We start from the raw sequence: 144,179 nt of genomic DNA, 5'->3' as shown, positions 1-144,179 counted from the left end.
AATTGAGAAGTGGGCACTGGCACCAGAGGGGAGGCTGACTAAACAGACTGTCCTCAGGGTGCCATTCAGTGTATCCACCCCAAGGCCCTATTTGTGTATGTGATGAGAGTGTAAGTAATGTACTAGTGCCTATTAAGGAATAAAACTGAGTGGCCAGGAAGGGACAGAGGAGGAATACCTCCCCTGCAACTCAGTGATGTACCTTTACCTCAAGGTCCTGCATGTGTGGTGGTGTGATGAAGCAGGAAGAGGGAAGCAATTAGGGATGGAGGGGAAATGATTGGGACAGTTGGAAAGTACCGGGAGCCAGCTCCCCCCACTGGCCCCCATGGACACCCCTGTTCTCCAAAATCCACCAAGAGCAGGGGTTCAGGCTCATCCAGCCTGAGGCCCACAGTGACAGCACTATAGCCTTATTTTTCCAGTGAGGAAGATGCCCCTGGACATATCACAATGCCTCCATCAAAAGCTGGGGCTACTAGGGCTTACTCCAAATAATGGTGTAATTGTGCAACTTGGTTTTGCAGAACACCAGCTTAAAATTTCCCCAATTAGGTATGGGCCCTTTTCAGGTCAGTTAAACATGGCATGCTTGGAGCAGACTGATCACACAATAGACATCTATGTTAATAGATGCTGATATTAGCACCAGCACTTTACCAGCATTGTCAGTAGCACAATAAGTATTGGTTTGGCATTGACAGAGAAGATCTGGTAACTTTGTGGCAAAAACCATGCAACCATTCAAAAGTCACTTAAAAAAAAAACTCTCTTTCCCATTCTGATGCTTGTATTAAATTTCAGCAGGTTGTATCAGTCATGTCTACGTACCTAAATGCACTGAGTTTCTACCACATGATCGGCTGTTTATTTAATCATTTATTTTGTGAGTTGCTCTGAATTGTTGAGTCTGAAGCTATTAAAGCACAGATGGACAAAAAAGTGCCTGTACAGGTGGAAATTACAAATTGTATCTGCTCATGACAGCTACAGTCCATCACAAAGAGAAAGTGACACTGACCATTTTAATCTCTCCCTCTCTGTGTCTAATCCTGTGGATGCTGATCAGTGCACTTCACTATCTTCTGCTGTACGTCACTGCTCAAAATCCGCACCCTATTAATAGCCAATAAGCTATTAATTGTTCATTCACAAGTCATCTATAGGCCTGCTGACACAACTTCACCACCAGTGATGGATTTTAGCTATATTATGATTATTAATTATGCTGTGTCTTGTAAAGCATTAGTTATGCTTTACAACACACAGAGGTTCAAGTGTTCATAACTGTACAGCAATGTCACTTAATTCAAAAGCATAAACAGCAAAATCTTAAGTTTATATACTACTGTTTCAATCATTAGTAAAGGGGATTATTTGCCCATTATCCACTATGAAATGCTGGTATATTTTAGCTTGCCCTAAGACACTGGACTTGTCTCTTGAGTAATTGTTTTAAAGGAGCAACTCTTTCATTGAGTCAATTACTAAACAGCCCTATTTTTGATTAATCTGCTCTTTATCATGACTAAATGCTGCTTCAATGATTAATCTCACTTCTATTGTACACACTGAAGAGGGAGAGGCAAAGCAGAGATCCTCAGACCTATTTTTTCCCAGCAAATGCCTAGTTGAGGAATCCAGCCTCTCAATTGTATCCTTACTCTACCTCGAGTCTCCTTCTGGTTAGACAAAACACCTCAACCTTTTCATGTGAGGAGTAGCATCATTACTTAAACGCTGTGCATGAGGTGCAAGAAGAACATGACTGCACATTCCTTGGCATCATAATAAGACATCTGTTTGAGTATGAATGTTATATGAGAGCACTTGGGCATAGAAAAAAGAGCTTATATGAATGGGTAGATTGAGTAGAGAAGTGTGACACAAGAATCAGTCCTTTTATTAAACAGAAGTCTTTTGCCTTAAGCCTCTGTATTAATCTGCATTGTAAATAAAACTTTGAACTTTTCTTAAGAGCCCTGTGCTTGAGTCCAACTTAAACTAAGGTTATGACACAAGGGTGGCTCGAGAGGTAGAACGTGTCATCTATAGATCTACTGATCCCTGGCTCCCCCAGTCTACATGCCAGTCTACATGCCACAAAGCTGCATTGGAGTACGAATGTGTGTGAATGTTAGCTGGAAAGCACTTAAAGCATACAAGAAAGTACTTGTGTGAATGGGTGAATGTGGCATGTTGTATTAAGCGCTATATAAGAATCAGTCGATTTAGCAGAAGAGTACTAACAAAAGAACTAACAACCATTTTGCCACCATCATTTTTATAGGCTGACATTCAGGATAATTCATCACCTTTCAACTTTCCATCACATTTCCATAAAAGGATAGTTGTTGTTGAAGGTCTAGATGGGGCAATCGTGGCTCAAGTGTTGGCAGTTCGTCTTGTAATCGGAAAGTTGCTGGTTCGAGCCCTGGCTCGGACAGTCTAGGTTGTTATGTCCTTGGACAAGACACTTCATCTACCACCTACCGGTGATAGCCAGAGGGGCCGATAGCATGATATGACAGCCTTGCTTCTGTCAGTCTGCCCCAGGGCAGCTGTGGCTACAACTGTAGCTTGCCTCCACCAGTGTGTGAATGAATAGTGGAATTGTAAAGCGCTTTAAGGGTCTTGAAAAGCGCTATATAAATGCAATCCATTATTATTACATTGATAATGTGTTGATCTGGGGGTTCTCACAGAAAGAACACGATTCTCACCTGCATACAGTATTCCCAAGCACAGAAAAATGTAAGATATCATCAAAGGAAGTTAAATTCCTCTGTAACATTTTCCCAGAAACTGGGGTTAAGCCATACCCATTCAAGACAGCAGCAACCTGACTGACTAACAAGACCGAACTGCATAGTTCAGTGAAGTTCTACTGCAAAGGTGGAGCAAAGAATGGACTTGCTGTCTGGACAGTCAGAGAGAACATCTCAGAGAGGACAGTTCTCCTCGACTGAAGCACACATCGTGCACTTCATGTCCTCGAAGTCCTTGTCAGGGCGAATGACCAGAAAGCAGATGTTGTGAAGGTGCCAATATATTAGCTTGCATGTACAGCTTACAGCACTGCCGTTTCACATCATCATCAACATAAAGATCATTTCTTAAGATATGACCCAAGTATTTCACTTTGCTCCTCACATTCAATACTTGGTCGGTTAAATAAAAAGATGGAATATTTAGCTTGTGATCCTCCTTAGTTGGAGCAATCACAATAACACCCTTTTTAGGGTTAAAAGAAATACTGGGCACCATACCTAGCACAAACTCTAAGTAAGTGCTGCAAACCAGCACTGTAGGGAGACAAAATGACCAAATCATCAGCATACATTAATAACAATAACGTTACCCACAATACACCCAGTCTTACATGCATTTAACTTGACAGAAAGATCATTAAGATACAGACTGAATAGAGCAGGAGACAATATTCCATCTTGTTCAGACACTACTAGATATCTTCCCAGTGGTCTAAACCACATGCTTTTTTTTAGAGGCATCCTCTCAATAACAAGTTGTACTTCTTCAGGTCGAATAATTTTGCCATTATTGAAACCAACTGTACTACTGTTAGTAAAATCTATTTCTTTCCAAAAAGCATACACCTTATTGTGCTGAAGCTCTTTTTTGCCATATAATTTGCCCTCATCATGCAAACATTCCTTTTAATGAAACAGACACTGTTCTTAAATTTAGCATTAGCAGTTTTTTTTATGTTCAAATTCAATGCCAGCTCTTGGCATGGCTCGTTCCAGCACATAATTTTCCGATACATGTTACACAACTCATACCATATATCATAACAATTAACCTTATGACACAAAAGAACATCCCTTTGTACATTAATACTGTTCAGACTTCTATCCGTCAGTAAGTTGTACTGCCTGAGATCTTTGTCAGACACTTTTGTCCAAGCTAACTTCCTTTTATTTCCACTGTTGTCATAACGGATCGATTCTGGTACACTGTCAACAAATATACAGCAGGCAGTCCACTGGACACACAAGGCAATTAAGAGGCTAAACACAAGCTACAGGTACCTTGGTGTTCATCTGAACAATAAACTGGACTGGACTCATAATTCAGACGCCCTCTACAGGAAAGGGCAGAGCAGGCTGTACCTGCTGTGGATACTCAGGTCTTTTGGAGTGAAGGGCCCAATCCTGAAGACCTTCTATGACTCTGTGGTGGCCTCAGCCATCTTTTACAGTGTGGTCTGCTGGGGCGGCAGCATCCCTGCGGGGGACAGGAAGAGACTGAGCAGGCTGATCCGCAGGGCCAGCTGTGTTCTAGGATGCCCTCTGGACCCAGTGGAGGTGGTGAGTGACAGGAGAATGGTGGCTAAGCTGTCATCCCTGTTGGACAACATCTCCCTGCCCATGCAGGAGACTCTGACAGCACTGAGCAGCTCCTTCAGTGGCAGGCTGCAGCACCCACGGTGTGGGACGGAGCAGGTCTTTCCTCCCCACTGCTGTCAGACTCCACAACAAAGACTTTTGCAGCTGATCAAACACACACATCCACACATGTGGAATAAGACTAAGTGCAATACTCTTTTTCTGACAAAGTTGTATTTTTACTCAGTTGTATATAGCATTTGTATTCTATTTTTATCCTATTGTATATTTTATTTTATTCTATTGTATATAGTATTTTATTTTATTTTTTATATTCTATTCTGTACAGCTGTGTACAGAATATTATTCTTATTGTATTCCAGTGTTCTCCAGTTTTTGCTATATAACTTTGCACTGTCCACTTTCTGCTGTGACAAAACAAATCTTCTCTTCTCTTCTCTTCTCTTAAACGAGCAGGTACAGAAAAAGCCTCCACAAAAAGGCCACAGATCTATTGCCTTGTTGGGATACTCTTCAGAATGGCTTCAGCCCAGGTCAATTATTTATGGGGCACCTGCTTCATTCCACTGTGCCAACCTTAGAAATGAGTCAATAAGTGCCAGCATATGCATGAGCTCTGCTACCATCCACCTGGGAAACAGATGTGGTTGACCAGCACCAAAGTGACAGGGACTGTAGTGTGTGAACATTCAACACCACTTACACTGAGCTGTACACCAGTTTATTACAATGGGGACCACAGTGTAGAACAGGCTGAGCAGTTTTCAAACCATGGAGAGTGGACTTGTAAATAAATAATGTGTAAATAAGAATTAATTCTTGGTTTGAAAAAAAAAAAAAATCAAAATGGTTCTACTTCAGTAGTGCCACTTTGATACCACAACAATCCTTATGTTAGTATGTATAATCAATTTGTTGCTATGTGAGGAGGGGCAGGGGATCCTCCGTGATGTTTTTTTGCAGTAGAGGGTTACAATGCTAGTAACTGCATGTCGCAGGCAATAAAAGCTCATTCGCTACCACTCATTTTCCTTGAATACAAACCTCTTAATAATCAGTACTTATTAAAACACCTAATTTTTTTTAAACTATCCTAGATGAAAGTTAGAAATTTTAAATGCTTCTTCACACATTGTCACATGCATAGTCTGGAATAAACCTGTAATAAACACTGAGCTGATTACATGATTCTTATGTAATTCCTTCTTAGTGAAAGTGATGCTTTTTCTGCCATCTCCCTTTGTACAACCATCCCCAGTGTTCCCTAAAACTTAAAGGATGTGTTGAATATTATAATCATGTTTTATTGTGCTGATTGGTAGTGCTAAACAGCTGTCAAAACCAGACTATATTTTGTGCTTTAGTGCGGCTCTCCTGTATACATCCTTCCCGTAAATACATGTGTACAGAGGAGGCTTCCCACAGTTACAGCGTGGTCCTCTGTACCACCCAGTAAAACATGGAAGCGCGCCAGACTGTAAGAAGGCTGGCTGTTGATTTGATTTGGCTCCCTGTAAAATATCGCAAACCTAATACAATCGCGTGAACTCGGTGAACTTCTCTCGTGCACTGCTGTTAGTGCGCGCGCGTACGCTGAGGCAGTAGGAGCGCGTGCCGTCAGTCCCAGGGGACGATGAATATGCGGAGGTAGACTGCGTTTTACTCACTCTCCCTTCAAGTGGGTTTGAGGTTTTCGTACCATTTTTTAAGTGCAAGTAGGAGGTGATGTTAAGCTTCTGGCGCGCACACAGATGTGTTTCTAAAAGCCTACACTGCGGTAGAATGAGCGACTCATTTACGACCTTCTACTATGACGGAAACTTAAATTCAGCTGAATGACTTTATGGATTAGCGCGTGCTGGGGAGGACTGGCTATGTAACTGACACGGGGATTAATCAAGCTCGTCCAAACCGCATCCATCCATCTGGAAGGAACGTTAGTCTCTGCAGACTCCGTTCTTCTCCATTCATCCGTTACTATGTAAGACAATGGTACCAGTTCCTCTGCAAAAACACGCGCGGTTGCTTAGTTTCTGATGCTTGGCTGTGAAACAATCAGTCGATCAGCACCAAAACCCGGTTTTCTCCATTTCATATGGGCGAAGACGAAGAGTGCTCCAGCGCCCCTTCACGCCGCGGAGGAAATGCAGAGAAGGGAAAGAGCGGAGCCGCTCTGGACCCAGAAAGAGAAAAGAGGTATGCGGAGCTGTTCGAGCAACTGGACTTGAATAAAGATGGCAGGGTTGACATCAATGAACTGAAGACCGGGCTGGCAACTCGTGGCTTACAACTCCGAGAGGCTGAGAAGGTGAGCAGGTGTTTTTAATGCGGCACAGGCTGAGGCAGACGCACGCGCACGCAGTACGTGAACTAGTTTATAGTGTTTGTAAAAAAAAATAAAATAAACTTATCTTAAGGGTAAAGAGTGTGGAAATGGTTTCTTCTATATTTTTGATAGTTTAAGTTATCTTTGTGTGTTTGTGATGTCTTACTGAGGACACTCGACGTCAACGTGGTATGTCCTCCAGTTATGTCTCTGAACAGAAGAATGAATAGAAGAAAAGAACTAACTTTTGAAATCCTGATCGTAAAGAAAAATAATATAAGGGATTGAGCTACTTTATGCTGGGGAGTCTAACAGCTGCATCCCCATTTTAAACCAATGTCAGAAATGGCAACAGTCTGTTGAAATAAATCAACTTTGTCACACATTTAGCAATAAGTCCAAGTTTAATGACATCGCTCAGTTTTTCTTGGACTCAGTAAATGAACTTTTTCTTCATTAGCCATTCGAATAATACAGGGGATACTATACGCTTTATATATGGACTTCTGAAGATCCACAAGATGCATGTGGGTTATACCCATGAAAACCTTGCCAATCTTCTCTGCCAGTGACAAAAACTTATTCTGCTACTGACTCTTGTTGGGTGCTGTTTATTGAGTTGGCTAATTGAAGACATATTGGCAAATAAAGAATTTGTTAATTTAATAAGCAAGGGCCTCGGTATCATATGGAAGAACTATACAGCCTGGCACCTCCCCCTCATGCTGGTCACCAGCTTGGTCACACACTGCTGTGGGATGGCATTCCGTTCTTCAACTAGTTTTTTTGCAAGTCAGCCTGTGTGATTGTGTTAGTCATTCTGGCTTGAGCAACATGTCCAAGCTGATCCCACAAGTGTTCAATGTGGTTGAGATCAGGACTGCAGGTAAGCGATAGCATCCTCTCCAAATTCTGGTGGTAGTGTCTAATAAACTCCACTCTGTGGGGGTGAGCACTGTCAAAGTTCAGTCCCAGACTGTTGAGATATAGGATTGCCATAGAGATGGCCTCCAATAATGATAAATCTTGTTTTTACAGTGAGGGAGATGCCGCTGAACACAATCACACTCTCTCCAGCAAAAGCTGTTACCAATGATTCTCTGCATCTTCTCCACACTGTGATCCAACTGCCATAGGCAGAATCTGGACTCGCATAAGGTTCCTCCACATTTTCAGCTTCCAGTGAACATGTTGTCAAAGCAAGAGTCAATAGCAGACTAAGGTGTTTAGTATTGGCAGAGAAGTTTTGGTAAGTTTTTCATGGACTCATCCCACATACTCAACTCTGCTATTCAACCCACAGATATATTTTCCTTACAAATGTGGCACCATTTAAAGTGAAATAACAGGCTTTCCAGTATAAGATTTATCGCCAATTAATGTTACAACAAGAAACAATTGAGCATGCACACATTTTCTTACTCTTTAAGAAAGTTTAGTTGTGTTTGCCTCAAGACATAGCTCAGGTACTGAAGCTGGGCTTTACTTACCTTACTTACTGTACCTCTGTACTCTGCACTGTAGACTGCCAGTGAGTCCAGCTGTTTTGCTGAACCTTTACCTTCTGACTGTGAATACTTTAAAGTGCCGAGGATGACGGCGTGGTGGTGGAGTGGCGGCTCCACGTGAACATATTTCCCCAGTGCTTGCCTCTTGTCACTGGCTCTCTGTTCACTTCTGAATTGGTTGATTGATTTTAAAATTTTATTGTTGACTTACAAACCCTGGAATGGACAGGATCCTGGGTATTTGTCTAACCTCTTGCAGCCTTATGCACCCTCTAGATCTCTTAAATAAAATTATCTTTTTAACACAATATGAAAATTATTTGGTACTAATGTTATAAGTTACAAGTTATTTGGTACGAGCTATTTTGTACTTCTATACAGCACTTTGGTCAATGTTTCTGTTGTAGTAAAATGTGCTATACAACTAAAAAATAACTTGAACTTAAACGTGGGAGACGTTCAGTTAAGTTCAGTGTAATTTTACAAATTATTTAGATATTTACATTACAGATCGTAAAGGTAAAATATATTTTTGTCATGGTCCCTGGGTCTTGGACACAGGGTTTTGATCTTTTTCCTGGATCATGATGTATTTTTGGGGTGTTGAGACATGATTTATGTTCAATTGTTATATTTAGTCCTTGAGTGTGGTATTATTTCTCAGTGCTCCTGAGTTAGTTTTCTTTGCTTCTTGTCGCCTCAAAGCGCTTTATATTTTAAAGTAAAGACCAAAACTACAAAGAAAAGAAAGAAAATCCCAACAATTATATGACCTACTATGAGCTTTGATGACAGTGGGAAGGAAAAACTCCCTTTTAACAGGAGGAAGCCTTCAGCAGGATCAGGCTCAGGGAGGTGTGGCCATCTGCCGCGACCGGTTGGTGGTGAAGGATAAAGACACACTGTTAAAGAGAGCCAGAAATTTATGATAAATAATAATTAAATGCAGAGAGGTGTCTAAACATACTGAGTGAGAAAAGTGACTGAAGAAGAAATACTCAGTGCATTGTGGAAATCGCGCAGCAGCCTTTACCTATTGCAGCATAACTAAGGGAGGATTCAGGGTCACCTGATCCAGCCGTAACTCAGCAAAAATGAAAGTTTGAAGCCTAATCTTAAAAGTAGAGATAGTGTCTGTCTCCTGAATCCAAACTGGAAGCTGGTTCCACAGAAGAGGGGCCTGAAAACTAAAGGCACTGCCTCCCATTCTACTTTTAAATACTCTAGGAACAACAAGTAAGCCTGCAGTGTGAGAGTGAAGTGCTCTAATAGGTGATATGGTACTATAAGGTCATTAAGATAAGATGGGACCTTGTATGGCAAATGGTAAATGCCTGCATTTGTATAGCGCTTTACTCAGTCCCTAAGGACCCCAAAGCGCTTTACACTACATTCAGTCATTCACCCATTCACACTCACATTCACACACTGGCAATAGCAAGCTACGTTGTAGCCACAGCTGCCCTGGGGCGCACTGACAGAGGAAAGGCTGCCGGACACTGGCGCCACCGGGCCCTCTGAATGTATGTGAGGAGCAGCATTTTAAATTTGCTTTCAGGAAAGTTTTCAGGAAACACTGTGAAATGTTCAGTTTCTAGGCCATATGTCAGAGCAAGAGTCTAATAATAAATCATAACAATGTCCTGTTAAGTATTTTTAAATGGTAAATGGACTGATTCTTATATAGCGCTTTTCTACTCTCCCGGAGTACTCAAAGCGCTGTATACAACATGCCTCACTCACCCATTCACACCCACTTATACAAGCACTTTTAAACTCAAGTGCAACTAATAAACATTCATACACATTCAGCCAGGAATCAAACCACCAACCTTCCAATCAGTAGCTGATCTGCTCTACCACCTGAGCCACAGCCACCATTTTTAACATCTACATTGACATTAAAATCACCCACAATACTTATTTTATTTGTGTTGAGCACTAAATTTGATAAGAGTGAGAAATCAGACAGAAACCTTGAGTAAGGCATAGTGGACAATAGATATCAACAAATAAAACTATTTTTGAGTTTTCTTGGGTGGACAAGGCTAAGCATCAGGCTTTCAAATTAATTGAAACTCCCTGGGTCTGTGGTTTATTAAAAAGCTGAGGTGCAAAGCTTGCTACCATATCCTCCCTTTGCCTGTGGTTTATAGATTCTGACATTTAGTATAACTCGGGGGTGCTGATTCATTTAAACCAGGGGTGTCCAAACTTTTTTCACTGAGGGCCACATACATAAAAATATTGGAGGGGCTGGGCCACTTAATAGAAATTAGGTATATAACCTTAACTTTAGTGTATTAAAGTTAGAAAAATCACTTAAAAGTGGTCGAATATATTACATTGTTGAATATAATTAAAGACAAAACTGCCTTCATCACAGCTTTCCATAAATGGATCTTTATTGATTTATTCAGAAAAAGCTTTGGTAGCTCATTCTCAGAACAGCAGCCTCAGATTTCTTCTTAGACAGAAGATTTACAGTACAGAGAAAAAACAATAAAGGGGAAAATGGGACGGGTACATTTCAAGTTTGTTATTTAAGTTATTAGGCTTAGCAACACACCTATTAACGTTCGTTTGAAACCGTTATCAACATTAACAGACTGAACTGGACTTAATAACAGGAGTGCATAAAATTTTAGTAAATTATTCTGGTGAGTATCAGCTGCGCTGGGTATGTAAATCGGGCCATCCAGCTGCGGTGCTGATCGTACGCCACTCGTGCCAAAAATCCGGACAAATGTCACTTGATCAAGGAGCAAATCTGCATCAGGTGAGATCAGCTGACTTTGCGTGTGCGTGCTCTGTGCACAGCGGTGTGTATTCTGTGTGTTAACAAGAAAAGCGCATATAAGAAAGTGGTGCGCAAAAACAGGGTAGTGACAGATTTGATGCGCATTACTGATATTTGAAGCATGTGTACCTGCACATTAACACATGGGTACTGTGGAATATATTTTTTACTCACCTAAAGTGCTCGTGCTCTCGTCCACTCCCCGCAAAAAAATAGCAGCTGTGCAGTGTCTGTGGCATCGGTGCTCTCATCGCATGCGATGGAGTAAAAATCAAAAGCACAGCTGACAAGTCTTCAACAACTGGATTTCTGGACATGCTGACGTTGTTGAAGTCCTGCACTTTTTCCGGGCACATTATTTCGGTGACTTTAACGAGGCCATGTTTTATGAGGTCTCCATCTGAAAAAGGCTTGCCATGTCTTGCGATGAGTTGGGTGACCTCATAGCTGGCTATTGTAGCCTTTTCCTGGACCTTTTGAGCACGAAAAAAATACTGTTGCTGACCCCGCAGGAGAGCTACCCTTTGCTTTAATTTCTGCTCTCGCTCAGCACCAGTGTAGGATGCATAGGCCTAATGTTTGGTTTCATAATGACGTCGTACATTATACTCTTTCATAACTGCCATAATTTCAGTGCAGATCAAACAGACACACTTCAACTTGAATTCTTTGAAGAAATATTCACTCTCCCACCATGTCTGAAATTTTCTGCATTCACTTTCTACCTTTCGCTTCTTTGGTTCTGCCATGTTTGGTAACTTGGGGTAAATTTCTTCTGTGATTGTCCTTTTTGGTGGAGCAACTGCCTTGATCGACAGTAGCTCCCCCTGGTGTTAAAACTAAGAAGTGCAATACACTCAAGCAAAAGTTGAAGTGCGGGCCATATTCTATTCTATTTATAAAGTTACTTGCGGGCCAATTAAAAATGGATTGCGGGCCGCAGTTGGCCCGCGGGCCGGAGTTTGGACACCCCTGATTTAAACTAACATAATCATCATGCTGTAACCAGGTTTCTGTAAGATTTGTTAATCAATTATTAATTGATGTGCTAACGGGCACTTAGAAAAGAGAGATTTAAGGTTTAATAATCTAGATTTTACTGTTTTACTTGTTGCAGTTGAGAATAATATGTTGTTCTTTCTTTGTCTTTTTTTGTGTTTAAATCATTTTTGCTGATTCAGTGAAATTTGCTAGTTACCAGCACTAATGTCAGGGCAGTACACTGATTAGTGTGTATTTCCTGGATAGCTAGTTAGCTAGCACTTTTACGGTTAGCTACGTTAGCTAAAATGGTCGTTCAGTCTGATTCTTGCTGCTGCTCCTAATGAGGAATTTCTGTGTCTGTATTGTATTTGTTAATATACTGAACAAAGTTTTGAAATAAACTCACCGTGGCTCCTTGTGCTCTGTGGTTGTGAATCCAGCATGGTAGACAGGACAATGGAAATGGACTGGCTGACTTCAACTCTCTTCTCCTCACTATTTACACTCCCTCATCCCACTGTTTGCCCCATGTCATTTACATTGTGAGCACATCCTAATTTGAGCCTTTTTTTTAGCTTTAATTCCCTGTTTACTCTGTGCTTTCTCTCTTTCTCTGGACTTACAGATAGTCCTTGAGAGCGACACCAACCATGATGGTCTGCTGGATTTCCAGGAGTTCTCTCAGTACCTCCAGACTCACGAGAAAAGACTCTGGCTCATGTTCCACAGACTGGACCGCAACAATGACGGTGTGTGCATGCTTAACACACAGTAAATACACCAGTTCTGTCAGTTGCCCCGCCCATAAATATAATCTTTACAGGCCCCAATTTCCAATGCTGTTTGTACTCTCTGATGTGTTTGGTAGGGCAAATTGATGTGGGGGAGATCCAGCACTCACTACAAAAGCTTGGAGTGGAGGTTACCATGGAACAGGCCTCCAAAATACTGCAGAGGTACCATGTCTGAAATGGAAATTTGATTTTGTTTGCATTTCTTTACACAGTGATCTATTACAGTCAAGTCTTCTCCATGGTTTCAACAGCTCCATTGGCTCCCATTTCACCTCCATGTCAATTTCAAGATCCTGCTTCTCACTTTCAAAGTGCTTCATAACTTTGCTCCTCCATATCTATCCGATCTTCTCCATACATACTCACCCCTTCGTACACTCCGCTCTTCTTCAACTTCTCTTCTGTCAGTTCCACCTGCTCGCCTGACTACCATGGGACTCAGAGCCTTTAGTTGTTCTTCCCCGAGACTTTCGAATGCACTTCCATTTGCTCTACGGACCACACACTGTCTCACCACTTTTAAATCACTACTCAAAACCCATCTGTTTAGAATTGCATACACCTGATCTGTCTTAGGCCATTTTTACTTTGCTCAGTTGTTATATTTGCTTTTATACTTTTATGACTGTTTATGTCTAAATTTTATCTACCATGTTTGCTATATATACATTTTTCTTATGTTTTTTATGGTATTGTTTACGTGCTACTGTAAGGTGACCTTGAAAGGCGCCTATAAATAAAATGTATTATTATTAGTATTAAGGAAATAAAACAAATGCGCTACAATGTATAAAATATTCAAAACAAAAAAATCGTAATTATTTGATCTAATTTAATTTGATCTTTAATTTAATACATTTCCTAGCACATAGTTCAAATATGAGAGTCAGATTTTACACCATGTGCCATTGTAGCTGACTTGGTTGAGCAGGTGATCCATATGCCAAAAGTCTACAGGTGTCTGGGTTTGATTCTATCTCCCTTGTGCTTGCCCTACTTTCCAGTATAAAAAAGGTTAAAACTACATAAATGATTTAAACTCAACTGGCTAAGTCGGAGGATTAGCTTTGAGGCACTAAAGGATTAAGGGAGTTTATTTACAAAGCCAAAGATTTTGTGGCAGTGGCATTTGTGAAGGCCGCATCTTAAACAATCAGTAGCAGTTAGTGATAGAACTGAACTTTCAGGTGAGTTTCCAACTGGAGAAGGGCCCAGGGACAAGGCTGGCATACAGCTGGTTAGCACATGAGGGGATTTAGGACACAAAAAGTGCACGTAATAGTAAGGATTTAGAAAAGCAGCTACTTGACTGCTGTAATCAGAGGATGATGAAGTGTTAATATCAAAATATTACTAACAGTGAAAAAGAAGTGCACAATAAAAGAAAATAATATTAATGGACTTGGGTTGCAAGATGGCACCTGTGTTTGGCTGTGCCTCTGCCTCTGTCTATGTGTTTGTTTATTTTACATATTGTGCAAGTATTTTTGGTACAGTTTTGCCCGCTGTCATCTCCCTTTTAATATATGATGCATCTGATAAAATCTGCTATGGATAATTTTCAGAGTCAACAAAACGAGGTAGCACTTCGCCTTTGCTTAGGAGGCTTCGTCAGAGGAAGCGGGGGAAAAGAGCTGGTTTCTTTGTACCACTTTGTCGGCTTTGGAGAGAAGCAGGTCTTTGGGAGCTTCACTCCTGGGCTGCTGCCAGGCAGATTCACCTGAGGCTTGTTGGGGCTGACCTGTTTTTCACACTGTCATCTAAAAGTGTGGAAAGCCATGGGAAAAATCTATTAAAAACAGGCCTGTGTTGAGCTGGAAGGCTCGGGTTGATCAGAGTCAACTGGCCTTCTATACCACCGGAGTGCAGGTGTAATTTGGCAAGCCTTGGATTGCTTTGGAGCGCTTTGAGTGCTCAGAGTAGAAAACCACCATATAGGAACCAGTCCATCTGCCATTCGCAGATGTGGGCAGAGAAGCTGCCTCTGGCTAGGAGACGTGGCAGCAGCGGGAGGCCTTTTTTCTCCTGAAAGAAGGAGAAGGTGGAACCAAAGGCAGATGACTCCCGGTCTTCTGCCCATAGCCTGCTTAAAGTAGAGTGGCACAGTCCCCGTCTTGAAACAAGTATTTATAATCTTGATGGCCGAATTACATGAAAGACTTGTTTTAAACAGGTGAGAGGGAATGATGTCAAACAGATGGCACCTCCAACAACTTGCCTCGTACATTATTGGATCTGCGCATCCTTAGAAAGTAAAGTCTGCTCATCCTCATCTTGTACAGCATCTTGTACACTGTTGGTTCCTCCAGTCAGGTGAAGTACCTGTAGCCATCTCCGTTTTCCAACTCTTCACTCGCCATGTTGATGGGCCTAGTTGCAGTGTTTTTTTTCCTCCGAAAGTCAGCCAACATGTCATTTGTGTTGCTGAAATTCAGAAGGAGGTGATTTCTTCTTTCTTCTTAATACATCCAACCACTGCAGTGTCATAAGAGAACTTCTGCAGGTGGCATGTTTCAGTCTTGTAATGGAAATTTGAGGTGGACAGGAATTGTGACAGGACTGTCCCCTGTGGTGCCCTAGTATTACTAACCACCACATCAAACAGTGGTACAAATTGTGTTACAAATTAAGGGCTCTCTGACAGATAGTCAGCAATCCAGGAGACAATAGAAGTGGTGAGGCCCATCCTGAGCAGCTTATTATTTATCAGAAGTGGGTGGATGGTATTAAAGGCACTGGAAAAAAAACATGATTCTAAAAATGCCACCAGTACCATCCTGTTAAGAGTGAGCATGCTGAAAGAGGTAGATAATCACCTCCACAAGAGGGTGGTACGCAAACTGAAAGGGGTCAGGGGATGTTTCACCTGCAAGATATGATGGACAAGAACCACTCTCTAGCACCTTCATGACATGTGACATCAAGGCATCTGGTCTGAAGTCATTAAGGCCAGAAGGAATGGCTTTCTTCGGTACCAGTACTAAACATAACGTCTTCCATAGTATAATGTCTTCACCTTTTACAGCAACAAACTTAGGTTGAAGAGATACTGCAGGGGGCAGATGGTTGGGCATCACAGGACTTCAGGACCCTGGAATTGATGCAGCCAAGGGCCTGGAGCTTTAATTTAAACCCCTTTTCCATTAGTACCTACTCGGATCGACTTGCCACGGTTCGCCACAGTTTTCAGGGTTTTCCATTAGGTGATACTGTAATAATACCTGGTACCAGATACTAAAATAGTATGTGCTCAGAAGGGGTTCTAAAGCAATCTGAAGAGGTACTAAAATGCATGGCACCAATTGGCCGGTCAGTGGCATCACTTAATGAGTTACGAGAGTGTCTCATTCGCCAAAATCAAAACTGCTATTTTTTAAACCCGGCATCAAGGGAGATGGCATAAAGGGGGCAAATACTCTTTCACAGCACTGCATGCTTGCCCGTATGGTGCTTTTGCCCATGGCCATTTGGGACCCTTGTGCTTCTGAATACATCTGTTATACAAATGTCAGAAGATGTGATGTCACTTTGTCATCCAGTTAATGAGGGCGAGAAACAGTGAGCATTAACCGGCCCTAACCTTCTCTCTTTCTCCCAGTATGGACAGAGATGGGACTATGACTATTGACTGGAATGAATGGCGTGATCACTTCCTGTTCAACCCTTTGCACAACATGGAGGAAATTGTCCACCACTGGAAGCACTCCCATGTAGGAGGTTTTTTTTCACTTTTAAATGTTATAAGTGATTATAAATTATTAATAAATGTTAACATCCTGACAGTATTTATATTTTCATGCTAATGGGTTATTAGGATGAAAATATTTGGTAGTATTTGGCAAAACATAATCAAGTTGAACTGTGAACTACACTGTTTTCATTCATACCTCATATAGATGTAGATTATGTAACAGTCATGTGTTAGCAAGATGCAGTGGCAAAGAACGAGCAAACACAAACACAGTTTCTACCTTTCTAATGTTGTTTTAGATGTTTGACATCGGGGAACACCTGACAGTGCCTGATGAGTTTTCAGAGCGGGAGCGACAATCAGGTTTGGTATGGAGGCAGCTGGTTGCTGGAGCCATGGCAGGGGCAGTGTCCCGGACAGGAACTGCTCCACTGGACCGTCTCAAGGTCTTCCTGCAAGTGGGTATTCACACTGTCCTGCCACTGATACACACATTTAGTTTACTATATAATGACCTGAAAAGAGCCAGAGACATTAGTCGACTTAATGCTCTGTGTAATTTCCAGTGATTGTTGTTATTGCTACACCCAGTCCTTAACGGACACATATGTGAAACTCCACCTCTGTGAAGAGGTTTTTTTCTAAAGTATGAGTTTTGAACATTTGAAGCCTTCTTATAGCCTCTTCAGCAACAAGATTACCTTCCAGCTTTACAGCAATTACTTCCCCGTCTTTGTATGTGCATTCTGAGTAGATGCCTCCATGTGGTTCTTCACACAAAACTAAAACAAAGACAGATGCCAACAGGTAAGAAGGAAGAAAAACATTAATAAACATTGAGAAAAAAACACTAGATGATCCATTAGAAGTTCAAAAGACCAAAATACGATACAGCGAAGGTGCAAAGGAGTGTTCTTTGGACAGGCTGATCCATATGAACACCAAGATTGGTCACTTTTGTCATTGGCTGTGTGCGGCAGGCAGGAATAGAGGACCCAAATACAGTCTCTCTGAGAAAGAGAAAAGTGACCGGAAAATAACAGACGTGAAAACATAAGTGAGACAACGAGATACAAGAACACAGGGAAGGCACCATAACAAAACTGAGAACTACACATCAGGAATACTAAATATAACTAGGGGAGCTAGAAATACAAAATTAAATAATAGAAACACTAAATCAAAGAACGTAGATGAACAAAACCGTTTTCAGAAGCCACTGGGCAACTGTGGGTGCTTCTGACTTGAACCAGTAAATTGTTATCATTTTTCATGCAGTCATGAGGAGGAAATGAAGGAGAAAGCGCTGCTCATAGGAGAAACCATCAGGAAAGATATCCAAAAAAAAGATCAGAGGATCCATTGGGAGGTTGACTGACAATATGTTTTGCATAATGTTCTTAACATCCATCCAGCTCTGTTGTATGCAAACACAGTCCCAAAAGATATGCGTCTGGTTCCCCCAAACCCCACAATTTCTCCAACACTTATCACCAGAGATGGGCAGTAAAAAATTTTGAAAAAAGTTGGAAAAAGTAACACGTTACTGTAATCCGATTACTTTTTTCAAGTAGCGAGTAAAGTAAGGGAATACTATTGCAAAAAAAGTCATTAGATTACTGTTACTTTCCTGTAAGCACGCTGCGTTACTGCGTTACTAAAGCCGTGATTTTTTTGCAAGAGTGTCTCATGACAATGACGTTCGTGTGTGCTATGCGACGTTCGTGGCAACAGCTGTGTGCAGATCAACAATGGATAATATATAGAGTGCGGGAGAGCGTATGACCGTGCAGCGTTTAATGCGTGGAAGTACTGACCTTACTTTGAGTTTGATTCCGTAAAAAGTGACAAAAACATTAGCGTCCACTGTTCACTGCGTGGGAAGAAAACTTATTTTTACAGCGAAAAAACCCCCTAAACTTCAGAGCAAGCACCGAGTATGCTGCCACGGGAATGTGAAATTCACAGATTCTTCCACTGACCGCTGACGCACACCTGTACCAGGGCAAACCTCCGCCTGCCGCACTCTTGCTAAACAGGTAAAAATAGAGCAACAGGACCGCTGAGTCTTTGATTTTATTTATTTTCTGCTGTGTTTCACTTGCATCTATTTGAAAGAGTGAGTGTAAACCCCAAAAAAATATTTTATTTTATATGTTGGAATGTGCAGAAAATAGGTTCAAATGTTAAACAAATTTCTTCCAGTCAGAGAATGTTGCGTATAATTTAATTTTTGCTTGATGCATAAAGTTAAAAGATTAAAACTAATAAAACAAGCTTTAAAAAGAGACTTTTTCCATTTGATTACATTTTGTATGATGGATTATGCAGAAAAAATAGAATTGGGCTGAAAGATCTATTGCTCCGTGGAGTCAAGGAGGCCATTTACGTGAAAAGGGAAAGAGCATCTCTGAATCGAGGAGGGGGCCTAAGGGTACATCTTTCGCCATCTTACAATGCTGTGATTGCAGCCATTCCCCAACTCTCTGCGAATGGTACTCATGGCCATTGATCAGTGGTCTTTGATCAGTGGGTTTTGGTCAGTGGTTGTTGATCAATGGTCATGAGAATTTGCATAATTATGATTAAGGAACTGACCTCACAGCCCATTGTTCCTTCAGTGGGCTGGTTTCAGTCATTATGCAAATGTACTGTTTATAAGATTGGGGAAACCTGCAGTCAGCTGAGACTGAAGAAGTCACTTTTATGAGTGACAAAACGTTTCTCCCAGAAAACGCTACGTCCACATGAACAGAATCAACTTTTGGAGATCTATTGCTTTATTACCTATTCAGGTTGTAAATCATGTTTTCAAAAAGTAACTAAGTAACTAATTACTTTTGGAAAAAAGTAATCAGTAAAGTAATGGGATTACTTTTGGGGTAAAGTAATCAGCAATTAGTTACTGATTACTTTTTTCAAGTAACTTGACCAACACTGCTTATCACTGACACTACTTTTGGAAAGAAAGGTTTTCAGTGGAGTTCTAAAATCTTAATTTAACCTTTCTCCGCCCATCTCTCAAAACTCCGATCTGACAATGATGGAAGGAACTCAACATTTCCATTTACGGGAACAGCTTGAGACATGATTGAGTCTGACCCTTGGTCGTTTATTCTGCCAGATAAATTTAGATGTAATGCTTTCTAATAATTTGAATGCAGACTGTGGGATCAAAATGGGTAGGTTCTGAAATAGGAATAATAGGCTTGGAAGAATATTCATCCTTATACATTCAATCCTCCCCATAAGAGTGAGTGGGAGTAGGTTCCATCTGTCCAAGTCCCTCCTTGAATAACCGATCATAATTGAGAGCAAGTAACTGATTGGTTTTAGGAGTAATAATTATCCCCAAGTATCTAAAACCCTGTTTAGAGTGTCTAAAAGATACAAGATGATCTAGCTGTGTGGGCCAGTTCCCAACAATCATTAATGTTGGGTCTGTGTTTCCACATGCCCCGCTAGTTTAGAAACTTATTCCTCATAAAGAACACAAGACATAACAGAACATCTTCAACCGGCCTTTAACTCGCTAAAGAGGGAAGCCTTGGTCAGAACCAGGCGGTGGAGCAATGCTCCTCACCTTTCTCTAGCCCAAATCCTCTGTGAGTAACACAAGGTGGTGAATAACACACCCTTGGTAAATTCAAAAACCCAGAAAATTACAACTAAAAAGGTTAAATTGGCAGAGTTCACATAGTCATGTGACCCAAGTTTCCTCCTGTGGTCTTCTCCTGCTCCTGCAACAAGAGACACACACAGATATACATCCACACCTTTGTCACATCAGCGTGGGGGTTAACTTAAGTCAGTCAAGTCTTGTCAGCTTTTGTCAGCTTTTATCAGTCAGTCAGTTCCCCTTTTTTTATTTTCACTCATCATTCATTCATTGATTCTTTCTTTGCTGATAGTGGAATTTATCGTCGCATTTCGTTTCCACCCTCAGCAAAACAACGACATTAAAAAGAAAAAGAATTTAGACTAGATTACCTCGCTGAATCCTTTTAGAAAGTGGCTTTCTCCTGAGCCCATTTTAATTTTGGAGAAGCTCACTTTGCAACTGTTCGCAACATGTTGTAGTTAAATGGTAAAATGGTAAATGGCCTGTATTTGTATAGCGCTTTACTAGTCCCTAAGGACCCCAAAGCGCTTTACACGTTCAGTCACCCACCCATTCACACACACATTCACACACTGGTGATGGCAAGCTACATTGTAGCCACAGCCACCCTGAGGCGCACTGACAGAGGCGAGGCTGCCGGACACTGGCGCCACTGGGCCCTCTGACCACCACCAGTAGGCGACCGGTGAAGTGTCTTGCCCAAGGACACAACCCTGTTGTCTCATCACATAATAAGTTTCTTCTCATGTTACCAAATGTGTGCCATGTTAAAACTTCTTCACACACCAGAAACTCAACAATCAGCTCACTCATTCAAGACCCCTCATCAGCATTCTGTTTTCTCCCTATGATGCAACCATCTGTCCTCCTATAATATTCAGCCCACTAGTCTATGTATCACTTTCATCTTACTAGTGACTTGGACAAGATGACAACAGAATCTCATGCTTAGACTCTGTCTGGTTTCATTGTATGTGTATATGCATGTAGGGTTAGTATGGTTAATGCACTTTATGTTTGTGTGTGTTTTATGTACCTTTCTCATTTTGTAGTCCAGACTCCTTCTCAATTTTCCCACTTAAAGCAGTTTCCTTTTTTCCCAGAATTACTAACCCAAATTTTGATTTCCCACACTAAACAACAGCCTTCCTCTGTGTTCTCACCTGCTCCTCTCACTCCGTTCTCCTCTCCCACTTTGCAGTCCAATGGCAAACAGTTTTCTTCAGCTTTGTCCTGTGTTTTCCACTGTCTCATCTTGCCATTCCACTCCAAAAGTGGCAAATGTCACTCAGACAGTCTCCTCAAAAGTCATCTTCACACACAGTGAAGTTGCAGCTTGCTGGAAACGCATCTCCATCCATCCAGGTGATGGGTTCTCTTTCTCTCTGATGCCGTTTGCACACACTGCTGCTGGATCTCTCTCAGGACTCTGCTGTTGTCTGTTGGGCTGCTGTGAACTGTAGATGTGCTGTGCTTCTGGGATTGCACTCCTTGTCTTGTCTTCAGGCAGAGGTTAACTTCCATGGAGCTTGTTTTCTCAGGGTGAGGAGCACATGGGAGTTAAGCTGAGTGTTTCCTAATGATGTTAATCCTATAATTTTCTTCCAACTGCTACACATGGAAAATTGATCCAGGTCTGCTTTTCACCTGAAAGTGACAAACTAAGACATTTTCATTATTCTCATCACTGCTTAAACAACTCACATCTCTCTCTCTGTTTTTTTTTTTTTTAACTGACCTTTCTCAAAAACAGAAAGTAGCATTACAGTTGTTTCAGGCTGGGACACACCAAACACTCTTCATCATTCATATTTCATCCACACAACTATTTTATTTCTTTTGTCCACTGGGCAGGTGACCTGCAGAATCATGTCTGCCCCAGCTGGATACCGCTTAACTCACACACTTTCACACCTCTCTGTAACTCACACACACCATGACGTCAGACACATTCACTCTTACTTCTGCTTTGCACACAATTTGACTTCATTCTTCAACGATCTATATACTATGTGCTGCCCAATAAATACTTTGCATTGTATTTCATCCCCTTTTAAGGCAGAGTTACTCAGTTTATTCCCCATTACGAGACAACAATCAGCCACACTCACACAGACCATGTCTGGCCTGCACACGCACACACACAAAATATAAAATAGGCCTATCGCTTGCGTCTGCACGCACAGCTCTCATGGACCTGCGTCCTGCCCGCACAGTCCAACGTACTCCCGTGCTCACGTGAAACTGCGCAGCTACGGAGCCTTTTTCTTTTCTTTAGTAGCCTGCGACCTTCCCGCGTGGCTGGCGCACTCCCGTACCTGCATGCACCCGCGCGACCAGAGCTCCCCCGGACTCGCGTCTGCATGCGCAGTGCCGGTGACGCATAAGGCCTTTTCTACTTACTGTTTGCATCGTCTCGTTCATGGGAAAGTCTCTGGATTCCGTCAATCGCCACCCAATCCGAGGGGAGTTCTGACGCAAACTCTCCGGCCGAGTTTCATCAGGCGTCTCAGACGCCTCGCTGCTAGCAGACTTCGGATCTCCCTCTCCTCGGTGGATGCGATGTGTTGGGCTCCAGCTCGGAAGGACCAAATATATGTTGGGTCTGTGTTTCCACATGCCCCGCTAGTTTAGAGACTTATTCCTCATGAAGAACACAAGACATAACAGAACATTTTCAACCGGTCTTTAACTCGCTAACGAGGGAAGCCTTGGTCAGAACCAGGCGGTGGAGCAATGCTCCTCACCTGTCTCTAGCCGAAATCCTTCAAAGAGTAGCCCTCCTCGCAGCTATTTATTCCCATAACAGTTACAATACACAATAATTTACACAATACAACACAACACAACCAAGCACCTCCCACCGTAAAACCCCCCAATGGTTCTAAGACAAGGCACTATGTGTATGTGTGTGCACGTGCGTAGAGGCTAGGCCTACGCTTGAAGCCACTAAGGTGGTCGTTAACGGGGGTGACGCGATGTCACTGGTATGTATGAATTAAGTAAAAAGTCCAATAACTCCAGCAGTGCTTATCTTGTCCTTTTTGGTCTTTATTCCCATATCATCTTAGCATAACAGCGCAACGGTCACAAACTGTTTGCCTTCGTACAATTAACAACACACCTGACGCCGATTACGTGCGTCTACTTTAAATACCTTTACATGATCAAAACAGAAAAAGGTGACCTCTAGCGACCACATAAGGTATTAACCCAAGAATGGCTCCTACAACGTGTATGCATGTCTATGTCTATGTATGTGTGTGTGTGTGTGTGTGTGTGTGTGTGTGTGTGTGTGTGTGTGTGTGTGTGTGTGTGTGACCTCCTGCTCACCGAAAGGATCATAAAAGCAGGAAGCTTACAACACAAGAAAGAGATCTTTCAGATAGAATGTATCTGCAATAAAACCCACGTCAGCCTCCCCCAGCACCAAATTGGCTGGAGAGGTGGTCAGGATCAAAGGAATGGCTTTGATCCTACTGCTTGAACTAAGACTTTACAAATTTAAGAACCACAATGAAAACATTCAACATTTTGACTTAACAATTAACGCCTCAGATTTGTTTGTATTTATTTTATAACCTGACACTGTACCATAATCTTTAAGGTTGCTCAGAAGGGCTGGGACAGAGGTGACCGGATTCTCTAAAAATAGCAAAATATCATCTGCGAAAAGTGACAGCTTATATTGTGTATTGGTTTCATTTTTAATTCCTTGTATGAGAGGGTTGGATCTGATCAGTTCAGCTAATGGTTCAATACTGAGAGCAAATAAGGACATCGCTAACATTTCACCCTGTCTAGTGCCATGGCCTAGAGAGAAGAAGTCAGTGGCCATTAACCCTTACTCGAGACTTGGGATTTTTATATAATGTTTGGACCCATGAAATAAAAGTGACATTGATGAAGTCTTTTTCAATTACATGTTTCAGTTTATATTATTAAATCTCATAGCACTGCATACACACTTATAAAAGGTGAAGTTTTACTTGATATTTAATATTGCATTGTAATAATGTACTCACTGTTATGGTTCTGGGCATTTTTGGGGGGCACTTCTAAGTTCTGTTGACTACTGGTTATATGAATTTTTTCCTTAGTTTGCCCTTGTGTTTTGCAGCTTTGTGCATTTATTCCACTTCTATGCTCCTGATGTTCCCTTAACAAGTTCTTCCTGTTTTATTTTTTAATATCCTATCTAATCTAATGTATGTTGCATTTGGGTTTGTTACCTAGTTTTCCTAATTAGTTGCAGTTCCCTGGTGTTCCTATCTCCCTAATTACCTTGTGTGTGTTTATAGCGCTCGTCTTCTATAGTTTATTATATATTTATCATCCTGTTTATTATTGTGTACGTTTCCTGTGTTCACCTCAGTTTCCTAGCTCCCAGTATTTTCCCAGCATTGTTTTATGGATTCTGGTTCTGGTTCAATAAAAGATTTAACCATATCACACCACATTGCTGCTCACTTCTGCCTGTGTGCTTTGCAGAGTGTCATAGCCTCCTGCACATCCCATTCGTCCTGCTATAGATAGGCTTAAGCTGCTGTTGGACAGTTGCTTGTGTTAAGAAACTGAAGACACTTTTAGTCAAAGCCACCAGACTCCACTGGAAAAAATGACAATTTTACCTGCGATGCAAATAACCTGTTGTTGCCTCAATCATTTTTTGGGTGACTGATGTTTTAAGACAGTAATTCTAAAATCGACTTAGTTAAACAGTCACACAGTAACCTTGTGTCCTCCAAGATAAAGTTAGAGTTTGGTTTCATTTTTGTTCCTGTAAGTTGAAACTGGTGGGTTTAAGAGAAATACCTCTCCATCAATCACAGGGCTCTTCCTGAAAGACAGAGATGCAGACATTCTAATTTGATTTAGAAAAAAAGGACCAAAAAGGATCGATTTTAAATACACGTAGACATTGAGGGCTAGCAGGGGGGGCTATGCGCTTACCTGCTGCTCTCTGGCAGGTAGCTCCATGCCCTCCTGGGTTTTAAATGCACCTTAGAACACACATACATCAACACTACAATGAGCGGGTGGAGGGAGGTTAGGAGTCTTCTCTCACCCCCCGTTCTCTGCGACCTGCTGGAGCGGGGGGGCTAGGAGGAGGAGTTGGCCGTCCGACTGGGGTCCGGAATGTGGGCCTCCCTGCTGCTGCGGAGTCGGGCGGTCTGCTTCTCCCCACCGCAGGGAAAAGGGTAGCACTACCTGGGTCTGGGTGCAGTTGCCCCCTCCAGGGGCAAGGGTACCTAGACCCAGTTTGTAGAGTATGCTTGGGGAGTGTGATTGTGTGTACAGCGTCTCTTTATGTCTGTCTCCACGTTGGTTGAGTGTGGAGTAAGTGCATATAAGAGCATGAGGGTGGGAATGGATGTTTGTATCTGTGTGTGCCTGTATGTCTGTGTCTATATGTCAGGTTGGATATCAGACGCCACCTCTCTGTGGACATCTCAGGCCCTCCAAGGTTTGGAGGCCTATCTCCCCCCACCACTTCCCCTGCCGGGGGCGGACTCCCTCAGACATCGGTGCGTTGGTGGTTCTTTGTGTCCGGGGATGGGCGTCCAGGCACACACCGGCTCACTCCTTGGCAGCTGCTTATCGGGGCCTGGAGCCTGGGGCTCGCTCGGGCCACTTCGGAGGTGGGGTGCCCCCGGCCTCTTGGCCTGGGGCTCGGTCACTCAGGCACAGCTGGCTGCCGGCGGAGCTCACGGGCACGTCACTGCAACCCCCCCTGGCTTCTGCTCCGTGGCTGCTGAATGACCCCTCATCTGGGACTCTCCTCAGCTCTTTCTGGGACAGTGGCTCAGCTGCCCCTCTGTTGGTCTTCCTTGGTCTCTTGTGTTCTGGGGGCCTCTGGATGTCTGGAGTTTGGATCTCCTCCATACCTGCTTCATGCCCTGGAGGACGGGGCAGTGGTCCCCCACACCCTCTAGCAGATCATTACATGAAGGAACCTTTTAAAAAACAAGCGCGTCCATGCTCACAGGTGTACACACGGGTGCTCACACACACAAACTACACCCTTTTTGGCTCCTACCTCAAAGCACACTGTGCTGTCGATCTTACGTGCTGCACAATAATGTTTAATATTTAGTATTTACTGTCATATTCCCATAGATCATTGTGATGTTGTTTATTCTATTACTCTCGTTTTCTTCTGCTTGTTTTCTTTTTTCTTTCTCAACAGGTGATCCAGGTGATCGATATATGTTTTTTTGTTTGTTTGTTTTTTTCTGCTTATTCTGTTGGTTTTTGTTTTTTGCCCTTCTCCCCCGTCCCTCTTCTCAACTGTTTTTCTTTCCCTCTTTCTTTCTCCCTTTTCTTTCCCCCAGTCAAGTCTGTCCCGTATTCAGCAAGTGAAAATAAAATAAATAATAAAAGGTGAATCAAATGGACCATTACGGCAAAGCTGGGATGGTCAATTTGGTAAAGAAAATCCGTTGGGCATCTTTCTTCGCCTTTAGACAATAATTCTGATGGCAAAAGAGCCAAACGGGACAGGCAAAAAAAAAAAAAAAAAAATGACAAAAAGGACCAAACTAGGGGTTAACATTAATAGTACAAAAAATGATCTGTGTGGTATTTTGGGCTGAAACTTTAAATATACATTAACTTATGACTATCATTTATTTGTCTGGAAGTGGTATTTATTGAGACATTCAGGTAAACAGTAGTCAGGATTGTATTGCTCTTGTATGCACATATCTTATGCTTGTACTGTGTGGCAGCTGAGCATCAGCCAAAGCAGTGATGACACAACATGAGACTGTTCTGCACTATTGTTATACTGTTATATGTTGTACATACTTCACACTACAAAGTCTGTCATTATGACAATAGCTCATCGGAACAGGATTTATTTAGTTACTTATAAATGCTGCTGCCTGCAAGCTGCATGCATCGTATTTTAATAGAACGATCTGGATATAATTTTGAGGCTATGGGCTAAATAATCTACCCCTAGTTATACATATGTCACATATCTTTTACAACAGCTGAGAGAAGGGCACATATACTGTATGCTTGAGTATCATAATGACAGCAAAGTTGACTTGGATGTGATGAAGTTACTAGTTCCATTGACAGTAACATTGATGTAAACTGTACATCAATGTTACCACCATACTGGATGTGACAAATATAGACATAGAGGTGCCTGTGCCACTGTAGTGATGCCTCACTGTTGTGCTGTGTGGAGTTGTTTTACTGTCAAGACCAGATCACTTGGGATTACCTTTCACAGGCACGACTGAGCAGTCGTTTTTTTTGTGTATGTGGCCATTTCAACATTTTCAAAACAACATTTGCTGAAGTGCATAATGCTATGAAGTCCTTTACATGGTATTATGAATTCCCACGTTGAAGCAAGCCTCTGAACAATGGCAAAGTCAGTCTTTGACTAAATTTCCCTGATCTAGCTACTCTGATTGTTGTTAGTTGCTTAGTTAACTTCCTTGCTTAGTTCTGATACTACATAAGTTTCCCAAAGATAAAGGGCTGCAAAAGCAGTGGGAAGTAGCTCTAAAGGGTAAGAGTTTTCTGGTAGCCCATCATCCATGCTGCCAATGAACTTTTCATAATTTCAGTCAGTATGAGAGATGGAGCTATTTCTTTAGTCTTCTCATCTTCAAAGGGGAGGAGTTTTTAGTCAATGTCACACTATGCTGAGAATAGACAAATATTAAATTCTTATGCGTTGCCTTTGTCACCTGACAATCTGAGAGTCAGATTCAGATTTATAGATGGCGTGGAGAGTCTTGAAAGCAAGAAGAGAAATGTGAAGGGCAAAGAACACTTTGTTTGGTCTTTTAGTGAATTTATTCCTCTGGTTGTCCACCACTACAGTGTCTGGTTGGTTAGCCATCACCATTTTGTCCATCTGTATCTGGAAGTCCCACAGGATCTTAGCTTGGTCATTCTCCACCATCCTTGGGGGCGTCTCCCATTTTGACCTCGGGACTTCCAGGCCATACTCGGCACAGATGTTTCTGTATACTATGCCACTGTATACCGGCCACTTGGTTATGGCGTTCAATGTATGCCCTGCCTGCTAGCATCTTGCACCCTGCTGTTATTTGCTGGATTGTCTCAGGGGCATCTTTACACAGCCTGCACCTGGGGTCTTGCCTGGTGTTATAGACCCCAGCCTCTATAGATCTTGTGCTCAGAGTTTGTTCCTGTGCGGCCATGATTAGTGCCTCTGTGCTGTCTTTCAGTTCAGCTTTCTCCAGCCACTGGTAGGATTTCTGGATGTCAGCCACCTCTGCTATCTGCCGGTGGTACATACCGTGCAGGGGCCTGTCCTTCCATGATGGTTCTTCCTCTTTCTCCTCTTTCTTGGGTTTCTGGTGCTTGAGGTATTCACTGAGGACCCGGTTGATTGGGGCCATCTTCCCGATGTATTCGTGGATGTTCGTTGTCTCATCCTGGATTATGGTGCTGATGCTCACACCAGTCCCCGGCCTCCTTCCGCTTAGCATACAGCCTCAGAGTGCTGGACTTGGAGTGAAACCCTATGCACTATGAATTTCAGCCAGTTTATTAATATTAGTTTAAAGTGGTTAATGTGCTGACATATCACCAACCTGCTCAGTGCAGCACCAGTGTATCTATGTCTACATTAATAACATTTGAAGTTATTTCTAAGCGATTTGAAGAGTCTGTTGTAGTGACCAGAGTTTCCTCTGATTCAGATGAACAATAAAACAAAACAGAACCTTAAAGATAAGACAAAGATGACAAGAAAACCAGAGAGAGAGAAAAGAAGAGAAACAAAGTGAAAAGGAGGCAAAAATCAACAAAGCAGCATATTCTTAAAGAGAAGTAATGGACTGGCTAGCTCAGCAACACCAAAAGGCCTGAAAGACCCCAACAAACATGTAGAAGAACACCAAAAGAGAGGTTATACTTTCATATACTTTCATGCTTACTTCCTCACACTCGAGGAAGTAAGCATATCATTGTCAGAGTCTGCAATCAAGAGCCTCGTTCATGAACGTAAATACAAAAGGTCCAAACAAGGACTCAAGAACAGGTAGAGCAGAGTAGATTGTTCCAGAAAAGCATCAAAAAGAGCCTTCTCAATTGTGAAAAAGAAAACAATATTTGGACATAAGAAAGATTTCCTTGTGCCAGAATGATGGAAAGAGGAAAAGTATCAAAAAGGCTGTGAACAGCTCTACTATATAATCTATTAAATATGGCAGAGGAAGGTCATTACTGTTTATTGATAGCAAGAAATGCTCTTGATTATTAATGGCTGTTAAGTGAATAGCACACTAACATCCATAGGCTGCACTGATATTCACTAACAGAAATGAAGCAAACCACATGGTGGGTAGTTTGAGTGGGTGGTTGGGCTGTTCACAGCAAAAAAGACACAGAGCCAAGTATGTGGTGAGAGCTGGAAATACTTTAGTCACTTAGGTAACAGTGGGTATTTATCCAGGTTTAAATCTGTCCTCGTTGCCCTCATGTCTTCATGTAAGCATTATTTCACTGTGAGTCCAGTCACAGTGACTACAATCTGCAGATTTGTAGCAGATGCATGAGCTGCTTGATTATGGCAATCACTGTAACCACAATGTGGCAGGGGTGTGGCCCAGGAGGCATCCTTGTCAGATGCCCGAACCACCTCAGCTGGCTCCTTTCGATGTGGAGGAGCAGCGGCTCTACTCTGAGCCCCTTCCAGATGGCTGAGCTTCTCACCCTATCTCTAAGGGAGAGGCCAGCCACCCTTCGGAGGAAGCTAATTTCCACCGCTTGTATCTGCGATCTCGTTCTTTCGGTCACTACCCACAGCTCGTGGCCATTGTTGAGGGTAGGGAGGTAGATTGACCGGTAAGTTGAGAGCTTCGCTTTTACACTCAGCTCCCTCTTCAACTGTCGATCTCTGGCTCCCTTCTCCCATCACTCGTGAACAAGACCCCGAGATACTTGAACTCTTCCACTTGGGGCAGGAACTCATCCCCGACCCGGAGTGGGCACTCCACCCTTTTCTGGCTGAGAACCATGGCCTCAGATTTGGAGGTGCTGATCCTCATTCCCACTGCTTCACACTCGGCTGTGAACCGTACCAGTGCAAGCTGGAGGCCATCACCCGATGAAGCCAACAGAACCACATCATCCACAAAGAGCAGAGATGAGATTCTGAGGCCACCGAAGTGAAAGCCCAACGCCACTTGGCTGCGCCTAGAAATCCTGTCCATAAAAATTATGAACAGAATCGGTGACAAAGGGCAGCCCTGGCGGAGTCCATCACCCACCGGGAATGAGTCCGACTTATTGCCGGCAATGCAAACCAAGCTCTTGCAACGGTTGTACAGGGATCGAATGGCCCGTAGCAATGGGCCAGACACCCCATACTCCTGCAGCACCTCCCACAGGACACCCTGAGGGACACGGTCGAATGCCTTCTCCAAGTCCACAAAACACATGTAGGCTGGTTGGGCAAACTCCCATGCACCCTCAAGTATCCTTGAGAAGATAAAGAACTGGTCCAGTGTTCCGCAACCAGGACGAAAACCGCATTGTTCCTCCTGTATCTGAGTTTCGGCTAGTGGACGAACTCTCCTTTCCAGCACTCTGGCATAGACTTTCCCGGGGAGGCTGAGGAGTGTGATCCCCCTATAGTTGGAACACACCCTCTGGTCCCCCTTCTTAAAGATGGGGACCACCACCCCGGTCTGCCAGTCCAGGGGTACTGCCCATGATCTCCACGCAACATTGTAGAGGCGTGTCAACCAGGACAGCCTACAACGTCCAGAACCTTCAGGAACTCGGGGTGGACCTCATCCACACCAGGGGCTCTGCCACCAAGGAATTGTTTAACTGCCTCAGTGACCTCGCACCCGGAAATTGGCGGGTCATCCACGTCATCCCCAGACTCTGCTTCCTCCTCGGAAGACGTGTCAGTGGGATTAAGGAGGTCCTCGAAGTATTCCTTCCACCGTCCGACAATTTTCTCAGTCGAAGTCAGCAGCACTCCGCCAGCACTATACACAGTGCAGGTAGAGCACCACTTTCCCCTCCTGAGACGCCTGACAGTTTGCCAGAATCTCTTTGAGGCAGTCCAAAAGTCTTTTTCCATGGTCTCTCCAAACTCCTCCCACACCTGGGTTTTTGCTTCAGCCACTGCCCGAGCCACATTCCGCTTGCCCTGTCGGTACCTGTCAGCTGCCTCCGAAGTCCCACAGGCTAACCAAGCCCGATAGGACTCCTTCTTCAGCCTGGTGGTTCCCTTCACCTCTGGTGTCCACCATTTGGTTTGGGGATTACCACCACGACAGGCACCAACCACCTTGCGGCCATAGCTCAATGCAGCAGCTTCGGCAATGGAGATGCTGAACATGGTCCATTCGGACTCAATGTCCCCAGTCTGCCGGAGGTGTGCGTTGAAGATCTCGCAGACTGGGGCCTCTGCTAGGTGTTCCCAGCACACCCTCACTACGTGTTTAGGTGCACCGGGTCTTTCCTGGTGATACGATTACAAAATCGATCATCGACCTGCGGCCTAGAGCGTCCTGGTGCCACGTGCACTTATGAACGCTTTGTTCGAACACTTATGTTCGAACAAAGTGTTCGTTATGGCCAAACTGTGATTTGCACAGAAGTCCAATAACACTGCTCGGGTTCAGATCAGGGAGGCCGTTCCTCCCAATCACGCCCCTCCAGGTCTCGCTGTCGTTACCCACGTAAGCATTGAAGTCTCCCAGTAGGACAACAGACTCTCCAGGTAGAGCACCTTCCAGCAACCCACCCAGGGACTCTAAGAAGGCTGGGTACTCTGAACTGCCACTCGGCGCATAAGTGCAGATGACAGTCAGGACCCGTTCCCCAACCCTAAGGCGCAGGGAACAAACCCTCTCATCCATCGGGAAGAACCCCAACGTACCGGCAGCAAGCAACCATATTAGAATACCCACCCCAGCCCGCCGCCTCTCACCAGGGGCAACTCCAGACTGAGACAGAGTCCAGCCCCTCTCCAGGAGCCCAAGCCATGCGTAGATGTGAAACTGACTATATCTAGCCTCTCAACCTCACGCACTAACTCAGGCTCCTTCCCCACCAGAGAGGTGACATTCCATGTCCCAGTTGCCACTCTTGTTAGCCAGGTATCAGTCTGCCAGGGCCTCCGCTCCTGGCCGCCGCCCAGCACACAATGCACCCGACCCCTACGGCGCCTCCTGTGGGTGGTGGGCCTGCGGGAGGATGGGCCCATGTCCCCTTTTCGGGCTAAGCCCGGCTGGGCCCACGGACTAAGGCCCGGCCACCAGACGCTCGCCCTCGGGCACCCTCCCCGGGCCTGGCTCCAGGGCGGGGCCCCAGTAACCCTATCCCAGAAACTCACTCCTAAACATTGTGGAAAGCCTTCCCAGAAGAGTTGAAGCTGTTATAGCTGCAAAGGGTGGGCTGACATCATATTAAACCCTATGGATTGATTCGGATGTCAGATACATATGCGTGAGAAGCAAGCATGAAAATACTTTTGGCAGTGCCTTTCTTTACAAGGTAAAAGAAACTGTTAGTGAGTTTGTTCTGTTGGGGGGGGGGGGGGGGTATTTATTTTATATTCAGTTGCAACATGAGAATGAATGAAAATAGTTATTAATTTATCTTGATGAGCTTGTTTCCTTAAAGGTTCAAAGCCAATATGGGAATTAAATTAAAGGCCAAATGAGTGGGGTGCTTGTGGCATAAAGCCAGAAGGGTTGCCTATAGATGTCCACCTCAAGGTCATTTATTGCATGCTTTCCCCATGATATTTCTCCCATCTTTCCTGTCCTATCACAATAAAAGCTAACAACAACAAAAAAAACAATATATTAAAAAAAAAAAAAATCACCCAAGGCTGCGTCTGTTGTACTGTTCTGGTTTGTGGCCTATACTGTTGAGTCTGCGCTTCCACAGACCCTGCTAGTTTAGAGACTTATTCCTCATGAAGAACAAAAACAAGACAGAACATCTTCAACCGGTCTTTTACTCGCTAGCGAGGGAAGGCTGATCGGAACCAGGCTGTGGAGCTTAACACTCCTCACCTGTCTCCAGCCCAACTCCTTCAAAGAGCAGCCCTCCTCGTAGCCTTTTATTGAAAAACTGTTACAATACACAACACAACACAAGCACCTCCCACCATAAACCCCCCAAATGGTTCTAAAAGACAAGGCACTATGTGTATATGTGTGCACATGTATGCGTGTCTATGCATGTGCAAGAACGTGTGTGTGTGCATGCATGTGAGTGTGTGTGTGTGTGTTCTGCTCCCCAAAAGGATCATAAAAGCAGGAAGTTTACAACAAGAAACAGATCTTTCAGATAGGATGTATCTACAATAAAACCTCCCCCAGCACCAGAATGGCTGGAGAGGTGGTCAGAGACAAAGGAATGTCTTTGATCACACAGTTTGAAACAATGTAGAGATGGTAAGCATAAAAATGACAACATTTAACAATTCACTTTAACATACACCATCACCACTTTTCACCGCTAATGACATAATTGTCATCCACAGTGTAGAGCTGTTTTCAGCAAACAGCAGAAAGGTACTGCTTAAAAATGTCTGGTTCATACCATAAGTAAAATTTACTCAGGGCCAGATGAAGACCAGAAACAGAGCTAAAAGACATTTATCACATGGGATTAAATACAGCTTCAGATGAATGCTTCTTTTTTTACTTCAGATACTTTGTAGCCAAAGTCTGTATACAGACCAAAAACAAGTGCCGACTGTGATCCAAACAAAAATGAATCTTTGGTGTGCAACATTTACATCTATATGGCCTTAATAAGGAAGATATTTACCTTTGTATTCTGCTTTTTCGCATATACCCAACAAGGGTTGGATAAGCACGCTAACATATTTGGTTGGTGTCCAACAGCGTATTTTTAAAACATAGTACAGATTGTAAAAAAAGAAAAATCAGCTTTACTGTCATTATTTGAATTTTTAGGTACATGGCTCCACAGCTCGGGAGATTAATCTGTGGTTTGGCCTGAGGGGGATGATCCAGGAGGGAGGTGTGCTTTCACTCTGGAGGGGAAATGGTATCAACGTCCTCAAAATTGCCCCTGAATCTGCCATTAAGTTTATGGCCTACGAACAGGTCAGTGGACAAACAGTGAGAAAGTGGAACTATGTCTTCTGTTCTCTTAAGTGTTTACTTAACTCGTGGTAGAAAAAGTAGTAACTGTATGGGGAAAAAAAAAAATAGTCCACTCTACTGTGTCCTTTTGAAATATTTTATTGCTTGTGGTTTCCCCTCCTCCTGCTCCTCACTCTTCCTACTCCAGATCAAGTGGCTGATCCGAGGTAATAAAGAGGGGGGCAGTTTAAGGGTACAAGAGAGGTTCATTGCTGGGTCGCTTGCAGGAGCTACTGCACAGACTATCATCTATCCCATGGAGGTGAGTTTAAAATTTGTGTCAGTCATTTCCTCTTGAAGATATGTTTCTTTTAGATAGATAGATAGAGGTTCAATGTTGCAAACACAAGCTCAGTAATGAGTAGCTCCACTATTATTGTTGATCACTTCAAAAATTCGTTGTGGCATGCTTGATGGAAGCTTTTCCATGAGGTGAGTGGGAACATTTCTTCAAGTGGTAAAGACAGCCATCTGAAAGGAATCTACTGTCTGGATCTGTTGTCCATTTTTGTAAACTTCCCTTGCCATCTATCCCCAAAGGTTCTCAGTTGGATTTAGATCAGGGGAACACGCAGGATGGTCCAAAAGAGTGACGTTATTCTTCTGGAAGAAGTCCCTTGTCCTGCGGGCATTGTGTACTGTAGCATTGTAGCACCCCAGACCATTATGGCGCCCCCTCCACTGTGGAGCGTGGAGAACATCTCAGGTGGGATCAGCTTGTTAAGCCGGTAACATTGGAAACGATCAGGACCATCAAGGTTACATTTTTTCTCATCACAGAATAAAACCTTCTTCCCCCACCCCACCCGACACACAGTCACACACACCAAACATATTAAAGATTGTAACTTAACATATTTTATTGTGAAAACTGTTGTTGAATTTTACATTGAGAATAGCAGTGTCACAATGGCCACGGGCTGATAGCTAGATCGGACTCGATTGCAGATAACCACAACAGAGACGGCTCAACGTTTTGCAGTGTTTATTATTTAGTCAACAAGTGAATATGTAGGAGGGTGTCGCTAATGATGTAACCGTGTGACAGTGGGGGTGAACGGGGGTCTAGCAGGTTGCGATGGGAATGGAGCGGTTGCGTCTGGGAAGAAAAGAGAACAGGGTTAAGAAGGCGGCAGGTGCAGGGTATCCAAACAGAGGTGAAACTGACTGATAGCGCTTACTGGTGACCGGCGTGAACCTCGCTTTGAGGGAGAGGCAGCGATAGTCCAGGGGAGTAGTGGAGAGGCTGGCAGACCTGAGTCTGATGATGATCCACAGAGAGCTGAGGTTGAGGGTGATAGCAAAAAAGGTCCAGGGAATCTGAAGCACATGAAACCAAAGTTAACAAGGAAGTGGCAAGAGCGTAAACACCCATAGAGTCAATACCAACGTGAGGTCGTTGACGAACTGGCGGTGAAGGAGAGTCTGAGGGGGCCTTAAATCCTCAACCTGATTGCCCTGAATCAGTCTCAGGTGTGCAGGACTGCAGCAGGGATGATGGCTCCGCCGAGGGGTGGAGACCAAGGAACTCAGGTGCCTGATGGAATTTTCCAGTCGAGTCTCCAGATCCTGACAAGCAGACAAATCAACAATACAGCTAATATTAATATTAATTATTAATATTGTACTGAACACAGTCCAAAATATTGAGTAAGCCACATCAGTGTCTACTGTCTGTTTACTATCATAGCCAAGTGGCTAACAAAGGCAACCAGAAGTTTTCCCAATACCTACTAATGAATGTTATCTTGTTTCAGGATACATAATACCTGCCATTATCCAAAGACACATCTGCTTACCCATGTCTTTTGTTCGTTTCTCCTCTTCTTTTCTCTGTTTTTTCTAAACTGAGGACCTGATGGCTCTGACCTTTTCTTGTCAATCTTCCATCAGTAATTTTGCACTCCAGTATCAACAACCAACCCCACAACATACACTAATAGACACCTTATGCACAGATTCAGGTTCTATAGGTTTTTTGGGGGGGGGGATTTCACACAACCCAGGAAAAATAATTCATACATAGTGGGCTTGGATTGACAATATTACGAATGATTATTATTATTTTTTTAAAATATTTATTTATTTTTATTTTGTGAGCTTGTTATTAGATGCTGCTCCAGCCAGCCAGAGAATCACTTGCTGTCCTACCCCTCTCCTCCATTTACGAGGTGCCCTTACTCCTCGCAAATGGGCAATAGAAAACCATTCGGTGCCTATGCAATCCCCAAAATTCGCTGGCATGATGTCGGAGCAGCGTGAGTGCGAGCAACTTTTTTTTCCCCCAATGCCATGATGCCGCCCCCACCACAATGCTGCCCTGGGCAGCTGCCCATGTTGCCCATATCTAAAACCGCCACTGGTCCCATGTTTGGTGCTCTGTTGCAAAGTCCAAATGGTCAGTTCTGTGGGTATTTAAGGAGGTCTTTGAAGATGTTTTTTGTTTTTGAAGCCCTTCAGTCTCAGATTCCTGATGTACTATCAAGTGCTATCAACATTAATGTTTCTTTTGAGCTTCAGTTTAGTCACAGGAGAATTTCACACGATCCTCTGGCCATGTCTTAGGGATAGGCATGAAGCCTCTTTCAGGGTCAATTAAAGGTTGTAGTCCATCCAAATTTGACAGTTTAGGGCATTACATGAATTTGGAGTAATGGTGCTGCAGGGGCACATGTGTGGGCTTACTCAGTTTATTTCCATTTTTAATATAGCAAAAATCGTTCAAACTTTTTCTTTAATCTGTTCTCCCAAATTCTTAAACATCTTAACATCAAGCTTAACAAGGCTTCAGCCTATCATGCTCAAAGTCAGGGGAGCTTCGGGGTGTTTCCATCAAACACGGAACTCCCACTTAATGCAATCAAATGGGGGAGACTGCGAGGAGGGTTTGCCATGGTTGATCCTGGCTAATGGAGAGAGCACACATTTAGCCCTTATAAATTATTGTTTGGACAGAAGTAGTTAAAAGGAGTCAAACCCTCTTAAAGGTGGTAGCGGTGGCTAGCTCTGTATTTTGTTTGCAGCTGGGGAGGCATGGCATCGGAAATCTGGCTTCTGCTCAGAGTAAGAAGAAAAATGTTTGGTAAAAGACGTTTCACCTCTCATTTAAGAGGCTTCTTTAGTTAAACTGAAGAAATGCTACCGTAAAGCACAGCTGTATCAGTGGAAGAATTAGAAAATAGGTGTTTAAAGAAACCATAGACCAGTTCTACCTTCTTTGACTCATTGAAGAAGAACCTCTTGCTACTGTTTCTACTCACTCCTGTGTTAATTTTGGATTTGTATGCATTTTTTTCTTCTATTCCCTATGCTGGATAGGTGCTGAAAACTCGCCTTACATTAAGGAAGACCGGACAGTACTCAGGTATGGCTGACTGTGCCAGACAGATTCTGAAGACTGAGGGTATCCGAGCATTCTACAGAGGATACCTGCCCAATACAATGGGCATCATTCCATATGCTGGCATTGACTTGGCTGTGTATGAGGTATGTACTGCTTTCTGTACACTCTCTGTGTATAAAGAGTTACTTCAGATCAGAAGCATTAGCATGTTTGTTCCTTTCATGGGCCAGCTGAGTCTCGCCATGTGTGGTTATGGCACCGCCTCTGGGCAGATTCCTCATCAGCTCACCTGACATCCGCACCTGTTCGTGATTTGAAGTAATCAGCCAGTGGTATTTAAAGCTAGCATTGTCAACTGTCCTTACCCGGTTCTCCTGCGAACCTCTGTTAGTACAGGCCACCTCAGTTGTCTATGTTTTGCTGTTTCCATGCATTGCTAACCTGTGTTCTCCTTCTGTGCCTAATATTTTCCATTCAATCTCTCATACTCACCACTTGCATTTGGATTCCACACCTGAACACTGTACACCCACGCACACATAATGTAGATATAACAGGTGGTCATTTGAGTTATTGTTGTCTTCTGATCTACTCATTCTTGTTTGACTTCTGGCAGACAGATTGTATTTTTGCCCAGAGAAGTAACACTTACTCACTTTACTTCTCTGTAAACCCTAGAGATTGTTTGTGCAGAAAAATCTCAGTAGGTTCTAAAGAAACCCATCCCATACCATCTTGCACTAACAACCATGCCACATTTAGTACTTAATTTACCATTTTGCCCCATCCTGAATTTCAACAGGTCATCTTGACCAGGTGTTCCTGACATATATTTGGCTGATTACATATTTGCATTATTGAGCAGCTAAACAGACTATCTAACAAAGTGGTTGTCAGTGTATGCGTTTCAGTTCATTTCTTTCCCCTTCCTTTTTCTCTTCCTCTTTCTTTTAACTTTTAACTGCTCTCCTTTATTAGTGTCTTAACATTTTTCACTGCTCATGCTTTAAGACCCTGAAGAATGCCTGGCTCCAGAGGTACTGTGTCAACTCAGCAGACCCAGGAGTTTTGGTCCTGCTGGGCTGTGGTACTGTCTCCAGCACCTGTGGCCAGCTAGCGTCATATCCCCTCGCTCTCATCCGGACTCGCATGCAGGCACAGGGTGCGATATGATGTAAATGATAGATTGTAGGCAGTTGTAGGCCTACAAAACATTGGAACGATTTAGCAATAAGTCTGTCCATATATTACTCTCTGTAGCTTACATTGTTCTCACTTTTACTTTCAGCCATTACTGAGGGTAAACCCAAGCTGACCATGGTGGGTCAGTTCAAATACATCATATCTCATGAAGGTGTGCCAGGTCTGTACCGAGGCATCACGCCCAACTTCCTCAAAGTTATTCCTGCTGTCAGCATCTCCTATGTGGTCTACGAGCACATGAAGAAGGTCCTTGGAGTGGTTTACTAGACTGATGCGACAAACACAAAGAACTGTGGAGGCAGAAACACATTTTGCTTGTTAGAAGAAGCAGAAGTGGAGAATTAAGCTTCTTGGGCCTCTGAAGAGAGAAGATGAAGGATCAGTGCATCGATGCCATAAAACATCTGTGGACACCATCAACTTCCAACCTTTTTAAAGTGCAGGTACTAGGTCAGCAGGATACATTTATTGATCTTGGAGAGGAGAATGAAGCTAATGATGCCCACTCTAACACTATTATGTTATGCTTGAGGAATCATCAAAAAGTTCTTAGGAATGAAAATTCTTACCCTATTCTCCTCACCCTTATCCAGATGGACTCACTTGCGGCTGCTATTTTTTGTGTTCTCCTTCTCCATCCAATGTCTCAGCACATTTCAGTAGAACTCCACGTTTACATTGTCATAAATTTATAGTGCACAGTACATGTCACAAAAAAAGGACAAGGATTCTCCTGATCTTGTTTCTTACTTTTTTCCATGGCCCTTTTTTCCAGAATGTTTGGATAACATCTCACACAAGCAAGAGTTGAATCTCAGATTTTATGTCCTGTAAGCAACATTTTGGGTTGGTTTAAAGGTGTCAATATGTAGTATATCAATATCTGATAATGATTTAGGAAAGACATGCAGCTTGTGGGGATAGGTTAATTGGATAATCCAAATTGCCACTAGGTGTGAATGTGCGAGTGAATGTGAGTGCGAATGGTTGTCTGTCCCTGTGTGTTGGCCTTGCGACAGACTGGCGACCTGTCCAGGGTGTACCCCGCCTCTCGCCCTATGACAGCTGGGATAGGCTCCAGCGCCCCCCGCAACCCTGAAAAGGATAGGCGGAAGCGAATGGATGGATGGATTTAGGAAAGGTCACAAAATACTGCAAAATACATGAAATTCCAACAACGGGTTATCAGATTCCAAAAAGGAGGACTTCTCATAATTTTGTCGAAACAAACATGAGGTAAACAGCTGGGTTTGCTTGTTCAAGTTATAAAATAATATAGAAGCAGTGTGTGCATGTGAGCTGCAGCATGACTTAGCTGTGCATTGCTGTAAACCTTTGAAACCTTTAACTGTTTTGCTGTTAGCTGTTGCTGGAAACTACATTGAAATAAATGGAGAAGATGGATTTCTTGCATGTAGTGAAAATGTGGATGTGAACACAAAACTTGGTTTGATATGAAGAGTTTATGCTCCATTTTTTTTCAACAGTGTTCCTTCCTGCAAGTTTCCAAAAGGAACAGGATGATAGAAAAAAATCTTAGCTTAAACAAACCTAGCTGTAATCTTAAAAGGACTATAGGCCATCTCCTGACCTATGACAGACGGGATATGCTTCAAAATAGAAAACCTATGAAATGTCTGAACTTGGGAAATGTACCATTTTAAGAAAATATTAGCTTATTTTAAATTTAATATAAGCAACACATCTCAAAAGATTTGGGTGGGGACAACAGAAGGCTGAAAATGTAAGTGGTACTAAAAAGTAATAGCTTGACAAACTAGCCACAGGTCTGCAACATGACTTTTAAAAAATATAAAACATAAATAATATAAAAGCAATGTTGGGAAGAGGTTCACCAGTCTGCAAAAACACTATGACTACAAATTGATGATTTCATGGAAACATTTTGTTGCAGGACATAAAATGACTTGAAATATCTTGTCATCTACAGTACATAATAACATCAGAAGAGTCTAGAAATCTCGAGAAATCTCTGTATACAAGGAACAAGACCAAAAATCTATATTGAATGCTTGTGATATTCAGGCCTATAAAAACCAAACAAAAACTGATTCTGTAATGGAAAACTGATAGGGGTTCGGGAGTGCTTTCAGAAATCATTGTCTGTGAAGACCGTCTGTTGTGCAGATTAAAATGTTGTCATATAAAGAAGCCCCCATATATGAGCATCATCTTCTGGACCAAATTCATTTAAAATGGACTAAATAGACTGACAAACCAGAAAACCATTCTGTAGTCAGACAAATCAAAATCTGAAATTCTTTTTGGAAAACATGGAGAATGCATCCTCCAGACCAAAGAGGAGATGGATCATACAGATTGTTATCAGCACACATGTCAAAAGCACGCATGTCTGATAGCATGGAGGTATATTAGCACCTGTGGAATTGGTAGGTTGCACATCTGGAAAGGCATCATCAATTGCAAAAGGTATATAAAGGCAGTGTTGGGGAGTAACGCAATACATGTACTGGCGTTACTTATTTAAATTACAAAATATGAGTAACTGTATTCCGTTACAGTTACAGTTTTAAAAGGTGATATTCAGAATACAGTTACTTTGTTGAAATAAATGGATTACACGGCGGTATTTTCCTGTTTCATATGTTCGGCTATGCTCTAACGCTGGTGGAAACCCAAACAAAACTGGCATTAAGAGGCTCTAATGCCTGTGTCTCAATCTCGTGGCCTATGTTACCTCTGCTTGCGGCCCGCATAATGAAGAAATATTTTTTTAAATTATTGTTCAAAAAATGATTTAATATGAAGTCAATAGGCAGAGTGTTACAGGCATATCTCTAAAGAATGTAGCCTCATGGGCAGTGTAGCCCAGTTGTAAGTAAGCTATTAAGACTCGACTGTACGCTGTGTTCAAGTTTTCCTCCAAAACAATAAGCAGCCTTTCAACGCCTCTCTCTGTCTCTCACTAGCAAAGTTGACCCAGACAACAAAGTAAAGCTAGTTTTCAGCTACGAACCCGACGTATTAGCCAGAGGTCCCTTTACTACGGTTCAGAGCCGCGGACCTGTTTTATATACACACGGAATAGTTTTCTATATGCGATCGCTGCAAAAAGTACAGCCTTACCTAATGTCCACCCTACTGTTACTCATTTATATTAAGGTGTAAACATCTAGGTGGTAGTGGTATGGCGAATAACCTTCAGTAAAAGTAATAAATCACACAGCAATAGTACATTCATGTAGTTGTAAAAAGCATGATAATATATTAAGTAATCCAAAGTATTCAGAATACGTTACTCTCCATGAGTAACATAACGGAATACGTTACAAAATACATTTTGGGGCATGTAATCTATTCAATTCAATTCAATTCAATTTTATTTATATAGCGCCAAATCACAACAAAAGTCGCCTCAAGGCACTTCATAGATACAGAGAAAAACCCAACAATCATATGACCCCCTATGAGCAGGCACTTTGGCGACAGTGGGAAAGAAAAACTCCCTTTTAACAGGAAGAAACCTCCGGCAGAACCAGGCTCAGGGAGGGGCGGCCATCTGCTGCGACCGGTTGGGGTGAGAGAAGGAAGACAGGATAAAAGACATGCTGTGGAAGAGAGACAGAGGTTAATAACAGATATGATTCAATACAGAGAGGTCTGTTAATACATAGTGAGCGAGAAAGGTGACTGGAAAGGAAAAACTCAATGCATCATGGGAATCCCCCGGCAGCCTACATCTATTGCAGCATAACTAAGGGAGGATTCAGGGTCACCTGGTCCAGCCCTAACTATATGCTTTAGCAAAAAGGAAAGTTTTAAGCCTAATCTTAAAAGTAGAGATAGTGTCTGTCTCCCGAATCCAAACTGGAAGCTGGTTCCACAGAAGAGGGGCCTGAAAACTGAAGGCTCTCCCTCCCATTCTACTTTTAAATACTCTAGGAACAACAAGTAGGCCTGCAGAGCGGGAGCGAAGTGCTCTAATAGGGTGATATGGTACTACAAGGTCATTAAGATAAGATGGGGCCTGATTATTTAAGACCTTGTATGTGAGGAGCAGGATTTTGAATTCAATTCTGGATTTAACAGGAAGCCAATGAAGGAAAGCCAAAACAGGAGAAATATGCTCTCTCTTTCTAGTCCCTGTCAGTACTCTTGCTGCAGCATTTTGGATTAGCTGAAGGCTTTTCAGTGAGTTTTTTGGACATCCTGATAATAATGAATTGCAGTAGTCCCGCCTGGAAGTAATAAATGCATGAACTAGTTTTTCAGCATCACTCTGAGACAGGATATTTCTAATTTTAGAGATGTTGCGCAAATGGAAGAACGCAGTCTTACATATTTGTTTAATATGTGTGTTGAAGGACATATCCTGGTCAAAAATGACTCCAAGGTTCCTCACAGTGTTACTGGAGGCCAAGGTAATGCCATCCAGAGTAAGAATCTGGTTAGATACCATATTTCTAAGCTTTTCAGCGCCGAGTACAATGACCTCAGTTTTATCTGAATTAAGAAGCAGAAAGTTAGTGGCCATCCAAGTCTTTATGTCTTTAAGACATTCCTGCAGTTTAACTAATTGGTGTGTGTTATCTGGCTTCATGGACAGATAGAGCTGGGTGTCATCTGCATAGCAGTGAAAGTGTATGCTATGTCTTCTAATGATGCTGCCTAGGGGAAGCATGTATAATGTAAACAGAATTGGTCCTAGCACTGAACCCTGTGGAACTCCATAATTAACCTCAGTGTGTGAAGAGGACTCTCCATTTACATGCACAAATTGGAGTCTATTAGATAGATATGATACAAACCACTGCAGTGCAGTACCTGTAATACCTACAGCATGTTCTAATCGCTCTAATAGGATATTATGGTCAACAGTATCGAATGCTGCACTAAGGTCAAGAAGGACAAGCACAGAAATGAGTCCACTGTCAGAGGCCATAAGAAGATCATTTGTAACCTTCACTAAAGCTGTTTCTGTGCTGTGATGAACTCTGAAACCTGACTGAAACTCTTCAAATAAACCATTCCTCTGCAGATGATCTGTTAGCTGTTTGACAACTACTCTTTCAAGGATTTTTGATATGAAAGGAAGGTTGGAGATTGGCCTATAATTAGCTAAGACTGCTGGGTCTAGAGATGGCTTTTTGAGTAAAGGTTTAACTGCAGCCACCTTGAAGGCCTGTGGTACATAGCCGATTATTAGAGATAGGTTGATCATATATAAGATCGAAGAATTAATCAATGGCAGGACTTCTTTGAGCAGTTTTGTAGGAATGGGGTCTAAAAGACACGTTGATGGTTTGGAGGAAGTAATTATTGAAGTTAACTCAGAAAGATCGATTGGAGAAAAAGAGTCTAACTTAACATCAATGGTACTAAGAGTAGCTGTAGATAATATTACATCTGTGGGATGATTATTGGTAATTTTTTCTCTAATGATAAAAATTTTATTTGTGAAGAAGTTCATGAAGTCATTACTAGTTAACGTTAAAGGGATGGTTGGCTCAAAAGAGCTCTGACTTTTTGTCAGCCTGGCTACAGTGCTGAAGAGAAACCTGGGGTTGTTCTTATTTTCTTCAATCAGTGATGAGTAGTAAGCTGTTCTTGTCATGGTCCTGGGTCGGTGACCCAGCGCTTTGAGTTTTGTTATTAGTATTTTCTAGTTTATTCTGTTTTGTATTGGTGGTTGGGGTTTGGTTGTGTTTATCTTCCCTACCTGCGTCTCCCTCGGTGCTCTGTTCATGTCCTCGTGTTGTTATGTAAAACAGTCTGTGTGTTTCCTGTTTTACTTTGTAGGGTTGTGTCTCGTTATGTCCATTAGTTCCAGCTGTGTCCCCTCCTGTGTTCCATTTCCTGATTACCTGGTGTGTGTATTTATAGTGGGTGTCGGTCTGTGTTCGTTGTCGGCTCGTCTGTGTTTCATGGTGTCTGTTCCTCGTCTGTGTCTCTCTGCCTCCCACCCCATTTGTATGATCCGGTTTGTTATTTAGCTCACCCAGTTTAGGTTATGTTCTGTCCTGCTTTCAGTTCTGTTATTTGTATACTGTAAATAAACCCTCACTCTCATCATCTTATCGGCTGTCTGCATTTTGGGTCCTCCGTTTCCTCCACACCACACGGCTCACCCCGCCAGCCGTGACAGTACGAGCCGACCAAACATGGACCCAGCAGCATCCGCACCCTCCCAGGAGTTTCGGGAGGAATTGGTTGACTCTCCAGGGCCTCCCCAGAGGCTGGGTTTCAGCCCCCAGCAGACTCTGGACCCCTGGAGGTAAAGAAGCCAGCTGAGGACTGCACCCGGCTGTCGCTGCCTGAGCTGAGTCAATGCTCGGTGCAGCTGCAGGCAGCCTTGTGTTTGCCAGAGGCCCGTGCGCCTGCTGGTTCTGATCTGTTCCTGCCAGAGGCCCGTGCGCCTGCTGGTTCTGATCTGTTCCTGCCAGAGGCCCGTGCGCCTGCTGGTTCTGATTTGTTCCTGCCAGAGGCCCGTGCGCCTGCTGGTTCTGATTTGTTCCTGCCAGAGGCCCGTGTGCCTGCTGGTTCTGATTTGTTCCTGCCAGAGGCCCGTGCGCCTGCTGGTTCTGATCCGTTCCTGCCAGAGGCCCGTGCGCCTGCTGGTTCTGATCCGTTCCTGCCAGAGGCCCCCGCGCCTGCTGGTTCTGTTCTGCGCCTGCCAGAGGTCTCCGCGCCTGCTGGTTCTGTTTTGCGCCCGCCAGAGGTCTCCGCGCCTGCTGGTTCTGTTCTGCGCCTGCCAGAGGTCTCCGCGCCTGCTGGTTCTGTTCTGCGCCTGCCAGAGGTCTCCGCGCCTGCTGGTTCTGTTCTGCGCCCGCCAGGGGCCCCTGTGCCCGCTGGTCCTGTGACTATTCTCGCTGGAGGGCCCGAGGAGCCCGTCCAGCCCCCTGTCCCGTCAGCTGGAGGGCCCGAGGAGCCCGTCCAGCTGCCTGTCCCGTCAGCTGGAGGGCCCGAGGAGCCCGTCCAGCCTCCTGTCCCGTCAGCTGGAGGGCCCGAGGAGCCCGTCCAGCCTCCTGTCCCGTCAGCTGGAGGGCCCGAGGAGCCCGTCCAGCCTCCTGTTCCGTCCGCTGGAGGGCCCGAGGAGCCCGTCCAGCTGCCTGTTCCGTCCGCTGGAGGGCCCGAGGAGCCCGTCCAGCTGCCTGTTCTGTCCGCTGGAGGGCCCGAGGAGCCCGTCCAGCCTCCTGTCTTGTCCGCTGGAGGGCCCGGGGAGCCCGTCCGGCCGCCTGTCTCGTCCGCTGGAGGGCCCGAGGAGCCCGTCCAGCTGCCTGCCTCGTCCGCTGGAGGGCCCGAGGAGCCCGTCCAGCCTCAAGACCCGTCCGCTGGAGGGCCCGAGGAGCCCGTCCAGCCTCAAGACTCGTCCGCTGGAGGGCCCGAGGAGCCCGTCCAGCTGCCTGCCTCGTCCGCTGGAGGGCCCGAGGAGCCCGTCCAGCCCCAAGACTCGTCAGCTGGAGGGCCCGAGGAGCCCGTCCAGCCCCAAGACTCGTCCGCTGGAGGGCCCGAGGAGCCCGTCCAGCCCCAAGACTCGTCAGCTGGTGGTTCAGGAGAACCCAGCCAGCTTCCTGCCTCGTCAGCTGGAGGGCCCGAGGAGCCCGTCCAGTCTTCTGCCTCGTCAGCTGGAGGGCCCGAGGAGCCCGACAAGTCTTCTGCCTCGTCAGCTGGAGGGCCCGAGGAGCCCGTCCAGCCGCCAGCTGCAGCCTCTTCATCATCCTCGCCGGCTGCCGCTCCATCCACGCCGCCGGCAGCAACAGCGGCTTCATCTACACCGCCGGCAGCAGCAGCGGCTTCATCCTCGCCAGCTGCAGCCTCCGTGTCTTCATCCTCGCCAGCTGCAGCCTCCGTGTCTTCATCCTCGCCAGCTGCAGCCTCCGTGTCTTCATCCTCGCCAGCTGCAGCCTCCGTGTCTTCATCCTCGCCAGCTGCAGCCTCCGTGTCTTCATCCTCGCCAGCTGCAGCCTCCGTGTCTTCATCCTCGCCGTCGCCTGGTCCAGCTCCGGCTTCACCCACGCCGTCGCCTGGTCCAGCTCCGGCTTCACCCACGCCGTCGCCTGGTCCAGCTCCGGCTTCATCGTCGCCTGGTCCAGCTCCGGCTTCATCCGCCTCGCCTGGTCCAGCTCCGGCTTCATCCGCCTCGCCTGGTCCAGCTCCGGCTGCATCCGCCTCGCCTGGTCCAGCCTCTGCATCCGCCTCGCCTGGTCCAGCCTCTGCCTCCGCTTCGTCTGGTCCAGCCTCTGCCTCCGCTTCGTCTGGTCCAGCCTCTGCTTCCGCTTCGTCTGGTCCAGCCTCTGCTTCCGCTTCGTCTGGTCCAGCCTCTGCATCAGCCTCGTCTGGTCCAGCCTCTGCATCAGCCTCGTCTGGTCCAGCCTCTGCATCAGCTTCGCCTGGTCCAGCCTCAGCTTCCGCCTCGCCTGGTCCAGCCTCAGCTTCCGCCTCGCCTGGTCCAGCCTCAGCTTCCGCCTCGCCTGGTGCTGCAGGGGCCGCGCCACCTTCAGGTCCCAAACTGCCGCCTCGACATCAGCGGTCGTCTGCCAGGCCGCTTGTTGGGCGTCATCGTCGATATGGACAACCTCCCAAAGGCCGCCGCTACCTTCCATGCGGCCGGCCTCCGGACTTGTGTCGCCGCCGCCGTTGCTGTCCGCACGGTCGGCCGCCTGACCTGTTTCCCCGTTGCCGCCGTTGCTGTCCGCACGGTCGGCCGCCTGACCTGTTTCCCCGTCGCCGCCGTTGCTGTCCGCACGGTCGGCCGCCTGACCTGTTTCCCCGTTGCCGCCGCTGCCGCGTGCACGGTCGGCCTCCGGAACTGTTTTCTCGCCACCGCCGCCGTCCGCACGGTCGGCCGCCTGAACTGTTTCCCCGTCATCGCCGCTGCCGTGTGCATGGCCGGCCTCCTGAACTGTTTCCCCATTGTCGCCGCTGCCGTGTGCATGGCCGGCCTCCTGAACTATGTTTTGGGACCCTGTTCAGGAACTCCAGTATGTGTTGTGTTTTGGACAATTCGTTTGGCCCGCTGGAGCTTGTTTTTTGTTTGGTTGTGGTCCCTCCGCCCTGGTCCCCCGCCGCCCGCCCTGGTCGGGTCGTTTTTGGTTTTTTGGGGGGGGGGTTTGTGTTTCTGTTGGGCTGTCTGGAGCCAGCCCTTGAGGGGGGGGGTACTGTCATGGTCCTGGGTCGGTGACCCAGCGCTTTGAGTTTTGTTATTAGTATTTTCTAGTTTATTCTGTTTTGTATTGGTGGTTGGGGTTTGGTTGTGTTTATCTTCCCTACCTGCGTCTCCCTCGGTGCTCTGTTCATGTCCTCGTGTTGTTATGTAAAACAGTCTGTGTGTTTCCTGTTTTACTTTGTAGGGTTGTGTCTCGTTATGTCCATTAGTTCCAGCTGTGTCCCCTCCTGTGTGCCATTTCCTGATTACCTGGTGTGTGTATTTATAGTGGGTGTCGGTCTGTGTTCGTTGTCGGCTCGTCTGTGTTTCATGGTGTCTGTTCCTCGTCTGTGTCTCTCTGCCTCCCACCCCATTTGTATGATCCGGTTTGTTATTTAGCTCACCCAGTTTAGGTTATGTTCTGTCCTGCTTTCAGTTCTGTTATTTGTATACTGTAAATAAACCCTCACTCTCATCATCTTATCGGCTGTCTGCATTTTGGGTCCTCCGTTTCCTCCACACCACACGGCTCACCCCGCCAGCCGTGACAGTTCTGGCTTTGCGGAGGGCTTTCTTATAAAGCAACAAACTATTTCTCCAGGCTAAATGATGATCCTCTAAATTTGTGACACGCCATTTTCTCTCCAGATTACGAGTCATCTGCTTTAGGGTACGTGTTTGAGAATTATACCACGGGGTCAGGTACTTCTGATTAGAGACCTTAGTTTTCACTGGAGCTACAGTATCCAGAGTCGTACGTAGTGAGGAGGTGAAATTATTAACAAGATAATCGACCTCTGTTGGGGTAGCGTTCAGATAGCTGCTCTGCTCTGTGTTGGTACAGGGCATTGACGATGATAACAGTGGCTGGATTATATTCTTAAACTTAGTTACAGCGCTTTCAGAAAGACATCTACTTTGATAAAGTCCATTCTCCACTGCTGCGTAATCAATTATTGTAAATGTAAATGTTATCAAGAAATGATCAGACAGGAGAGGGTTTTCAGGAAACACTGTTAAATGTTCAGTTTCTATGCCATATGTTAAAACAAGATCTAGAGTGTGATTAAAGTGGTGGGTGGGTTCTTTTACATTTTGAGAGAACCCAATTGAGTCTAACAACAGATTAAATGCCATGTTGAGGCTGTCATTTTTAGCATCTACATGGATGTTAAAATCACCCACAATAATTATTTTATCTGAGCTCAGAACTAAATTAGATATAAAGTCTGAGAAATCAGACAGAAACTCTGTGTAAGGCCCAGGTGGACGATAGATGATAACAAGTAAGACTGGTTTCTGAGTTTCACAGCTGGGGTGGACAATGTTAAGCATCAGGCTTTCAAATGAATTAAAAGTCTGTCTTGGTCTTTCATTAATTAATAGACTGGTGTGAAAAATTGCTACCACACCGCCCCCTCGACCTGTGCTTCGAGATTTCTGGTAGTTAGAATGACTCGGGGGTGTTGATTCATTTAAACTAACATAATCATCCTGCTGCAACCAGGTTTCTGTAAGGCAGAGTAAATCAATTTGTTGATCAATTATTAAGTCATGTACTAACAGAGACTTGGAGGAGAGAGACCTAATATTTAATAATCCACATTTCACTGTTTTACTCTTTGGTTCAGATGTGGATACTGTATTGTTCTTTCTTTGTAAATGTTTAAGTTGTTTGTTGCTGGTTTTTAGTTTGTTTTTTGTCTTTTTGGAAGCTGACACAGTCTCTATGGAGATGGGTTTTTGGGGGGGTAGCAGGAGGAGAGAAGCTGCAGAGAGGCGTGTAAGACTGCAACTCTGCTTCCTGGTCCCAACTCTGGATAGTCATATTTTGAGGGGTTTAATAAATTTGTCCATATTTCTAGAAATGAGAGCTGCTCCATCCAAAGTGGGATGGATGCCATCTCTCCTAACAAGACCAGGTTTCCTCCAGAAGGTTTGCCAATTATCTATGAAGCCCACATCATTTCTGGGACACCACTCAGACAGCCAGCAATTTAAGGAGAACATGCGGCTAAACATGTCACTCCTGGTCTGATTGGGGAGGGGACCAGAGAAAACTACAGAGTCCGACATTGTTTTGGCAAAGTTGCACACCGATTCAATATTGATTTTAGTGACCTCCGATTGGCGTAACCGGGTGTCATTACTGCCGACATGAATTATGATTTTACTGAATTTACGTTTACCCTTAGCCAGCAGTTTAAATTTCCTTCAATGTCGCCTGCTCTGGCCCCTGGAAGACAATTGACTATGGTTGCCGGTGTATCTAGCTTCACATGTCTGAGAACAGAATCACCAATTACCAGAGTTTGACCCCCAGCGGGTGTGTCACCGAGTGGGGAAAAACGGTTAGACACATGAACGGGTTGGTGGTGTACCTGGGGCTTCTGTTTAGGACTATGCTTCCTCCTCACCGTTACCCAGCCGCCCTCTTTCCGCAGCTGCTTGGGATCTGCCGGGGAACAGCTAGCGGGGCCTACGCTATCTTCGGCTGCACCAGCTACAGGGGCCTGGCTAGCTAAGGGTGAGTGAAGGGTGCGAAGCCGAGTCTCCAGTTCAGTAATCCTGGCCTCCAGAGCTGCAAATATGCTACATTTGTTACAGATATCATTACTGCTAAAGGAGGCCGAGGAGTAACTAAACATCTGACACAATGAGCAAGAAAGTGCAGGAGGGACAGGTGAAGTAGCCATGGTGCTAACGAGTTGGCTACGAGCTAAGCTAGCGAAACAGTACAGCGACAGTGAGTGAATACTTTGGCTATAAATTAGGTAGTGAGTACACAGAAAGTGTGCTTCGGATGAAGCACGTGAAGATTATACTATGAAAAAAGAATGTATTTAAGAGTTGTTAATTAAACTGCTAAGCAAATAAGCTACTCAGAAACACCACTGTGTTTGAGCAGGAACAGGAAGTGATACTATACCACAGAGCGAGCGAACACCAAGTGACAGCGCCACCAAGAGATCACAATCTGTAATCTGTAGTGGAATACATTTTAAAAGTTGCATTTTTAAGTCCAGCAACTTCTTCCATCAGTTCCCAGATCTGTCCCAACATTTGAGATGTGTTCTGACATCAAATTTAAAATTAGCTAATATTTTTCTTAATATGGTGCATTTTCTCAGTTATAACATTTAATGTTTTCAGTTTCTGTTTTGAATAAATAGGTTTTCTATATGTGAATAAAAATGGGTTCATTAGTTTTGAAAATCCTTGCATTCTGATTTATTTACATTTTACAGCATCCCAACTTTTTTGGAATTAGGGTTTTTTAAGGCATATCAAATTAATCAAAAAACAGTATATCTTTACAGTCATGATTCAGAGTCTTGATGTCTGACTGTGATGCATTCTAACCGTAACCTTGGACCTCAGTGTTTGGCTGGTATAGTGTTGAATATTACGAGGTTAAGTCCTGCAAGTTGTGTTAGGTGTGCCTTTCTTCCAGGACATCCCCATCTTTACTGTCACAAGTTAGGTTTATTTCAGGAATCCTCCACCTCAGTCATCTGGCTGTAAGACTTCGCTATTGTTATTGCCCCACAGCCAACAAGCTGGTTAAGAAAACTAATTGTTCCCTCAGTAAGGGCATCTTTGGGTGGCTATTTGGATTTTTTGGCTAGGTTTTATTAAGTGTGTATCCAGGAAACGGTTACATTTTTTTCTGTCAGGGTTTTGTGAGTTGAATAAACTAAAACCACTGTGGTTTATAACCTGATCATATCAAAGAATTACCTGCATACTGCACTAAGAAGCAGGGTTAGTGGCTATTACACACTGAAGTGCTGCTTGTGCTCCTGATTGACCCTGTTTGTCCATTAGCCTGTGGTTAATAGCCAGAAGACGGGCTCACCTGGGCACCTAGGGCTAAGCAGAAGTGAGAAGTGAAATGAGGCTCCTAGTTTATGTATTTATTACTTCTAGACTGGACTACTGCTATTCTTTATTATCGGGATGATCTAAAAGCTTTAAAATTTAGATTGTCTTCTCTTTATTTGCTTCCTGGTAAATTTAGACTCAAATTTTAAATCCTTCTTGTCACATACAGGTCCCTGAGGTATCAGGGCCTGCTGACTGTGCTTCACATGAGGCTGAAAACTAAAGGAGACAGAGATTTTGCAACAGTGACCCCCAGACTTTGGAACTTTCTCCTTCTGAGCTTGAGATCTGTGGATCTTGTGGTCTCTTTCATAAAAACACCCAAAAGGTCATCTTTTTTCACTTGCTTTTTGTTAACTTTTGTTTTTATCCTCTAGCTTTTTAGTGTGAAACACTTAGAGATGCTTATCTTGAAATGTGCTATACAAATAAAACTTTACTTGCTCTCAACCATGTTATGTATTCACCATTAGTTACCACAGTGGTATAGCTAAGAGAGCCACTGTTGTGAAACAGAAAATGCAGATTTTAAGCTTGACGCAGCTCACTGAGATATGACTATCACGTTGTAGTACACATCTGTTTTTGTACTCAATCATGTTATTGACTCAAGTGGTAAAACAAGTTTGTTTCCACTATTAGGGAGAACAGTTTTCTTACATATTTTGCAAAGTACTGGGCTTTGTTGGTTATTGAACTACTTAATTCCGATTTCTTTGTATAGCACCAAATCATAACAACAGCTCCCTTAAGACACTTTATATTACATGGTAAAGACCCTACAATAATAGAGAGGAAACCCCAACAATCAAATGACCTAATGACAAAGGCTTTAAGAACATCACCTTCACTAAAGCTGTTTCTGTGTTGTGATGAGTTCTTAAATCTGACTGAAATTCTTCAAATAAGCCATTCCTCTACAGATCATCCGTTAACACTTTTACAACTACTCTTTCCAGATTTTTTTTTAGATAAAAGGAAGGCTGGAGATTGGCCTATAATTAGCTAAGATAGCTGTGTCAAGTGATATCTTTTTAAGTAATGGTTTATTTACTGTTATCTTAAAGGCGTAGCTCCCTTTTATGTACATAATCATCATCGTAAGCAGACAGTGGCTCTAATTCTACATAAAAGTTGTCCCAACAAAATCCTGATATAACAAGGCAATATAACAATATTACATTGACTTAGGGGCCAACTCAGACATGGGTTTTTGCTTACCTTCCTATTTGCATGTCTCCAGTTTTCTAGACTCCAGAATCAGAAATAAGGGGGGGCCCTCACTTTGAAATATATCTATTTACGCTCTTCATTCCCTTAGACAGTTATCTATTTTTATGATTTAAGAGATGGAAGAATCAGCAGTGTTGGTTTTATATTTAGAGGTAAGTTCCCTTGTTTGATCATTTAGACTTTGCTGAAACAGTACACTCAGTACACTGTGCTCCCCACATTTGGGAAAGGGTAAGTCAGAAATATGAAAAGTAGTCCGGTGCACTGTGCAATGCCTTAAAAGCTTGCAGGAGGAGTCATCTGGAATTATAGGCTGATTTAAACAGCAGGAATGTCTTGAAGACATAAAGACCTGGATGGCTGCTAGCTTTCTGCTTCTTAATTCAGATCAAACTGAGGTTATTGTATTCGGCCCTGAAAATCTTAGAAATATGGTATCTAACCAGATTCTTACTCTGGATGGCATTACCTTGGCCTCCAGTAACACTGTGAGGAACCTTGGAGTCATTTTTGACCAGGACATGTCCTTCAATGCACATATTAAACAAATATGTAAGACCGCGTTCTTCCATTTGCGCAACATCTCTAAAATTAGAAATATCCTGTCTCAGAGTGACGCTGAAAAACTAGTTCATGCATTTATTACTTCCAGGCTGGACTACTGTAATTCATTATTATCAGGATGTCCTAAAAACTCCCTGAAAGCCTTCATTTAATCCAAAATGCTGCAGCAAGAGTACTGACAGGGACTAGAAAGAGAGAGCAGATTTCTCCTGTTTTGGCTTCCCTTCACTGGCTCCTGTTAAATCCAGAATTCAAAATCCTGCTCCTCACATACAAGGTCTTAAATAATCAGGCCCCATCTTATCTTAATGACCTTGTAGTACCATATCACCCTATTAGAGCACTTCGCTCTCGCACTGCAGGCTTACTTGTTGTTCCTAGAGTATTTAAAAGTAGAATGGGAGGCAGAGCCTTCAGTTTTCAGGCCCCTCTTCTGTGGAACCAGCTTCCAGTTTGGATTCAGGAGACAGACACTATCTCTACTTTTAAGATTAGGCTTCAAACTTTCCTTTTTGCTAAAGCATATAGTTAGGGCTGGATCAGGTGACCCTGAATCCTCCCTTAGTTATGCTAAGTGCTAAAGCTCCTTGAGGCGACTGATGTTGTGATTTGGCGCTGTATAAATAAAATTAAAATTGAATTGAATCAGAAATCCTTACAAACCTAGTGTAAGTCACTGCTCGGTTCTTTGTTAATTTTAGCTTTGGAATACTAATAAGCATGTATGGAACTGAAAGTCTTTGTAGAGAGGTTTCAGGTTCAATGAGCAGGTAGGTAAACCATTGAAACTGTGAGTAGGCAAGTGAGGGTACTTAAAGATATCTGTTGTGCATCCAGAGGGTGCAGAATAGACCCCACTAAAAGAATATCAGGAGGATTCTGATCACTTTTCTGTCTTGTCACAGAATAGTGACAGGGTATTTTTTTCCAGCAAGTGGAATGAAAGTGGGCAAGACAGGTCAGGACAGGGAGGCAGGGCTTGGCCATGATTTTCATAAAGTCCCCGAACAGAGGAGAAGAGAGGTACATATAAGGCAGAATCAATAAATAAGCAAACTGTTAGTAGAATGGTTGTGAAGTGAAGTCATCCAACTTCACTGCTTCTACTCTATGGGGCTTCACTGTTACACCTGTGTCCCTGTCATTTACACACATGTATTCTGTCTTACTTCTCTGACTTCATTCCTCTTCTGTCCAGCACACAGCTCCACATTTTCGGCTCTCTTTCACCTGCTCTCTACTCCCGTTACAGATCACAATGTCATCTGTAAAAATTATAGTCAGTGAAGTGGCTGACTTTATCTTTCAATTTGTCCATCACCACTGAAAACAAGAAGAGGCTCAGAGCAGATCCCTGATCGAATCCCATCCGCAGCTTGAACTCACTCCTACAGCACACCTCACCATCATCTTGTCTTCGAGATATACATTCTGTACTACCCTTACATACTTCTGCCACTTCCTCAAGACCAGAACTGATCGTTGATGCAATTTTCTCTTTCTTGACAGCCATACTGCTGCTCGCTGATCATCACCTCTCATCTTAACCCAGCTTCAACAGCTCTTTCCCATTGCTTCATGCTGTGGTTTATCAGCACTCTCTCCCTGTAGGTAAAAGGTTCACTGCCCTCTCTCCTAGACATCTTGCCTTCATCATGCCTTCACTCACTTCCTCTTTTTGATTTCCAAAGTCATCCTAGCTGCATTCTTCTGTGATACAACATTGCAATCTCCTATCTCTTACAAATTTTAGCATTGGTATAGGTTTTAGTCCATCTGCAGACACCTTCCTCCACACTTATACTTAACCCTTATGACCTCCCTCTTCTTGAAATATTTGTTCACCACAGCCTGTGCATCCTTTTCAAAAATCCAGTAATCATCTGTAGTGTGGGCATGTACATGTACCGTCTTATTAACACACTCTCTTCATTTGTTCACATTACCATCTCTATCCTGCACATCCCTTTCAGCTCTGCCTAGCTAACTTATGAGTCCTTTTAAGCTTGCCTCATATACAATTCACTTTTTTTTTTTTTTTTTGCTTTTGCCACCTCGCTTTGTTGTATGCCTACCCTCATAATACTCCTGTCTACTTTGTTCATCTCCTACTTTTTCTTTGCTAGCCTCTTGCTTTGAATACTTTCCTGTACCTCTTGATTCCATAATCAAATCTCCTTATCTTCTTTCCTCTTTTCAGGGGATACACCACGCACTGAAACATGCTGAAGATATTTTTTTCAAAAGTTTTCAAAATCAAAAGCAATCGAATCAAAAGTTTTTGGATTTTTCATTTCCTCAAAAAATACATTGAAAAATAACACAATTCATTGTGCTACAAACTGAACTAAGAGGACAGAAACAAAGTATTAATTCTGTCATGCTAGTATTGATATAATATGAATATCAGGGTTGTTATCAATACTATCTATATTTGGATAGCTCTGCCCACCTCTAACTCCCATGTTAAAATGTTCAGTTCTACAGCATTTATGGTCTAGTACAGAAAATGGTCGTGGGATCTGTGGTTAGTTTTTGCCTTAGTAAAGGCTATATGTGGTATGAATTTTTTTTAAAACTCAGATTGGGTACTGTTAGTAAAGGGCTATGGTGGTGGCGTGGTCCCTGGCTCAGGTGAAGTGGAGGGGTGGTGCAGTGAGCCCAAGGGGCAGTGCCAGGGAGGTTGGTGAACAGGGGCACAGAATCAACTTTTGAGGTTTCTCGCTGATATATAGTGGAGCCGGCACCCAGAGAGGAGGAGGGTGTGCTGGAGAGCAGCTGGAAAACTGGTGGATCGGGTGCCAATTATATAAACGTCACATGTGTGCTATTGTAATAAACACTCCTCAAAATGTGAACAACATACGTGTGTCAGGCCAATCATAACAGCCCTGAGACACATATGTGCAAACGTAGGCAGTTGTAGCAGATAGATTATGCTTCACTAAGTCAACTCACTGAACTGTTTATAGTGTTGGTGCTTTTTGAAGTGTTTCTATACTGATTATCTGACCAATAATATAGCCTGCTGACTAAATGGGTCTGTGCATTACATCGATAAAGCTTATGAATGCAGTCTGGTAAGCTAATAACTTAACATATGAACAAATATACAACCTAGTTTCAACCTAAACAAAAACATTCTTTGCTACATCAATTATATCCATCCATTATAAGGGGAGAAGTCTGTAATACTCTGTAATACTCAATGAAGCTGGTTATAAACTAATTAAGTTAACCCAGGGTTTCCCCTGGGGGGCAACTGAACTAAAAACTGGGGGCAACTGCCCCTCCAGCTGCCCCCAATTTTTATGTTCTTAAAATACTTGTAAATCTAATTGTTTGTTTGTCCAAAAGCCTCTTATAACCTTCAAATTAAAATTTAATTTACCAAAATTATAATAATCTTAGATCTCTGAAAAAATTTGTTACATGCCCATCCAGTCTGAGTTGTGACATTCCTGAAATCTTTTAAGGAGCTTTCTGTTTAATATAAAATAAAATTTTAAAAAAATCCCCCGCTCGCCCCTGCGGGCGGTCTATCCTTCAAGTTCGGGTCCTCTACCAGAGGTCTGGGAGTTTGAGGGCCCTGTGCAGTATCTTAACTGTTCCTAGGACTGCGTTCTTCTGGACAGAGATCTCCGATGTTGTTCCTGGAATCTGCTGGAGCCACTCGCCTAGTTTGGGAGTCACCGCACCTAGTGCTCCGATTACCACTGGGACCACTGTTACCTTCACCCTCCACATTTTCTCGAGCTCTTCTCTGAGCCCTTGGTATTTCTCGAGCTCCTCGTGTTCCTTCTTTCTGATGTTGCTGTCATTGGGAACCGTGACATCTATCACTACGGCCGTCTTCTTCTGTTTGTCTACCACCACTATGTCGGGTTGGTTAGCCACCACCATTTTGTCCGTCTGTATCTGGAAGTCCCACAGGATATTAGCTCGGTCATTCTCTGCCATCCTTGGGGGCATCTCCCATTCTAGGTTATACTCAGCACAGATGTTCCTGTATACCAGTGGTTCCCAAACTTTTTTTGCTGGGCCCCCCTTTGTTTTTGAGAAAAATGTTCAAACTCAAATACACAGTGGGCCCAAATTCAAAACTGGAACAAAGTCGCGGGCTAATGTTAATATTTATTGAAATATATTTATTTCTCCAGATATAAGAATGAATCTTTTCTTATGGACTCAAACACATTTTGCTGAAAAACTGAATATGGAACAAGCAAAGCTTAATACTAAACAATATATATATTAGCTGTATAATACCAGTAGGCCAGCTCTAATAGTAATTTGGTATGGCTTCGCAGGCCAAATGTAATTAGGCTGCGGGCCAAATTTGGCCCGCGGGCCAGAGTTTAACACCTATGGCTTAGAAGGAAGTTGGTTTGGAAACATATTCAGCTATGCTTCATCTCCTGCTTTGCATTCCTGTAGGCGTCCCGTGCTAGCAGTGTACAAGAGTTTTGTCCCCCCCCTTTTCATCCCGCGCCCCCCCTGCCATGGCTCTGCGCCCCCCCCTAGGGGGCGGGCCCCACACTTTGGGAAGGTGCTGTATACTATGCCGGCCACTTGGTTATGGCGTTCCATGTATGCCTTGCCTGCTAGCATCTTACACCCTGCTGTTATGTGCTGGATTGTCTCAGGGGCATCTTTACACAGCCTGCACCTGGGGTCTTGCCTGGTGTGATAGACTCCAGCCTCTATGGATCTTGTGCTCAGAGCTTGTTCCTGTGCTGCTATGATTAGTGCCTCTGTGCTGTCTTTCAGTCCAGCTTTGTCTAGCCACTGGTAGGATTTCTGGATATCAGCCACCTCCGCTATCTGCCGGTGGTACATACCATGCAGGGGCCTGTCCTTCCATGGTGGTTCCTCGCCTTCCTCCTCTTTCTTGGGCTTCTGCTGCCTGAGGTATTCACTGAGCACGCTGTCAGTTGGGGCCATCTTTGTGATGTATTCGTGGATGTTCATTGTCTCATTCTGGACTGTGGTGCTGACACTCACCAGTCCCCGGCCTCCTTCCTTCCGCTTAGCGTACAGCCTCAGGTTGCCGGACTTGGGGTGAAACCCTCCATGCATGGCCAGGAGCTTTCTTGTCTTGATGTCAGAGGCTTCTATCTCCTCCTTTGGCCAGCTGGGTATCTGATCACGGGCAGGGCATAGGTGTTGATAGCCTGGATCTTGTTCTTACCGTTCAGCGAACTCCTCAGGACTTGCCTGACCCTCTGCAGGTACTTGGTGGTTGCAGCTTTTCTAGCGACCTCTTCATGATTCCCATTTGCCCCAAGTACTTGTAACTGTGCTCTATGTCTGCAATGTTGCCTTCTGGTAGTTTAATCCCCTCCGTTCTGACTACCTTCCCTCTCTTTGTTACCATCCGACTACACTTCTCCAGTCCGAATGACATTCCGATATCATTGCTGTATATACTGGTGGTGTGGATCAGTGAATTGATGTCTCGTTCACTCTTGGCATACAGCTTGATGTCCATGTACAGGAGGTGGCTGACAACTGCTCCATTCCGTAGTCGGTATCCGTAGCCAGTCTTGTCAATTATCTCACTGAGGGGGTTCAGGCCTATGCAGAACAGCAGTGGGGACAGAGCATCTCCTTGGTAGATCCCGCACTCGATGGCAACTTGTGCTATGGGCTTGAAGTTGGCCTCTAGTGTTGTACGCCACATCCCCATTAAGTTCCTGATGAAGGCTCTTAGGGTCCTGTTGATCTTGTACAATTCTAGGCATTCCAGGATCCATGTGTGGGGCATTGAGTCATAGGCCTTCTTGTAATTAATCCAGGCAGTGCACAGGTTGGTCAGTCTGGTCTTGCAGTCTCGGCTGATTGTTTGGTCTACCGGTAGCTGGTATTTTGTGCCTCTGGTATTCTTGCCCATCCCTTTCTGTGCCCCGCTCATGTATTGAGCCATGTGCCTGTACATCTTAGCCACTATGATGCCTGACAGGAGCTTCCACATGGTGCTGAGGCAGGTTATTGGTCGGTAGTTGGAGGGGACCGGTCCCTTCTGGGGGTCCTTGAGGATCAGGACTGTCCGCCCTTCGGTTAGCCATTCTGGGTGTCTCTTGTCAACAATTTGTGCTGCCAGACGCTCGTGGAGTGCAGTCAGCTTCTTTAGCCACTAGGCATGAACCATGTTGTGGCCTGGTGCTGTCCAACTCTTTCTTGGATGTCTGCCACTGTGATGGTTACTGGACCCTGTTCAGGGAGGTTGCTGTGGTCTGCCCCCAGATCCAGATTTGTTTTCACACTGAGAAAAATCCAAGTCAACTTTAAGTGAACCAAAATACGTCACTATAAATCACGTGAGAATGTCCAATCCGCTTATTGGCCGGATGTATCTGGGGCGGGAGCAAAAAAAGTAAATACAGGAAGAAGATGCTGTGTGAAACCTGTGTGGTTATTACAGGAAACACAGCAGTCCGTTCTCTCTCTGTTTTACTTCATAAATTGATTTATTGTGAACGACACGAATGTTAACAGAGGGAGAATGTATGGCGTTATTTTTGTGCCACTATTCTGAGCACACGTAAAAAAAAAATTGCTAAATTGAGTGACAAAATTCATTGCTGCAGTGCAAAAAATGTATTTCGGTGTTTGCTATTATCCATACACACACACAATAGACCCTGTGCACGAGAAAATGCTAACTTCCTGGTTTGAGAACGGATGTGGGGTTGTACATTTCCGGTAGCTTTACTTTGCGGTCAATCGCTACTGTGAAGATATACTCCAAAATCATGTCCAAAACTCGAAAACGGAAAGATCAAGTTAAGTTACAAAGAGGAGAAGGTGGGAACACTCACCACTGTTGTGTCATAAAAAATCTAATGATCAATTTTGACGTTTAAAGAGTTTAGATCGATCAGTTGTTTACATCACTCAACACAAGCAGAACTGCATCACTGCATGCAGAAGACACATCGTCCACATTCAGAAGCACATCTCTGTATAGTGACAGTTATTATGATTTAAACAGGCAAATGTTCAAGCATTCAAACTACAGGTGGAAGAATAGTCAAACCAAGATGTTTTCCCCGTTATGTCGATATCAGCTAGTCAAGTACACACCCACACAGCATGGTAAATGGACTGATTCCTATATAGCGCTTTTCTACTCTCCCGGAGTACTCAAAGTACACACCGATGGATGCATCGGAGAGCAACTTGGGGTTAGTATCTTGCCCAAGGATACTTGGCATGCAGACTGGAGGAGCCTGGGATCGAAAAAATGAACCATTGCTGGTAACGGTTTCTATACATTAGTATTTCGAAGGGTATGTTGTGACTTACCTTCAAAATGCCAGTGGTCCCTCGCTATAACGCGGTTTACCTTTCACCTAAGCTGTTTCACGGATTTTTTAGTGCAAGTTTGCATGCTTTTTTTTTTTTTTTTTACATCACATTGTGTCCTGCGTCCTGATCGCTGCAGACGATCTCCTCCGTGACGTCTCTCCTGTACAGTACAGAATCGCTGCATTGATTGCTAGCTGTGTGACTCTGAAGTGCAGTACCGTATGTCCACAATGTCCAACGTTTTGCACCGTCAAAAAATAAAATTGGCTACTTGATTTCACCTATCGCTGGTTATTTTTAGAACATAACACCCGCGATAAACAAGGGACCGCTGTTTACAGATACTGAGAAATATAACATTTGAATCCCTTATCTCTTTTGCTCTGAGGCACGGGGGAAAAAATATTGACAAGTCGATGAACATCATTTAACAGATTATATTGGTAAATGCCCAAGACATCTATAGAAATGTAAATCGCCGCTTGATTCATTCATTTGCTTAACCTTGTTTGGGAACCGTAAACAGGGCGCGAATAGTGTCATATACTGGGTTGCCCTGTGTCGAGCGGGTGGGCATTGAGGCTTTACACCACCAGGACATGCTTTGCGGCAGGGCTGCCGATGTGGCAGTTCTTCTCTTAGCTGCCACACTTGTTGTTTGGGCTGTTATAACCCATGCTGGACACATGTTCAATAAAGCAGCATCATAAGAAAGCTACCGAGTGGTCATTCTACAAATAGGACACCGGAAACAACTCTCCCCACAGGAGTTGGGGAGCTTCCACACCAGAAGTAGCATATGCTAACGTGCACATAGTCTATAGCAGCCCCTGTCGCTTAGTTTTTGCACTTGGGCTTGCTCACAATGTGTTGCTTGTGCTCTCAACATTTCTGCCTGTGCCTCGCGGCACAGGCAGAAATGTGCCTCGCGGGCACATTTCTGAACGAGGCAGTGGCGGAGGAACACAGAGTGGCAGCGTTTGAAATACTACTCTTTCTGGGTCACAAAATAAACTTTTAAGATATTTTCATGCGAGAATGGTGCTGTGTAAACTTCAAATATCTGCTCAATTTATCAAGACATCACATATTTGCATAAGTGCTCTAACGTTTTCAGAGATGCCTGTTACCCACCAGCTGACTGCATAGCTGGACTGGCCGTTGGGCATACCGGACATTTGCCCGGTGGGCCGATGGTGATTTTTAATTTTTATGTTTGTTTGTCTTTGTAACGGTATAAACAATGAAAGGTGGTGGATTAACCAGTTGGTCATGATCAACTCTGGGCTGGACCAATTACAATACATCCGTATTGAGGGGAAAAGGAACGCGATTCGTCCCGGACTTCAGCTACAATGAAAAAGACACAAAGCTGGAGTTATTCTGTCTTTGGTGCACGGCTGCCTCTTCTTCTCTCATTTTCTCCCCACCCTCTCCTGTTGCTACTTCAATCATGAAAGTGATCAATGATCAGCTGATCGTCTCTTGTTTGTTTATCGCCCACTTTGCGCCAGAAAGAGGAAATCAGCGGATGTCGTGCTAAACAACAGCAGCACGTTCAAGCTTGATAAGCTGTTGTTAGAATTTATTTAATATTACTTTCTAGTATCAGCTGATGTTTGCTGGAGCCACAGCTGTAAAAGCTGCTGGCCATGATATCGGTTTGGATATGTGGTGAGAGGGAAACATGAAGGTGATACAAATCATACATATATACCAACAAGACAGTGTACATCACCTTTGAACTAAAACAACAGCATTTGTTTTAGTTCAAAGGCTTTATGGTTTTTTCTATAATACCTGGTGGTGTAGTCTGTGATTTTTTGTCAGTTCAGCCTTATATATTATGTTTAACCACCACCAGGTCAGCTGGTGGGTAACAGGAATCTCCAAAAACGTTAGAGCACTTATGCAAATATGTGATGTCTTGATAAATCGAGCAAATATTTTAAGTTTACACAGCACCATTCTCGCATGAAAATATCTTAAAAGTTTATTTTGTGACCCAGAAAGAGTAATATTTCAAACGCTGCCACTCTGTGTTTCTCCGCAACTGCCTCGTTTGAGTTTTGGACGAAATGGATTCTGGGATATTGCATTTCGTCATTTCGAGCTGCTTGGAGACCAAAACAGCCAATCAGATTTTGCATCCAAGTCTGTGATTGGCTGGTTTTGTGGCACAAATATAACGGTGTACAGAAAGAGTTGAGCAGCACGGGCAAGCAACACATTGCGAGCAAGCGCAAGTGCAAAAACTGAGCGACAGGGGCTGCTATTGTGTGTTTGTATGGATAATAGCAAACATGAAATACATTTTTTGCAAGCAGCAATGAATTTTGTTCACTCAAATTTTGCTTTTCTTCGCTCAAAATAAATTTCTCCTCAAAATGCAACACTTGCACCTGCAATTTCTTTTTATGTGCGCTCAGAATAGTGGCACAAAAATAACGCCATAAGAATGTTGCTGAGGCACACTGTTTATTACGATCACAGCCTGCTGTCTTTAACAGCCTCACTATCTTTCTTGACTTGTTTGTGCATGGATTCCTCCCACACGTGTGGGCATCACCATCAATACCAAGCTGGTATAAGACGTAGTTTTGTTTTGAATTGTGGCTTCTCTTTGTCGTTGTTTCACAGAACAATATCATGCTGTGGCGATAGTCAAATTGGCCAGCAGATGTCACTGTGGAGATGGCTTTCACATTCTTTCAAAGTCCGACACGGATGCGTTTCAGTGTTTCAGGAAGCGTCACAAATGCAGATTGTAAAACACAATACAATCATTTTGGCTGAGATGAAAACTATAAACTTACTGAAACCTAAAACTTAAACAGCACACTAAGGCTAGGAAACACTGGCACAGGGAGCCACTGGGGGAAAGGCAAGAGGAGACAGGGACTACTTTTGTAGACACAAAAGAGGGGTAATCAGGGGAAATGGAGACCGCTGGGAGAACAAGACAGGTGAGCAAAATCACAGGGGAAGTATTAGAGACAAGAGAGCATCTAAATAAAACAGACGCACACTCAAACAAACAAACAAAAAAACAGAAACAAACTTGTTTGATTTATTTATTTGTTTGGCAATTAAAGCTACAACACTGTTTCTTTAGCATTAGATACCTGACCATGAGATAATTTCCAAGAAAAAAAAAGTTAAAATGTTAATTTTATTTACTCGTTACCTGTTAAATTTAAAGTTTACTCTTTTTGGATCACTTTTTTCTCACTAAAAAAACATGTCCTCCCAAGTAGTAGTCCGCGATTTAACACGCTTTGTATTTTTGTTTACTTATTTATTTGTAATTTTAGTGTTTTATTTCTGTGTTCGTTAAAATAGAAATTTTTAAAAATGCCACCTGGACAGTCCTGTGACAAAACCATGACGTCAGCGTTGCCAGCGTGGAACGAAGGCACGTCGCACGTCAGGTCCAGGAAGTAAACTCTCCGGTTCAGTCTGCAGGAAACTAAAAGAAGTCGGAGCAGTAAATACGTGTCCAATTCAACATTTCAGCACGCAGCCCTCCAGACCGGACACTGCGGCGTGACATAGCTACAGATTTTCTGCATCCGTTTGTGCGGGGTGCACAGCCGGCCAGCCTGTCAGCTGAGTAGTGAAGGTAAGTGAAAGAGAGGAGAGAGAGAGCTCGGTCCGTGCTGTGTGTGACGGACCGAGCGGGGTGGGCGCGCTTGCTCGTGTGTGTCTGTGTCCTGCAAGCTCCGCGTGCCGGCGCGGACGCACTGCTGTCCTCTCGCCGTCTGCTGCGTGGAACCTCTACCAAACCTGTATTTCTAAGGGGACCTATTGAGCAGCCCTCGCCATAATGTACACTAAGGTGGTATGGCAGCTGGTGACACTGCTTTGCTGTCAGGCCAGGAAGGGACAGCAGCCTGACGTGACATCTACGAAACTCCTCCCCCAACAGGACAGCAGCAGTGCGCCTGTCAGAGCATAGATTTGGAGCAGATAGTAAACTTTTTTTCTATTTGAAGCTACACTATGTTCTAATACAGTAATAACACTGTAGCAGGCTAAAATAGGCCACTGTATTATTATAAAATAAAACTGTTATACAAGTGAAAACTTAATTCAAACACAATGCAAAAGTGTGTACAGCAAATATTGATTTGATTTAGGGCTTTCTATGCTTCTATGTTTATTGATAATTAATCGTTTTTGTGATTATTTTTTTCTTTTTAATTGAACACAATAATGTAATAATGCACAATATTCAAACATTATCTTGTTTTCGTATACTGTATGAAATTCCCTTTGTGGAGCATTTCCTCATATACGCGTGTGATTTCAGTAGCTGTGTTTTCGTGGTACAATGCATCTGGCAGGGTCTCTCGTGAAAAATTGATTCAGGGTGAGTGGATGACGTGTGATTGTGCCTCTTTACCTCACTATCTTCATCTGTGGCCACTAGCCATGACCAAAAGAATGACATCATGGATAAAAGTGGTATAAATGAGCTTTCTCCAAAAGGGACTGTCTGGCTCTCTTCAGATAAGTGAAGAGAGATCAGAAAACCACCTGCTGCATCTTAATCACGGCTGAGGTAGTTTGGCCATCTGAATGTGATGCATCCTGGCTGACTGCTAAGTGAGGTGTTTCAGACGTGTCTGACTGGGAGGAGATGACTTAATAGATGGTATATTTCTCTTTGGTATTTAGGTCACAGTTAGCAGTTTTATATATATATACTGGTAATATATTTGAAAAATATGACATTAGTAACATATTATTGTTGGTGTTTGATGTGGGCACACCTCCATCTGCATCTCTGCAGTAATGTTTCAAACATTAGGCACATAAAAGTGTGTTAAATGTTTTTGTGCAGCAGCTGTGCAGAGTAAACACAGTGAAGTTCAGATAGTCCACACACATTTGAATGCTCTACTGTATTTTACCAATGAAATGTAAGCCTGTCAAGTACATAACCTCAGAGTTACAGTGAACAGCTGCCAAATATTCAGTAACTCTCTGGTTAATCTGTCATGGAATAAAAGGGAATGGGCCTCACCTCGTCATTGATCTGTTTGTCAGTCAGTTGTGCAATGACTGACAATGTCCAATGAGAAACTGTGTATAAACGTGGCTGTAATTGCTAAACATTTAATGCAGTACTTTTTAAGAAAAACCTATTAAATGAAAGCTGAAAGTCTGTGCTTCAAACATATTTTCACTTTGTGAAAGTCTTTTTCTCAAATCTTACAGTCCTCACTATACCCCTGTGGTTTTTATTGTGTTACAGAGACAAGATGAATTTGCATGTAATGATGTGTATACAGTACATTGGATTGTAACCCCCATATTATTCATTTATTATGTATGTACTGTATAACAATAGATATCTCTTATTTACAAGTGTAGTGAAGTGGCTGCTGGTTTAATTAGAGAAGCTATCACAATATGTTACTGTGAGCTATCGGGCAGCATTTCTCAGTGTTTCTTAATATTTAATAGAATTAAATAGTAATCAAGAAGGTAATGACAAGATTAATTAAGAATCACAGTAGCTATTTGTTGCATTTGTAATCACTGTAATGCTGCACTTGTGGAATCTAAAGTATTTTATGTCTTCTGTCAGAGACATGAAAATGAAAATGAAACCCAGGAATACATGTGTAATTTCTGTCATTACTATCAGCTGTGAGATAGTATGTAAATAATATAAATGTGTTAGGATATTTTTGAACTTTATAAAAGCTTCCACTGTGGTTTACATTACACTACACTACTGGTAGTGCTATCACATGGCTGGAACAATCCCCATCCCAGTCCTTTCATGTTTCTTTTCAAACTTTTTAATTTGAACCCAATTTCTTTTAGTAGAATAGATCATTTATCCATTTCCCTATGACATAAAGTAGTTCTTTATATTTTGCTTAGACGCAGCGATTTATTGAAACGTGTAAACACAAAAGGACAGCATTTATTTGTTAACACACTGAGCAGGCAAACGCTCTTGTCCTTTGGTAATTTTCAGGAATAGTTTTTTTGGTTTCTTGATTCTAAAACTATACAAGTTATAGCTATAGAAGTGCCTGTCCATCTGTTTGACAACATTCATAACACCACTGAAACCTCCACCATGTTGTACAGACTGCAGAAAATCAGTGTGCTTGAATGTACATGTGCACGTTCAGTGAATGAAATTTGTCACACAAGTGAAATTGAAACAGTAATGATGATTATAAAATGACAGTGTTTTTAAATCTCTTCCAGCGAGCACTCGCATATCAAAGAATATGGTGGACTCCACGTTGGATCAAGTGGGAAAAAATCTGAGTGAAGCCATGAGGTTCCTGGGAGAGGAACAGAGGTAAGAGTTCATCACACTGCAGCTATAAAATAATATCAGCAAACTACCAAGCAATTATCTTGAGTTAGGGATTGTGACCTCACCAATGCAATGCATTATGGGACCGCAACATACAAGTCTGAGTTATTGGAATATAGAGAGGTAGATTCTTGTTTTGGGTTTGAAAGTTTAATTGTGGACATTGGAAACTCATCATAATGTTGAGCTGCTGGGCTGTAAAATGATAACTGCACTTACACAAACCTGCTGCTGCACTAAAACGTGTTTGTATTGACATTTAATGCTATAATAAAAAGATATAAAACTACTTCATATCTGAATGGCCTTTATTTTTAAGATACAGAGTACAGTCAACTGCAGGGCAGAATATTACAACACTGAAAGCGAAGTAACACTTTGCAAAATCTGTTTGTTTATTCAGAGAGCCGGAGGCAGCAACAGAGAGACAGCATTTCAGCAGAAGCTGCATCCCTGGACCCCTTCAGGGAGAGTAAGGCACAAGCACAAACACACACACGCGCACGCACGCACGCACGCACGCACGCACGCACGCACGCACACACTTACATGACAAAAACACATACACTCATATTCACATACAGGCAGTTCAGGTTGAAGATTATTGTTTTCTTGGCAGTTGTGATATACAGAAGTAAATTCTAATTGTCTTGTTAATGTGGGAGAAAGAACATGGAATCCTCTTTTTTCACAATACTGTGTCTGTTAAGAATTCACAGTGCTTCACTTGTTCCACATTTTATCGTGTTACCCTTATGAGATGTATGTATTAAAATGTAGTAATGTAAACCTCTACACATAATGACAATGTGAAAAAAATTGCTTGAAATTGTTGCAAATTTCTTAAAAATAAAAAAACAACATATAAATATTCACCGCCTTTGTCATTCGAGTCCACCTGTTATAAATTCAGTTAACTGGACATGATTTGGAAACGCTCACACCTGTCAGTATAAGGTCCCATATCAGAGCACAAATTGAACCATAAAGTCCAGTGAGTTGTGTGAGGACCTCTAAGACAGGATTGTATCAAAGCACAGATCTGGGAAAGGCTACAGAAAAGTTCTGCAGTATTAAAGGCCCTAATGAGCACAGTGGCCACCATGATGAAGGAGTTTGGAGCCAGCAGGACTCTTCCTACAGCTGGACCTCTGACAGAGCTCCAGCATTGCTCTGTAGAGAAAATAGAACCTTCCAGGAGGCTAGCCATTTCTGTTGCCAGTCAGGTCTGTATGGTAGAGGGGGCAGATGGAACCCAAGCCTCAGTAAAATACACATGACAGCCTGACTGGAGGAAACCAGGCACTGCTCGACACTTTGCCAAAACCATCCCTGCAGTGAAGTATGGTGGTGGCAGCATCATGCTGTGGGGATTTTTTTGTAGGCAGCAGGAACGATGCAGGAATGTACAGAGACATCTTTTGTGTGGGGAAAACATGCAATCCATTTTAGAGAAAGGCTGTAGCACGGTTAAATGTGAAACAAATCAAGCACTGGGAATACTTTCCAGATGCACTCCATTTATCAGTGTTGAGTCTGTGTGGATTAGAGAAAAAAATACATTTAAACTTGTGCATCCTCATTTAAATTTTATTTTTTTTGAAGTCACTGAACTGATACCAGCAATACCAGTGAATCAGCACTAGAAACGAGAGATGGAAGAATATTTTCTGAATAGGCAAAGATAAGTCCTACTTCTCAACAAGTTTCAAAGTGAATATAAAGGGAGGGATAGAGAGAAGCTGACAGGGAACGCTTTGTTGTTGGACTTTTAGATTTAGCTCCACTCACTTCAGTACATTATAGTACATTTGATATGAACTGTGAGAACTGTTCCTCATGTCTCCTGTGCAGTGGTCAGGATGTTGCCACTGTACTGCGCCTGGTTCATAACCTTATTCATGAAGAGGAGGATGAAGAAGATAAACCCAGTCAGAAGTAAGTCAGTTTTATTTACATACCGCCATTTCACAATAATAGTCCGCACAAGGCTAATCAGAAAAGGCTCATCAGAAAGTGCTGTGTTCAGCAGGATGCAGAATGTGGGTGAACACGGTCAGATGGCATTGCTGGGTCACAGCCTGGCAGCCTACATCTCAATGATGGACAAAGAACAACTGCGAAAGCTGACCACTCGGATCCAGTCTGACACCACCCTGTGGCTCTGCAGGCTCTTCAGGTATGACCCTGCAGCTGTGTGTCTGTGGAAATCACCATCATGCACATGCCATATGACATCTTGTCTTAATTATTAAAAGATTTCTGAAAATGAGGTCTACAAACATGCTAACTTGGTGACTTCTTCAGACTGATAATAACAGGACCAATTCCTTTTCACTACAGACTTCATGAATTATTTACAGAAGAATAAGAAGTATTGTTTGAATTGATATTGTTTCTACAAAGCAAGTTTTGATTTTGCAAGGCCTGATGAGGAGGGCACCAGGAGCACCTCTACATTATGTTTTGGAGGCCACCTTTCCAGCTCCCTTCTTCATGCAAATGAGTTTGCTATTTTTTTAAATAAAATCTTAAAAATATGCCAATATAGAACAGAGTCCTAATATACTGCCGTTATATTTAGCATCTAATTTTTAACAGTTCTTGACTCGTCTCCATCCAGTCAACCCTCCCTGCACTCCCTGCTTCACCTCTCTTGTGCACTGTCTATTGCTTCGGTTGGTTATCCACAGGTATTTAAACTCATCCAGCTTCGCTCTTATACCTGTCTCCCTCTCATTCACACGCATATATTTGTCTTGCTTCTATTGACTTTATCTCTACCATTCCACGCTCTCTTATACATCTGCGAACACCGCAGAGACTCCGGCCTGACCTCAAGTGTTAACCTATCCATCACCAGTGAAAGCAAGAAGGGGCTCAGAACTGATTGTTGATGTAATCCCACTCGCATCTTGAACCCATCTGTAACACTAGACATCTCACCACTGTGTTGCTGTCCTCATTTCATGTCCTGTACCGGCCTCATATATACGTCTCTGCCACTACTGACTTCCTCATGTACTGCCACAGTTGCTCTCTTGGCACCCTATCATATGCTTTCTCTAGATCTACAACAGCACATTGCAGCTCTTTATCACCTTTTCTATATTTCTCATGAACACTCTCAAAGTGTTCTCATCCTAACCTGGCTTTATCAAGTCTTTCTCATAGCGTCATAAATGGCCTGTATTTGTATAGCGCTTTACTTAGTCCCTAAAGAGCCCAAAGCGCTTTACACTACATTCAGTCATCCACACATTCACACACTGGTGATGGCAAGCTACATTGTAGCCACAGCTGCCCTGGGGCGCACTGACAGAGGCGAGGCTGCCGGACACTGGCGCCACCCGGCCCTCTAACCACCACCAGTAGGCAACAGGTGAAGTGTCTTGCCCAAGGACACAACGACCAAGACTGTTGGAGCCGGGGCTCAAACCAGCAACCTTCAGATTACAAGACGAGCTGCCAACTCTTGAGCCACGATCGCCCCATAATATGTCATAATATGGCTCATCAGCTTTATCCCTCTGTAACTGCTACAGCTCTGCCCATCACCATTGTCCTTGGACGATGAGATACGTTACTGTCATTATGCAAGATTGTACAATGAAATACTACTGCTAGTATACTTGTGTTAAACAATCCGGTCAGAAAGTTCACTACCCTCTCTTCTAAACATCTCCAGGCATTGCAAACAACCCTAATTATCCTTTTCACAGTCTGTTGTGAAAATGTAAAACCCTGCACCCCTATTAAATGTTTTTTCCTCCATGTCAGTGGGGGTCACATTGCTGAATCAAAACAACAGAAATATTTCTCATAATGAAATTTGCTTATTTGGACTATTACTGTAATCCTTTTGCACTGTCCAACCGTCCATGCTGCTCATCTGTTCCTCAGGTATGAGAATGGGTCTACCTGCTTTCATGAGGATGACAGGGATGGCCTTGTAAAAGTGTGCCGGCTCGTTATCAACGCTCGCTATGAAGAATATGCCACTGAGGGTTATGTGGTCCTAAACACCAGGCAGCCAGTCATCTATCAGAGTGCCTCCTGCAGGCCTGGTCTCGGACAGCATCTATGCAGCCAGGTAAGATGGGTGGGACACACGAGCTTTAAAAAAGGCGTGTGTAAATACTTTATAGGAATACACCTAAAGTCACGGCAATGGTAGATCCAATCCTACACTACCAACTAATTTTAGAAGTAGAGCACTATTCCCTTAGTTTTGGAGTGATTAATCTTACATTTTTTGTCAATGTATGTAACAATGTGTTTACCTAGCATGATTGCTTTGAGGGGAAAGGCACCAGAGATGACACGGCTTTTATTCTTTGATTCCACTTCTTTTAATCAAACCTGAAATAATAATATTGTAACTTATACACTTCAGACTTTTTCCTTCATTTTTCCTTTGTTTTTTTTTTTTTTTTTTTGGGGGGGGGGGGGGGGGGGGGGGGTGTTGAAGGACAGTATTACCATTATATAGGATCTCTTGTACTTCATCCAGTTGAATACAAAATAGATAGTGATTTTCATGCCAGTGTTTGTATCATTAGCTTGGCCTGCCTCTCTCCAGTTTGTGCACAGTGCCATGCAACACCCTCTTTGGATCCCAACACCAAATGGTAGGAGAACACAGATTAGAAAAACACATACACCTATCTGTCAAGTAGTTTAGATAAAAATTATGTTGGCTTGGATCCTTTTTGTCATCGTCAGGATGTTGCCCTGTTGGAAAAACTCATCAAAGAGGACATAAATGCAGGGAAGCTTCCTTTGTTGCTGATTGCCAATGCAGGTAAAGGACAGCCACAGTTTATACATTGCACTTTATATATGTCTGTGCTTAATGAGTTAAAGATGATACATTTGATGGTTAAACAGCAATTCAGAATACAGAGAATACTCTGCATTTTGAATATGAACTTCAGTGACTTAATTATATGTTTTTGGTATATTTCCATTCATCCAACCATCCATTCTCTTCCACTTATCCATTATTTTAATTTTTCAGGTACCCCTGGAGCAGGGCACACAGACAAGTTAGGTCGACTGAAGGAACTGTGTGATCAGTACAACATGTGGCTTCATGTAGAGGGGTGGGTAGCTCCTGTCAACCTCTAAAATAGATTGATTGCAAAAACAAAACAATTTCAAATGGATGTTTAGACTGATTTTATATTCATGCAAAGTACATTTTCGTTGACCCAGCTTCTGTGATATTATGATGGCTTGTAAAATGATACTTGTTTGCTGCCAAGCAGCTGAAAAAAAGAAGCCAATTTGTTTGGATCAATCCAAACACTATCTGTCAGGTTATGTGAGTTATTGTTGAGGCAGCAGTCTAAGCAGATATGCTCAGACCTGACTCTGGGCGTAGACTACCATGACCTGGATGACTGAGAACCTTCACGGACATATGTGAAACATTTCACATCAATGAGCCGTCCCAGTCATATGTTCAAATCACCCCAACTGCTCCTTGCTGTTCACACTCTAAGCCCCTTCTCAATGGACGAGCTCTTTATCACTAGCCCTTTCTCCAAGGAAGAGCTCAACTACATTTCTGAGAAAACTAATTTCCACTTCTTGTATTTGCAATATCATCATTTCAGTCAATACCCAGAGCTCAAGGACATATCAGAGGGAAGAGAGTCGCTCAGTCAGTGAATTGTCATCTTCACTTTCACATTCAGCTCACTCTTCACCATAGTATCAGTACAATTCTGCTGTCTGTCTCTCACTCAACTCCCTCCTTACTCTTGAATAAAGCCCCAGAAACCCAGACAGGGTACTCCATCCTTTTCCAGCTGAGAACCATGGCCTAAGACTTGGAGGTTCTCCAGTCTTTGCCTAGTGAGGCTAACATAACCACGTTATCTGCAAAAAATAGACAGGTGAGTAGAGCAACACTTCCCCCTGATGGTTTGAGGCAGACTGAAAGCCTATATTCGTGGCCTAACCAAACCAAAGTCCTCCCACCCCTGCCTGCTGCCTCTCACCAAAGACAACTTCAAAAGAACAAAATTGAGCTCTTCTTCAGGAGACCGGTTCCAGAAATCTAGCTGTGTATTGACGTGATCCCAATTATGTCTAACTCTCTTGTCTTCATCCATTTTCTTACCTGTACAACTATAGCAAAAGCTTGGTTTGCACTGCTCTTTGCCACTAATTCTTGAAGAAAAAGTGGAGTTTTTTTTTTTTAAATTTACATTGCTGCTGTAATGTTAGCTGATTATGTGTTTTCTTTTTCAGGGTTAATCTGGCGACCCTAGCACTGGGTCAGGTCACCTCTTCTATCATGGTAAACCTATGTTAAAATCTATCCAATATGGGGTTAATCTACAACTGTAAAAAAGAAAGCACACTCCATTGAAATTCAAAGGTTTTACATATCAGGACTTAATAAAAAAATATTTTACCAGATTCCTTACCAGGCTCTATTATTAGAAGATAAAGAAACTGTGTGGAAAAAAAAAAGTACATCGTTGCTTCTATATGAAATAACCTAAGTAGTAGCCTGGTGTTGATAATCAAATGCAGTTGATTAACTGATTATCACCAAGTGTGACCGCCTCTATAAAAGTAGAGGTTTTGGCAGTTTGCATGGCTGGAGCATTTAGATGTGTGTTGCAGTGATCTTAGAGAAGCAATTGTTGCTGCCCATCAGGCCAGGAAGGCCATTTCCAAACAGTTTGAAGTACATAATGCTACAGTGACAATGATTATTCACAAGTGCAAAACATTCGAAAACAGATGCTGATTTTCCCTGTAGTGGATGTTTCCGCAAATTCACATCAAGGTTAGGGTATGTCTGCCAAAAATCAAAAAAACACATCCATAAAACCAGCTACATCTGAGTCTACAGGTTTCAGTTAGCATGAGAACTGCTTAAAGTTACAAGAATTAAGGCGTATTTGAAGAACAAGAATGGCTTGTTTGGAAGGATTCTCAGGAAAAAAGTATTTAGCATCTCACTAAAAAGAACATGATAGTATGGGTTAGGTTTGTAAAACAGCACCTGAACGAATCACAAAACTTCTAGAAGTGCCTTTTGGACAGACGAGACCAAGGTGGAGATGCTTTTTGTCATAATGCACAGAACCACGCTTGGTAAAAGCAAACACAGCACATCTGCACAAATCACCTCCTGCGACCTGCATGAGGGGATTTGTTTTTGTTTTACAGTCATGGTTCCTGGGTACCATGCCTTCTTAGTCAATAATGAACTCCTTTGGATATCAAATTAGTCTAGAGTCAAATGAGAGGACATATGTCTTGACAGCTAAAAGTTGGCCAACTGGTTCTTGCAGTAGGACAGTGACTCACAGGCACAGCAGCAAATTAACAGCAGATGTTTGAAAAAGAAAAAAGTATTTAATGACCTCAATCTTTTTGACTTCCATCCATATCTGACATGGGCTGTGGTCATATGTAAAAAACATTAAAGGAACACACATCAGATTACAATGGGAAGAAATCATGTTGAATATACAGATGTGGCCTGGGTAATGTGTTAGGAATTAAAGAATGTGCATAAGAGTGGTGGACCTTCCAGTTCTTGTGTCCTATGGTAAATGCCAGTTAGGATCCATGTTGCCAGGCAGTGAGCACAGGGCAAATTAGAGGATATTGGGCACTTTACTGTTACCAGTACTACCTTCTATGCCAATCTTTTGGCAATTGGAGGTGTTGGACTACCTGTGGGACCTCCATAGGATCCAGATACCATCTCATGCTGCCAGTAGTGACACTGACCCCAGTGAAATGTAAAACAGTCAGCTTTGGCGGTTGTGTCATTGTCGCCCCTCTAGTTGAAACTGATGACCAACCCCTTTTACTACTTACCAGATATATCCCAAAAGTTTGAATGTCTTGATTCTTCACTGATTAAAAGTGTTCCTTTAATTTGTTTTGAAGATACAGGTGAAAGTTTAGAAACTCAACAGAAATAAGAGCACTTGTTTCTCTCCTTCCTACAGCCTCCAATGTATGAGACATTCTTGTAAGTGGTAATGTAAGTTCTGTGTATCGGTGTTGGTCTTTCATGTCTCTGCAGGCAGCCACCAGAAGTGACAGTATGACACTGACACCAGGTCCGTGGCTAGGACTGCCGGCTGTGACTGCTGTCACCCTCTACAGACATGAAGACCCTGCACTGGTGGGCTGACATCATTTTCAGAGAAACTGAAAGAGTGCATATTGTGATCACTTTTGTGACATCTTTTGGTGATCCAGTGGGGTCTTGGGAATTATGTTTGTGCAACTCCCTCATTGCTCTGCGTCTCTGTACTGTGTCTCCCAGTCTCTGGCAGCAGGTTTAACTTCCAGCCACCCTGTGGAGAAGCTACGGGCACTGCCTCTCTGGCTGTCCCTACAGTACCTTGGTCACAATGGAATTGTTCAGAAGATAAAACATGCTACTACTCTGGTGAGGATTACTAATATAGGAAATATGTCTAGGATATGCACATAGCTACATTTCCTATATAAAATGTCAACGCGTCATCTTAAAGACTGCATTATTGGTTTGTCAAAGAAGAAAACACAGTTACAACCAATGCCCTTTATTTTGCATAGCCATTGTACAGTTTCAGGACCATGGAGGAGCCTGTGATTCAGTATTGAGAGTTTTCTGTCAGTACAGAACGTTATATGTCACAAGATCGGTTCATTGGTTCAATAGACTAACATTAGTTTATGTTAGCTAACTAGTAAAAGAACCAATAATTCGTTTTCATTCCTCCCCATATCAACAACCTCCATGTGTAGAACTCAAAGAAGCCATCATTTTGTGTGCATGATTACACACATGATTGCTTTGTAATGGCTTTGCAATGGCTTTGCAATGATGGCTTTGCAATCACTGATTTACTGTCTGCTCTTGAAACAACTGCTCGCTTGAATCAACTGTCTGTTTACAGGAAGAGGGTCCTAATGCGATTGGTTAAAAGTTTACATTTATTTCAGGAATGAATGCATGACATGTTTGCACATTTGACTTCTTTTTATCTCCCTCCTAGAGCCAGCTGTTCCTTCAGAAAGTACAATCTCTAACCTGTATCAAAACATTGGTAGGTGAATTTTTCATGTTCTGAAATTAATTATGATGTGTACCATACTAAAATGTGCAGACTTAGCTCAAAATGAAGGATGGCTTCTACAAGTAATGTTAATGAATATGAAGGAATTAGTTTTTAGCAACTAATTACAAAATATCCAGATGCACCTCAGTAAAAAAACCCAACGCAACAAGCAAAAAAAAAAAAAAACGCCACAACTTTGCAGTGTGCAATGATGAAAATGAATATAATTTGCTGAAGTAATAGTTTGTTAAAGTATTTAAATTAGTGTGTGACAAAAATTGTCCAAGATGAGCCGTAAATATCAACAGGATTACAAAATACCTTTTAAGATGAAAGATGTGAAGATGGTGTGTATTATGGTGTAGAGATGGCACTATACCACTTTATGTCCGACACAATACCGATATCATAAATTTAGATATCTGCCGATACCGATATGAATCCGATAAAATATTTTTTAATCAATAAAACTGTTTTTTTAATATCTTGCTGCATTTTGTATAAGTTCATACTCAAGTTTTAAAAAAAAAAACACTAAAGCTATTTGGTTATACCTGTATGCAAAAAATACACTGCACCCAAATTATTTCATAGTTCAGCAATACTGATCAATCTAATAAACTTAAACCTGCACCATCCTCCCTATTCTGGTATTTTAAACAGTACTTAGCAGAAAAATTTAGCAACCTAACTAATAGGGTTGCCAACTCCCAGCAACAAAAAAAAAACATAGGGAGCCATCCCCCACCCTCCACCTCATGATGCTTAATCAACGTAATCAACTTTAATTCGATGCAGTGTGAAAGAAATTGCACAGAAATAAATTATTTTCAAGAATAATTAAATAGATTCAACATCTCTCTTCAACAGAATTGCAGACTGCACAGATGGTACCTTCTCAAAGGAAAAAGTACTGTAGCTTACTAGGGTATATTAGACTTTATAGTTACTATATACAGTAATGGACTTCTATACATTTTACATCAGATAAAAAACTTTGGGTGTAAGATTCAGATAATTATTTATTAAAAGCTAGACATTTTAAATGAGAATAAGAAAGAAAAGTATGTCTTTGTGCCCCCCTTTCCCTGTTAATGGCCTAACTGCCGCCCTGGCTAAACTTTGCTAGACCCGCCCCTGCACAGTTACCAGCCGTCAGCTACGTAGAAAAGGATCCTGGTGTGGAAAGTAATATTAAATAAAATCTAACAGCAGTTTATCAAGCTTAAACATGCTGCTGTTGTTTAGCCGCTGGTTTCCTCTTTCTGGTGCAAAGTGGGCCAAAAACAAACAAGAGAGCAAAGTCGATCAGCTGATCATTGATCAGTTTCATGATTGCAGTAGCAACAGGAGAGGGAGGGAGAGACAAGGGGCAGTCGCTCCATATATCAGTTGTTAAGCTTAACGTGGGAATGCTTTACTAACATTCAGAGATGAACTTACACACTTGCTTTACTTCTCGCTGGGATAACTTTCTCGGAGATGAAATGCCGGTTTGGTAGCGAGGCTCCAAATGTTTAACCAGACCGCCGACAGGTCTCACACACCACAGCCGCTGAGTTACGCCGTGTCGCAAGCTTTGTGAGATGCTTTCCTGATATTTAATGGATCGGATTACATTTTTTTTTATTTCTCTCCGATATCCGATCCAGTAATTTAGGTCAGTATCAGACTGATACGTAATATCGGATCGGTCCATCCCTATTATGGTGTATTAGGGCCAGGTTTTTATGTATAATAATTATTTGTAAAATGTGTGATTTAAACAAAATATATATATCTTGGGATCTGCTGAAATCCTGAATGCTGAAATGCTGAAAATTGGAAGCAACCTTTGAATCTTATTAGCTCAGAACTGAATAAAATATTTTTTAAAAATGTGACATAAATTACCAGTAAAATTTGAATAAGACAAAAGTAAGGGATAAATTAAATATTAGGATGCACAGTAGGATTGTACACGACTAGTTGACTAGATATCTGATCGTTGTTATGGTCACACATACTAGTTGTTTAATCTCATTGTTAATTTTCACTGATGGTCAGTTTGGGTAAATAGCTGTGTCATAAATGTTATGCAGCTGTCTGCCACCAGATAAAGCATTGTTGTTGAAAAGTCTGATCTTTTTGTTAACACTATTGTTGTTAGTTATTTTAAAGACAAAACAATGAGAATGCGGATAGAAGCCGATATGAGCTTTTTTAAAGGTGGATGGGCTCTCCCTTGGCAATAGTGTGAGGAGTTGAGTGATTCAGGAGGGGCCCCAAGTAGAGCTGCTACTCCACCACATCAAAAAAGCCAGCTGAGGCAGTCACATCCTAGGTAAGGTGTTCAGGCTGGCCATGTCCCACCGAGGGGATAGATACAGGACATGCTTGAGAGAAATTATGTCTCTCGGTTGGCCTGGGAACTCCACATAAGGTGGAGAAGGTTGCTAGAGAGACGGAAGTCTTGTCGTGACACTTTCCATTCGCAAGTTATTAGTTGTTTGGATATGAATTTGTCATATTTCAACTTTTTTTGTAACATATTAAACACTGATTTGTTTTAATGTTCTTCTTCTTTGTTTGTTTGGAATATAACGTGGAATATTCATAATGCACGATGCGAGGTGCCACACAGGTAAGTGGCATGAGTCATTATTGAAGGATGTGATTAGTGACCCCCAACATGAAGATGGTTTTGTGTGTTCCACGGGCTAGTTTTCAGGCGGCTTTTGCCTCCTGGTAGGGTCTTCCATGGCAAATTGGTCCTGGGTGAGGGGCCAGACAAAGAGCATTACAGAAGACCCGTATGAGTGTAAGACCAAGGGAACCGTTCCCCCTGCCCAGGATGGAGTTACCGGACCCCCAACCTGGAGCCAAGCCTGTGTAGGGTAGCTGAGGGAGAGCGCCTGGTGGCCGGGTGCAGCCTGAAGAAGGGACATGGGTCCACACTCCTGTATGCTTACCACCTGCAGGACGCTCTTTCCCTTCCTCTCTGGTGGGGAAAGAGCCTGAGCTAGTGTGTGAGGTTGAGAGATAATGACTAGATATAGTTGGACTCACCTCAACACAGGATTTAGGCTCTGGAACCAGTCTCCTGAAGAGGGCTGGACTATGTCCCAGTCTGGAGTTGCCCTTTGTGAGAGGCAGTGGGCTCGGGTGGGTATCTTGGTATCCCCTCACCTTGCTGCCTGTATATTGGAGGTTTGTCCAGTGGACAAGGGGGTTAGCTCATTTATGCACCAAATGACAGTTCACAGTACCCGGCCTTGAAAACCCTTGGTGGGGTGCTTGAGAGTGCTTCACCTGGGGACTTAGTGAGACCTGAGGGAGGGGCGTGATTGAGAGGAATGGCCTGCCTAATCTGAACCTGAGTGATGTTCTGTTACTGGACTCTTGTGCAAAGCACATTTTGTCCATAACGAATACCGTGTTAGAACCTAAAGGTGTCCATGAGTACATGTGGCACCAGGACACTCTTGGACACTTGGGTGTCCAAGAGAGGGGCTGAGCTGAGCTGTCAACTGATCAGCATCCTCCCCCACCACTGATGTTGAGTTGGATTAGGTGGTGGGGGAGGATGCTGGACAGACCTGGCACATCTAAACATATAGTGAGGGTGGTCTGGGAATGCCTAGCAGAGGCCCTGGTCCCGAGATCTTCAATTTGCACCTTAGGCAGAGCTTCTAAAGGGAGAGGTTGCATTCCAAGGGAGACTAGGGACATTGAGTTCAAATGAATCATGTGCAGCACCTCTGTTGCTGAGGCTGCTGGGCTGGGCTGCAGCCACAAACCACCTGTCATGGTGGTAACCGGATGGTGGACACCGGACCACACTGTGTATAGTGCAGAAGTTCACATAGCTCGATGACAGGGTGGAGTGCTCCTGACTTCAAATAAGTATATTGTTAGACAGTAAACGGAATACTTTGTGGACCTTCTTAATCCCAGTGATATATAATAGAGAAAGTAGAGGAGAAGGATGAGGAAGGTGACTCATCCATCACTGAGGCAGCTCCTTGGTGGCAGAACACCTATCGCATTAAAAAATTCTACTGACTTCACCAGCAAACAAAAATCCAGATGAATTCATGGTGTCTCACTTTTTACTTGTATAACCACAACCGAGGCAGTGCAGACTGTCAAATAAAGGCAAATACAGCAAGACAGCTCCTTACACAACACACCAGCTTTATCCCTGATCAGATCACACTGTAAGCCCTCTGGCTTACTGCCACATATTTTAAGTACAAGGATTTCTATAGACAAAAGCATGAATGTGCCATGGGCTCCCCACTACGACCCACTATATCGAACCTTTACATTAGAGGAAGCTCTTGGCTCTTTCAAAGTGATAACACCTAGCGACTGATACAGATAGTTGGATGATATTTGGGTCAAAACCTGTGCTGTTCACATCAACTCAGTGGAAATAAAAAGTTCACCTTGAAAGATACAAAAGATAATAGTTTTCTGTTTCTGGCTTGTGCTGTTGGATTTGACGAGGATGGAAGGCTCAACACAAGTACTTGACAAAACTCCCTAAAAAGAAAAAGCTAAGGGAAATAGTTATATACTGTGCAATGCAGCAAGGAGTGCACAGACCTCAACACTGGAGAAACAACAGCAGCCAGATAGCAAAACATAGGAGAGCTACCTTGACAGGACAAGGCTCAGCTCTACACCTAGACTCAAAGGATAAAGGTCACTCACTTGAGGACACTACTGTTCATGTTTTGTAAGACAGATGGTTTGAAAGAGAAGTTCACATAGTTCGCATGACAGGGTGTTCTCACCTGAAACTTTTGGTGGTAATAAACCACACCTTTTTTCACACTTTGGCTCATGTGATGGCACACTTGATTAATAGTGGGTCCATGACTTCATTCTAGTCTTTTTCGTAAATTGTGGTTATTTGTGGCAACTTGATCAAATGGTCAATAAGATTTAAAACACGTGGAGGCTGATTGGCTTTCATAAGGCTGGAAAGAAAATGACTCGGAGAGAGTGATGTTGACAGAATTGAGTTTGACAGCGTGGGAAAGTAAAAGCACAAAAAAATAACATAAAATCACAGTCTAATACAGATGCAGTGAACATTTAGTGTTCTGCTAATGAGCTCTATGGGCATATGTGTGTGTGTGTGAGAGAGAGAGACTTCCTTTTTGTATGTTTGTATAACTGTAGTTATAGTCAGTGTGGGTTACTTTGGTTCCAGGGTGTGGTGTCGCCGATTCCACCCATCTCCAGGGCTTCTCTGCAGGATGTTCTGGGTTCTCTCATGCTGTCTATTGTACGTGGGGCCAAGCTTCTGCCCATCTTCCTCTCTACTCTTTCCCCAGCCCTCTCTGTCCTCCCTTTTCTTGTTTTGATTTTCTTCTAACTATTAATCAATCACCATTTCCCTTCACCTACATCAGCTCAACAGTCTTCATTGGCTAATGGATGGACCACTTCTTCTTAATTGTTTATGTTATCAACAACTCAGGCATGTTCTTTGAGGTACTTCAGAGAATGCCTCTCTACACTCGAGTTGTTGCATTTGGAAAAAAATAATTGAGTCATGCACCCGTGCCTTTACTTGGCACTTAAATACATGTCGATGTAAGAGTACTGATGTTACTAGAACTATAACTTTTTTCAGTCCACTAAGCTTGCAGAAATAAGTAGTAAATAAGGTATTTCTTCAGCTGTTAAATATGATGTATAATCCTCAGTTATGAGGTTGTTGTCAGGAGTTTACATATAAATTTGGGCTTTTAATTATTTCTTTGAACTGTTCTTTTTTCATGATGGGAGATTATGCAGCATACAACTTTAATAACTTGGGTGCACAAGTTTTAATTGGAGATTTCCTCTAATCAAAAGTGCACATAAGGGCTCAGAAGATATATGCATACACATAAATATTAGGGGTGCAACGATACACAAAATTCATGGTTCGGTTCGGTTCAATACTTTGGTGTCACGGTTCGATATTTTTTCGATAAAAAAAAAAAGTTCTTGCCTTTTTAATTTGTCATTTATTAAATTTTCTCGGCACATTCTGCACCAAATCTCTGTGCGTTCATCATTTGTTTGAAGCCAGCTCACCTCCTGCAACCACTTTTCGGAGAATATGCGCTTCTTTTGTGGTTCGGACTCCTTCTGACATTTCTTTGGAGGTGGAGGAACATCACAGTAATTGCTTAAAGGAGCTTGCTTCTTCGACATCTTTAAGAGTTCTAAACAAATGTCTGTCCTCCTCCTGAAAATCTTATGTACGCAAACACGCGTTGCAACTTCTTATCTTGTGCGCGTTTTTTATTTTGACAGCGAATGCGCACCTGAGGACCACTTATGTGCAGCCCTGGTTATTTAGCTCGTCATATTGCAGCCACAGAAATTCGTTTGTCCATGAAACCATAAAGCTGCACTTTCTTTTTGCCTTATAGTCTGATTTGTCATAACTTTTCTGTTTTGTGGTAAGCTTTTCTTTGGCTGTCACTTCTTCACGCTGACCTGTCTTATTTGGCTCAGCAGAACTAAAATTTATATCCTGCTGCTTTTACACACGCACTCACTTAACGCTCGGCGATTCTCTGTGCGATCAACCTCTCACATGTTTAAGCTGCGGGAGATTTCACTTGTCATGTTTGCATAGTAAGCTAACGATTGATAAGACGATGTCAGAGGAATTGGTGCGCAAATTATCATCACTCACCAATCAGTGCTGTCGCTCTCTATACACAGTTCACGCGATTGCAAAGTGAAAGCAAAAAACAAGCGCAAATTCAAACGCGATTTCAATATGTCACATATTGATAGTGGCTCACCGATGCCAATGACATAACTACCCAGCTACATTTCCGAAAGAATGCAAAAGCATTGACATATATTTTTCCTTCCTACGATAGGCCGACGGGCAGGGCAGAGATAGATTTTGGTAGCCCGACTGGAAAAATCGCTACCCCCAGGACGTCGGGCTAGCGATTTTGCGAGCCCTGTATCTGATTGAGGAATCACTCATCTTTGGAAAAGAGAGTTTATTACAGAGAAATGGCTCTTTCCAAAATAAAAACTATACTATACGCTTCTTCTGGGCTATATTCTCAGCAGCATATTAAACATATCAGGTCCCCATAAGGAGAATCATGTGCTAACGGCTGTCTAAATGACTCGGGTAAAGTTTGTAGCATGCCTGCTTGTTGTTTTTCTCTACTTCCACTTGTTTTTGCACTAGGATGATGTCGGCGTAAATGTGCAGTCATATTTGTTGTGTTCCCACTAGTGCTGTCAGCGTAAATCTCGTTGAAATGACGTTAACGCCACAACACGGCAAATCTCCGTTAACAAGCTACCGCGGATCACCCCGTGCGTGGGGCTGGACGGCCAACACGTTAACGAGCTAACTGCGCTAACACACTAGTTCCCACCCATGTAATTGAGCATTGCGTGGCACATCCAACATACTGTTTTACTTTAGTCCATGATGCGCTTACCTTCAGGGTCATACTTCACATGAAAACCAAAATAGTTCCAAACGCCAGATCTGAATGAGGGTGCGGGAGGTTCAATTTGCCATGTTGCAGCGAGAGCTTAACTTCTGTCTTGCTAGCTTGCCCTGTGCTCAGTGAATCTGTGTTCGACTACTCCGCCTAGGCTGCACTGTCGAGCTCAGATACACTGAGCGCTCAACACAGACAGCATCGTCAGAAGGAAAGTTGATAAAATAAATTAAAAATTTTGTATTGTTCGATACATATGCATACCGAACCGAAAGCACTGTATCGAACGGTTCAATATCGATACGAGTATCGTTGCACCCCTAATAAATATGTCATTTTAATGGCTTGGTTTTCTGGCAAAGACCCAGCTTTTAAGTATAATGGACAAATCTGAGGTCAGGGCATTAGAAAGGCCAGAAGCTTAATATTAGCCTGCTTTGGTTATTCCAAAAACAGTTTTGATATGAGTTTGGGATCACTATCCTGTTGGAACACCCTAGTGTGTAAGTTTCAATTGTCTAGCTGTTGATTGGAGTCAAGTTGAAGATTTTCGAGGTAGGCCCCCTTTCTTCATTATTCAGCTGACTTTGTGCAATGTAATCAGTACCACTAGCAGCAGAATAGCCCCAGACCCTCATACTGCTTGAGAGTTGGTTCAATGTTTTTAGTTTTGAAAGCCTTACCTTTGTCCTTCTAAACCTTGGGGTTGCTGTAGAGCAAGTAAGGTGTGTGAATATTAGGTAAAAGGCACTTAGGTGTAGAAAAAAGTTCTTTTATGAATAGGTCTGAATGAGGCATGTTGCATAAAGGACTGAGATGAATTCTACTACTTACTAACATTCTCAGAGCTTTCCTTGAGGCATCCTTGGTTTTGCAATATGATAGCTATTATTGTTTAAAAGAAGATACAAGCTGAGAACAAAACCCTATCTACTTACTGCCCCTAGTTTGGAGGTGTGACAAACTTGGATAATATAAAAATGAATGGCCAGTTCTGCCAGATTGAAGGGGTTCACCCATGCCTTGAAATTTCACTTGGATAAAAGAACAATGTGTCTTTAACAACCCAAGCATATTTGAACTAATTATGACCCTTACATCAAAAGCAGAAACAGTAACCTTCATTTCAGTTCAGTTCCCAGGCATGATGCTTGCCTTAACCTATCAACTGAATGTCACTGTCTTTGTGTTTTAGCAAAAGATGACATGTACTACGTGCTGTTTTGCTGAGATCAACTGTCTGTTTAATTGAACTCTGGCTAGTCCACTAAGCTTGTCTCTAACATTAAACACGCATGTAGTGTTATATTCTCAGAACTGCTTTGTCCAGCTGCACAGTTCAGACTTTTAAAAAACGGTTTTACAGTGATATTGGAGCAATGTAAATGCTTGGAGTTCTATAATGATCATTTGATGGCAACCATGGACCAGTGGTTCTACTTGACCTGAAGGGAACTGTTTAAGTTCTCATTAGAACTAGTTGCCCTGAAGCAGTGGTCCCCAACCCCCAGGCCACGGACCGGTACCGGTCCATGAGTTGTTTGATACTGGGCCGCAAGAATTGAAGCTTGGGTGTTCATTAACTCGGTTTCCCTGGGTCTTTTCCCGTGTTGTCGTTGTGTGTCTTATTTTGAAAGAAATATTTGCGCGTTAGCCTCCCCGGGAAAGTCTATGCCAGGGTGCTGGAAAGGAGAGTTCGTCCGCTAGTCGAACCTTGGATACAGGAGGAACAATGCAGTTTTCGTCCTGGTCGCGGAACACTGGACCAGCTCTTCATCCTCTCGAGGATACTTGAGGGTGCATGGGAGTTTGCCCAACCAGTCTACATGTGTTTTGTGGACTTGGAGAAGGCATTCGACCGTGTCCCTCGGGGTGTCCTGTGGGAGGTGTTGCGGGAGTATGGGGTGTCTGGCCCATTGCTACGGGCCATTCAATCCCTATACAACCGTTGCAAGAGCTTGGTTCGCATTGCCGGCAATAAGTCGGACTCGTTTCCGGTGGGTGATGGGCTCCGCCAGGGCTGCCCTTTGTCACCGGTTCTGTTCATAATTTTTATGGACAGGATTTCTAGGCGCAGCCAAGTGGCGGAGGGCTTTCGCTTTGGTGGCCTCAGAATCTCATCTCTGATCTTTGCGGATGATGTGGTTCTGTTGGCTTCATCGGGTGAGGGCCTCCAGCTCGCACTGGAGTGGTTCTCAGCCGAGTGTGAAGCAGCGGGAATGAGGATCAGCACCTCCAAATCTGAGGCCATGGTTCTCAGCCAGAAAAGGGTGGAGTGCCCACTCCGGGTCGGGGATGAGTTCCTGCCCCAAGTGGAGGAGTTCAAGTATCTCGGGGTCTTGTTCACGAGTGATGGGAGAAGGGAGCCGGAGATCGACAGACGGATTGGGGCTGCAGCTGCAGTAATGCAGACGCTGCACCGGTCCGTCGTGGTGAAGAGGGAGCTGAGTGTAAAAGCGAAGCTCTCAATTTACCGGTCGATCTACGTCCCTACCCTCACCTATGGCCACGAGCTGTGGGTAGTGACCGAAAGGACGAGATCGCGGATACAAGCGGCGGAAATGAGCTTCCTCCGAAGGGTGGCTGGCCTCTCCCTTAGAGATAGGGTGAGAAGTTCGGCCATCCGGGAGGGGCTCAGAGTAGAGCCGCTGCTGCTCCACATCGAAAGGAGCCAGCTGAGGTGGTTTGGGCATCTGACAAGGATGCCCCCTGGGCGCCTCCTGGGTGAGGTGTTCCAGGCATGTCCCACCGGGAGGAGGCCCCGGGGCAGACCCAGGACACGCTGGAGAGATTATATCTCTCGGCTGGCCTGGGAACGCCTTGGTGTTCCCTCGGACGAGCTGGAGGAGGTGGCTGGGGAGAGGGAGGTCTGGGCCTCTTTGCTTAGGCTGCTGCCCCCGCGACCCGGCCGGATAAAGCGGATGAAGATGAAGAAGATGGATATTTGCGCGTTACCATAGCAACCAGAGAGCATTAAGGGGAAGAGAGGAGGATGTTACTCTCAATGTTGTTGGTGCATTTTTAGGAGGACGCTGCTAATAAAGTTACACAATTACACAGTGAATTGACGTTTATTATTATATTTACAAAATACCACAGTTTTTGTCTTGGTCCTATCATTTTATTTTGTTGTATGTATCCACGGCACCGTAAAGGCTGGTCCGTGAAAATATTGTCTGACATTAAACCGGTCCGTGGTGCAAAAAAGGTTGGGGACCGCTGATCTAAAGGGAGCCAATGCATTTATATGCAAAACATCTCCTTAGGATGTTTTGCATATAAACTACTTTTTTGGACCAAGCCGTCAGCAAACACTAAAAGCTGAGTGTTTCAGTCCATCTTATATTTTTTTTATTCATTGGTTTAGTATACATCCATTCATGATGGCATCATGTTTCCAGTTAAAACTAGCTGGCATCAAGTTAAACCAACATTTAACCAGTTCTTTATTGGTCAAAGTGTTCGTTTAGTGGCCAGTTTATTTGACCAGCTAAATCCTCTAAGCTGGAGCTTTGATTTGGCTGCTTCATACTGTGAGACAAGGACTCACTTTACCACCACCATACAGAGAAACTTGATAAGTAATACAGAACCTCTATGTCCATCCATTACCACAGACATAATACATTCAGAAACCATGGACACCAAGCGTTGATGCTTAAATATGTGTTTACACTGCACCCTTTCATTTTATGTTAACTGTTTCTCCATGTTAAAAAGGTACGATGTGAGTAAGGATGCCTGACCTGTATCTTTGTTTGTCCTACAGGTTGAGGATGAATCAGACTCTCCTGTGGTGCTATTCAAATTTAACCAAGAAGAAAATACTGGTAAGACTTTCATGCTCTCAAAATGCAAAAATAAATCAGAAGTTTTATTAAAGACTAAGGATAAGATAAGACAGTATTTAAGACAGCTGAATAATTATGAAACTTGAGCACAGCAAGGCAAATATTGCCAGCCAATGACTTGAGCAGCCAGTGTTTGAAAGCTACACTCTATCAATCAACAGATCATTTATGGAGGATATGAATGTGCGATGTGGTATGGAAATTGTGATTTAAAAAAAAATTGAGTTCACCTCCCATTAGCAAAGATATTAAGGTGTTGAAAAGTTTGAGGATGATGAACGGACTGTCATTTCTTGGGAATGGAACATTTCGTCATCATTTCTTCTACTTGCTGGTGTAGACCTGCTGCACCAATCTTCTTCTGTCCTCCAAAATGTTGCCCTATGTTTTAATAAACTACAACGCTATGTAACTCTTGAACTTGCGATACTGTAAAATGTCTTGACCCACCTCTTCTTATTTCTTTATATTTTGATAGCCAATTAGGAAGTAGTTGGAGCAATTTATTATAACAGTTCAAAAGATAGAAAAACATAGAAATACACTAAATAAGGCAAAACAGAACTCTCTATAACTCTCTTGCTATTTTGTAATGTCTTTAATTAATCTTCAGGACTTTTTGAAGTCTGGTATTCAAAGGTGTTTTTTGCCTTTATTCTGTGTGAATTAGATTTAACAAGGTGCTGATGGCCAAAGGAAAACTGTGAAAGCCTGCTCAACACCACTTTAAAAAATAGAACAAAGTTTCCCTCATTCAAAGCATACAGTCTTTACATGCATTGTTGCTCTTGCAAAGAATCAACTATCAAAATGAAAATGACTGAGATGTGACATCCAAACAATAAGATCACCATACACAGATATTGATCTCACTTCCTTCTGTATTGTGTGTTTAGCATCCAGTGAGAGTTTCTGTGCTGGAGAAAAAGAGGTCCTTGATGCCTTCAACAGATGGGTGAGTGTTTTTCTTTTTTTAACATGTACTGTAGTTTGCACATTTGCATCTATGCTAGTCAAATCTGCTCCAATCTACTATCCCATGTAAGTGTCTAAAACATCAGTTAAAACAGAAAATGTGAACGGTGACATGGAAATGTTGTGTCCATCATGCACTCACTGAACACTTTGCTATAACTGGGTTGGACCCCTGTTTCTTTAAATCTTCGAGAATGAAATTGAACAAGATGCTGTAAACATTCCTCAGAGTTCTCGACATCACACAGTTGTTGCAGCCTTTTCTGATGCACATCTATGATGACACATCCCAGATGTGTTCTATTTATGGAGGTCATCTCAGTACAGTGGACTCATTGATATATTTGAAACCAATTTCAGATGATTTGAGCTTTGACACAACCTATAAGACTATGGATACACTGTGGTCATCATGGACCACAAATGGTAAAGAGCAAATGGACTGGTTCTTACATAGGACTTTTCTACTCTACCCGAGCACTGAAGCGCTCAAATTTGGCAACACCCATAATGACTACAACTGTGCATTTAAACAATGTTCAGTTGTCTTACCTACAAGTCACATTTTAACCACATATTCATATAGTGCTACACACTTTGAGCACTGTATCTACTTCACATCCACGGTCAATTTACAATCTCCAGTTAACATTCCAGAACGAAAGTGAAAGGCAGAGGTGGCAACAGTAAAGACATTCTGTACTTAAGTAGAAGTACAAATACTACTGTTAAAAACTACTCCAGTAAAAGCTGAATTAGTGATTGAACGTCTTTACATAAATAAAAGTAAAAAAGTACTAGGTGTGAAATATATTCAAAGTCAGAAAGTAGCTCTTTGGGGGAGGTTTCTATTTGTGCAAAGCTAACTGAACCTTGTCCTATATTAACTTCAAAAATATATTATTTTCTGTTACAACCCTAAAACTGGTTGTAATGGCTCAGTGTGGGGAAAAGAATCATCACTAACAATCATTTCTATTGTGAGCTCCAGCAGATTAGTCTGTGCTCTTTGTGTATGTTCACGACTTAATTCAACAACATATCAGCAGATGTTTCATGAGTTGTCCTGGCAGATCCATTACACTGACACTACACTGTTTATGATGGCTTTTTTTAACATAGTATAAAGTTGGTATCAAGGTGGAATTCAGTCAGTGGATCTAAGGATCATCAGCTAAAATTCATATTAATCTGCTACATTTGATGTAAACTAACTCTAACTGACCATGAATCCACAGTCACTGTGCACCAGTCACACACTGGGTTTTTTTGCAGGGGTTTTTTGCATCACAGTACAACAAACTAAACTGTTTATCCTGCACTAAACTATTATTAAGCAAGTATTTTCATGCAACCTTAAATAGCACAGTTAGTATAGCTTACTTTATTTTGCAGGATGTTTCACAATATGAAAATGTCACATGTGCAAACCCAGTATCTGATTTTAAAACATGAGGACTTGCATGTTGTAATATTTGCATGCCTCAAGCATTAATGATGACACCTTCAGTATTTCTCAGTTCCATTCTTTAATTCTCAGGCTTGCAGCGGCAATACAGTCTGCAGCTCTAACTTGTTCCTCTAACGTTTTTTCGTTCTTTTTTCTACTAACTTCCTTCCGCCTTACATTCGACCTTTTCAAAATAAAATATCTGTCACCTCCTCTTTCTTTTTTTTAAACAAACTTAGGTACTCAGTGAGGTGAATTATTAATCTAAACCTATAACAAATAAGCCTGACAAGATTACTGAACGTCCTTATTACTTAAGCTTCTCTACACCTAAACATCAATTGAACAGTACGGCATTTGCACAGATCTCTGACTAAACACTATCAACATTCAACACTAGAATCAAACGTGTTCACACAGCGTAACCTTTAACTGGTCACTCAGATATTCAAGTCTTAGATCTGATGTAATCAGACAGATGCATAGGTATGCATCTGTTAGATCTGACTGGGTATCTGGGCTTGTCTGTTAAGGCGGGGTCGACATGCCATCCAGGTGGGGCATTTTCAAGTCCATGTCTGATTTTCTTGAAGAATGATGCATTCCTGACAATCGAGTGTCCATCCCTTGTAGCTGTAATTTCAGAACCCTTAACCTTGGTCACTTTGTAGGGTTTTACATTGTATGGTGTGGATAATTTGTTGTGCTTGGGTTGGCGATGCAGCATGGTGTCACCCAGAGTTAGTGAGTGTGGTTTGGCGTGACGGGTTGCATCTGCAATCACCTTCATCTTGATCTTTGCACTATCATCCCTTGCTCGCACTTCAGCATCTGAACACTTCCGTGGAGTGGTGTTGAAGAAGGGGAGTTTGGTGTATAGCTGGCGTTGAAACAATATTTCATCTGCTGAGCTCGCCGTTGTGCTATGAGGTGTAGATCTGTACTCACGAAGAAAGATGTTTAGTTGCTGTTTCTATGGTGTGCCCTGTGGCTCGGCAACTCTCAGTGCTTTGCCTAGGGTTCTCATAAATCTCTCAGCAATGGCATTCGCCTGAGGCCAACAAGGTGTGATTTTGCGATGATGAAATCCTAGGTAGTCTGCAAACTGTGAAAAAGCCTCACTGCTAAAAGGAGAACACATGGAGAACACTTTGTCAATGACTGGGATAACAGAAGATGCTGATGTTGAGCGTACACTTTCAACGACTGGATACCGAGAATACTCGTCTGTGATGATGAGTAGATATTCCCCCGTAGGAAGCGGTCCATAAAAATCTGTACTGACACTGTGCCAGGGTGTTTCGGGTAATGGTGACATCTGCAGAGGGTCGGTGTGTGTGACAGGTGTGCTAGCTTGGCATGGCAGACAGTTTTGAACTGCAGATTCTGCTTTCCGATCGATCTCTGGGAACCATACTTTGGTACGTAGCAGCGCTTTGGTCTTGACGATACCCTGGTGCCCTTCGTGTGCCAGTTGTATTGCTCTTTCTTGTAGGACAGTTGGAATAACTATCCTCGTGCCTCTGAGTATGAAGTCAGATGAGTCAGTTACTGTTAGTTCACTTTGAACATGTTTGAATGATTTCAAAACGTCAGCATGCTGGGATTTATCTGTTAGATGCCACGTGTTGTTCCTGATGTGACCGATGTAATTGGCCATGCCAGGTGTTTTTGGGTTGGGAGCGTGTCGAACTGCTGCAACCTTTTTAGGATCTGCTGAAACACCACCTGTGGAGAAAATGAAACGTCATGGTCAGCCTGGTCCCTGCCAAAGACTATAATGTCACCACTGAGATTTCTGACTCTGTTCAGTCCTTGCAGCGTCTGATGAATAGCATTTTGGAACACTTCAGCTGCAGAAGAGACTCCGAAGCTCAGTCTTTTATATTGCTGAAGTCCCAGATGAGTAGTGAACATTGTAATGTAGTGGTTGTCAGGGTGTAGTTCAAGTTGGTGGTAGCCTGCCCTGAGATCAAGTTTTGAGAACACCGTAGATCCATTCAGCTCATGGATTACATTATCAAGCGTGGGCGTGACATGTCGTTCTCATTCGATTGCAGTGTTTGCTTGTCTCATGTCCACACATATCCGTACTTCGTCTGGATTCTTTGGTTTTGGCAGTGTTACAATGGGTGAAACCCACGGTGTTGGTCCCGTAACCTTTTCAATAATGTCATCAGCTTCCAATTTCTAAAGTTCGTCCTCCACTTTCTGACGTAAATGAAAGGGAACACGTCGGTGAGTTTGACAGGTTGATTTTATGCCTGTGTTTATGTGCAGTTTCACTTGAAACTGCACATGGAAAAGTTCTGGGTGTTGTTCTACTGGCTTGTGTGCAACAGAACGTTGAGACTGAGAAGAGACTGCAGTGACAATATGAAGGAGTCCTAAGTCTTTTGATGTTTCAAAACTTAAAATATTGAAACCTTCTTTAATGACAAAGAAGGAGCACTTAACTGTTTTGTCTTGTTTTTCCACACTGCACCTGAACGCATCACACACAGGGAGAGATGTAGATGAGTTGTATGGGTAAATCTTGATGTCTGTAGATGTTAACGTAGGACGTGGTGTGAGTTTGTTGTAGGTGGCTTCAGTTAAGCAGTTAGCAGTGGCCCCAGAGTCGATTAGCACCGGTATTTGGGTGCCCATTACTCTGACTTCAGTGTGTGGGAGTTTAGGATGTTGCGCTGTGTTCACCACATATACATAAGTGTCATCACTGCTGGAAATTTGCCCTGTCTCCACATGTTTTTTGTTTTAAATGTTATATACCTATGTGGTATGTGACTTTTGTTGCCATGATGCCAGGTCTCTCTTGGAAATGAGATTTTTAATCTCAATGAGATTTTTTACATGGATAATTAAAGGACTAATAATGTGCAGCGCTATCTGTTACTTGATGAACAGTTTGCTGTGGCAGGTTTTTCTTATACTTCTTTCCACAATGTGTCTCTTTTCTCTTTGAGCGACATTGCTTTGAATTTGCCACAAGCATTACAGATTTTGTCTGTAGCTGGGCAGCCTTGCTCATGAGGATACCTGCCTCCACAGTTTCGACAGCGGTTATTCGGCTGCCATGAGGGTGTCCATTTGTTTCTAGCTGTGGTGTCGCGTCCTGTTTTGTGCTGTACTTTGTTAACTGCAGCCGTCTTGTCAGCTTGTAGCTTGCAATTCAGACAACTCACATGCACGGCCATGATTTAATAGATCATCCAGCATTAAATCAGGTTCTCTGAGTGCTTTTCTACGCAGCTGTGATGATGTACAGCTTTGGATAATTTGTGTTTTAATCTCTGCAGTCATGTCTGCAAACTCACAGTCTTTGACTAAAATCTTCAGCCTGGTGTGATAGTTGTCCAACGTTTCACCTGATTCCTGCACCGTTTTCCTGAATAGATAAATCTGATACTGCACGTTTTTCTTGGGTACAAAGTATACCGACAGTTTCTGTTTTGTATCTGCGTACTTGTCACCCTCTGTTGCCAAAGTGTCGTAAATGTCATGCACTTCTTCACCAGCCACATGCAGCAATAATTCTCTTAACCTCGCGTCTCCAGTAATATTCATTGCTGTGGTGTAGTTTTCAAACGTCTGAAGTCATTTCGTCCACCGAGGTCCGACGGAACCGAGGTCGGTCTCTGTGTTTAAGGGTGGAAGTGGAGAAGCGTGTGCAGCCATGCTTGTGTCTCCTAAGCTCCGGTAGGGCAAATTCCTTCATCTTGCTTTGGTTGTAGCCTTTACTCTCATCGCCAATGTAATGTTTGCATGCCTCAAACATTAATGATGACACCTTCAGTATTTCTCAGCTCCATTCTTTAATTCTCAGGCTTGCAGCAGCAATACAGTCTGCAGCGCTAACTTGTTCCTTTAACGTTTTTTCGTTCTTTCTCTTACTAACTTCCTTCCACCTTACATTCGACCTTTTCAAAATAAAATATCTGTAAACATCACACATGTAAGCTTTAAAATTGCTGTTTATCAAATCCCACTGAGCAGGCCTTACCTCTCACATAAGCTCTCTCCTGTCCCGTCTTTCTTATCTGAGTGAAGTTGACTCTTTCTTTTCTCTCCCTGTGAAATACAGCAGCTGGACCTTTAGCTAGCAACACATACAAACTGCACACAAACAGTTTGTGCGTTTGCTGATGTTTGTTGAGCTGTAGAGAAATTGCATTTGAAATGATCTGACACTTAAAGAAAAGTCATTACCTTTATCCTCATTCCTCTTCAGTAGGACTCGCTAGATGCCAAAGTACCACAACCTCAATGTATGGACACCTGAGGTCGTTCCGGTGTGTGGCAAAACAAACGAACTCCCCTAAAATGTGTCAAACCAAAAGTAACGAGTCTGTTTTACGGAGTAGAAAGTACTGATATTTGTTTAAAAATGTAGGGAGCAAAAGTAAAATGTGGTCAGAAAAAAAATACTCATGTAAGTACAAATACCTGAAAACTTTACTTAAGTACAGTAACAAAGTATTTGTACTTTGTTAATTCCCACCTCTGGTGGACGGAAGCCAAAGGAACCTGTGGAGGCACAGAGGAAACGCACGACTCCACACAGAAAGGTCACTGAGAGATTTGAGGACACGGCACAACTGTGCCTCACATTAGTAATCAAAGCATGCCAAAAAAATGCCTGACACACTATTATAATGTATTTATACCATCAGTGATGCCAAGGATCAAGTTACTCACGATCTTTTGTGATTTTTACAGTTAAAACTGATCAGACCAGGCAACAATCGCCTGAAGGTGCTTTATATTGCAATGTAAAGACCTTACAATAGTACAGAGAAAACCCCAAAAGTGAGAAGAGCCCCTATTGGCAAACACTTGTTGACACTGGGAATGAAAAAACTGGATTTTAACAGTATGAAATCCCAAGCAGAGCCAGGCTCAGGGAGGGACAGCCATCTGCTGCAACACAGGAAGTCCCCAGCAGCCTAAGTCTGTTGGAGCATAAATAAGTGAGGATACATGGCCACCTGATCCAGCACTAACTATAAGCTTCAAGGGCCATCAAGAACAAACAGTTTAAGCCTAATCTTAAAAGTAAACATGGTCTCCTAAATCCAAACTGGGAGCTGGTTCCACAGAAGAGGGTCCTGAAAAAAACCAATCTACTTTTATATACCCCAAGAACCACCTTCACTTTCAGCCAGCAGCCAAAATGGGTGAAATCTGCTCTCTATTTCTAGTCCCTGACAGTACAGCAGCATTTTGAAGGCTTTTCAGGGGTTTAGCTTAGGACAGCCTGTAATGAATTACAGTAGTCCAGCCTAGAAGTAATAAATGCATGAACTAGTTTTTCAGCATCACTCTGAGACAGGATGTTTCTAATTTTAGAGCTGCAGCCATTTTTTGTTTTATATACAATATTGTCTAGCAACATTTTTTTTAAAAGAAAAAGATTTTTCAATTTCTACATTTGATATTTTGTCTTTGTACCAGTTTACATTGTTTAAATTGTGAACTTGTCTAAACTGAACCTTTTCCCAAAGGTCCCTTGTCCTTTTTGTTTCTTCAGCAAACTGAATTATATATATGTATTTTGTTTCTATTTTTTTCTGTTGGGGTAGCTGGGTGAAGAGCTGGCTGAACTTGTTCCCACCAGTGGAATAGATGTGGTGGAGCTTGAAGACGAGGCCACCTGCGTACGCTTCAGCCCCCTCCTGACAGCTGCAGGTAACATGAACTCGTGTTCACGTTACAACATTCTGCTCTTACAATATACACTTCAATAAGGAAGGGGGGGGGGGGGGGGGGGGGAGAACAATTAGAGAGCACATCAGATCTCAGTGGGGGAAAAATGCAGGCTGGATACCAGGGATGCCACATCATTTGATGAAACGGACATTTCAATAGTAATAGTTGGTGTTCAAGCTGCTGTTGCTATCCAGTAGAAGTCTGTGCCTCCCCAGATCATCACCGACCCACCACCAAACCGGTCATGATGAATGATGTCACATGCAGCATAACATGTGACACACAATACATATTTATGCAATGCTTTTATTTATGCAATGCCTAAACACTTTTTATCGGGTAGGGCTCGATTCACTAACTGTTCGATCAGCAGATAACTACCACCTGAGTAGTTAGGAGACATGCAACTCTCACTTCTCATTCCCTTCCAGTTCTGGGGACCCGGGAAGAGGATGTTGAGTCCATTGTGGAGAAAATGACAGAGCTGGTATTTGTAATGAGCTCCACAATGTCCCTCAGAGAAGACTTCAGAGAGGAAACACATAAACGTTCACCCTCACTCAGATACATAAACGAGTTCGCCTGGCCTGGACTGGGAGTTGTCCGGTAAGGGTGCATGCAGCTTACATGAAGTTCTTTACTTAATATGTTATTTGCATATTTATTAATTAGTAGTAGTAGTAATAATAGTGTCTTTGTCTGAACTGTACTGGAAACTTCATTAGTTTTGGATTTGAAGTACTGTACTGTTGTTACTTGCACCCTCATATCATGTTCACATTAATATAAATTTGAAGAAATGTAGACAATTTTTTGTTTCTGTTTATCTGTTTAAGTTGATTTCTTATAGTAATTGCTTGTGTGTGCCTGTGTGTGTGTGTGTGTTTTCTTTTACAAATCTTGCCATCTAGAAATTGTTGCAATTGGATGCACAAGCCATTATACAGAATAAAATCATTGGCATATATAGCACAGTCTTTTTACTGTAATGGAAAGTAGGAAGCCCTTTCTGCACATGAGTGTCCTGCATAAATTGGGTATTGACAAGCCGATACTACATTATTATTTATATAATATTCATATAATAAGTGCATACATTTTATTTTGGAAATGGGTAATGTAAAGGATCAAAACAAAGACGTAAAATGATTCAGTGCTATATAAAAAGCACTTAAATATAATATATTTAAATGATTATATTAGAGAAAGATAACCTGAGTAAATACAAAATATTGTTTTTAAATGATGATTTCCTTTATTGGCCCTTGCCCTGTGTAAAAAGACTAAAATCTCAAAATAACAACACATCGTGCGAATCATCCCACGAGCGCATCGACGACTTATCCAGGACGTCAAAAACCTGACAACCAGTTATCAGGTTCAGGAGGCAGTTATTTTTTCACAGAAGGCCAAGTAGATTTGGATTCTTTTGTTTAATAATTGAAACCATCATTTAAAAACTGCATTTTGTATTAACTCAAGTTATCATTGTTTGATATGAACATCTTTTTATTGATCTGAAACATGTAAGTATGACAAATACACAAAAAATGAGAAATCTGGAAAAACATTTTCACAGCCTGTATATCTTAGTTGTATCAAGACAGTGCATATGTTTGTTATTTTATACATGGATCAGTTTCCACTGACTAGTAAGTGACAAGGTGAGATGATTTGTTAGTCCTTGTAGGAACTTGACTGAAGTCCAACCGTAATTTAATGACTTGTAGAGACTGGCTGATACAGCATTTGTAAGACCCATTCCAATACAATACTGATGTTTGGTGATATATTGTCTTTTTTTGCTTTCAGACACACAAAGTAAATACATTTGTTGTGTGTAGTTATTTATTTTTTTACACTCCCCCCAACTCTGCTCAGATTGGTTGTAGTGTTTGTGCCAATCCAAAGAGCTGTTCTGCCAACAGTGAAGTTGCAGAGTGCCCTCGATGGAAAAACCATGCAATATCAACACTCATGACATGGATAAGGGGTGTTCTTCCATTTCCACTTTATTTTCAACTTTTCCTTAATCAGCTGTTACAAATCTCGATACTGATAAAGAAGCAAATAGCTAATGTTAAAATCAATTAAAGTCAGTGATATTAGTCTGCCAAAGTTGGTCACACTCTGACTGGACATAGTAAAGAAAGGGACATATGTATGCAGTTAAGGTCTATTGCCATTAAGGCAGAAAGCCGAGCATCGAGCCCAAGGAACTCTGTGGTGAGGCATTTCTTTGCACTGATCAATGGATATTGATGGATGAAGCCAGACAACCATATTTATTAAAATTCCTTCATCTTATTATGTCCTAATTTGCTGTTGTTCCATAGCACTAGCATAGCAGACATGAGAAGGAAGGAAGCTCAGTGTCACAAAACTAAAGCCTTTATCTGTTTAATTAGTTAAATTATCATCACTCTAAGAGAAACTATCAATGTTGCATATTTAATTTCTGTCTTTTGGTCTTTAGCAGTATTCTCAAATTGTCACAAGATCTGTTTGTTTTCAGTAGTTTTCACACTTGTGGATGTGATTGATGCTGTGATGTTCAGGTATGAGATGCAGGCTAATGGAATGGATGAGGACAGGAAGAAGCAGGAGCAGGAGAAAATTAACACTGAGCTACTCAAGAAACTGCAAGACCTTGACACTGACATCCTGTTTTCCACTGGTGGGTACCTCTACTTATCTGAGAGGCTTTTGGAAAAAACAAACAAACACTGTTTTAACCATTTCTGTTGTTCTTTCCTCTGTTTCTGTTTGTTTCATTTCTCAGGCCCTGAGTTCGTGACAGAGCAGGGCTGCATTTTTTTGGGAATGGTGACAGATGATGTTGATGTTTCAGACCTGGTGGATACAATAGCTGCCCTGGGCAGGGACATAGAGGAGAGCGGGAAGGTAAGTCCTGCTTTCAGTTTGCAGAATATTTGAAAATCTTTAGATGGCGTTTGCAGTTAATAACTTGTTCCCAGTTTGGATTCAGTTGTTACTATATTGTTGGCAAAGCTGCTAATCTGTTTACATTAGTTTAACCATAGCTCTGCAGCTAGCTATAAGGTAGCACACTATTGTTTTTCAACTAACACAAACTGACTAACCATCTAAATATCTCTGATATTTCTGCCTTATTTTATATCTGAAGTTATAGCAGTGTTATATCTTTTTTATTTGCATTACTTTTTGTTCACTGATTTTAATAGATTTGAAAAAATCTGAACCATTTTTATCTCTGTTGTAACTCTCTACTTGTTTGCTTTTGGGAACTGAAGGAGCATTTGGCTAATGATACTTGATTTAATGAAGTGACAAATCTAAAAAGTGACAAATTTACTGAAATAAAGTGATCTCTTGCTTTTCAAAGCGGTTTCACAAAACCCTTGCCTGTTTGCATCTATCCTTTACATTACTGCCATCTTCTTGGCTGTTGTCACTGAAAGCTGCACTTCTTTTGTCTGTCTCCTGTTAACAATGATTTCAGCTGGGCAAGCTGAGAAGCCAGCAGCTTTTTTCTGGGGCATGCATGTGTGAATAGACCTCTGGTCTTTGAGGGTAAACTAGCTTGTATGCTCTTACCATCTGCACAGATTAGCATATATGAGAAATCACTTAACTGAGTGAATTTAATAAACTTAATCAGTGTTCTGACAACACTCCATCTCTATTCTTCATCAGTATTTTTCATCTCCCTTTATCGATATTAATAGTGCATATAATGCAGCAGGTGCAGGCTTTTTTTGTTGTCAAATTTTATATCCAACTGTACCGAAGTGGCACACGCCTTACATCCTTGAGTTTACCTCTTTCATCTGGTTTAAAGCCAAAGAAATCCCAAATTGGTGCTTTGTATTTTTTTGGCAGCTAGTTTGGACTTGTTCTGCGTTCTAAACACGCAAATCAGTCTGTGCACGATTACATTGCTCCGCCCATCAGAAAGGTACCTGCATGAATGTACCCTATCATTTATTTACGGAGCCCCGCAGGGGACATGGGAGAAAAAAGAAAATTAAGACGGACTTTTGCGAGATCTCGCAAAAACTTTTGCGAGATATCGCAAAACAAACTCGGGATCTCGCAAAAGTTTTGCGAGATCTCGCAAAACTTTTATCCGCATTCTTCGGAGGCCGCCAGCCCGAAGCCGACCGGGAGGTCGAGGCACGATGTGCCGGGAAAGCGGTGTTCCTTCCGGCTGTAGTAGGTCTCAACCTCCCGTTAGCTTCGAGATAGTGGGTGTCAGATCTCCGAAAACGTCGGAGCACTTTTGCAAATATGTGATGTCTTGTATCTGACGTTTACACAACTACATTCACACCTCAAAATATCTTAAAAGTGTATTTTGTGACCCAGAAAGAGTAATATTACAACTAAGTAGCTGCCGCCATTGTTGGAATTCAACTTTTGCGAGATCTCGCAAAAGTTTTGTGAGATCCCGAGTTTGTTTTGCGAGATCTCGCAAAAGTCCGTCTTAATGTTTTTTTTCTCCCATGTCCCCTGCGGGGCTCCGTATGTTCTAACGTTTGAGTCTAAGGTTTATTTTTTAGCACTTGACGACTCTTTCTTTTTGCTTCTCATCCGTCAATACTCTGCATACTTTTTCACGTGATTCCGTTTATTTTGAAAATTCTCAACAGGATCTTGAGCTTTATTGTGAGAGGTTTATGTGGAAAATAAACAAGCGGACATGCGGTGGTGTTACCATCGTTGTTACTAACGACAACCCATAAAAACAGGCGCTTGTCCGTCCGTAGTGTGGTTATATTAAATATAAGAAAAAGAGAGAACTTTAAGAAATTAATATAGCCACTACAGTGACCATCAAAACGATGAAAAAAATATTGCCATAAACAGTTTATTTTGTGACACCACGAAACAAACGATAGTGTAAAATGAAACGATAGACGTTCTTATATTGTCATCCGATATATATCGTTATATCGAACAGCCGTAGTTGATATAAATAAATATGATATAAATATCCAAGAATTCAAAAATTAATTTACTTAAGTTAGAGCTACATTCAAAGTTAATAAGATTGTTGCCTAGGGAAACTCTCATCTGGAATTTATGAAGGGTTATTGCTAATACTTTTATAACAACATGTCAAAATAGCTGGTACGAGTTATACTCCAGGTTTGGCTGATTCTTCATTAATTACATTTACGTTTATAAAGCAGTGATTCTTTTCTGCTTAGTTGCTGCAGAACATGACAGAGGTGGTGAGGAAAGGCATCCTGGAGGCAGAGCTGCAGCTGCAAAAGGCTAATGAGGAGAAACTCGTGGAGGAGGTGTGTGTGTCTGTGTGCGCGCGTGCATGTTTGTAGTGGAGTAGGTAACTTAAGATCAGAGGTTAAATCATTCACAAGTGGATACAAGTACCAAAATTGGTGAGCCCAGCGTAAGCTGACTTTCAGGGTCTGAAAAGAATGATAAGCTTCAAACATAGAGATGTTTTTTGTCGTCTCCTGTTCTCGGTCTGTGTTAGTGTAACTGCTTACATTTATCTGAAAACAGGGGTATAGTGAAGTCATTGTAGAAGCAGTGCCTTTTGTTTCAACCAAGATGGGTGTAGGGCATGTTACTACTCTAGGCATTTCCCATGAATGTCCACATCACCAAGGGGGTAAAAGGGTAATCCATCAACTGTGATAACACCTATATATCAAAATGTAAATTCCACTTTCCTCCAAACTGCAAAGATGGGAACAAATAGTGTTTGTTCAGTTGTTCCAATAAGGCAAAAAGATCTCAATTTTAAGTTTGTCAGGAACCTCAAGATAATCAGTACCATTTATTTCACTGGGATTCCTATGTGATGGATTCCTTTACACTGTGTGGCTGATATCAAGTCTCCGCTGAGATTTGGAAGGATGCATCAACTTGCAGGTACACAGAGACAAAGCCCAATCACTATTCCCATTAAACTCATGGGAATGGACGCAGTTAAAGAAATGTGAAAGCGATGTTGAATTTTCCATTTGCATTTGTTTCACATGTCAAGTTCAACCCTTGTTGCCCATACATAACTTAATGGTCACTAAAATTTGTACCTGTGATGTTGAGAAGTTTTTAAGTAATACTTTTTTTGTTTTAAATAGTAAAACTGCAAAAAAAAAAAAAACAACTTCTCAAGAGCCTTCCAAAGGGGGAAAAAAAAACAAAAATCAAGACAATCAGCTCTGAACTTCATTCAGTCTCTATCCAACGGTTGGAATTAAATGTTCTCTGTGTTGGAAGTAGCAACTTTCTTTTTGTCTTCAGATTAATAGCTTCAGAGAGAAAAGCACAAGTTTTGGTGCTTGTATCCACTTTTGAAAGATTTGCTCGCTGCTTCACTGTGTGTTCCAGTACAGATGAATAAATGGGAGTGTGCCTAGACTGAGTTGTGTGTTGAAATGATGAATTGTAACTCCTGCTGTGTATTCTAGGGAATGCTGAGACAGCTTCCTGTGGTTGGCTCTGTGTTAAACTGGTTCTCTCCAATCCAAAGCTCCATAAAGGGACGGACATTCAGTCTTGCAGCAGGTAGTCCATTTCTGTTAGGACAGACTCATTCTGTGTAACCCACAAAGCTATTCTTGTTTCAACCACATGTTTATGTAGGTAAAGTGGAATACTTTGTTCTCAGGTTCTTCATTGAATGTTTCTTAGTTTCAGACTGAATTTAGAAGAAGAGCTTTTGAGAGAGTTACATTTTCTGTTTTAAAAACTTTACAGCTTGAATTTAATTTGCTAACACCCACCACGTTTCTTTGACTTGCTGTTTTAATCAATGTACAGTGGGGCAAAAAAGTATTTAGTCAGCCACCGATTGTGCAAGTTCCCCCACTTAAAATGATGACAGAGGTCAGTAATTTGCACCAGAGGTACACTTCAACTGTGAGAGACAGAATGTGAAAAAAAAAAAATCCATGAATTCACATGGTAGGATTTGTAAAGAATTTATTCGTAAATCAGGGTGGAAAATAAGTATTTGGTCAATAACAAAAATACAACTCAATACTTTGTAACATAACCTTTGTTGGCAATAACAGAGGTCAAATGTTTACTATAGGTCTTTACCAGGTTTGCACACACAGTAGCTGGTATTTTGGCCCATTCCTCCATGTAGATCTTCTCAAGAGCAGTGATGTTTTGGGGCTGTCGCCGAGCAACACGGACTTTCAACTCCCGCCACAGATTTTCTATGGGGTTGAGGTCTGGAGACTGGCTAGGCCACTCCAGGACTTTCAAATGCTTCTTACGGAGCCACTCCTTTGTTGCCCGGGCGGTGTGTTTTGGATCATTGTCATGTTGGAAGACCCAGCCTCGTTTCATCTTCAAAGTTCTCACTGATGGAAGGAGGTTTTGGCTCAAAATCTCACGATACTTGGCCCCATTCATTCTGTCCTTAACACGGATCAGTCGTCCTGTCCCCTTGGCAGAAAAACAGCCCCATAGCATGATGTTTCCACCCCCATGCTTCACAGTAGGTATGGTGTTCTTGGGATGCAAGAAGTATTCTTCTTCCTCCAAACACGACGAGTTGAGTTTATACCAAAAAGTTATAAAAAGTTCTACTTTGGTTTCATCTGACCACATGACATTCTCCCAATCCTCTGCTGTATCATCCATGTGCTCTCTGGCAAACTTCAGACGGGCCTGGACATGCACTGGCTTCAGCAGCGGAACACGTCTGGCACTGCGGGATTTGATTCCCTGCCGTTGTAGTGTGTTACTGATGGTGACCTTTGTTACTTTGGTCCCAGCTCTCTGCAGGTCATTCACCAGGTCCCCCCGTGTGGTTCTGGGATCTTTGCTCACCGTTCTCATGATCATTTTGACCCCACGGGATGAGATCTTGCGTGGAGCCCCAGATCGAGGGAGATTATCAGTGGTCTTGTATGTCTTCCATTTTCTGATGATTGCTCCCACAGTTGATTTTTTCACACCAAGCTGCTTGCCTATTGTAGATTCACTCTTCCCAGTCTGGTGCAGGTCTACAATTCTTTTCCTGGTGTCCTTCGAAAGCTCTTTGGTCTTGGCCATGGCGGCGTTTGGAGTCTGACTGGTTGAGGCTGTGGACAGGTGTCTTTTATACAGATGATGAGGTCAAACAGGTGCCATTCATACAGATAATGAGTGGGGGACAGAAAAGCTTCTTACAGAAGACGTTACAGGTCTGTGAGAGCCAGGGATTTTCCTTGTTTGAGGTGACCAAATACTTATTTTCCACCCTGATTTACGAATAAATTCTTTACAAATCCTACCATGTGAATTCATGGATTTTTTTTTCACATTCTCTCTCTCACAGTTGAAGTGTACCTCTGGTGCAAATTACTGACCTCTGTCATCATTTTAAGTGGGGGAACTTGCACAATCGGTGGCTGACTAAATACTTTTTTGCCCCACTGTATTCTGTCAACAGTTATTCCTGTTCCAGTTCCTTCAAGTGTTTGAGTCACTGATTACACATAAAAACTAATTGAGTTTAAATATAGCAAATCTACAGTATGTGTAACATACAGAGCATGAGTTGGTTAATGACTTGGGTGTTTTTAGGTTCTCTGGATTCCACAGAAGTGACTTACTCCACAAAAGCCCAAGCTGACAGGCCATCCCTGCAGGACACTCCCATTTCTTCATCAAAGAAACTGCCAGGTAAGATAGTTCCCGCCTTTCACTCACACTCACTCTGGTAATAGCAGATCGGCAATAAAAGCACTTAATAATTAACTTATCATTTCCTGTTGTCAGCTTTCTTGCTCAAGTTTAAGGTAACCTGTTCTGCTTGTCCTTATTTGACTATGCATAAATCATCACTGTGTGACTAAAGTTCAGCTTCAGACTGCTCTAGACGCCAAGTTTATTTATGTTTTTTCCACTCTCAAAGCTAGCAGAGTCAAAAAGACAAAGCTTGTGATGGTATGGCTGTTTAATGCACTAAGCTTTATTTGGCCATTTCAGATCCAGGAGCCTCACCCCTGTGATGTTCGAGTCTGTTTGCAGAGGCAGTAATTTAGAAGAAAGTTCACTTAAACGAAGAAGGTGCTAAAACCAGGCCTTGCTTCGTCCTCTGTGTGAAGCTAGCAGTGTAAGATAAAAATGATTATTTTCAATCATACAAAGCTACTCTACAGTTTGAGTGTGTTATTGGTCTTCTTGCCAATACAAGGTGTAACAAAGTTTAGAGACATTGCCTATTAAAACTTAAATATGGACCGTCTCTATTCAAGGTTGTGTGCGTGTGCATCTGGATTACTTCCAGGTCAGGTGCAATTTTCAGATTCCAGGAAACCCTTTTCTGACCACTTGCATAGTGAGTAAACATACAGAGCTGGGTTTCAGTCTGCACTGTCAGGACAAGGAGAAAAACTTTTTTTTTTAGTTATTTGTGACATTCACAGGGTTGTTTTCCCATGAAATCATCTCAGTGTCAGACTGTAAATAGAGAGGTCTATAAACATGCTGGTGTGTCTGAGGGAGAACACTTTACCGACTTTTAAGAGGCAAGAAGAAGAGGATGTTTTACCCTCTTCATGGCATTGTACACCAGCTTAGTGCATTAAACAGCCATACCATCACAAGCTTTGTCCAACATGATATACAAATTCATGTCTCCTATGTCACCATTTGGACACAATGGAGAACATCCAGAAAGCATAGCAGAGGCACAAGTACAAGAGTCGGAAAAAGGACTTTGAGGAAGCGATTGAAATCTAGCAGAGGCGCTGAAAGCTTCACAGCACCGTCTGGATAAAAATAGATACAAGATGACTTTTTCATTCTGAGAGTATTTTGATGAGCAAACCCACAAGTTTGCATGTCATGGTAATCTTTGTTGTTTCTATTATTTTGGTTGATATTTTTGTCACTGAATGCTTTCATTAATTTTTGAAAGTTTCACCTCCAAAAGTAAATCCACATGACCATGATTTCATGGACCCCATTAGTACTTTGCATTTGGTCTCAGCATATTTAGTCCATTTGTCTCTTAAAGAATAGCTTCTTCTCTTTGAAAAATCTACTTTTCATCGTTAGAGAGCTTACAGGTTTATATCTTGACCAGTTTAGTGTTTTCATGAAATCAGCAGTTACTGATTTGTGTTGTACCTCACACTTGCCTTGTGCCACAGGTCAGAAGTTATTTCGACGTGCAGGTGCGAGCACAGATTCGACTGAAACCAGCTGCACACAGGCTGAGGCAACATTCCAGGAGGAAAATCCTACTGGGATCGGCAGCAGCATCAACCCTCCGATCTCTCCACCTACACCAGAGGCGCCACATCACACCTCAGGCGATTTGGTACCAGAGAAAAACCTGAAGTTGTCTTCTGAGATCGATGACTTGGAAGCCTCAGAAGAGATGCACCCTGAAGGCCAAGAGGCAGAAGAGAGCACAAGATAGGATGACTGTTTCTGCTGGTTTTCTAACCATCTTAGAGCAACTAGCCTAAAAGATGCTTTAAAAAAAGTTACTGTGTAAAATGTAAATAAAAACAGAATGCAATGATTTGCAAATCTCAAACTCAGAACACAGAAAACATGTCAAATGTTTGAACTGAGAATATATAATTTTAAGAAAAATGCTAGCTCATTTTAAATGTAATGGCAGCAACGTGTCTCAAGCTGAGATAGGGCAACAAAAGTCTGGAAAAGTGACACAAAGCAGGACAACTTGCAACTGTAGTAATTAACTGACAACAATTCAGTAGCATGACTGGGTATGAAAAGAGCTTCTTAGATTGACAAAGTTTCTCTGAAGTAAACATGGACAGAGGTTCACCAATCTGCAAAAACCAGCTTTATTCTAAAATTATGGAGCAATTTGAGAACATCTCTGTGGCTAGCATTCCAAACAGTTCAGAACAAACAGAAAATACAGCAAAGACAACCCCAGGACTGTTGAGCAGATACTCTTCTTTCAGACAAGAATAGGGCAGCTCTCGTCTCCCAAAGGTCAAGCCTCCTCGTTTCCCAGACATTTACAGATTGTTAAAAGAAGCTGGGATGCTACTCAGTATGAACCTATGCCAAATTCCAAGTTATGTTGCTGTCATCAAATTCAAAATGACTGTTGAATGTTTTCCATCAGATGTAGGTGCATTAAATTGTGATCAGCTGAGGCAGTCATCAGTGCTACCTGTCAGTTGATTATAACGTTTTAGTGTAGATTTTTCTATCAAACGGGGGATGGGCTGAAGTTTGTCAGCTGATTCATCTGGTGTTGGATTACAGAGCAGAGGAGCAGCCATATTATAGATTTCTTTTCAGATTTTAAATAAAATATTTATTAGAACTCTGGAAATGAAGCAGCTTAAAGTTAGTTTTGACCCCCTTACTGTGAATGGTTGAAGCAAATTTGCCTTCAAACATTCATGTGCGCATTAACATACAGTAAGAGTCAATTTGAATTTTACAACAATAAACAATCTTTTCTATAGAAACATTTCCCTATTAACAAACACAGTGCACATTAGCCAGAGCTGTGTAAAGCAGAATCTGATTATGGGACATGTGAGATGTTCCCGTTTTTATTCACAAAATGTACTTTTGACTCATCTCTTACCACAAGGGGTTGCTACAGAGCGATTTATGCCAGATGCCTTTCCTGACTCAGTCTCAAAGGGTATATGTGTGTCCAGCTGGAATTGAACCAGCAAACTTTCACTTGCCAAGCAAAAGTGTAAACACTACACTAGAAAACTACTTTTTACACAATAATTGAACCTGAGCAAAAAGTGGGCTTCTGCCACAGAGAAGCTTTGCCTCAGGTATTCACTGTATGAGGGAGAATACTCTTTTCTCCAAAATATTATCCTTAAAATGTAAGTACTATATCAGAGGGACAATTGGGGTTAGGGTGCTTTGTTTTTTCAGTTTCACCGGTTGCCTGTATCTTATGTCTTACTCGTACTTACAGGCTATGTGAACATACTGTATGCATTTTCTACTACTTACAAAATGGATTGTTTTCCTTGGCTCTAAAGTAGCGCATCAAATAATCATTTATGAAGAGGTTTTGTGTTTTATTATTTTATTATTAAAATTAGGTGACAGGAGAGGAAATGGTTATTTTTTCCAGCTATTACTTCGGGGACACGTTTTTAAATGAATTGTACAAAAATAATTTACTAAGGTTTATGGTAGACGCACTATTGATGCTTTATTGAAACAGAAATTTAGCTAATGTCACAACACTAATCTTCAACCCTACCAATATAAAACGACATAAATCACTGGCAAACATGACATGGTGGTTTTGCCTCTGCAAGAACAAAAGTCAAAACCCTAAATTTAGCTGGATGTTTTCTTAGTTGCTTTGAGCCAGGTGCTGGTGGAAGGTTTACTGTAAAGAGTAAAGAATGGTTGGAATGAAGTTTAAAAACTAATTGCACTTATACTTTAGACAATTATTGTTCTGCTGCTTTGCATTTAAATGAAATGAAGATTAATTTTATTGTTTTTGTTTTGGGTTTTTTGTTACAATTCTAATGCAAAAATAAGTTTCTATATTGAAAAAAGTCTTGAAAACTTGATGTGAATACATCACCGTCTAGATGTTTGATGTGTTTGGAATCTTTTTCGTTTGTTCTTGTTGGTGTTTTTAAGCACAGAAATTCTTTCGTTGTAACTTCTGTCACCACATGTCCAGGGTTCGGGTAATTTCTGATTAACTGTGTCTGATTTTTAGTCTTTCTTTGTTCAGTTGGGAGTTGATCATTAAATGCAGCAGTCATGTTAATGATTCCTGATCATTTGTAACTCTTAACTGTGTCACAGACAGTGTAATAAGTTAAAGTCAATGAAAAAAAGAAAGAGAATGAAATTAATAAGGTAAAGTAAAACGTCTATGGCTCGCTGGAGCTCTACAAGAGTCCTTCTAGAGTTAACTGTACTACTCCACACCCATCTTCAAATTCTTTGTAAGTGATCGCTCAGAAATACTTTGGACTGATTTATCATCGCTCCAAGTGATGAGACAAGGGTACAAAAGTCTGGAAAAGCAAATAAAAACTGGGATTATATGTTCTGCACCAGAAAATCCGCTCAGGTCTGGGTGACATAAATTATCAGTGAGTGTGAGGGTCTGTGAAGATTTGTGTAGCTCTTTTTTTTATCACCCAGCGTACTCTGCTGGGCGAAAAGAACTTACATTGCGATGTGACAGCTACACACCTCAGACTGCAGATTTCAAATAATAACAGGAATGGCTACTTGATTCTACAGCCAGTTGTATACAGCCTAGTCTAGGCCTAAGTGAACAGTTGGAGGATAATTTTGGAACTATTTCAGTTAACTGGCAGCATGTCAATAACATGACTGGGTATTATGAAAAAAAATCTTAGAGAGGCCGAGTTTCTCAGACATAAAGATGGGCAGATGTTCATCTTCTTTCAGGTGCTACCTTTAGAGGTTGCCAAAGCAGATCATCTGCCTCAATCTTCCTACTCTGTTACAACAACAATCTACATGTCATCCTTCATTACATCCATGAATGTTCTCTGTGGTCTTCTGCTTTTCCTCATGCCTGGCAACTCCATACTAAACATTAGTTCACTCTATTTACTCTCCATCCTCGATACATGTCCAGACCACCTAAGCCTTGTCTCTTGTTTACGCTGGTCTGAATCAGTTGATGAGTTTGTAAACATATAAGCTTTTTTCCTGTGATTTGGTTTCTTTTCGGACAGAGAATCCAGGTGAACTGGAAGCCAACCACAATGTGTCACTACTAACCACATGAGAATGTTCAGTCCACTCATTGGGCAAAAGTGCATTGGGCCAGGGGCAACAATACATCAAACCAAGTCTCACTAACAATTTGTAAACCTACGCTTTTGCTTCTGTCAGGAATACGGTTCTGTGTTCTGGATTACTGGAGAACATGGAGAATTTCTATTCATTTTACAGCTAATTGCTAGCCCATACAGACCTTTTCATATCTATAGTACATTGCCACAAGTTTTTTTTTTTTTTTAGCTCAGACTTGCAATGTTGGTTGGTTCAAACTGAAGTCAGATCACATTCACCCCATAAACAGACCGCTTAAAGTTAAACTGGAACCACACCGAGATGAGCTCCTCCAAAGGGTCAGCTTTTTAAAAAAAAGTTTTCTGTGTTTATATACCACTCTGAATTGAATAATTGGTTATTATTAATGTCTTCCAAATTGTTCCTTTTTGTCCCATCTCCCTCTCCTCACCCCCGGCAGACAGCTGCCCCTCCCTGAGCCTGGTTCTGCTGAAGATTTCTTCCTGTAGTTTTTCCTTCCCACTATCACCAAGTGCTTGCTCATTTGGGACCATCTGATTATTGGGGTTTCCTTGGTATAACTGTAAGGTCTTTACTACACAATATAAAGTGCGTGGAGGACTGTTGTTCTCTGTCAGAACTGACACTCTGACAAGGGACAAAAAGAGACCGCGACTATATATACCGGTACACAAAAGGGTGATTAGGGAAGTAGAGACAGCTGGGAAAAACAAAACACGGCTGAACAAAATCACAACAGAAGTGACAAAACTCAAAAGGAAGGAAGACTCATGGCAATGCACAAAGAATAGAAATGACTAAAATAAAACAGGAAATGAGCTAAACAGGGGAACCACATAGAAATGACTGCATGGGTTTGTGAACACAGTTTGCTGTGCCATGCACAAATGCAGATTAAAACTCTTAATCATGCAAAGAAAAAGTCATATGTGAAAATGCCACGATCCTCTCTGGGCCAAAGTTCATTTAAATGGATTGAGATAAAGCTCAAACCTGTTTAAAATTGGCATTCTTTTTAGGAAACATGGGACCACATCATTATTTTATGCAAACATAGGTTCTGCTTTTTTACATAGCAACAAGTAACTCAAAACATTATTTCTCAAAAGATCTTACCCTTTCAACTTTCTTCATCATGGAATTCTGTCCATGATGACACCATAAAGGAGATTTACAGATGTGCTTTATGGTGTCCAAGAAACCCAGCACCTGCCTCTGAACACCACGCCCAGGCTGCTGCAGAGATACTGAACACCACTGATAGTGCTGCAGGATACTGATCACTCTAAGCACTTTAGACTTCAAGCCACATTTTAAACATACATACATACATACATACAGCACTTTATCTGCAAGGAGAACATTCAAGTGCTCCTTAGAAATCTCACTGTCGTGGTGTAAAACCAGGAACCTTCTTCTAACCCACTCTCCCACTGTGGTGGCAGTCAACAAGATTGCACAAAAAAATGTAGTGGACAGGTGCATTCTGAGTGAAGGAAGAACAGTTAAGGCAATTTTCTTTGAATGTGAAATACAACATAGTGCTTTATAGAGCATACTTTTCAAACGACCTCCCCTGGAATCTCTGCAGCAACTCCATATATTGAGCCCTTTTTAGAATGTTACTCTACTGCTGTTAGTTCAAAAAACCTACACAAAAATGTATTAATTCATTAATAAAAAAACTACAACCCTGCCGAGTCGACCTTTGAGACCTGCTTTGGCAGATATCACAATATAGCAAAACGTTTTGTAGCAATCTTAATAGTCTTTATTGATTGACCTTCAGATAACCTTCTAACAGATGCCTTTAACTTCAGAGATTATCTTAGACAGTCTGTTGGTGATATTCACTTTGGTGACCATAGCCAAAGAGCAAAGGTTGAACATCTGCTGCAGTTTGCTTACCAGCCTAGCATTGGGGTGGAGGACGCCATCATCTACCTCCTGCACCAAGCTCTGACTCACCTGGAGAAGCCTGGAAGCACTGTGAGGATCGTGTTCTTTGATTTCTCCAGTGCTTTTAACACCATCCAGCCACGACTTCTGAGAGACAAGCTGGAGCTATCGGGAGTGGACCACCACATGTCCCAGTGGATACTGGACTACCTCACAGAACGTCCACAGTATGTGAGGTCACAGGGCTGTGTCTCTGACATGCTGGTCTGCAGTACGGGGGCCCCACAGGGAACTGTGCTGGCACCGTTCCTCTTCACCCTCTACACTGCAGATTTCTCCATCAACTCCCCACGCTGCCACCTACAGAAGTTCTCTGACGAGTCGGCCTCATCACAGGTGAGGACGACTCAGAGTACAGACAGTGGACTCTGGACTTTGTCGACTGGTGTCAGCAGAACCACCTGGTGATCAACGCCAGGAAAATGAAGGAGTTGGTGGTGGACTTCCGGAGACGCAGACCCACCACACTGACACCGGTGAACATCCAGGGAGTGGACATTGAGATAGTGCACTCTTATAGGTACCTGGGTGTTCACCTGAATAATAAACTGGACTGGAGCCACAACACTGATGCTCTTTACAGGAAGGGTCAGAGCAGACTCTACCTGCTGAGGCGGCTGAGGTCATTTGGAGTCCAGGGAGCGCTTTTAAAGACCTTCTATGACTCTGTGGTGGCATCTGTCTTTTTTTTTTTTTTCAGGAAGGCCACCTCTCTTCTGGGATGCACCCTGGATCCAGTGCAGGTGGTGGGAGACAGAAGGACTCTGGCCAAAATAACATCTCTGATGGACAGAGTCTCCCACCCCATGCATGTAAATGTTGCTGAACTGCAGAGCTCCTTCAGTGACAGACTGCTGCATCCTAGATGCACGAAGGAGCGTTTCCGCAGGTCCTACCTCCCTGCAGCTGTCAGACTGTACAATCAGAACTGCTCCCAACAAACATAGATGTTCACATCTGCGCTGTGACTGCAATAAGTTAATTAACCGATTCGCACTACAACCTGCTTTGCCTCTTATCTGTAGTTATTTTTATTTAATTTAATAGCTGTACAGTACTCTCTGTATATAGTAACCACTAGGGGTGGGGGAAAAAATCGATACTGTGTAGTATCGTGATATTTTGTTTGCTAATAATGTATCGATACAGGGACAGCAGAAATCGATATTTTGTTACAAAAAATGTTTTTGTGGACTGGAACATGCTCTGACTTCAGAGCCTGTTGATCCTTTTTCTGAGCAAGAATCCTGACATTCCTTCACTGTCCAAATGTGTTTAACTTTTTTTTTGGCAGCAATAAACATGACAGTTTACTTATTTTAATTTAAGACATGTTTTATTTTAATTAAGTTTAAAACTTTTTTATTTAATGTAAAATTATATTTTGTTTTAATTTACTTTCAAATTCTTCAGTTGCTGAATGGGCTGCATAGTTTTCATAAATTGCATAGTTTAGAATAGCTATAATTGTACCAGATGGTTGCATTCAGTTAAGTTGGACTAGACTGTAATACAAACCGTTCAGTTTGTCAACAATAAAACTGACTTAAATGAGAGAAAGACTGAGTGTGAGACTTTGATATTAGATAAAATGAATATTGATAAAGTTTACCTTTATGTACAGAATCTGAATATCGCAAAAAAAAATTTTTTAAATTGCAATAATATCGTATCGTGCATTAAGTATTGTGATAATATCGTATCGTGGGATGTATGGTGATTCCCACCTCTAGTAACCACTGTCCTTGATGTAAATATGTAAAAATTGTGTATGTTTCTGTTCTGTGTCCTGTGTACTGTTTGTTTGTATATGTGTCTTTTTGGCTGCTGTTACAACCAAATTTCCCCTTGTGGGACAATTAAAGGATTATTCTATCTGTGTAGACAACTTTTGCTTGTAGTGTAACTAGTAGCACAGTGCCCAAATATTAGATAAGACAAATGCTTTATTTATCCCATTTTGGGGATTTTTTGTTTTGCAGTTGTTTCTTACAGATCTGTGAGACAGACATATTGTATTATAGAAGATAACAGTATGCAGTTTCCCTCTATTGTCCTTGTGGCGGTGGAGCTTAATCAGTCTGTTAAAAAGGGCTCTCTACTCCTGGCAAATGGTGCAGATGATGGTCAGGATTATCCATGAGGAGAATGCTTTGTTCAGTGACCCTCTCTTCACTGCAGCTTTAAAAGTGTCCACTTTGCAGCCAATCGCAGAGCTTGGTTCCTGATCAGTTTATCCAGTCTGTAGTCAACAGTTCCAGTGCTGCTCCCCAGAAAACCACAGCAAAGTGCTTCACTAAGCACTAGCTAACTAAGTGACCAAAAAAACAACAAGAAAGCAATAAAAAGCAGCAACTCTCCATCACTTTGGTGTACACCAGCGGTCCCCAATCCCAGTCCACGAGGGCCGGTGTCCCTGCAGGTTTTAGATGTGTCCTTGATCCATCACAGCTGATTTAAATGGATAAATTACCTTCTCAACATGTCTTGAAGTTCTCCAGAGGCCTGGTAATGAACTAATCATGTGATTCAGGTGTGTTGATCCAGGGTGAGATCTAAAACCTGCAGGGACACCGGCCCTCGTGAACTGGGATTGGGGACCCCTGGTGTACACACTAAATCTTGCTTTGAGAATAGAGCCTCCTCTTCCCCTTTGCAAATACAGCCTGTGTATTTGTCTTGAAATTCAATCGGTTGTTGATGTCGATGCCGAGGTACTTGATCCAGCCCCATGATAGACATGGTTCGTGTAGCCATCCTCTCTCTGGTCTAGTGCCTTGAACCAACCACTTCCGAATCATTAGACTTTTTAAAGAAACTTGTCAAAACTCAGCTCTTCAAAAAACTTCAAGCTTTTTTGCTCAATTATATACTTTTATTTACACTATTTATTTATGCTACAGTACGCCAGAAGAAGCACTCAAAGCGCTTTAGGCTACATACTTCATTCTCCTATTCACACAACACCCAATTGTTGCCGTGACAAGACAAGAAAAACCACAGTGGTGATTAATAAATTAATGCCAGTGTCCTTCCGTTTCCACTCTCGTGCCAGCAGAGACTCTTTTGATTGGCTGCTATTTAACAGCCAATCTCGTCGATCTTAGAAAGCTTTTTTTTTTTTTCTAGAAAAGTATCTCATTGAAAACAATAATTATTTATCCCGTTGGGATTTTTCATTTCAACGAAATGTATAATTGTCTTGTAACACACACTTCAGAGTACCTTTAGATTGAAAAAAACAAGGTCTCTCTCTCTCGGACTGACAATAAAAGCCCCTCCTCTTGTACGGCGCAGCCCTCGCTCCTGGTGGATGTTGTCAGGGTGGGCGGAGTCTCTGGCTTTGCAGAAATCGAGGAGACTGCTTCTTTGCAACAGCAGTGGTGCCGGCAGTTTTACGTGTGGATCTTGCTGTTGTCACTGGATCATCAGTAAGTGTTCTCAAAGCCTTTATCATTTTCACATGGGTAGCTTAGATGAGATCACAATCGCTGTGGAACTGGCACATCGTGATTCTGTCAGGTCTGTTAAATGTCAGTGCACTGGGATCTGCAGCAGCCCGCAGCAGCCTCGACTAGCTTTTAATGAAACGTCTGTCTCATTTTAACATATTACTAGTTTGGATTGGCCAGCCTATTACGATTCATGAACCTCCAATCTCTGTGTGAACCAGCCAGAACCAGTGGGATCCAGATTTTTCAGAAGAGCGGAATGGCAGTAGCTCAAACAAACACATTGTCCTGGTTTATGGCAACTCCAGTCTGCAGCAAAGGGCGACCGCGTAATCAATACCTTGTTTACATGTATTCAAATCAGGACTCTTCACAGCGACTCCTAAACGCATCAAACATGTACTGCGACATGAACGAATTTAAAGGTTATCAGAATAACGATATATAAAAGGTGTTTTTCGCTATCATTACCGACACGAGACACTAAATTAACAAATTTATTTTGTTCTGGTTGTTCTTAGATAAATACTTGCTGTATAACTGAAGTAAGGAGTTTAAATGTTTTATTTTATAGATTATTGACCCAGGTTTGTATCACAATGATAAACAGAGAAAACATAATCGCGTTATGTCTGTGAAACATTTTATGTACAAACGAGTAGCTGGAAAAAAAAAAGTTCCTCTGATGTTTTTCCTTAATAATTTCTTTAAATTGGGATTGCTCAAAAATCTGATGTGCATTATGTCAATACAATAAAAGCAAGTAAATCACTTTTATGAATCGGGACATATTAAAATGTAATCTGGTCTTAGATTTGGGTATATAGGAACAGTAAACCTGAACGATATACATATATTGGTTGTATCATTGGGTTTATATATATATATATATATATATATATATATATATATATATATATATATATATATATATATATATATATATATATATATATATATATATATATATATATATATATATATATATATATATATATATATATAATATGAATAACAAAACATAAATCAAAATGCCATTACTTATTTAGGAAACGTAATCAATGCTGAAATGGTGTGTTAAAAACTAAGTTCATCCTTACTTCCATAGGAATAAGAAGTATCTGCTGCTCCTCTGTTCCATTCTAAGAAAGCACAAAATTGCTTTCCGGTGTTATGCAGATACATGACCTGTCTGTTGCATGTTGTGGTTACTTAGCCACTTCTTTCTGTTTCGTCTTCAGCTTTTGCAAAATGCTGCTGACAGGTTTTAACTGGAACATGGATGCGAGAGCATATTACTCCTCACTGCACTGCCTGTTTGAGGGTCCATTTTAACATTTTACTTTATTTGTTTGTTTGTTTTAAATTCTTTATTTAAGAACAGCGTCAGTCAGAAATGGTACAAAAAGTTTCCACCACACATTATTATACAAAGTTCTACCACAATGTGTTTATGTGTTTCCAGTTTCCAGGTTGTTTCTAGCTCAGAGGGTGACACTGCAGGGACAAAGATTGCTGTCAAAGACATGATACTGGATTGGCAAATATGACCAAGAAAAGTCATTATTTTATATGTGAAGTCACAGTTTCAGATTTGACACTTGAAGTGTCTGAATCTGACATAACCCAGAAAGTCTTAAACTTATCTTCCAGCCTTATAAAAACTGCAGTGTCTCCGACATTGAACATTTGGGTTCTTATATTTGTCTTGATGTAGGGTTTTGAAATGTGTCATCACGGTCTTCCAACAATGCTTTCTCCAAGTCAGATGTTAGTTGAAGACCATTGGCATTTGCAAATACTACCCCAGGCTTGCTCTGATTGTCTAACCCCCACCTCAGACTCCCATTTCTCTTTGACAAATGAAGTATTGTCATTGTTAGCAAAGGAGAGCGTATTGTATAGTTTACTTATCCCTTTAGTTAAAGTTTTATTCAAAGCAATGTTTTTTAAACTTTTAGAGGTCTTTTATAGGTTTATAGGTTTTTAATATAGGTCCTAAGTAAGGATTCAAGTTTCAGTTAGTAGTTTCTTTCCATTAAACTTTGTAGTCTTTATTGCACCAATGGAGTAGAGGAATTGATTGTGCTGCAAGGTAGTAGCTTCTTCAGCATGGTAGAGCCATCCTTTCTTTCTTTTCCCAGCTGCAACACGCTGAAACTGATTTTAGGTTTCTTTCACTGCCAGATAATCCATTTGTCCCAATTGCTAAACTGATTATTGCTTATGTCTACTGATAGGATTCAAGGGATGTATGAAAGGCAGGGGAGGATGTCTTTGTGTTTAGATTTAAAAATGGTATAAGGTTCCATCTTTGCAAGTTTGATTTTATTTAATAGGATAAGGGATTGTGATTGGCTTGTGAAAGCTCTGTTGGATAGTTAAGCAATTCAGCATCCCAACAGAGATTGAAGCTGTAGCTGTTCTTTGAGTCAATACATTTTAATGTCAAAGCCTGTGTTTTTCATATATTGATTTTGTAACCTGACAGTTTTCCAAAGAAAGCCAAAACTCTGTAAAAACTCTGTTTCTGGCTCCATCGGGAAAACAACAACTTTACTACCTTATTAATTGTCTCAGGGGCTCAATGAACAACACAAAGAGGAGAGGGTGATGGTGATGATCACTTTCATTTCAGCCTAAAGTGTTACTGCATTAGGTGCTCGCTGCCTCTCAAATGAGATCACAAAATAGATTGCAATGCGTGTAATAATGCATGTGCGTGATTGCATTATGGCTTGTTTCTGCAGTTATATTTATATATATATATATATATATATATATATATATATATATATATATATATATATATATATATATATATATATATATATATATATATATATATATATATATATATATATATATATATATATATATATATATATATATATATATATGAGACTGGTTTTATGGTTGCTGGGTTTTTTTTTTTTTAAGACTGCTCCAGCCCCACCTATAAGGTGCACTAAATATTTAAAGCATTTAAGGATTTAATTCTCATGCTACTGCTTTAGCTAGATCTTTGGGAAGGAAATAGAAGAATGGATATTAGCTTATTTTTTCAGCTTGGGTTTGCTGCACCTTTAAAACAATTGGAAACTACGGATGGGAATCAGGAACCGGTTCTTGTAGAAAACTGGTTCTCTGTAGTGTAATTCTTTGAAATTTATAGTCTTGCCTGTCAATCTTGCTGTTCACTTCCACTTGCCACTTGCATACTACAGTCAACTACTTTCAGTTCACACAGTGTGGAAAGTTATATCCACACTGTGTTGCAGCGTGGATATAACTATTTATTGATTACTTCTCCAGTCTTGTTACTTTACTGATTACCTTTTCAAAAGTAATTAGTTACTTATTACTTAGTTACTTAAAAAAAAAACATGATACACAACCTGAATACGTAATAAAGCAATAGACCTTTCAGCCCAGTTCTATTTCTTATGCATAATCCATCCGAGTCCTGTTGCTCTTAAATCTGTTGTCAACTGTTTAGCAGGAGTGGGGCGGGTGGAGGTTTTCCCTGTTTCTTATTGTTAAATTATGACCCAACTGAGACGTCTAGTTCTTTAGATGTTTCTCTGGGTTCTTTTGTAACCTCCTTGTTGAGTTATTGATGTAGTCTTGGAATAATTTTGGCAGAGTTCATTTTTAACATAGCTGGTTCCTGCCAGTCACAACGGATAGCTGTCCCTCCCAACACGTTCTCACTCCCAAAGCGTAACATTTTACGCTAGGTGACAAATCGTCAACATATTACGTTTTCGGCTACCCACCACGTTCCTAAATGACGACCTCGGAAAAATGAGGGAAAATGAGAACCATATGGACTCAATCTACACATGTTCGCTCTTTTTCTTCAAATCGCTTAGAAACACGCTATTTAACATCATTAAAGTCCTAGTTAAGCTCAGGAAAATGGTTATGGTTAGGGCTAGGGATAAGGTTAGGTTTAGGGCTGGAATACAGGGCTGGAACGTCTATTACCGCAGGAGCGTCATTGCACTGGATTTCGGCCATAACCCGCCGCGTACCATAACAACGCCGAAGGTCTCTTTTTGCGTTCCTCAGGAACGCCCTGGGACGTGACAAAACGTCGGCATGTTACGCCTCGGGAGTGAGAACGGGTCTGGTTCTGCTGGAGTTCTCTTCTTGGTAACTATTAACAGCAGTCTCACTTGATGTCGTGCCTACTTATTTCATACAACTCCAGCAGTATATTCTTTGATTTAAAAACCTATTTTGAAGCTCCCTTTTCTTTCAAATATTTTAGAGAAAACTGTACTCTTAAACATTAGACTGTGTTTCTGGATGTTTCCCAAACTGGTTTTAAAATTGTCTAAAGCACAAAATCTGTATTTTTATGAATTCTTAATGATCTTTTACTACTTAAGTGACTTTGACTTTCTTGTGCTCTGCTGCTTTAGACACAATAGACCACACTCACGGTTCATTAAAACACTATGTGGGCCTTAAAGGTATAGCCTTAGAGTGGTTTAGGTTCTTTTAACACATAGAACCTTCTTACCATCTTGGTGATCTATGTCATATGGAGTCCCACAAAGATCAGTTCTCTGGCTAATCCTTTTTTCCCTTTACCGTCAGTGCCTGGCATTGATTTAAAAAAAAAATAAATAAATAAAAATAAAAATTTTAAAGATGGCCTTCCGCATTTCTATGTGCCTGGCACGCATGCCTATAAAAACAAATGTCTCCCTTAAACACTGCAGTAATGGTTTGGGAGATGGATGAAAACATGGAAAGCTTTATGATGTCATTATGTTCTGACCCAGCAGTGCCTGTGCTGCTCCTCTCTTGGACTTGGTCCTCTGCAGCTAAACTCACAGTAACAAACCTTGGTGTGAAACAAGACTGTAATTTTAAACTAGATAAGATAGATTCTTTCATTAAAGCATTTATCACTTTAGTCCAATATCCAGAACCAAATCCACATTATTATTGTAAGTTTTTGAGCATCTCCTTCATGCTCTGATCACAATGCATTTGGACTATTATAATGCACTTTATGTTGCAATGTTTTCTTTGGTCAGTCTAAAATGCTGCAGTTTTCTCTTAACTGGTACTCACAAGCATAAGCACATCCCATTGTCCCTCCACTGGCTCCCTGTTCATTTTTGAATATTTGATCAGTTTTAAGACCTTTAATGCATCAGCACCACTGACTCCATCTGTAGGAGTCCTTAAAACCTGGATGAACAGCAGGGATGATCAAGTTTTTTCAGGTATTATCCCGAATTTGTGGAATGAGCTCATTGCCCATGTTAGGATGGCCCAATTACTGCCTATTTTAAAAACTCTTTTTTTTTTTTTTTTTTTTTTTTTTTTTTTTATTCCTCTGCGTTTGACTCTAAATAACTCAGCGTTTAACTTTTTTTTTCATTGCCTTTTAAAAAATTATTTTATTGATTTGTTGTGTGGTATTTTGGTACTTTGTTCAACATATTGCAAAACTCTTTAGAAAGGGTTCTACAAATAAAATTGGATTTAAAAAAAAAAAAAAAAAAAAGGGAGTCTTGCCTTTCCAGTGGTTACATAGTTCCTTTATGATTCTGAGTAATGTTAAAATATACACAACTGTCCTAGAGAAATGGAAAAAAAAATATTATTTTCATTTAAAAGGTTGTAGTATTTGTAGGTGCTGGATTTTATTGCACACATATTACTCCTTCCTATAGGTTTATTGTAGAACAATTAAGGTCTTCACCTTACAATATTATGCACCTTGAGGTGACTGTTGTTGTTATTATAAATAAAATAAAATTGAATTGAACTTTAATTTTATTACTGAGTGGGACCAAAAATATCTCATATAGAATCTCCAAAAGTTGATTCTGTTCATCTGGACGTAGCGTATTCTGGGAGAAACGTTTTGTCACTCATCCAAGTGACTTCTTCAGTCTCATATAGAATCTCATAGTCTCATATAGAATCACCACTCCCATTCATTAAAAAAATGCATAAACAAAAAGGTTTGCTCACACTTCCATTACCTGATATTACTGCGGCATTAACAGGATTAACACTGGTTTCTGCCACCAAAGCTCTGAACAACATTAGTGCTAATTTACATTTTGGATACAGAAAAGGAAAAATGCATTGACCTATATAGAAAAATGAATGGATATTCACAGAGTTGAAATCATCCAACAGTACATAGTGTATATGTTTCCCAGTTTGCTTTTGCAGGTTTTTAAAATAATGACCAGGGCAAATATCTTCACTCCAATGGTTTAAAACCCTATCGTTGACACACGCACACACGCACAGGCACATACATGCATACACAGAAGGCAGACGCCACAGTTGGAAGCATGTCAAACACCAGCTACTCTTGTTCTATGATTTAATTTTTCTGACAAAATCATTTGTTCCCCAGAATAAAGTAGAACACCCTTATGGCTTTTTATGTTTTTATGTTTGTTAAAAATTCTTTCATGAATTTTTAACAAATGATTATTTCATAGAGTTCATCGGATCTGGGATTCTTCATATGTAAGCAGGCTTTATAAATAAAATCAATCTGATCAATATGGTTTTAATGTTCAGCAAATGCTAATTAAACTTAAAGTGATTGTTGCATGGCATAAATTTGTCAACTATTAGGAGAAATATTATATGCCCCACTTCTGTGATCTTACTCAGTGGAAACAAGAAACATACAAATGTGTCTTGATATTCATTTAGCGCCTGGGCTGTTGCCATAGTGACAGGGTGGTAATGTCAGTTGCATTTTAACTTGGTTCTTTTCACTGGGAAATAGTGAACAACATGAACCTGTGATAGTCATGTATTTTACTTTTATGTGAACAACACCTTCACAGCGCTTGAGTAAATGAACAGTTACAGTGTTTAAAGAGCATCTGAACCACTTGTTAACAGCCTCGATTGCATCAAGTGCTCAAAGGAGATATTTCTGAACAACTTTAAACATGTTTGTTTGTCTCAGTAACCCAGGAAAGTAAAACTTCCCATAATTACTTTTACTTAGCATTATTATGAATGGGGCCTCAACATAAATTAATAATCCACAACTAAAATCCATATGATTTTAACTATTTCATTTGACAGTAGTGCTGCTGAATTCCTGTTGAGTTCAGATTTCAGTTTATTACAGTGCAAACTGTGAACTTCTTCTCCCCCTTGGCATATGAAGATGCAGTCTTGTGTAACTTTCACAATCAAAACCAGTTTTTTCCAGTTCATGAGGCGTTGCCAAGAAACCATCTGTCTGTGCATGCATGTCTTTGTATGTTGTGCTTGCAGTGTGCAAGCGCCAAGGTTTCCTAGCCTGTGAAAGCAGATAACTGGATTTTTCCTGTTCCTGCAGACAGTGTTACATAACACATAATGAATGAGGAGAAAGTGCATACAGCCATCCTTGCCTTTGCCTCACTCTACCCTTAGTTCTTTTTATCATAGAATACTATTGTCATAGTAGTTAAAGTGCTACTCTCTACCTTAAAAAAGTAACAAATATTTTAACAAAAAATTCTTACGTTAGTGGGCTTGCCCAAATTTTAACATCATCAAACTCTCAAACACCCTTGAATAATACTATATGAATATAATATAGTGTTCCCAGTAAATCACCACTGTCTAATAGTAGGTCTGGGGAGCCATAGCCCCCAGGACATTAAGCAAGCATGGAAGAGATCCAGGCCACAGACATCTAGTGGACCATGAAAGCCCAAGAAGGACCTCTGCAGGGGCAGTCACGCCATCCACCTAGAAAAGAGCTAAGGAGTGCCTTGGACGAGGGTGACCCAGCAGCCACGGTGCAGCCGGAGGGAGCTGGGTGTGAAGACCCCATCCCTCACTCCGCCCGCTGATATGTGGTGTAGATGGATGCTGTTCTAAAGTGCATTTAAAACAGAGGAGGGGCATGGTGGCACTGACCCTCTGCCAGATAACAGCTGGCCCCTTCCAAGAATTCTCAATGTCTACATGTATTTAAAATTCAGAGGTGGGCAACCCCGATGACACACCAACCAGGACCCAAGCCCCCAAAGCCCAATCAGAACCCCTGTCCGGAGGCGGAGCAGCCCCAGAACCCCAGAAGTCCGCCCCGGACCAACCCAGGAGCACCTAGCAGGCCGGTAACCTACGTCTAACTGCTGCTCAAGTGGTTCGATAAAAATTGCAAACAGTGAAGGGGAGAGTGGGCATCCCTGCCTGGTGCCCCTCAGGAGACAGAACCTGGAGGATGTATGGTCATTTGTTCTGACCCAAGCTGTTGGGGAATTATATCATATTTAAAACCAGTTTATGAAAGAGTTTCCCAAACCAAATTTGTGTAAAGTTGTAAATGAAAATTCCAGTTCACTCTGTCAAACGCTTTTTCTGCATCTAGAGACAATATTGTGGTTTCAATGTTTTTACTGCATGAATAGTCTATTAAAGTAAGTGATCTACATGTATTTGTTGATGACTTTTATGAAACCAGTTTGATCAGGATATATTATGAGGGAGGTTTTCTTCTCTAATTTCTTTGAGAGAGCTTTGCAGATTATTTTCATGTCAATCTTGATAAGGGATATTGGACAATAGCTGGTGGGAAGAACAGGGTCTTTGCCTGGTTTCAGCAGGAGACGTTGGCAGAATTCATATTTGTTGGTAGTTTGTTGGCCATTTTCTTATATTTCCTGTAACATTGTGTGGAACACTGCTGCCAGAATTCTTTGCAGAATTCTGCTGGAAATCCATCTGGACCTGCAGCCTTATAATTGAGCATACTTTCCAGGGCTTACTGGAGTTCACCTGATGTCAGCGGTGAATCCAGTGCTGTTTCTTGACTTAAAAATAAAATTTATGTTCGATTTTCTTTTTTCCATTCAGTAGTGTGCAAACAACTCAAGAGCTCATATTCACATAATTGTAACTGTAATGTAATTACTAAATTTAATACGTAATATGTTACTACGTTACTGAAGAATGTAATGTGTTTACAGTAACACATTGCTTTGGAATGTGTTACACTGTAGACAGGTCAAGCAGAGTGTGGCACTGGAAGTAACGACACAAACACTTGTGTGTGGGAGGGGTTTGGTAAGGAGAAGGAAAAAATACTTTTATATGTGTACAGCGAGGCTGGGGTCCTACAGAATTCAGTTAAATATGGTCGGGTGTGGAAAGAATGCTTCACAGGTTTCCACAGAAGAAGCATAGTTTAGGGACAAAGGGGAATACTCACCCATCACTGGATGTGAAGTCACTGAAAAACCTCATTTTGGTTCAAAATCACAAACTATTTGAAGCCATTTGCAATTATTTTGATTGGTCATTCTCTACCACGTGTTTTGTTTTTATGTTCTGGTGATTATTAAATTAAAGAGTTGTGGCTCTCTCTCCATTCGTTTAGATAGGGGCTTCAAGATACCCCAGGATTTAATCCAAGATTGCATAGATATGAGACTTGCTGCTAGAAGGACTTTGTAAAAAACCTACACTTTTGACTCCTCTGCTGTGACAGATGCCACATTCTTGTTTATTTAATAAAGTTAATGTCCTTTTTTTTTTTTTTTTTGCACCTCTCTGCTCTCTCTGATTTTCCCCCCCTCCATACCCCCTTATTCCCCTTTCCCTCTTTCTTTCCTTTGTTTTTATAGGTGACTTGGAGACGTTAGAAGCTGAGCACAGTTTTTGCCTGTCTCTCACACTTTTTGACTGTGGATGTTTTGCCATGGCAGCCTCCTTGATCAATCGTCAGCTGGCTTTCTCTCTGCAGAAAAACGTGTGGCTCAGTGCTTCAGGTAAATCTAGCACTACACCAGATCCTTGTTTTCCAGTCAGGATATAACATTCAGTAGGTAAAGATATGTTACCAGTGTTGGAGATTGTCTTAAAACTGTTTGGACCATTGTGTAAATTAATCTTATTCTTCCAGCCATATTAGTGCCACAGCTAATAAGGTAAGCTTTTCCACATGTGAGGAATGTATTGCTTATTTCAAAGTGACTTTAAGAATTTTCAGATTTTTTTTTTTTTTTTTTTTTTTTTTTTTTAAATTGAAATGTCTCATCTGAAAATACAATTTTAATACCTCTCATGGGTAAAGCAGTGAAAGCAGAATAGCATTGTGTAAATGTTTAAACTGAAGGAGGATGTGCTTATCAATACACATGTTTGTGCTTTTCCAAGATGAGTGACTGAGTGGTGTGTCAAAGGTCTTCTGTCCATAACCACGAAGCCAGACATACTACTGTAAATCTGAGTAACGAGTAAATTATTCACTACACATGGGACACTATTGCGTTGGCAAAATCTGTCTACAGACAGCTGCCGTTATCCGATAAACTGGATTTGTCTCCATAAAGGCTGTTTTATATAGTAAAACAATGTGAAAGAGGAAGCTGTCTAGACTGTATAATATAGCCATAAATAATTAATGCATTACAACAACTGTGGATTTAAAGTTGAAGCTCTGCCCTTCAAGATGTGATTGAAGTACAGACTTATTTTGTTAATTTTAATTCCAGTCTGGTTGTGTGCAGAAGCAAAATCACAAAAAAGTATTGCTGTTCCCAAGCGTGTGGACTAACTATATATGAATGTGTGTTTTGGAGCAACTAAATTTATCTCAAGAAAATGTTCACCTGCTTCATAAACGGTCGGTATAAATGTCCAGCAGAGCACTGATATGAGCTTTAAACCTTATCTTTGCTTGTTTGATAGTAGATCAACTAACAGCCTAGTCATCCATGAGATGAGCTATTTCAGTTCACTGAACTTGTTGCTGTAACCGCTAGCTCAGTAAAGATGACCCCAAATTGTCCAGAACCAGTAAGAACTAGTTTCTGGGCTTATCTTGTTTTTCAACTGTGAGTCAGAGTTACCAGGATAGAGGACACTGTAACGGTCGGGGCAAATACTATGGATTTTGTTGTATAGTTGTTTGAGATATAACTATGGAAAAATATAAATTTTAAGAAGGAAAGGTTCCCAGCACTTTATTTGTTTCTATCATAGCTGGCACCACATGTAAAACACCAGGACATGACCACAAAGTAAGTACCAAATATTACACCCCTCACACCCATACATTTATGAACTTATTTGTGGTTTCTCCATAAGGTTGCAGATATGTCAGCAAAGCAGCAGCAAAGACACAGGTGGAGTTTGACTACGATGGACCCTCCATGACAACTACAGTCCCTGGTCCACGATCACAAGTAATGGTGTACACACACACCACACACCACACAGACACATTTATTGCAATCAAAAGCTTTTCTCTCTCTTTCTATTTCTAGGAGCTGATGAAACAACTGGGACAAATACAGGTGAGATGTGTGTGTTAGTATTTGTGGTTTCTGCTACTTACAGTTGAGCATGATTGTCTACAACAGCATAAATACAACAAGAGTACTTCTCCATTCTTTTATATATGAGTTTATTTATTTGTTTTTACTGAATGCCTTGTTTCAGTTGATACTGATCTCCTACAACTGCTGGCAAAAATTATGCAGTCATCACATTTGCAAGATGTTCAGCAACTTTGTAATCTAAAAGAAATACCTGAACAAATTTCAATATGCAAAATATTTAATCCTGTTCAGGCTTTAACAAGCTGGCTGCTTTTGGTAGATATGCAGAAAATATTTATTGAAAAAAAGTTGGCATTGGAAACTGGTGAACTGGTCTTTTTTTTTTTTTTTTTTTTGTGTTTTCAGGGGTTGCATTTTTTTTTTTTGGAAATTATTTCACTGATTATGTTTGTACATTAATAACTGAACATTTTTTAGTATATTGCATTTTAATAACATGATATATCATTTTTAAAAGTCACTTTATCTTCCGTAGTAGGTCTCTACTGTAGTTAGTAGGTATGTAGTGACACTGAGGCAACAACTACACTCATCATCGTATGAAACTTTTCAGCATTACAAACATAAATGTGGAACACACACACAAACCTAGACATGTTTTAGAAAGGCAGTCAGACAAACTGTGACCTCAAATGTTCAAATGGCTCATTGTATTCAGGCCAAAATAAGCAAAAACCGCATCTATGTATGACATACAGATAGGATGTCCTATGAGAGCCCTGTCAGCTTATTCTAACATGTTTGCTTGTAAATATTAATTGATAGTAATACATATTCTCTTTAAAATTCTCTTGAAATTGTAATACTTTTTCTCTAGCTACAATGACGATGCCATGCTTCTGTGTGTGTGTTGGTAGATTGGGTCTGTAAGTATGTTAAGTCAGTGAACTACATAAATAATTCCTGGAGCACAATATGCTGTTCCCTCTTTTTTTTTTTTTTTTTTTTTTTTTTAGCACCATCCACTCTTAAGGTTATATGATGCTTCTGTCATATCTGAAGCTCAGTGATACCAGAGATGGCATTATGAAAGTGATGTCTTCATACTGTGCAGGTGTTTGTGTGTGGATTTTGATATAATTTTATTCTAATTGTTTGTATTGTAGTAACAATAAAGTTATAATTTTCAAGGAAACTTTGAAGCATGCTAGAAAGACTGTTAAAAGGTTACAAATGCAGAATGAATTGAAGGCGTTATGTTTACCTTCAATATAAGACTCTTTAAGAACCATAATAGGCTGAATTTATTTTCTAAACATATGCTAAACTGTGCTGTTTTGTTAAACTGCACTGGTTTTTATAGTAAATAACTGGCTGCTTTTATCTTTACAGACTTTTTTATCTTATTCCAGACTTGAGAATAATAGATGAATATCTTTATACTCTTAATCGTAAGTACCATGTGAGATTTTTAATACATAACATGTTTTTCCCCAGAATACTGGTGCCATCAACTTTTTCTGTAACTATGAGGAGAGCAAAGGGAACTACCTAGTGGATGTGGATGGGAACCGCATGCTGGATATCTACACTCAGATTTCTTCCATCCCAATTGGTTAGTACAGACATTTATGTAATAACTTCAGTTTAGATTGTTGAATTGTGAGACATGGATGAAATCTATAATCATAACAAATGTTATTTTATATTGCATAGCTGTCATTGAAAAAGGGCAGACACTATGGTTTGATAATAAATGTTTTTTTTGTGTGTGTGTGTATAACATCCATCAGGAAAAACTATATGTAGCTGGCTGTGTAGATGAATGGCTGCATGCTTAAAATGTATTATCATTATTAATTTTTGTAATGTTATGAAATTTTTTTTGTGTCATAATTTATGATTTCAAATGTTTTTCCATTTCATCCAGTGAACTCAAGTCTAAAAAGCAATGGGGACTACTGTGTCTCACCTGTAATCTATATCTGTTTTTCAATTGAAAATTGGTTTTAAAGGCAGTATTACATATATGGCAAGAGTCTTGTTGGTGCAAATGAGGAGCTTAACAAATACTGATTAACTATCATGATGTTGCTTTTTTATTTTTTAAAGCAGGGCAAATCATAGATAACTATGGTGTTTACTGGTTCTTTTGATACAATTGGATCAATTACATATGTGGTCACTTTGCTGCCATTAGACTTGTTGTACTGTATTACTGTTGGAGTCAATTTTGATACACTGAGCTACTTTGCATTTCCACTGTGGTTTGTCCAACTGAACAGGGATATACGTAGTTTACTTGTATGCTTTCCAATAAAATTAATAATACTTATTTTAATAGCATACTTGAAGGAAATGGTGTATGCGATGCACCTTCCTTTGTAAAACCACCCCTGTTGTGTGCTCCTATAGGCTACAACCACCCTGCTCTCCTCAAAGTGATGGCCAATCCAAACAATTTGGTAAGTTTGTTTCTTTTATCAGGAAAAATAAAGATATGGAGCAGATGGCATTGCAGTGAATGATTAAGTATACAGTAGTCAAAGGAATTGCATTCTGTGTTTTATACAGACAATTGTGATTTCCATTTGAGCAGTTTAGGGTAAATTATGCTAAGCTAGCTTCTGACATCATACAGCAGTTACAATCTTTCCTCACAATGCCACTGTGTGTAAGCAAGCTGGACAAAGATCATATGATGGATTTTTTTTTTGGTGTAGAGTCATCATCCATGATCTCAAGCACAGTTACCTCCATAGAACTCATAGATCACAATTTTAGCTAAGCACATGGTTATATAGATAGAATAACCTATGTTGGGATTAAATAATTTGCAGTCCCTCAATAATGCTATGCTTCTTTTTATTAATAAGTGTTAGAAAGTTATAGTGTAGTATTAAGTGGACACAGCACTGAAAAATAAAGGCATTAGACAACAATTCAATTCAGGGCTAAAGGACCATGATTCAAATCTCATTCTGTTTTTTGTTTTATTATAAATATTCTGACTGGAACATGAAAGTGACACCTCCAACATATATGTGTCCACTGAGTGTTTTCATCATTCTTATGTCTAATGTTGAGCTTCCTGTATGTTCTCAGAGGAGAGGTGAGGTGTAAAACAACAAATGGTTTTTAAAGTGAATGTAAATTCTAATATTTGTTTTGGTTTGGCATTTAACAAGTAGGACATATATGTAAGTACATGTAACGTCCTTTTGAAACAGTCTGAACAAGACTCTGCGTATTTGCATGTACTAGATATTTTTGTCTTTCTTCAGAGTACATTTGTGAATCGGCCAGCCTTGGGAATCCTGCCACCTGAGAACTTTCCAGACAAAATCACCGAAAGTCTTCTCTCGGTGAGAAACACACAAAAACTGAGTTTATCTTTTTATACCCAAATTTGAGCTATCACACTAATATTCTTTCTGCTTTTTTTGTAAAACAGTACATTTTAAAATTCATGGATAACAACTATACTTAACAACTATCTAACACACATTTAGAATTTAAATTTGTGTACAGGTTGTTCTTACATTCTAGTTTTCATGTAACTCCATAATGTATTATTTGCCTTTATTGTTATTTCTGCAGATAATGCTAGCTGTGCAATGATAATAATGATAATAATGATAATCCTTGTTACTCCTACTTTACTTTCTGTCAGGTGGCGCCTAGTGGAATGACTCGTGTTCAGACAATGTCCTGTGGTGCTTGCTCCAATGAAAATGCTTACAAAGCTATTTTTATCTGGTATAGGGTAAGTGAGTACAAATTTGATTTAATTTGTTAACACCATGTTAAATTCTATCTGGTGACCACATGGTATGGGGGGTGTTAGTGCTCATAGCATGGGTAACATCTGTGAAGGCACAATTAATGCTGAAAGGTACAACATATGCTGCCATCCAAGGCGGGCAATCCCTGCTTATTTCAGCAGAACAATGCAAAGCCACATTCTGCATGTGTTACAACAGCGTGGCTTGTAGGCAGGCCACTCTAGTCAGGTACTAGAGTGGCCTGCCTACAGTCCAGACCCGTCTCCCATTGAACATGTATGGCGCATTATGAAGTGCAAAATATGACGATGGAGACCCCGGACTGTTGAGCAACTGAAGTTGTACATGAATGAGAAAGAATTCCACCTACACAGCTTTAAGAATTAGTGTCCTCAGTTCTTATTGACACTTATTGAGTGTTGTTAAAAGAAAAGGTGATATAACCCAGTGGTAAACATGTCCAAGTTTTATTGGAACATGTTGCGGGTATCAAATTCAAAATGAGTGAAGATTTGCACGACAACAATACAAACAAGTTTATTAGTTTGAACATTGGATATCTTTTCTTTGTAGTGTATTCAATTGAATATTGGTTAAAAAGGATTTGCAAATCATTTTATTCTGTTTTTATTTACATGTTACACAACATCCCAACTTCATTGGAATTGGGTTTGTAGTAATGTTCTGTGATGTTCTATATAGTGTAGAAAATGTCTTGTATTGAGTAGTAAAAAAAAATGTAAACCAACAAGTTGGAATTAAAATGAATTTAATCTCTGTGGTTGTTTTTTTTTTACTTAGAACAAAGAACGAGGCCCAAACACACCAACTAATGAAGAACTGAACACCTCCATGATCAACCAGGTCTCACTATTCATTAAGTTATTCACCACTTTCCTGCCATATTGGACTCAATATTTGCTTCTTATTTCTTGATGTTTGTCTTTTCTCTTGCTTAGTGTTATTGAATCCTTATGTCTTTTGATCTCAGGCACCAGGTTGTCCAGAACTCAGTATTTTATCTTTCATGGGAGGTTTCCATGGAAGAACATTAGGTATGTTAAATACTGTATACATTTTTGCTACTGTTAAAACAACAGCACGTGTCATAAAACAATTACACTGGTATTTATTGAACAAATAACAAACTGAATTCATGGGGGGTTTTTTTTGTTTTTTTTTTACCCAAATTTGAGCTGGTACAGTACAACTGTTTTATTGTAAAACAGTTCATGGATAATGATACACTGGCACATTATAAATACTTTTTCATCTGAGGGATTGGAAACGGTCCAGGCAGATTGCTCAGTGATGCAAAACAACCCAGCTGTTATCATACAAAAGCCTGTGCTATAAAAATAGAAATTTGATTAATAACACCTCAAACATGTAAAAATTGAAAGCTCAAGGGTCCACATGTAGCATTTTTATAGCTTTTCACAGATACACAAGCATTGTATGTATTTAATCCTGTATGATGTCAGTTTGAAACTTTAGACTCAAGTCAGTGTGCTCTTTGTACAACTGGGGAAATCATTATTTGATTTTTGCCTGACTTTGTAAGTTTGCTCATTTAAAAAGTAATTAATCTCTAATTTTATGGCTAGTTTCATTTTAATGAAGAGAGACAGATTATCAATCAGAAATCCAGAAAAAATGAATTACATAAAAGTTGTAAACTTATTTGCATGTCATTAAGTAAGTAATAATTTGATTGCTACACAACATATTACGTGGTGGTGAAACTTTTTTTGGTTAGTACTTTACTTCATGTAGTTCACTGGATTTGCACACATTTCAGAAAGGATTTTTGCACTCCTCTTTAGCTGCTGCTTAGCAAATTGGCTTAGAGAAGGAGCTTCTCTTCCAAGATTTTTTGGGACATGACAACGTTCATTGTCCTCTCAAAGCAGTGAAGTGTCCTTAGCAGACAAACAGCCCTGACACATAGTATTTCCACCATAATGTTCTTTGGGTAATCCTCAGCGTTCTTCTTTCTCCTTATTCCAGTTTGAATGTGGCTTCGTCTGACAAAAGCACACAAGCCTTCTCTGAATCATTTAGATTTTTGCTGTAGACAGGCCAGTTGCTAAAGCAGGGAAACCTTACAAGCACCACATGATTTTAATCCTTTATAGCTTACTGTCTTACACCTTTATCATGATCATGCTCTCCCCGTGAGGTGCATGCAAGATCTAATGTGGAGCTTCAGACTGAGGGCGACTATTTTCTATTTCTGAATAATTGCACCAACAGTTGTCACCTTCTCACTAAGCTTCTTGTTGATGGTCTTGTAACCCATTCCAGCCTTGGGGAAGTCTACAATCCTTCCCCACCGGAGGAGGTTTGAATGGAACAAACTGAGTCTATAGACCCGTGAACACATAGCAAGTGAATATTAGGAGTATCTATAATTGATTGATTAATTGTCTGCCAGATTTCAGTCAGTCTCTGGGAACCAGAATTCTGGCTGCATTGTAGGAGATCAAATACTTTCAGTCAATGACGTGCAAATTTATTCATTTTATTTAATGTGTTTTTCTGGATTTTTGGTTGCTATTCTTTGTCTATTAAAATGATACTGTTAGAGATTGTTAATTTTTTTTTTGTAAGGGAGCAAACTTGCAAATTTCCCAGTAGGTGATGGCAATCATTAGACTTTTTGGAAAGATAAAACCAAAAGGCATATTCTAACTTTGTGGATTTGTTACTAATTCATTGTTGTTGCCTTGTTAAGGTTGTTTGGCAACAACACACTCCAAAGCAATCCACAAACTGGACATTCCATCATTTGATTGGCCTGTTGCCCCATTCCCCAGACTACAGTACCCACTGGATGAGTTTACCAGAGAGAATGCCGAGGAAGAGGCTCGTTGTTTGGAGGAGGTAGGCTATATGTATACACAGAGTAGATACTACATGAGTATATGTGAACAATGAGGTACAGACCAAAATGTCATCACAGGAAGCAAATTTTTTTTTATGGCTCTACATAGAAGCATACTGTTCTGAGTTTCAGTGAAGATGCTGTACACTGTATGCTGAAAAACTAGTATGATCAACCAATTCCCAACTTCAGGCATGATACCTGATATCACAGGACAAATTGACATCTGGCTTATCGGAGAATTAAGAAAGCGGAACCAGCTGTTCACACATACACTTACATTGATAAGCACTCACACATCCCCCCTCCCCTTCCAACGCCTTCTATGCTTGTTGCCTCCTGGGAACACGAGGCAGGTCTGGGCCCGCGCTGGAGAGACGGCGCAGTGGCAGGATGGCTGCTGGTGTTGCCTGGGATTACTCCTCATCTCCTACCCAACTCTGTTGCTGGTCACGTGCTCTATAATGTTGTACTGTGGACATTTATGTGCTTTCTGTGCAGAGGAGTTTTTTGTTTCCTGTTCTCATGCTGTCCTCCTATAGCCCAGCATGAGTAGAGGTCTCTTTTTTTTTTTCCTCTTATAGGAAAAATATAGTGTACATTTCAGTGGTTTTTCTGTAATGCAACCGTTTGTGTGCAACTCAAGGTGGAAGATTTGATTGTGAAGTGGAGACAGAAGGGAAAACCTGTAGCGGGAATTGTAATTGAACCGATTCAGGCCGAAGGCGGCGATAACCACGCCTCGCCAGACTTCTTCCGAAGACTGCGCAATATTGCAGGCAAGGTAAGACACTAGCTTTAAAGACAGACTGGTTTGTATGTGGGAGTTAATCATAATAAAAAAAAAATTGGGGCTTTTTTCTAGACTTACAGTGTTTTAATGTTGCTAAAATATTTTTAAAGATATGTATAGATATGTCCATGGGAATCCTAAAGGGGTGCAGGAAAAGCAGGAACTGAAAATGGTCTCAAAAATATGTATACAGTTTCTTTGATAATGTTGTGGAAAGGGCACACATGAGAAACTGGCACTGTTTTGGCGGGCTGCACCAATAAGCTGAATTTAATATTCTGCTCAATATTAATGTGATATATTTATACACTGCTACTGGGAAGAGGAGATGATACAATTAAAAATGCAATGTCGGTGTTGTATAATAACAACACCATGTGGTGGGGCGTGGTCTGCGGTGGCGTGCAGGGAGGGCGGACGCACCTGCACGGCATCCGCAATCACGCCCGCCAGGTTAAAACACGGGGACTCAGGTGTGTGTGGTGTGAGGTGTTGTGAATAAAATGTCTGAAAACGCTGATCCCTGGACCCGCCGTGCCTTATTCGTGCCACAGTGGTGCCGAAACCCAGGAGGCGGCACGGCGGGTTCTTATCGGAGCCAGGGAGTGGAGGAGCTGGCCCAGAGGGTGGCCGAAATGGCGGCCGCCCAGCGGGAGCAGGCGGCAGAGGTGCGTCGCCAGCAGGCAGAGCTGCAGGACCAGTCCGAGCGCCACCTGCAACGGATTGGGGAGCTGGCGGCGCTGCTCTGGGCCTGGGCGCCACCCCCACAGGTGTGTACCGAGGACAGCGAAGCGGTGGAGGAGCCGCGTGGGGCACCTGAGCAGCCAGAGGTGGCAGACGAGGCGCGCGGGGATCTGCGCCTGCCGGAGGAGGGGGAACAGCCGGGTGAAGAGCTGCTCCGACCGGAGGCGGCAGACGAGGCGCGCGAGGGTCTGCACCGGCTGGAGGAAGAGGAGTCGCGGGAGGGGCTGCCGGAGCCGCCCCAGCCAGCGGCGGACGAGCCGCTCCAGCCGGAAGAGGTGGAGAAACCGGGAGGGGAGATGGCGGTCCCCGTGCCAGGGGAGCCTGCTCGACCTGTGCCCGAGGTCGAGGATCGAGCTGCCCCGGAGCGTCAGATACGCCGGGTAGTGAGCCCCTCCCGGGGCCGGCGGGGTCGTGCCGGCTTGCCGGGTAGCCGGCCTCCGGACCGGTTTCGCCGCTGCTGCTGGAGGCGTGGCCGACCCCCGGACAAGGCTCGCCGCCATTGGAGGTGTGGGCGGCCTCCGCAACGGACTTTGCTCTGTTCCAAGGTTGGGAACCGGTGGGGAGTAGGTTCGGCCGGATGACTCCCCGGCCTCAATCGGGCGATGGGGGTGTGTGGTGGGGCGTGGTCTGCGGTGGCGTGCAGGGAGGGCGGACGCACCTGCACGGCATCCGCAATCACGCCCGCCAGGTTAAAACACGGGGACTCAGGTGTGTGTGGTGTGAGGTGTTGTGAATAAAATGTCTGAAAACGCTGATCCCTGGACCCGCCGTGCCTTATTCGTGCCACACACCAACATTTGATTCCATTTTAACTAACATTCCCAAAAACAATTGTGAATAAAGGTGATCATCACCGAGGGAGGATCTGTATCTGGATTTGTTCAACTTCATTACCCACAGTGCTTGTTTTATTTTGCAGTTTAGTTCGTACATTTGTTCCAGTCACATCAACAGCAATAGCTGCAGTATCTGCCTTCCATTCTGTATCTGAAGTCACTGGAATGTCCTTGCCTTTCTTTTCACAATTTCTGCTCTCAGGTCCTACACTGTAGCCTCTGTCATAGCACTCAGTAAGTTGCAAAGTGCGACAAACTGTGTGACTGAGTGCTCATGCCCTTATGAAATTATCCATTTTACTTATAATACCAAAAACATGGTTAATTTTCAGCACTGACCAACGCAACACCTCCTTATGCACAATACAATGCAAAATAACAATTTAGGTTCAGGGTTTATTTTAGTCACTTTATCTTGGATCTGCTTTAAAGGTCCAACATTTTCCCTGTTGTGTCAGCGTGTCCTATTTCACCCTGTCCAAGCATGCAGTTACTTCTGTGATTAAAGCATTCCCTGTCATGGTCTTTTTCATTGAACACTTGTTAATCCACGTACAGAGAGTGGTAACTGAGCTGTGTCTCGGACATCACAGCTCTCATCCAGAACCAAGGAGAAAAAGTCAAAATTGTCTGCTTTGGAGTTCAGGATTCAAAATTTCTGGCAGAGGTATACTGAGTATATTTGCTTCCCCCCTCAGCATGGCTGTGCTTTTCATGTGGATGAGGTCCAGACTGGTGGCGGAGGCACAGGAAAGTTTTGGGCCCATGAGCACTGGGGTATGGACGACCCTGCTGACGTTGTCTCTTTCAGCAAGAAGCTTTTGAGTGGGGGTTACTACCACAAGGATGAATTACAGGCAGACAAGGTTTGACATTTTTATGTCTGTTTTTCTACAATAATTTTAAATTACAACTTATTTATTTTTTGTAAGTTCTACATTACATTAGTTTTTTAATGGGCTCAGGAGGAATAGCAGGTCATCTACTAATCGAAAGGTTGGTGGTTCGATCCCCGGATGCTCCTATCTGCGTGCCAAATACCCTTGGGCATTAATTCCAACCCCAAGTTGCTCTCCTGGACTATACATGTGAATTTTAGATAGAAAGAACTTGCATAGAAATAAGTGCCTATGTGATTAGATGAATAAAGCTTTTAGTGCTCAGGCAGAGGAGAAAAGCAACACATAAGATTTAGAATCAGCTAACCAATAAAAGTTAGCTTAGTTTTAAAGAAAATGAGTTTAAACATTTTAGTGTGGGAGTGGCTTCCTGCAGAGGTGGAAATAGAAGAGGCACCTCACCCTGCAATATTACATGTCACAGTTAAAAGATTCTGTTTCACAAAAAAGCAGTTGTGAAAGTCTGTTATTCTTCATAATATTAATAGTTTTTATAACTTTAATAGTAGGAATATGTAACCTTCATTTCAATTTTACAAATTGAATGTTTATCTGAATGTGATGGCAGTCAGTTTTGGTGTGTTGTGGCACAACTCTTTTCTGGTAGTTTTCATCTTTGTTGCCATGATGCAGACACATAAATGTTTACAGGTTTTCAACAGCCTGTCGAGGGTGCTGGTGCATCACAGGGGTTCCTGCCCAGTGTCAGCTGAAACAGGAATCAGCCCCCTTCCCTACCCATTTTGATAAGTTGTAGCTGTTTTTATTTTAGGTTTTTACTACCCAGTATCCAGTGTTTTGTGCTTGTGCTTTCCGCAGCCCTACCGCATCTTTAACACATGGATGGGTGACCCGTCAAAGAACTTGTTCCTTTCTGAGGTTCTCAATGTGATTCGGAGAGAAAATCTTCTGGAGGAAGTGACCCGCTCTGGCAAAGCTTTGCTGAATGGCCTCTATGAGCTACAGGTACTGTTTTTTTGTTTTGTTTTTTTTAAAATTAACTTGGTCCAAACTCGTGGCCGTTCATGTTTGAAAACCTGCCTTAACTAAAACTGCCCGTGGAGCAGAATTACAACAAAATTCCTCCACACAGACTTGAAAAACCCAGTTAACATTTGACTGTCACGGGTAGCACAACTAATTGTTAGGTTCATGGGGCTGTTACTTTCACATGGATTTGGATAGATTTCTTTTAAAGCTTTTTTTTTTTTCTCTTAATAAATAAAATGAGCATTTAAAAACTGTGTGGCAGGGCGTGGCTTGCGATGCCGCGCAGGTGGGTCCACCTCACCTGCGCGGCATCATACCTACAATCATACCTTACTAGTTTCAAAATCTGTACCGGGTCCTGTACAGTGGGGCAAAAAAGTATTTAGTCAGCCACCGATTGTGCAAGTTCCCCCACTTAAAATGATGACAGAGGTCAGTAATTTGCACCAGAGGTACACTTCAACTGTGAGAGACAGAATGTGAAAAAAAAATCCATGAATTCACATGGTAGGATTTGTAAAGAATTTATTCGTAAATCAGGGTGGAAAATAAGTATTTGGTCACCTCAAACAAGGAAAATCCCTGGCTCTCACAGACCTGTAATGTCTTCTGTAAGAAGCTTTTCTGTCCCCCACTCGTTACCTGTATGAATGGCACCTGTTTGACCTCATCATCTGTATAAAAGACACCTGTCCACAGCCTCAACCAGTCAGACTCCAAACTCCGCCATGGCCAAGACCAAAGAGCTTTCGAAGGACACCAGGAAAAGAATTGTAGACCTGCACCAGACTGGGAAGAGTGAATCTACAATAGGCAAGCAGCTTGGTGTGAAAAAATCAACTGTGGGAGCAATCATCAGAAAATGGAAGACATACAAGACCACTGATAATCTCCCTCGATCTGGGGCTCCACGCAAGATCTCATCCCGTGGGGTCAAAATGATCATGAGAACGGTGAGCAAAGATCCCAGAACCACACGGGGGGACCTGGTGAATGACCTGCCGAGAGCTGGGACCAAAGTAACAAAGGTCACCATCAGTAACACACTACAACGGCAGGGAATCAAATCCCGCAGTGCCAGACGTGTTCCGCTGCTGAAGCCGGTGCATGTCCAGGCCCGTCTGAAGTTTGCCAGAGAGCACATGGATGATACAGCAGAGGATTGGGAGAATGTCATGTGGTCAGATGAAACCAAAGTAGAACTTTTTGGTATAAACTCAACTCGTCGTGTTTGGAGGAAGAAGAATACTGAGTTGCATCCCAAGAACACCATACCTACTGTGAAGCATGGGGGTGGAAACATCATGCTATGGGGCTGTTTTTCTGCCAAGGGGACAGGACGACTGATCCGTGTTAAGGACAGAATGAATGGGGCCAAGTATTGTGAGATTTTGAGCCAAAACCTCCTTCCATCAGTGAGAACTTTGAAGATAAAACGAGGCTGGGTCTTCCAACATGACAATGATCCAAAACACACCGCCCGGGCAACAAAGGAGTGGCTCCGTAAGAAGCATTTGAAAGTCCTGGAGTGGCCTAGCCAGTCTCCAGACCTCAACCCCATAGAAAATCTGTGGCGGGAGTTGAAAGTCCGTGTTGCTCGGCGACAGCCCCAAAACATCACTGCTCTTGAGAAGATCTGCATGGAGGAATGGGCCAAAATACCAGCTACTGTGTGTGCAAACCTGGTAAAGACCTATAGTAAACGTTTGACCTCTGTTATTGCCAACAAAGGTTATGTTACAAAGTATTGAGTTGTATTTTTGTTATTGACCAAATACTTATTTTCCACCCTGATTTACGAATAAATTCTTTACAAATCCTACCATGTGAATTCATGGATTTTTTTTTTTTTTTCACATTCTGTCTCTCACAGTTGAAGTGTACCTCTGGTGCAAATTACTGACCTCTGTCATCATTTTAAGTGGGGGAACTTGCACAATCGGTGGCTGACTAAATACTTTTTTGCCCCACTGTATTTGTGGTTCTTGTCGTTTGTGTGTGCCTGCGAGCTGCAAAGCTGCGGCCGATTGTGTATGGCAACCGGAGTAATAATAAAAGATGCTGAAAAACATGGAAACGTGGTTGCGTCGTGCCTCTTATCTGCCACAAACTGTATTTTGTATTTACTCATGTTGTCTTTTTCTAATAAAAAAATTTGTTTGATCTGAAACATGTAAGTGTGAGAGAGAGAGGATGGAGGCAGTAGCATTTAAAAAAATATTATTAGCTAGTTAGTACATCGCTTCAAAATTCTTTGTTTGTTAATCATTGACCTGAATATTTTTGCTGATTTTTAAGCTTACTAACTGAGCGTAATGCTGCATTTGAATGCTTTGAATGGTCGTGATCATAAATTACGTGGCTTTTTTCCGCAGGCTCAGTACCCCAGCATACTGAGTCGAGCCCGAGGACAGGGGACCTTCTGTGCCATTGATGCCTGTGATGATGCCGCACGTAACAGGATCATGCTCAAGGCCAGAGACAAAGGTATAAAGCATATCAATATATGGTGTTTTTGTTTTTTATGATGGCTCCTTTGGTTCAGTTTTGCACTCATGGAGATCATGGAAGGCAAGTTTATGATATTTGCAAAACTAGACAATAATGAGGATAATCCTTTGGCTTAGCCAGAGTAAAGAAATTTACGATGTTGTCATTTCTGTTAGCAGTAACCTTAACTTATTTTTAATATGGCTGAAACTAATCAGCGAAGTCATCAAAGGAATCATATTTGAAAGTGCTAGATATCTGTCTGATATCTCTGTAAAAAAACAATTATTGTTGTTCCATTTTGTTTTGTTGGCAGGCGTCCTCCTCGGGGGATGTGGGGATCGATCAATCAGATTCCGCCCAGCACTGGTTTTCAAGGAGTATCATGTGAACCTCTTCCTCAATATTTTTAATGATGTGTTGGCACAGCACAAATAGACCCTTTCCAAAATCCTTCTAAAACTATACAATCCTGAGTTAAATCAGAATGGGGGAAAAATGTAACTCTGGACAGTTTAAGAAAAGAGAAGCACAATCTAAACAAAATAAAATTCAACTAGCCCTGAGCTACAGCTAAAAGAAGGCTAGTTGTAGTAAATGCAAATTTTGTAGAATGTTCATGTTTCTGAAAAATCTGTTAAAATAAGCTTAGAATCTATATAAATATAGATTCATTTCTGTTCATATACATGTATTCAAGTCTGGTTGAAGTTGCTTTTTCCTGGAAAACAACTACTTAAATAAAACAGTTAAACAATTTGTTTAACTGTTGTCAACAGAAATGTTGGCCAGTCTGCTCTGGAGATGATGAGACATCACGCAGCTGTATTTTCCTAAATCTCGCCATTATAACTTATACTGAAGTATTTCATTTCACATTCACATAAAAAAGTGTTGGTTTTTACGTCAAATTAAAGTGCTCTCTAAAGCTAACGTTAGTAGTTTTTTGTGGCACTGTTCTGCTTAATTTCTGGAATCGGGAAACAAAGTTTGCTTCATTCTTAATCTGGCCTAAAAACACTCTTGTTTTGAATATCACCAGGGAAAATATCCCTAATATGTAAAACATTAAACCTTTTTTACATTTATGAATTGAGATATATGAGATTCATAAGTACGACTACACATGTGGTTGTAATTCTGTAACAATTACTATAGCAATAAACACAATAAATGTCTTAACTCCTAATGAACTTTAGTTGTTGACTCAGTGTTGCATAAAGCTGCTTTTAGTGCTCAAATGCAAGAGTCTCCTCACTGCATACATTCATCCTGGCATGCACCTATCCTGGATACAGAGTACAGTGTCAGTGCTGACTCTCTGTATGAACACAATCAATCTAAACTGTCCGTTAAAACTGTCCATAATGTTATGACTATTGTGTTGCTCTTAATAGTAATAAACTTGAAATGATGTAGCCAAGAAAATGTGACTCTTAAATAGACCATGAAAATGTCATAGATAATTTAGTGCCTGCATGTTATTTCAGTGTAACATTTTTATGCCCTCTGCTCAAATGAGAGCCTTGGTAACACCATTTACTTTACTCTTAAAGAAAAAGAGCTTAATGTTGCTGCCTGACATTTTATGGAAATATGGTTGCATTTTGTTTTCAAGACTCGCTTGTTTTTGATTTCATTTAATACCTTTTATTTGTGACATTAGGGTGTACTTTGTCACCTGGGATAGGCTCAAGACCGATGTCATCCTATTTGGGTTTTAAGTACATTACACTTTGCATAAAACCATTTCTGAGTCTGACACAATGTGCTCACAGTCATTGATTCAAAATAACATATTAAAAAGTTAAAGCATAAACACTTTAGCAAATACTAAACCCGTACAATCATTATGCTACTATCTACACTGTTTACACATAGAACGAAACAGACCCAAGTAAAAGTTTACTGTAGCTAGGTAAGCTATTTTGTTAAGGGGGAGTTGAACTTAACGCACAGGTCTATTACAGACGGTGGTCAAAAGCACACATTAGTTTCAATGTGAAGCTGAAATAAATTACCAAATAACTTTAAAGCTGAAATTCTTTTGACACATTTGGCATTTTAATTTTTTAAAATCTGCTTCTGTAGAACGTCCTCAGTAGTAGCAAATGTTCCATGCAGCTTTTAGGCAAGTGTTAGGAATGTGATTCATGTCTTTTCTAATTATGTCTTTATTGTTTACCTATTAGAATGAAATACAAATAAACAATATTTCTTCTCCTTTTTTACATTTACATTGCATAAATTTTACCCCTCTTAATGTAGTGAATTAAAAAACAGTTCACAGGGTCGGATCATCATCCTACACTTAATACTGAACATACATGAAGGTTGGGTTGTAGGGAGTCTCCTAATATAATGGTGATTTAGACAATGGTGCCTGTCTTCTTGTTGTCAGTCATAATATGGAGGATCTGTGATAATAAAAAAAAAAAACATTTACACTAAATACTTGCACTTGTGATTTAATATTGATGGTCATTGATGTAATTATTATAGATTGTTGTCTATAAAATATTCTGTCCATGTACTGTGATTAATAAAGTTTTGAGAAACTTGAGTTTTTATTTCTGTTGAAAGGTTTTTGACCTAATAAAAATCATAGAACTGTAAATGGACTGATGGTTATGGTATTCAGCTAGGGGTCATTCAAATCTGAAAAAAACAAACAAACAAAGAAAAAAAAACGTGCCCCTCAGAATTTTTTTTCATTTTAAATGTGCAAAAACTTTTAAAAGGGAACTCACAGCTTAAAATATGCCACCAGCTCCAAAAATAATAATCATTTAAGGCTGAATTATACTAAATACTTAGTTTTATTTAACTGTGTTATATACGCTATGACACTAATCCTATATTACACTGAATTTCTGTACTCAATATATACTAACAAAGTGCTATAATTTAAGTTGTCATATTTTATTTTCTACAGGTGAAACTTGGAAAAATTACAATATCATGCAAACGTTCATTTATTTCAGTAATTCGACTTAAAAGGTGAAACTATAATTGTTATAGTTTTGATGGTTATGGCTTACAGCTTATGAAATCCCCAAATTCAAAAGCTCAGAAAATTACTTGAAATCAATAAAACAAGAATTTTAAATAGAGAAATGTCGGACCTCTGAAAAGTATAATCATGCATATGTTTGGGTCCCTTTTGCATGAATTACTGTCTCAGTGTGGCGTGGCATGGATGCTCTCAGCCCGTGCCACTGCTGACGTGTTATGTGAGCAGCCTTCAGCTCATTGTTCTCTTGGCAATGCGCCATAAATTCTCTGTGGGGTTCAGATTAGACTGGCCAATAAGCACCGTAATCCCATGGTCATTGAACCAGGTTTTGTTACTTCTGGCAGTGTGGGCAGGTGCCAAGTCCTGCTGGGAAATGAAGTCAGCATCTTCATAAAGCTCGTCTGCAGAAGGAAGCATGAAGTGCTCCAAAATGTCCGGGTAGATGGCTGCGTTTACTCTGGATTTAAAAGCACACTATCACTCACTATGTGTTAATAGACCTCTCTGCATTGAATCATACTTGTTATTAATTTCTGGCTCTCTTCCGTAGCATGTCTTGTATCCTGTCACCCCAACCGGTCGCAGCAGAGTTTTTCCTTCCCACTGTCCACAAAGTGCTTGCTCATAGGGGGTCATATGATTGTTGGGTTTTTCTCTGTATGTATTATTGTAGGGTCTTTCTTACAATATAAAGCGCCTTGAGGCGACTGTTGTGATTTGGCGCTATATAAATAAAACTCAATTGAATTGAATTGGATCAGCACCAGCAGATGACATGACTTCCCAAATCAGCACAGACTGTGGAAACTTCACGCTGGACTTCAAGCATCTTGGACTGCGTACCTTTCCATTCTTCCTCCAGACTCTGGAATCTTGGTTTCCAAATGAGGTGCAAAATTTGCTCTCATCAGAAAAGAGGAATTTGGACCACTGAGCAACAGACCAGTTCTTTTTTTCTTTAAGACGTTTCTGACATTGTTTGCTGTTCAGGAGTTGCTTGACAAGAGGAATATGACATTTGAAGCCCATGTCCAGGATCTGTCTGTGTGTGGCTGCTCTTGATGCACTGATGTCCAACTTCTTTTGCAGTTACTGTTTGAGGTTTCCTCCTTATGGAGGCTGTCAGTGATGGTTGTCTGCACAACTGTCATGTCAGCAGCCTTCCCCATGATTGTGACTCCTACTAGACCAGACTGAGAGACCATTTAAAGGCTCGTGAAACATTTGCACCATTTGCAGGTTATTAGATTAATTAGCTGATTAGAGAGTGACAGTTTGAGCCTAAAATATTGAACCTTTACACAATATTCACATTTTCTGACCTTTTGAATTTGGGGTTTCCGTAAGCTGTAAATCATAACCCTCAAAATTATAACAAATAAAGGCTTGAAATATATTGCTATGCATGTAATGCATCTATATGATATATGACAGTTTCACCTCTTAAGTTGAATTACTGAAATTAATGATTTTTGCACGGTA

General features: G+C 41.7%; 3 protein-coding genes across 7 annotated transcripts; all 3 read left to right on the top strand.

The window, feature by feature from the left end:
• Nucleotides 1-5,952: 5,952 nt before the first annotated feature.
• slc25a23b (solute carrier family 25 member 23b) lies at nucleotides 5,953-40,189 on the top strand. 2 transcript variants are annotated; one of them, XM_085157171.1, is made up of 10 exons: nucleotides 5,954-6,678; nucleotides 12,614-12,737; nucleotides 12,857-12,944; nucleotides 16,381-16,492; nucleotides 16,773-16,931; nucleotides 34,048-34,200; nucleotides 34,388-34,501; nucleotides 37,558-37,725; nucleotides 38,594-38,744; nucleotides 38,871-40,189. In XM_085157171.1, exons 1-10 carry the CDS (start codon nucleotides 6,466-6,468, stop codon nucleotides 39,050-39,052), a joined length of 1,464 nt encoding a protein of 487 aa, XP_085013297.1. In that variant the 5' UTR covers nucleotides 5,954-6,465; the 3' UTR covers nucleotides 39,053-40,189. The 2 variants fall into 2 exon arrangements, with proteins under 2 accessions (XP_085013298.1, XP_085013297.1); XM_085157172.1 differs by lacking the exon at nucleotides 38,871-40,189 and having other exon boundaries at nucleotides 5,953-6,678; nucleotides 37,813-38,711.
• A 23,936-nt stretch (nucleotides 40,190-64,125) lies between these two features.
• On the top strand, nucleotides 64,126-111,663 carry pdxdc1 (pyridoxal-dependent decarboxylase domain containing 1). Of its 4 annotated transcripts, none has more exons than XM_085155827.1 (24): nucleotides 64,126-64,527; nucleotides 67,140-67,236; nucleotides 67,658-67,726; nucleotides 69,109-69,192; nucleotides 69,287-69,433; nucleotides 71,158-71,347; nucleotides 71,817-71,885; nucleotides 71,980-72,058; nucleotides 72,275-72,359; nucleotides 73,516-73,564; nucleotides 75,320-75,421; nucleotides 75,566-75,691; nucleotides 76,284-76,334; nucleotides 81,550-81,624; nucleotides 87,588-87,648; nucleotides 88,566-88,624; nucleotides 95,677-95,782; nucleotides 96,235-96,409; nucleotides 98,362-98,480; nucleotides 98,586-98,707; nucleotides 100,999-101,091; nucleotides 102,232-102,328; nucleotides 104,345-104,443; nucleotides 105,919-111,663. In XM_085155827.1, the coding sequence occupies exons 2-24, from the start codon at nucleotides 67,163-67,165 to the stop codon at nucleotides 106,188-106,190; spliced, it is 2,403 nt and encodes an 800-aa protein (XP_085011953.1). In that variant the 5' UTR covers nucleotides 64,126-64,527; nucleotides 67,140-67,162; the 3' UTR covers nucleotides 106,191-111,663. The 4 variants fall into 4 exon arrangements, with proteins under 4 accessions (XP_085011953.1, XP_085011952.1, XP_085011956.1 ...); XM_085155826.1 differs by having other exon boundaries at nucleotides 64,135-64,527; nucleotides 69,284-69,433; XM_085155830.1 differs by lacking the exon at nucleotides 81,550-81,624 and having other exon boundaries at nucleotides 64,135-64,527.
• Nucleotides 111,664-114,813: 3,150 nt separating this feature from the next.
• Nucleotides 114,814-142,244, top strand: abat (4-aminobutyrate aminotransferase). Its single transcript, XM_085155832.1, has 16 exons — nucleotides 114,814-114,948; nucleotides 124,599-124,742; nucleotides 126,064-126,161; nucleotides 126,243-126,272; nucleotides 127,755-127,872; nucleotides 128,673-128,722; nucleotides 129,542-129,622; nucleotides 129,931-130,023; nucleotides 130,844-130,906; nucleotides 131,034-131,097; nucleotides 132,780-132,928; nucleotides 133,576-133,713; nucleotides 136,001-136,168; nucleotides 137,021-137,167; nucleotides 139,567-139,678; nucleotides 139,998-142,244. The coding sequence occupies exons 1-16, from the start codon at nucleotides 114,831-114,833 to the stop codon at nucleotides 140,117-140,119; spliced, it is 1,695 nt and encodes a 564-aa protein (XP_085011958.1). The 5' UTR covers nucleotides 114,814-114,830; the 3' UTR covers nucleotides 140,120-142,244.
• Nucleotides 142,245-144,179: the final 1,935 nt, after the last annotated feature.

Source organism: Neolamprologus multifasciatus, chromosome 4 (assembly GCF_963576455.1).
Source record: "Neolamprologus multifasciatus chromosome 4, fNeoMul1.2, whole genome shotgun sequence".
Taxonomy (NCBI): Eukaryota; Metazoa; Chordata; class Actinopteri; order Cichliformes; family Cichlidae; genus Neolamprologus; species Neolamprologus multifasciatus.
This window is presented reverse-complemented; position numbering and strand designations above follow the sequence as displayed.

Bases quoted from the DNA above. Each gene is read 5' to 3' on its own strand.
- slc25a23b (XM_085157171.1), top strand. From the start codon at position 6,466: ATGGGCGAAGACGAAGAGTGCTCCAGCGCCCCTTCACGCCGCGGAGGA. The intron at 12,945-16,380 runs GTACCATGTCTG...TCTTTCTCCCAG, and splicing joins GCCTCCAAAATACTGCAGAG to TATGGACAGAGATGGGACTA. The intron at 38,745-38,870 runs GTGCGATATGAT...TTTTACTTTCAG, and splicing joins GACTCGCATGCAGGCACAGG to CCATTACTGAGGGTAAACCC.
- pdxdc1 (XM_085155826.1), top strand. From the start codon at position 67,163: ATGGTGGACTCCACGTTGGATCAAGTGGGAAAAAATCTGAGTGAAGCC. The intron at 87,649-88,565 runs GTAAGACTTTCA...TTGTGTGTTTAG, and splicing joins TAACCAAGAAGAAAATACTG to CATCCAGTGAGAGTTTCTGT. The intron at 98,481-98,585 runs GTGGGTACCTCT...TTCATTTCTCAG, and splicing joins TGACATCCTGTTTTCCACTG to GCCCTGAGTTCGTGACAGAG.
- abat (XM_085155832.1), top strand. From the start codon at position 114,831: ATGTTGTCAGGGTGGGCGGAGTCTCTGGCTTTGCAGAAATCGAGGAGA. The intron at 124,743-126,063 runs GTAAATCTAGCA...TTTCTCCATAAG, and splicing joins CGTGTGGCTCAGTGCTTCAG to GTTGCAGATATGTCAGCAAA. The intron at 129,623-129,930 runs GTGAGAAACACA...ACTTTCTGTCAG, and splicing joins TCACCGAAAGTCTTCTCTCG to GTGGCGCCTAGTGGAATGAC.